The sequence below is a fragment of the Prenolepis imparis genome, unplaced genomic scaffold, assembly GCF_030444845.1.
Source record: "Prenolepis imparis isolate NDT839.2.m4 unplaced genomic scaffold, iyPreImpa1.0 SCAF_13, whole genome shotgun sequence".
Lineage (NCBI taxonomy): Eukaryota > Metazoa > Arthropoda > Insecta > Hymenoptera > Formicidae > Prenolepis > Prenolepis imparis.
In genome coordinates this window covers 7,292,642-7,398,489 of record NW_028141171.1, presented here as the reverse complement: position 1 = coordinate 7,398,489, position 105,848 = coordinate 7,292,642, and the positions used below count along the sequence as shown (strand labels likewise).

The window sequence follows — 105,848 nt, the reverse complement described above, 5'->3', positions numbered from 1 at the left end:
TTAATAGTACATTTATTACAGAATCATTTGGTACCAAGCAGACAACAGCGTACAAACTTTTTCATTTGCTATACATAAATTAAGGATGCGTCGCATGGGATCAGCGGTAAAAAAGTATCGATTTCTAATATTTAAAGACGAGCCAAAAATTCATCGATTATACATTTTAATAGTACATTGATTACAGAATCATTTGGTACCAAACAGACACCAGCGTACAAATTTTTTAATACGATAAACATAAAATAAGTATGCGTCGCACAGGGTCCGCGTCAAAAAAGTATCGATTTCTAATATTTTAAGACGAGCCAAAAATTCATCGATTATACATTTTAATAGTACATTTATTACAGAATCATTTGGTACCAAGCAGACAACAGCGTACAAACTTTTTCATTTGCTATACATAAATTAAGGATGCGTCGCATGGGATCAGCGGTAAAAAAGTATCAATTTCTAATATTTAAAGACGAGCCAAAAATTCATCGATTATACATTTTAATAGTACATTGATTACAGAATCATTTGGTACCAAACAGACACCAGCGTACAAATTTTTTAATACGATTAACATAAAATAAGTATGCGTCGCACAGGGTCCGCGTCAAAAAAGTATCGATTTCTAATATTTTAAGACGAGCCAAAAATTCATCGATTATACATTTTAATGGTACATTTATTATAGAATCATTTGGTACCAAGCAGACAACAGCGTACAAACTTTTTCATTTGCTATACATAAATTAAGGATGCGTCGCACAGGGTCCGCGTCAAAAAAGTATCGATTTCTAATATTTTAAGACGAGCCAAAAATTCATCGAGTATACATTTTAATAGTACATTGATTACAGAATCTTTTGGTTCCAAACAGACACCAGCGTACAAATTTTTTAACTTGATATACATAAAATAATGTTGCGTCGCATAGGGTCAGCGGTAAAAAAGTATCGATTTCTAATATTTAAAGACGAGCCAAAAATTCATCGATTATACATTTTAATAGTACATTAATTACAGAATCATTTGGTACCAAACAGACACCAGCGTACAAATTTTTTAATACGATAAACATAAAATAAGTATGCGTCGCACAGGGTCCGCGTCAAAAAAGTATCGATTTCTAATATTTTAAGACGAGCCAAAAATTCATCGATTATACATTTTAATAGTACATTTATTACAGAATCATTTGGTACCAAGCAGACAACAGCGTACAAACTTTTTCATTTGCTATACATAAATTAAGGATGCGTCGCATGGGATCAGCGGTAAAAAAGTATCGATTTCTAATATTTAAAGACGAGCCAAAAATTCATCGATTATACATTTTAATAGTACATTGATTACAGAATCATTTGGTACCAAACAGACACCAGCGTACAAATTTTTTAATACGATAAACATAAAATAAGTATGCGTCGCACAGGGTCCGCGTCAAAAAAGTATCGATTTCTAATATTTTAAGACGAGCCAAAAAATCATCGATTATACATTTTAATAGTACATCGATTACAGAATCATTTGGTACCAAACAGACACCAGCGTACAAATTTTTTAATACGATAAACATAAAATAATGTTGCGTCGCATAGGGTCAGCGGTAAAAAAGTATCGAATTCTAATATTTAAAGACGAGCCAAAAATTCATCGATTATACATTTTAATAGTACATTTATTACAGAATCATTTGGTACCCAGCAGACAACAGCGTACAAACTTTTTCATTTGCTATACATAAATTAAGGATGCGTCGCATGGGATCAGCGGTAAAATAGTATCGATTTCTAATATTTAAAGACGAGCCAAAAATTCATCGATTATACATTTTAATAGTACATTGATTACAGAATCATTTGGTACCAAACAGACACCAGCGTACAAATTTTTTAATACGATAAACATAAAATAAGTATGCGTCGCACAGGGTCCGCGTCAAAAAAGTATCGATTTCTAATATTTTAAGACGAGCCAAAAATTCATCGAGTATACATTTTAATAGTACATTGATTACAGAATCTTTTGGTACCAAACAGACACCAGCGTACAAATTTTTTAACTTGATATACATAAAATAATGTTGCGTCGCATAGGGTCAGCGGTAAAAAAGTATCGATTTCTAATATTTTAAGACGAGCCAAAAATTCATCGATTATACATTTTAATAGTACATCGATTACAGAATCATTTGGTACCAAACAGACACCAGCGTACAAACTTTTTCATTTGCTATACATAAATTAAGGATGCGTCGCATGGGATCAGCGGTAAAATAGTATCGATTTCTAATATTTAAAGACGAGCCAAAAATTCATCGATTATACATTTTAATAGTACATTGATTACAGAATCATTTGGTACCAAACAGACACCAGCGTACAAATTTTTTAATACGATAAACATAAAATAATGTTGCGTCGCATAGGGTCAGCGGTAAAAAAGTATCAATTTCTAATATTTTAAGACGAGCCAAAAATTCATCGATTATACATTTTAATAGTACATTTATTACAGAATCATTTGGTACCAAGCAGACAACAGCGTACAAACTTTTTCATTTGCTATACATAAATTAAGGATGCGTCGCATGGGATCAGCGGTAAAAAAGTATCGATTTCTAATATTTAAAGACGAGCCAAAAATTCATCGATTATACATTTTAATAGTACATTCATTACAGAATCATTTGGTACCAAACAGACACCAGCGTACAAATTTTTTAATACGATAAACAATAAATAAGTATGCGTCGCACAGGGTCCGCGTCAAAAAAGTATCGATTTCTAATATTTTAAGACGAGCCAAAAATTCATCGATTATACATTTTAATAGTACATCGATTACAGAATCATTTGGTACCAAACAGACACCAGCGTACAAATTTTTTAATACGATAAACATAAAATAATGTTGCGTCGCATAGGGTCAGCGGTAAAAAAGTATCGAATTCTAATATTTAAAGACGAGCCAAAAATTCATCGATTATACATTTTAATAGTACATTAATTACAGAATCATTTGGTACCAAACAGACACCAGCGTACAAATTTTTTAATACGATAAACATAAAATAAGGATGCGTCGCACAGGGTCCGCGTCAAAAAAGTATCGATTTCTAATATTTTAAGACGAGCCAAAAATTCATCGATTATACATTTTAATAGTACATTTATTACAGAATCATTTGGTACCAAGCAGACAACAGCGTACAAACTTTTTCATTTGCTATACATAAATTAAGGATGCGTCGCATGGGATCAGCGGTAAAAAAGTATCGATTTCTAATATTTAAAGACGAGCCAAAAATTCATCGATTATACATTTTAATAGTACATTGATTACAGAATCATTTGGTACCAAACAGACACCAGCGTACAAATTTTTTAATACGATAAACATAAAATAAGTATGCGTCGCACAGGGTCCGCGTCAAAAAAGTATCGATTTCTAATATTTTAAGACGAGCCAAAAATTCATCGATTATACATTTTAATAGTACATTTATTACAGAATCATTTGGTACCAAGCAGACAACAGCGTACAAACTTTTTCATTTGCTATACATAAATTAAGGATGCGTCGCATGGGATCAGCGGTAAAAAAGTATCGATTTCTAATATTTAAAGACGAGCCAAAAATTCATCGATTATACATTTTAATAGTACATTGATTACAGAATCATTTGGTACCAAACAGACACCAGCGTACAAATTTTTTAATACGATAAACATAAAATAAGTATGCGTCGCACAGGGTCCGCGTCAAAAAAGTATCGATTTCTAATATTTTAAGACGAGCCAAAAATTCATCGATTATACATTTTAATAGTACATTTATTACAGAATCATTTGGTACCAAGCAGACAACAGCGTACAAACTTTTTCATTTGCTATACATAAATTAAGGATGCGTCGCATGGGATCAGCGGTAAAAAAGTATCAATTTCTAATATTTAAAGACGAGCCAAAAATTCATCGATTATACATTTTAATAGTACATTGATTACAGAATCATTTGGTACCAAACAGACACCAGCGTACAAATTTTTTAATACGATTAACATAAAATAAGTATGCGTCGCACAGGGTCCGCGTCAAAAAAGTATCGATTTCTAATATTTTAAGACGAGCCAAAAATTCATCGATTATACATTTTAATGGTACATTTATTATAGAATCATTTGGTACCAAGCAGACAACAGCGTACAAACTTTTTCATTTGCTATACATAAATTAAGGATGCGTCGCACAGGGTCCGCGTCAAAAAAGTATCGATTTCTAATATTTTAAGACGAGCCAAAAATTCATCGAGTATACATTTTAATAGTACATTGATTACAGAATCTTTTGGTTCCAAACAGACACCAGCGTACAAATTTTTTAACTTGATATACATAAAATAATGTTGCGTCGCATAGGGTCAGCGGTAAAAAAGTATCGATTTCTAATATTTAAAGACGAGCCAAAAATTCATCGATTATACATTTTAATAGTACATTAATTACAGAATCATTTGGTACCAAACAGACACCAGCGTACAAATTTTTTAATACGATAAACATAAAATAAGTATGCGTCGCACAGGGTCCGCGTCAAAAAAGTATCGATTTCTAATATTTTAAGACGAGCCAAAAATTCATCGATTATACATTTTAATAGTACATTTATTACAGAATCATTTGGTACCAAGCAGACAACAGCGTACAAACTTTTTCATTTGCTATACATAAATTAAGGATGCGTCGCATGGGATCAGCGGTAAAAAAGTATCGATTTCTAATATTTAAAGACGAGCCAAAAATTCATCGATTATACATTTTAATAGTACATTGATTACAGAATCATTTGGTACCAAACAGACACCAGCGTACAAATTTTTTAATACGATAAACATAAAATAAGTATGCGTCGCACAGGGTCCGCGTCAAAAAAGTATCGATTTCTAATATTTTAAGACGAGCCAAAAAATCATCGATTATACATTTTAATAGTACATCGATTACAGAATCATTTGGTACCAAACAGACACCAGCGTACAAATTTTTTAATACGATAAACATAAAATAATGTTGCGTCGCATAGGGTCAGCGGTAAAAAAGTATCGAATTCTAATATTTAAAGACGAGCCAAAAATTCATCGATTATACATTTTAATAGTACATTTATTACAGAATCATTTGGTACCCAGCAGACAACAGCGTACAAACTTTTTCATTTGCTATACATAAATTAAGGATGCGTCGCATGGGATCAGCGGTAAAATAGTATCGATTTCTAATATTTAAAGACGAGCCAAAAATTCATCGATTATACATTTTAATAGTACATTGATTACAGAATCATTTGGTACCAAACAGACACCAGCGTACAAATTTTTTAATACGATAAACATAAAATAAGTATGCGTCGCACAGGGTCCGCGTCAAAAAAGTATCGATTTCTAATATTTTAAGACGAGCCAAAAATTCATCGAGTATACATTTTAATAGTACATTGATTACAGAATCTTTTGGTACCAAACAGACACCAGCGTACAAATTTTTTAACTTGATATACATAAAATAATGTTGCGTCGCATAGGGTCAGCGGTAAAAAAGTATCGATTTCTAATATTTTAAGACGAGCCAAAAATTCATCGATTATACATTTTAATAGTACATCGATTACAGAATCATTTGGTACCAAACAGACACCAGCGTACAAATTTTTTAATACGATAAACATAAAATAATGTTGCGTCGCATAGGGACAGCGGTAAAAAAGTATCAATTTCTAATATTTTAAGACGAGCCAAAAATTCATCGATTATACATTTTAATAGTACATTTATTACAGAATCATTTGGTACCAAGCAGACAACAGCGTACAAACTTTTTCATTTGCTATACATAAATTAAGGATGCGTCGCATGGGATCAGCGGTAAAAAAGTATCGATTTCTAATATTTTAAGACGAGCCAAAAATTCATCGATTATACATTTTAATAGTACATCGATTACAGAATCATTTGGTACCAAACAGACACCAGCGTACAAACTTTTTCATTTGCTATACATAAATTAAGGATGCGTCGCATGGGATCAGCGGTAAAATAGTATCGATTTCTAATATTTAAAGACGAGCCAAAAATTCATCGATTATACATTTTAATAGTACATTGATTACAGAATCATTTGGTACCAAACAGACACCAGCGTACAAATTTTTTAATACGATAAACATAAAATAAGTATGCGTCGCACAGGGTCCGCGTCAAAAAAGTATCGATTTCTAATATTTTAAGACGAGCCAAAAATTCATCGAGTATACATTTTAATAGTACATTGATTACAGAATCTTTTGGTACCAAACAGACACCAGCGTACAAATTTTTTAATACGATAAACATAAAATAATGTTGCGTCGCATAGGGTCAGCGGTAAAAAAGTATCAATTTCTAATATTTTAAGACGAGCCAAAAATTCATCGATTATACATTTTAATAGTACATTTATTACAGAATCATTTGGTACCAAGCAGACAACAGCGTACAAACTTTTTCATTTGCTATACATAAATTAAGGATGCGTCGCATGGGATCAGCGGTAAAAAAGTATCGATTTCTAATATTTAAAGACGAGCCAAAAATTCATCGATTATACATTTTAATAGTACATTGATTACAGAATCATTTGGTACCAAACAGACACCAGCGTACAAATTTTTTAATACGATAAACATAAAATAAGTATGCGTCGCACAGGGTCCGCGTCAAAAAAGTATCGATTTCTAATATTTTAAGACGAGCCAAAAATTCATCGATTATACATTTTAATAGTACATTTATTACAGAATCATTTGGTACCAAGCAGACAACAGCGTACAAACTTTTTCATTTGCTATACATAAATTAAGGATGCGTCGCATGGGATCAGCGGTAAAAAAGTATCGATTTCTAATATTAAAGACGAGCCAAAAATTCATCGATTATACATTTTAATAGTACATTGATTACAGAATCATTTGGTACCAAACAGACACCAGCGTACAAATTTTTTAATACGATAAACATAAAATAAGTATGCGTCGCACAGGGTCCGCGTCAAAAAAGTATCGATTTCTAATATTTTAAGACGAGCCAAAAATTCATCGATTATACATTTTAATAGTACATTTATTACAGAATCATTTGGTACCAAGCAGACAACAGCGTACAAACTTTTTCATTTGCTATACATAAATTAAGGATGCGTCGCATGGGATCAGCGGTAAAAAAGTATCAATTTCTAATATTTAAAGACGAGCCAAAAATTCATCGATTATACATTTTAATAGTACATTGATTACAGAATCATTTGGTACCAAACAGACACCAGCGTACAAATTTTTTAATACGATTAACATAAAATAAGTATGCGTCGCACAGGGTCCGCGTCAAAAAAGTATCGATTTCTAATATTTTAAGACGAGCCAAAAATTCATCGATTATACATTTTAATGGTACATTTATTATAGAATCATTTGGTACCAAGCAGACAACAGCGTACAAACTTTTTCATTTGCTATACATAAATTAAGGATGCGTCGCACAGGGTCCGCGTCAAAAAAGTATCGATTTCTAATATTTTAAGACGAGCCAAAAATTCATCGAGTATACATTTTAATAGTACATTGATTACAGAATCTTTTGGTTCCAAACAGACACCAGCGTACAAATTTTTTAACTTGATATACATAAAATAATGTTGCGTCGCATAGGGTCAGCGGTAAAAAAGTATCGATTTCTAATATTTAAAGACGAGCCAAAAATTCATCGATTATACATTTTAATAGTACATTAATTACAGAATCATTTGGTACCAAACAGACACCAGCGTACAAATTTTTTAATACGATAAACATAAAATAAGTATGCGTCGCACAGGGTCCGCGTCAAAAAAGTATCGATTTCTAATATTTTAAGACGAGCCAAAAATTCATCGATTATACATTTTAATAGTACATTTATTACAGAATCATTTGGTACCAAGCAGACAACAGCGTACAAACTTTTTCATTTGCTATACATAAATTAAGGATGCGTCGCATGGGATCAGCGGTAAAAAAGTATCGATTTCTAATATTTAAAGACGAGCCAAAAATTCATCGATTATACATTTTAATAGTACATTGATTACAGAATCATTTGGTACCAAACAGACACCAGCGTACAAATTTTTTAATACGATAAACATAAAATAAGTATGCGTCGCACAGGGTCCGCGTCAAAAAAGTATCGATTTCTAATATTTTAAGACGAGCCAAAAATTCATCGATTATACATTTTAATAGTACATCGATTACAGAATCATTTGGTACCAAACAGACACCAGCGTACAAATTTTTTAATACGATAAACATAAAATAATGTTGCGTCGCATAGGGTCAGCGGTAAAAAAGTATCGAATTCTAATATTTAAAGACGAGCCAAAAATTCATCGATTATACATTTTAATAGTACATTTATTACAGAATCATTTGGTACCCAGCAGACAACAGCGTACAAACTTTTTCATTTGCTATACATAAATTAAGGATGCGTCGCATGGGATCAGCGGTAAAATAGTATCGATTTCTAATATTTAAAGACGAGCCAAAAATTCATCGATTATACATTTTAATAGTACATTGATTACAGAATCATTTGGTACCAAACAGACACCAGCGTACAAATTTTTTAATACGATAAACATAAAATAAGTATGCGTCGCACAGGGTCCGCGTCAAAAAAGTATCGATTTCTAATATTTTAAGACGAGCCAAAAATTCATCGAGTATACATTTTAATAGTACATTGATTACAGAATCTTTTGGTACCAAACAGACACCAGCGTACAAATTTTTTAACTTGATATACATAAAATAATGTTGCGTCGCATAGGGTCAGCGGTAAAAAAGTATCGATTTCTAATATTTTAAGACGAGCCAAAAATTCATCGATTATACATTTTAATAGTACATCGATTACAGAATCATTTGGTACCAAACAGACACCAGCGTACAAATTTTTTAATACGATAAACATAAAATAATGTTGCGTCGCATAGGGACAGCGGTAAAAAAGTATCAATTTCTAATATTTTAAGACGAGCCAAAAATTCATCGATTATACATTTTAATAGTACATTTATTACAGAATCATTTGGTACCAAGCAGACAACAGCGTACAAACTTTTTCATTTGCTATACATAAATTAAGGATGCGTCGCATGGGATCAGCGGTAAAAAAGTATCGATTTCTAATATTTTAAGACGAGCCAAAAATTCATCGATTATACATTTTAATAGTACATCGATTACAGAATCATTTGGTACCAAACAGACACCAGCGTACAAATTTTTTAACACGATAAACATAAAATAATGTTGCGTCGCATAGGGTCAGCGGTAAAAAAGTATCAATTTCTAATATTTTAAGACGAGCCAAAAATTCATCGATAATACATTTTAATAGTACATTTATTACAGAATCATTTGGTACCAAGCAGACAACAGCGTACAAACTTTTTCATTTGCTATACATAAATTAAGGATGCGTCGCATGGGATCAGCGGTAAAAAAGTATCGATTTCTAATATTTAAAGACGAGCCAAAAATTCATCGATTATACATTTTAATAGTACATTAATTACAGAATCATTTGGTACCAAACAGACACCAGCGTACAAATTTTTTAATACGATAAACATAAAATAAGGATGCGTCGCACAGGGTCCGCGTCAAAAAAGTATCGATTTCTAATATTTTAAGACGAGCCAAAAATTCATCGATTATACATTTTAATAGTACATCGATTACAGAATCATTTGGTACCAAACAGACACCAGCGTACAAATTATTTAACTTGATATACTTAAAATAATTTTGCGTCGAGTAGGGTCAGCGGTAAAAAGTATCGATTTCCAATATTTTAAGACGAGCCAAAAATTCATCGATTATACATTTTAATAGTACATTGATTACAGAATCATTTGGTACCAAACAGACACCAGCGTACAAATTTTTTAATACGATAAACATAAAATAAGTATGCGTCGCACAGGGTCCGCGTCAAAAAAGTATCGATTTCTAATATTTTAAGACGAGCCAAAAATTCATCGATTATACATTTTAATAGTACATTTATTACAGAATCATTTGGTACCAAGCAGACAACAGCGTACAATCTTTTTCATTTGCTATACATAAATTAAGGATGCGTCGCATGGGATCAGCGGTAAAAAAGTATCGATTTCTAATATTTAAAGACGAGCCAAAAATTCATCGATTATACATTTTAATAGTACATCGATTACAGAATCATTTGGTACCAAACAGACACCAGCGTACAAATTTTTTAACACGATAAACATAAAATAATGTTGCGTCGCATAGGGTCAGCGGTAAAAAAGTATCGATTTCTAATATTTTAAGACGAGCCAAAAATTCATCGATTATACATTTTAATAGTACATTTATTACAGAATCATTTGGTACCAAGCAGACAACAGCGTACAAACTTTTTCATTTGCTATACATAAATTAAGGATGCGTCGCATGGGATCAGCGGTAAAAAAGTATCGATTTCTAATATTTAAAGACGAGCCAAAAATTCATCGATTATACATTTTAATAGTACATTGATTACAGAATCATTTGGTACCAAACAGACACCAGCGTACAAATTTTTTAATACGATAAACATAAAATAAGTATGCGTCGCACAGGGTCCGCGTCAAAAAAGTATCGATTTCTAATATTTTAAGACGAGCCAAAAATTCATCGATTATACATTTTAATAGTACATCGATTACAGAATCATTTGGTACCAAACAGACACCAGCGTACAAATTTTTTAATGCGATAAACATAAAATAATGTTGCGTCGCATAGGGTCAGCGGTAAAAAAGTATCGAATTCTAATATTTAAAGACGAGCCAAAAATTCATCGATTATACATTTTAATAGTACATTAATTACAGAATCATTTGGTACCAAACAGACACCAGCGTACAAATTTTTTAATACGATAAACATAAAATAAGGATGCGTCGCACAGGGTCCGCGTCAAAAAAGTATCGATTTCTAATATTTTAAGACGAGCCAAAAATTCATCGATTATACATTTTAATAGTACATTTATTACAGAATCATTTGGTACCCAGCAGACAACAGCGTACAAACTTTTTCATTTGCTATACATAAATTAAGGATGCGTCGCATGGGATCAGCGGTAAAATAGTATCGATTTCTAATATTTAAAGACGAGCCAAAAATTCATCGATTATACATTTTAATAGTACATTGATTACAGAATCATTTGGTACCAAACAGACACCAGCGTACAAATTTTTTAATACGATAAACATAAAATAAGTATGCGTCGCACAGGGTCCGCGTCAAAAAAGTATCGATTTCTAATATTTTAAGACGAGCCAAAAATTCATCGAGTATACATTTTAATAGTACATTGATTACAGAATCTTTTGGTACCAAACAGACACCAGCGTACAAATTTTTTAACTTGATATACATAAAATAATGTTGCGTCGCATAGGGTCAGCGGTAAAAAAGTATCGATTTCTAATATTTTAAGACGAGCCAAAAATTCATCGATTATACATTTTAATAGTACATCGATTACAGAATCATTTGGTACCAAACAGACACCAGCGTACAAATTTTTTAATACGATAAACATAAAATAATGTTGCGTCGCATAGGGACAGCGGTAAAAAAGTATCAATTTCTAATATTTTAAGACGAGCCAAAAATTCATCGATTATACATTTTAATAGTACATTTATTACAGAATCATTTGGTACCAAGCAGACAACAGCGTACAAACTTTTTCATTTGCTATACAAAAATTAAGGATGCGTCGCATGGGATCAGCGGTAAAAAAGTATCGATTTCTAATATTTTAAGACGAGCCAAAAATTCATCGATTATACATTTTAATAGTACATCGATTACAGAATCATTTGGTACCAAACAGACACCAGCGTACAAATTTTTTAACACGATAAACATAAAATAATGTTGCGTCGCATAGGGTCAGCGGTAAAAAAGTATCAATTTCTAATATTTTAAGACGAGCCAAAAATTCATCGATAATACATTTTAATAGTACATTTATTACAGAATCATTTGGTACCAAGCAGACAACAGCGTACAAACTTTTTCATTTGCTATACATAAATTAAGGATGCGTCGCATGGGATCAGCGGTAAAAAAGTATCGATTTCTAATATTTAAAGACGAGCCAAAAATTCATCGATTATACATTTTAATAGTACATTAATTACAGAATCATTTGGTACCAAACAGACACCAGCGTACAAATTTTTTAATACGATAAACATAAAATAAGGATGCGTCGCACAGGGTCCGCGTCAAAAAAGTATCGATTTCTAATATTTTAAGACGAGCCAAAAATTCATCGATTATACATTTTAATAGTACATCGATTACAGAATCATTTGGTACCAAACAGACACCAGCGTACAAATTATTTAACTTGATATACTTAAAATAATTTTGCGTCGAGTAGGGTCAGCGGTAAAAAGTATCGATTTCCAATATTTTAAGACGAGCCAAAAATTCATCGATTATACATTATTTAATAGTACATTGATTACAGAATCATTTGGTACCAAACAGACACCAGCGTACAAATTTTTTAATACGATAAACATAAAATAAGTATGCGTCGCACAGGGTCCGCGTCAAAAAAGTATCGATTTCTAATATTTTAAGACGAGCCAAAAATTCATCGATTATACATTTTAATAGTACATTTATTACAGAATCATTTGGTACCAAGCAGACAACAGCGTACAATCTTTTTCATTTGCTATACATAAATTAAGGATGCGTCGCATGGGATCAGCGGTAAAAAAGTATCGATTTCTAATATTTAAAGACGAGCCAAAAATTCATCGATTATACATTTTAATAGTACATCGATTACAGAATCATTTGGTACCAAACAGACACCAGCGTACAAATTTTTTAACACGATAAACATAAAATAATGTTGCGTCGCATAGGGTCAGCGGTAAAAAAGTATCAATTTCTAATATTTTAAGACGAGCCAAAAATTCATCGATTATACATTTTAATAGTACATTTATTACAGAATCATTTAGTACCAAGCAGACAACAGCGTACAAACTTTTTCATTTGCTATACATAAATTAAGGATGCGTCGCATGGGATCAGCGGTAAAAAAGTATCAATTTCTAATATTTAAAGACGAGCCAAAAATTTATCGATTATACATTTTAATAGTACATTGATTACAGAATCATTTGGTACCAAACAGACACCAGCGTACAAATTTTTTAATACGATAAACATAAAATAAGTATGCGTCGCACAGGGTCCGCGTCAAAAAAGTATCGATTTCTAATATTTTAAGACGAGCCAAAAATTCATCGATTATACATTTTAATAGTACATTTATTACAGAATCATTTGGTACCAAGCAGACAACAGCGTACAATCTTTTTCATTTGCTATACTTAAATTAAGGATGCATCGCATGGGATCAGCGGTAAAAAAGTATCGATTTCTAATATTTTAAGACGAGCCAAAAATTCATCGAGTATACATTTTAATAGTACATTGATTACAGAATCTTTTGGTTCCAAACAGACACCAGCGTACAAATTTTTTAACTTGATATACATAAAATAATGTTGCGTCGCATAGGGTCAGCGGTAAAAAAGTATCGATTTCTAATATTTTAAGACGAGCCAAAAATTCATCGATTATACATTTTAATAGTACATCGATTACAGAATCATTTGGTACCAAACAGACACCAGCGTACAAATTTTTTAATACGATAAACATAAAATAATGTTGCGTCGCATAGGGTCAGCGGTAAAAAAGTATCAATTTCTAATATTTTAAGACGAGCCAAAAATTCATCGATTATACATTTTAATAGTACATTTATTACAGAATCATTTGGTACCAAGCAGACAACAGCGTACAAACTTTTTCATTTGCTATACATAAATTAAGGATGCGTCGCATGGGATCAGCGGTAAAAAAGTATCGATTTCTAATATTTAAAGACGAGCCAAAAATTCATCGATTATACATTTTAATAGTACATTGATTACAGAATCATTTGGTACCAAACAGACACCAGCGTACAAATTTTTTAATACGATAAACATAAAATAAGTATGCGACGCACAGGGTCCGCGTCAAAAAAGTATCGATTTCTAATATTTTAAGACGAGCCAAAAATTCATCGATTATACATTTTAATAGTACATTTATTACAGAATCATTTGGTACCAAGCAGACAACAGCGTACAAACTTTTTCATTTGCTATACATAAATTAAGGATGCGTCGCATGGGATCAGCGGTAAAAAAGTATCGATTTCTAATATTTAAAGACGAGCCAAAAATTCATCGATTATACATTTTAATAGTACATTGATTACAGAATCATTTGGTACCAAACAGACACCAGCGTACAAATTTTTTAATACGATAAACATAAAATAAGTATGCGTCGCACAGGGTCCGCGTCAAAAAAGTATCGATTTCTAATATTTTAAGACGAGCCAAAAATTCATCGATTATACATTTTAATAGTACATTTATTACAGAATCATTTGGTACCAAGCAGACAACAGCGTACAAACTTTTTCATTTGCTATACATAAATTAAGGATGCGTCGCATGGGATCAGCGGTAAAAAAGTATCAATTTCTAATATTTAAAGACGAGCCAAAAATTCATCGATTATACATTTTAATAGTACATTGATTACAGAATCATTTGGTACCAAACAGACACCAGCGTACAAATTTTTTAATACGATTAACATAAAATAAGTATGCGTCGCACAGGGTCCGCGTCAAAAAAGTATCGATTTCTAATATTTTAAGACGAGCCAAAAATTCATCGATTATACATTTTAATAGTACATTTATTACAGAATCATTTGGTACCAAGCAGACAACAGCGTACAAACTTTTTCATTTGCTATACATAAATTAAGGATGCGTCGCATGGGATCAGCGGTAAAAAAGTATCGATTTCTAATATTTAAAGACGAGCCAAAAATTCATCGATTATACATTTTAATAGTACATTGATTACAGAATCATTTGGTACCAAACAGACACCAGCGTACAAATTTTTTAATACGATAAACATAAAATAAGTATGCGTCGCACAGGGTCCGCGTCAAAAAAGTATCGATTTCTAATATTTTAAGACGAGCCAAAAATTCATCGATTATACATTTTAATAGTACATCGATTACTGAATCATTTGGTACCAAACAGACACCAGCGTACAAATTTTTTAATACGATAAACATAAAATAATGTTGCGTCGCATAGGGTCAGCGGTAAAAAAGTATCGAATTCTAATATTTAAAGACGAGCCAAAAATTCATCGATTATACATTTTAATAGTACATCGATTACAGAATCATTTGGTACCAAACAGACACCAGCGTACAAATTATTTAACTTGATATACTTAAAATAATTTTGCGTCGAGTAGGGTCAGCGGTAAAAAGTATCGATTTCCAATATTTTAAGACGAGCCAAAAATTCATCGATTATACATTTTAATAGTACATTGATTACAGAATCATTTGGTACCAAACAGACACCAGCGTACAAATTTTTTAATACGATAAACATAAAATAAGTATGCGTCGCACAGGGTCCGCGTCAAAAAAGTATCGATTTCTAATATTTTAAGACGAGCCAAAAATTCATCGATTATACATTTTAATAGTACATTTATTACAGAATCATTTGGTACCAAGCAGACAACAGCGTACAATCTTTTTCATTTGCTATACATAAATTAAGGATGCGTCGCATGGGATCAGCGGTAAAAAAGTATCGATTTCTAATATTTAAAGACGAGCCAAAAATTCATCGATTATACATTTTAATAGTACATCGATTACAGAATCATTTGGTACCAAACAGACACCAGCGTACAAATTTTTTAACACGATAAACATAAAATAATGTTGCGTCGCATAGGATCAGCGGTAAAAAAGTATCAATTTCTAATATTTTAAGACGAGCCAAAAATTCATCGATTATACATTTTAATAGTACATTTATTACAGAATCATTTAGTACCAAGCAGACAACAGCGTACAAACTTTTTCATTTGCTATACATAAATTAAGGATGCGTCGCATGGGATCAGCGGTAAAAAAGTATCAATTTCTAATATTTAAAGACGAGCCAAAAATTTATCGATTATACATTTTAATAGTACATTGATTACAGAATCATTTGGTACCAAACAGACACCAGCGTACAAATTTTTTAATACGATAAACATAAAATAAGTATGCGTCGCACAGGGTCCGCGTCAAAAAAGTATCGATTTCTAATATTTTAAGATGAGCCAAAAATTCATCGATTATACATTTTAATAGTACATTTATTACAGAATCATTTGGTACCAAGCAGACAACAGCGTACAAACTTTTTCATTTGCTATACATAAATTAAGGATGCGTCGCATGGGATCAGCGGTAAAAAAGTATCGATTTCTAATATTTTAAGACGAGCCAAAAATTCATCGAGTATACATTTTAATAGTACATTGATTACAGAATCTTTTGGTTCCAAACAGACACCAGCGTACAAATTTTTTAACTTGATATACATAAAATAATGTTGCGTCGCATAGGGTCAGCGGTAAAAAAGTATCAATTTCTAATATTTTAAGACGAGCCAAAAATTCATCGATTATACATTTTAATAGTACATTTATTACAGAATCATTTGGTACCAAGCAGACAACAGCGTACAAACTTTTTCATTTGCTATACATAAATTAAGGATGCGTCGCATGGGATCAGCGGTAAAAAAGTATCGATTTCTAATATTTTAAGACGAGCCAAAAATTCATCGATTATACATTTTAATAGTACATCGATTACAGAATCATTTGGTACCAAACAGACACCAGCGTACAAATTTTTTAACACGATAAACATAAAATAATGTTGCGTCGCATAGGGTCAGCGGTAAAAAAGTATCAATTTCTAATATTTTAAGACGAGCCAAAAATTCATCGATTATACATTTTAATAGTACATTTATTACAGAATCATTTGGTACCAAGCAGACACCAGCGTACAAATTTTTTAATACGATAAACATAAAATAAGTATGCGTCGCACAGGGTCCGCGTCAAAATAGTATCGATTTCTAATATTTTAAGACGAGCCAAAAATTCATCGATTATACATTTTAATAGTACATCGATTACAGAATCATTTGGTACCAAACAGACACCAGCGTACAAATTTTTTAATACGATAAACATAAAATAATGTTGCGTCGCATAGGGTCAGCGGTAAAAAAGTATCGAATTCTAATATTTAATGACGAGCCAAAAATTCATCGATTATACATTTTAATAGTACATTAATTACAGAATCATTTGGTACCAAACAGACACCAGCGTACAAATTTTTTAATACGATAAACATAAAATAAGGATGCGTCGCACAGGGTCCGCGTCAAAAAAGTATCGATTTCTAATATTTTAAGACGAGTCAAAAATTCATCGATTATACATTTTAATAGTACATTTATTACAGAATTATTTGGTACCCAGCAGACAACAGCGTACAAACTTTTTCATTTGCTATACATAAATTAAGGATGCGTCGCATGGGATCAGCGGTAAAATAGTATCGATTTCTAATATTTAAAGACGAGCCAAAAATTCATCGATTATACATTTTAATAGTACATTGATTACAGAATCATTTGGTACCAAACAGACACCAGCGTACAAATTTTTTAATACGATAAACATAAAATAAGTATGCGTCGCACAGGGTCCGCGTCAAAAAAGTATCGATTTCTAATATTTTAAGACGAGCCAAAAATTCATCGAGTATACATTTTAATAGTACATTGATTACAGAATCTTTTGGTACCAAACAGACACCAGCGTACAAATTTTTTAACTTGATATACATAAAATAATGTTGCGTCGCATAGGGTCAGCGGTAAAAAAGTATCGATTTCTAATATTTTAAGACGAGCCAAAAATTCATCGATTATACATTTTAATAGTACATTAATTACAGAATCATTTGGTACCAAACAGACACCAGCGTACAAATTTTTTAATACGATAAACATAAAATAAGGATGCGTCGCACAGGGTCCGCGTCAAAAAAGTATCGATTTCTAATATTTTAAGACGAGCCAAAAATTCATCGATTATACATTTTAATAGTACATCGATTACAGAATCATTTGGTACCAAACAGACACCAGCGTACAAATTATTTAACTTGATATACTTAAAATAATTTTGCGTCGAGTAGGGTCAGCGGTAAAAAGTATCGATTTCCAATATTTTAAGACGAGCCAAAAATTCATCGATTATACATTTTAATAGTACATTTATTACAGAATCATTTAGTACCAAGCAGACAACAGCGTACAAACTTTTTCATTTGCTATACATAAATTAAGGATGCGTCGCATGGGATCAGCGGTAAAAAAGTATCAATTTCTAATATTTAAAGACGAGCCAAAAATTTATCGATTATATATTTTAATAGTACATTGATTACAGAATCATTTGGTACCAAACAGACACCAGCGTACAAATTTTTTAATACGATAAACATAAAATAAGTATGCGTCGCACAGGGTCCGCGTCAAAAAAGTATCGATTTCTAATATTTTAAGACGAGCCAAAAATTCATCGATTATACATTTTAATAGTACATTTATTACAGAATCATTTGGTACCAAGCAGACAACAGCGTACACACTTTTTCATTTGCTATACATAAATTAAGGATGCGTCGCATGGGATCAGCGGTAAAAAAGTATCGATTTCTAATATTTTAAGACGAGCCAAAAATTCATCGAGCATACATTTTAATAGTACATTGATTACAGAATCTTTTGGTTCCAAACAGACACCAGCGTACAAATTTTTTAACTTGATATACATAAAATAATGTTGCGTCGCATAGGGTCAGCGGTAAAAAAGTATCGATTTCTAATATTTTAAGACGAGCCAAAAATTCATCGATTATACATTTTAATAGTACATCGATTACAGAATCATTTGGTACCAAACAGACACCAGCGTACAAATTTTTTAATACGATAAACATAAAATAATGTTGCGTCGCATAGGGTCAGCGGTAAAAAAGTATCAATTTCTAATATTTTAAGACGAGCCAAAAATTCATCGATTATACATTTTAATAGTACATTTATTACAGAATCATTTGGTACCAAGCAGACAACAGCGTACAAACTTTTTCATTTGCTATACATAAATTAAGGATGCGTCGCATGGGATCAGCGGTAAAAAAGTATCGATTTCTAATATTTTAAGACGAGCCAAAAATTCATCGATTATACATTTTAATAGTACATCGATTACAGAATCATTTGGTACCAAACAGACACCAGCGTACAAATTTTTTAACACGATAAACATAAAATAATGTTGCGTCGCATAGGGTCAGCGGTAAAAAAGTATCAATTTCTAATATTTTAAGACGAGCCAAAAATTCATCGATTATACATTTTAATAGTACATTTATTACAGAATCATTTGGTACCAAGCAGACAACAGCGTACAAACTTTTTCATTTGCTATACATAAATTAAGGATGCGTCGCATGGGATCAGCGGTAAAAAAGTATCGATTTCTAATATTTAAAGACGAGCCAAAAATTCATCGATTATACATTTTAATAGTACATTGATTACAGAATCATTTGGTACCAAACAGACACCAGCGTACAAATTTTTTAATACGATAAACATAAAATAAGGATGCGTCGCACAGGGTCCGCGTCAAAATAGTATCGATTTCTAATATTTAAAGACGAGCCAAAAATTCATCGATTATACATTTTAATAATACATTAATTACAGAATCATTTGGTACCAAACAGACACCAGCGTACAAATTTTTTAATACGATAAACATAAAATAAGTATGCGTCGCACAGGGTCCGCGTCAAAATAGTATCGATTTCTAATATTTTAAGACGAGCCAAAAATTCATCGATTATACATTTTAATAGTACATCGATTACAGAATCATTTGGTACCAAACAGACACCAGCGTACAAATTTTTTAATACGATAAACATAAAATAATGTTGCGTCGCATAGGGTCAGCGGTAAAAAAGTATCGAATTCTAATATTTAAAGACGAGCCAAAAATTCATCGATTATACATTTTAATAGTACATTAATTACAGAATCATTTGGTACCAAACAGACACCAGCGTACAAATTTTTTAATACGATAAACATAAAATAAGGATGCGTCGCACAGGGTCCGCGTCAAAAAAGTATCGATTTCTAATATTTTAAGACGAGCCAAAAATTCATCGATTATACATTTTAATAGTACATTTATTACAGAATCATTTGGTACCAAGCAGACAACAGCGTACAAACTTTTTCATTTGCTATACATAAATTAAGGATGCGTCGCATGGGATCAGCGGTAAAAAAGTATCGATTTCTAATATTTAAAGACGAGCCAAAAATTCATCGATTATACATTTTAATAGTACATCGATTACAGAATCATTTGGTACCAAACAGACACCAGCGTACAAATTTTTTAATACGATAAACATAATATAATGTTGCGTATCATAGGGTCAGCGGTAAAAAAGTATCGAATTCTAATATTTAAAGACGAGCCAAAAATTCATCGATTATACATTTTAATAATACATTAATTACAGAATCATTTGGTACCAAACAGACACCAGCGTACAAATTTTTTAATACGATAAACATAAAATAAGTATGCGTCGCACAGGGTCCGCGTCAAAATAGTATCGATTTCTAATATTTTAAGACGAGCCAAAAATTCATCAATTATACATTTTAATAGTACATCGATTACAGAATCATTTGGTACCAAACAGACACCAGCGTACAAATTTTTTAATACGATAAACATAAAATAATGTTGCGTCGCATAGGGTCAGCGGTAAAAAAGTATCGAATTCTAATATTTAAAGACGAGCCAAAAATTCATCGATTATACATTTTAATAGTACATTAATTACAGAATCATTTGGTACCAAACAGACACCAGCGTACAAATTTTTTAATACGATAAACATAAAATAAGGATGCGTCGCACAGGGTCCGCGTCAAAAAAGTATCGATTTCTAATATTTTAAGACGAGCCAAAAATTCATCGATTATACATTTTAATAGTACATTTATTACAGAATCATTTGGTACCAAGCAGACAACAGCGTACAAACTTTTTCATTTGCTATACATAAATTAAGGATGCATCGCATGGGATCAGCGGTAAAAAAGTATCGATTTCTAATATTTAAAGACGAGCCAAAAATTCATCGATTATACATTTTAATAGTACATTGATTACAGAATCATTTGGTACCAAACAGACACCAGCCTACAAATTTTTTAATACGTTAAACATAAAATAAGGATGCGTCGCACAGGGTCCGCGTCAAAAAAGTATCGATTTCTAATATTTTAAGACGAGCCAAAAATTCATCGATTATACATTTTAATAGTACATTTATTACAGAATCATTTGGTACCCAGCAGACAACAGCGTACAAACTTTTTCATTTGCTATACATAAATTAAGGATGCATCGCATGGGATCAGCGGTAAAATAGTATCGATTTCTAATATTTAAAGACGAGCCAAAAATTCATCGATTATACATTTTAATAGTACATTGATTACAGAATCATTTGGTGCCAAACAGACACCAGCGTACAAATTTTTTAATACGATAAACATAAAATAATTATGCGTCGCACAGAGTCCGCGTCAAAAAAGTATCGATTTTTAATATTTTAAGACGAGCCAAAAATTCATCGAGTAAACATTTTAATAGTACATTGATTACAGAATCTTTTGGTACCTTGCAGACACCAGCGTACAAATTTTTTAATACGATAAACATAAAATAAGTATGCGTCGCACAGGTTTTGCGGTAAAAAGTATCGATTTCCAATATTTTAAGACGAGCCAAAAATTCATCGATTATACATTTTAATAGTACATTGATTACAGAATCTTTTGGTACCAACCAGACAACAGCGTACAAATTTTTTAACTTGATATACATAGAATAAGGTTGCGTCGCATAGGGTCAACTGTAAAAAAGTATCGATTTCTAATATTTTAAGGCGAGCCAAAAATTCATCGTATATATATTTCAATAATGTATTATTTGCAGATTATCTTTGTACCATAAGCGTACTATCTTTTTGGTCCAATATACGTTATATAAATCTGCGCCGTATGGGATTTGCGGCTTAAAAATTTTAATTTTCGATATTTCAAAACGTGCAAAAAATTAATCTTATATACATTTTAACAGTACATTGTCTGCACATTATCACGAGTTATGCGTGACTGCATGCATATATCGCGGTAATATATGTCGAAACTCATTTGTACTGCGCATTTCGTATGACAAAATCTGCATCACGATCATTTTACGATTGTTGATTGATTTTCGAAGGGAAAGAATAGTTTTCGGACTATTTTAAAAGTATGCTAAAGCCATCTGAAGTTATGTTTCATCAAAATATTTTTTTATCTAAAAATAGCACGCAATAATCTTTAGCGTGTATTTTCTCACCTTCGACGTCAAAATCCAACATGGCCGCAGCAAATGCCAAGGAACCTTAAAAAATTAAATAATATAAATAATATAATTAATATTTAAAACTTATTAATTATATTTAATAATATATTTTATAATTCTGAAAAAATACTACTTAATATTATATTCCTTCTTTCCTATTTCAGTCTTTTTCTCTCTTTCACCCTCTCTTTTATTTATTCTCTTTTTCTTATTTAATTTCAAATAAAACTTCCTCCTTTTTTCCTCTTCATTTTCCTTTATCTTTTTTTCTTTTCTTCTCTCTCTCTCCCTCTCTTTCTTTCTTTATCTATTTATAATATAATTAATGATATACAATTCATCTGTTTAACTTTAATAAAATATTTAAAGATAATTTACTTTATTTGATATTCCTTCTTCTCTCTTTTTCTGTAATCTTTTTTTTCTCCCTCTCTTTTGCTTAATATTTCTCTTCTTTTATTTTAAATAAAGCTTTGTTTTCTTTTTTCTCTGTATTTCTATCTCCCTCTTTTTCTCTCTTTCTATTATTCTTTATCTATAAATGATAAAATTAATGATATAATTAATAATTATAATTCGTCTCCTATGCCCTTACACGACAAAATTAAAATAATTCAAATTAAAATGAATTGTACGCTGTGATTAGTGTGCTGTGATTGATCAAATCTGAAATTATGATGATTCTAATAAAATTTCAAATTTAACAAATCATAGCCACGGATCATTTTAAACTGAACATTTTAATTCTGTCACGAAAGTAGCCCATTTAACTTTAAATAAAATATTTAAAGGATTATTAAAATTACAATAATATTCGAACAATTAAAAAATTAATACCTAATAATTATTATAATCTGATATATTCCTTATTCTCTCTTTTCCTTCAATCATTTACCTTTTTTCTTTTATTCTCCATCTCTTCTTTAATTTTAAATAAAACTTTTCGCTTTTTTCTACTTTTCCTTTTTCTTTCTCTCTCCTTTATTCATTTTCACTCTCTTATTTCCTTTTCTTATATTTTAAATAAAACTTTCTTCTCTTTTTCTCTTTTTCTTTTTTCTCTCTTTTATTTCCACTCTTTTTCTCTTTAGTCTCTTTCTTTCTATTCTTCTATATCTACTAATAATATAATTAATAATATAATTTATGTTTTCATTAAGAATTTTATAAATAAAACATTTTAAAAAACTATAATATTCAAATATTTAAAAAATCTAATAAAAATATTATTACCTAATTTTAAATTCATTCTTCTCTTTTTCTTTACCCTTTTTCACTCTTTCTTCCTATATTTTACTTATTCATCCTCTTTTCTAATTTTAAATAAAACTTTCTACTCTTTTTTCTTTTTTTCCTTTTTTCACTCTTTTCTCTCTCTCTCTCTCTCTCTCATTCTTTCTATTCTTCTCTGTTTATTAATAATATAATTAATAACATAATTAATAATTAATAATTAATAATTAGGTTCTTTTTTAACATTAATAAAATAAAACAAAAACAAATTAATTAAAAAGTTACTAAAATTATAATACTATTGAAACATTTAAACAATTCAATAAAAATTTTATTACTTAATATATTCCTTCTTCTCCCTTTTCCTTTTTCTTCTTTTCTTTTCTTCTTTCTCTTTTGCTTATTCATCCTCTTCTTTAATCTTAAATAAAGCTTTTTTTTCTACTCTCCCTTTATCTTTTTCTCTTTCTCTTCTTCTATTTTTGTCTATTAATAATATAATGCATCTCTCCTTTATATTAACTATAAATAAAATATTTTAAAAATTATTAAAGATATAATAATATTAAAACATTTAAAAAATTTAATAAAAATATTACCTAATATTATATTTTTTCTTCTCTCTTTTCCTTCAGTCATTCAATCAATCCTTTTTCTTTATTTCTTTTGCTTATTCTTTCTCTTCAATTTTAATTAAAAAGCCTTCTTCTCTTCTTCTCCTTTCTCTTTTTCTCTCTTTTTTTTCCTACTCTTTTTTCTCTCTTTCTATTCTTCTCTATCTATGAGTAATGAAATTAATGGTATAATTAAAAAAATAATTGGTCTTTTCTATAACTTTAAATAAAACATAAAAAAATTTATTAAAACTAATAATATTTAAATATTAACGAAGTAATATATAATTTAGTAATATTTTAATATTTTAATATTCTATAAGTAAATTAAATAATATTAATTATCAATAAAATTAAATAACATTAATAATATTTAACTATAGTACTTTATTAATAATATCTACACAACAATAACGCATAAAACTCTTGATAAAATAATGTAAATTGGATTAAATAATGCTTTATTTATTACATTTATAAAATATATATACTTTACTACACATACCTTTCTCTCTATTCTTTCCTACTTCCTCTTCCTCCTTTCTTCGTCTTCTTTATCTATATTTTCTTTAATTTAATTTAATGATATGTACACATAATATCATGTATATCATAATATAAACCACAATAATTGCATTCACAAATTGAATACACTATTAACCTCTCAATATATACATTTGAACTGTCAAAATGCGTATATACATTTGAACTGTCAAAATGCGTCGCTCAACCTTGACAGGCTTTTATCAATATGAAGTAATGTACAACGCAGCACACATCGAGATAACCAATCAGCATCGCGGAAAAGAGGCAACAATACTTGCGAGAATCGACTTAACATGCACTTTTTAGAAAAGGGAAAATTCACGATAAAAATTCTGCTAATGATTCTCGCGCAGTTTTTACCAGACACAAATTGATTCGATTGAAATCATTTAATGGATGAAGATACATTAATATAATTCGAGAATATTGTATAGAAAAAGTTTAGGAACGATTGTATCTTTAAAATTGAAAAATCAATCGAAAAGGATCTATAACTCGATAATTTGTACGATAATCTTATAAGAGAAGGGAATTGAATTTAAAGACGCTTCTGAGATAAATAAAATTTGCTCGAACGTGTTTTGAAAAAAAAGTTAGCATTAAAAATTTAATTTTTATTCATTGTACAAATATAATTGCTTGTTCATTGAACTCTCTTGCAGCACGTAAGTGACGTAAGCACGTGCGCAGACGTCATCATGGATGTGATTGCATGTGCATTGTATGGTGCTGCGCCCTAAAGCCAGTCGTCGAACTATCGATACGCGAGCTTCAATATGGCTGACAATGAAGGCACAGTGATCATAATAAACTTGGAATTGTAAAATTTTTGACGTAAACGAAGATATTCGCCACGATGAATATGTCCGTGGAGAAGAAGAAGTATCCTTCGGCGCTGCCGATTAATTGGCATGCGCGAGAGGAACCGTCGAGGAAGAGCCAGAACCAGTTGACACCATCCACGGGGGGGAAGGATTATTATTACGGGTAGGTTGAATAAAATTATTCCCCAAGGAAACTCTATTCGATCTTATGTGAAGCTATAGATTCTTCAGTGTTCGTAAAGTTGAAGAAATGCTTGCGCGAACGAATACAGTTTGAGATATAAGGGGTATCTAACCTTCGATAACAGCTACCTTCTGTAAATTGACTGACTTTTCTTTTCTTTTCAGCCGGGCCAGAAATGACTCGTCATTAGTACCACCGATCAGACAAACGGCGTCGATTTTTAAGCAACCGGTGACGATTTACAAGTCGCAGGAAGGAAAAGTGAAGGATATTAAACACAACATTCAAGAAAAACCAAAACAGGTTAGTTATATAGCGATTGCTCTGAATTGATGATAATTGGACTGTGAATCAGTGTGATGTATCAATTTAAATTCTTTTATTATATATATTCTCATATTTCATCTATTCATATGTACAATTTTCATATATATGATATCCAGTAATTATTATACACTTGTAAATATATCTGCGAATATTTTTTTAAGTGTGCAAAGTTTTTTAATCTTTGTATCGTGCTTGCAAGACACTCTTTGCTAACATTCATTCATTTGTACCATTCTTTGTTAACTATCCTTGTAAATTTACATGATACAACTGTCAAATCATTGCTTTAGGAAGGAGCCGATAAAACTGAAGGCAAATTTGGCTCCCAAGATAAGCCTAAGCAGGTAATTCTGAACATGCAATCATGAAATTGTCCATAATTTCATTTTTTTAATTATATTTTTAAATGTGTGTTGTTAAATAATTTATTAAATTTTTCTAATAATAACATTAAAGTTTTTCTTAATATTTGAGAGCAAATGGAGAGAGGACTTGTAATTTTACCTTTCCTCCTTTGAATTTAAATTAATGGTATTCAACAAACATGCCTATTACATGCCTGATAAAAACACAATGATCTAATTTTATATTATTTTTATGTACTGGGAATGATTTGTTTCGTAGCTTGTATTATTTTATTAGTATAATAGCGAATTGTGTAAAAAAGTGGATGGACTAATCATAGATAATTCAAATTTCTGCGTTTCAGCTTTTCTGGGAAAAACGTTTAGAAGGTTTGCGAGCCTGTGATTCTGATGGTTATGAATTTGATGGGATGGACTTGCCAAAGAACTTAAAACCAGTAGGACCATATATCACGGAAGAAACTTTGCTTCAAAGTGTGGCCACCGCATTACACGTATCTACTCAGCCAGTCACAGGACAAACGGGATCAAAAATGGCTTTGGAGAAGAATCCTGGAGTATTTCTTAATCCTGATCAACCACTTGTACAGGTAATGTGAATAATCAGATGCTAATTGGCGTCATAATGGTGCTACTTAAGATGCTAATGCTATCGGAATAATTTGCATCAATATATATCACGAATCTTTATAAAAAGTCTTATTAATATTACTAATAAATTGATAATATTTTGTTTTGTGTTGAAGGCGGTCTCGATAGCGGATGAGGACATAAAGAGGCAAGAAGACCGAGTGGCTATTGCGAGAAAAAAGTTACAAGACGCCTTACGTGCTGTTCAAACTTAAATTACAAGTATTTATGCGTATCATTTGCTCATTTCTTAATTTTAAGTTATAAATTATATCATTGCCATTTTTTTATAATAAATGTTTTTGTAAAAAAAAAAAAAAAAAAAAAAAAAAGAAAACGGGAAAGACAAAAGGTAGAAATTCGATGGATATTTAAAGCACGAGATCGACTGATTTTCTCAAAATATATTTTAACAAAACGAAAAAGCCAACAGTGTGAAAGAATCGGTCATGCAACAGAATCTTTTGTAAAGGCCAATTTGGCGAGTCAATTTTCCATTATAATTCGAGAATAATTTGTTTTGCGGCGCTTCAAATGGCTTGAATTGCGCCATCTGCCTAATATTTCCCGTGCGGGAATTTGATCAAATTAGTAATGGTCACGAAAATAGACAATTTCTCGGATTTAAGTTCGACAGATGGCAAAAATGCCGTATTTAGCTCTATATCTAATGGAAATGAATCGATATTAACGTAGCACACTATATAAAATTTAAAGAAATTACATTAAATGTTTCTTTCCGCTCTAATAATTAAAGATTCTCTTTTCGACAGTGTAACGTGCTTAATTCAGATCGAGACTATTTTAGAAAATCAAACTGGCAAATCATTCATATTAATTATGCAAATAGCCACGCTTTTAGTCTAGCCTGTGAAGGCCGTACAGGTATTGACCAGTCTTGAAATGTTTTTTCGAACTTGAGCGCAGCACGTCGTCTCGAGACATTATGGCAAGAAAAATAATATACGAAGTAAAACTTTATTTCTGAATAATAGTTGACAAAGAACAATAGTATAAAAAGGGACAATATTTGAAAAGCAGTTTCGAGGATTAACCTAGAAAATCTTTTCGACAGGAAATAAGTTTTTTGTCTATGTAAATGTTTTATTGTTCTCTAATGCCAGTATATCTGAGGAAGAATGTGTTAACAAAAAAAAGAGAGATCTTGAAAAAAAAAATGTAAATCGTGGATTTCCTCCGAAAGATCTTTTAAGATAATCTTCAAAACCAATCTGTTTTTCAAAAATTTTGTTTCGTTCAAAACTATTTTCGATGCATCATATTAAATACATCAGTCACGTTATTAGAGTCTTTGAATCGTATATTGTGCCGAATGCAGTTGTGTATCGAATGCTGCTGCGGCTCTGGGAATGGGTACGTGCCGAGGGCATCGCACAAAAGAATGCCCAGGCAGGTATACAGGCAGGCATCAGTTTTCAGGTATATAAGCATAAGCTGGATACCAGGTGGTAACCTCTTTTTTTCTCCTTGCCCGGTACTTCTCCACCTCCGACCAACAGCTGTTTCCCTCCTCGGCAAGGGTCGCTCTCCCTTATTGTCAACCAGACGGAGAGAGAGCCGTTCTCGCCCCACCGTCGTCGCCGGGTCACATGTCCCAGTTTAAATCGTTATAACTCGTCGAACACATGACTCGACTGACGATCCATCCGGTGCGGATATCGTATCATGAGCACCGGCGACGAAGCTGTGTACATCGTCGATTCGACGGGAAAATTCATCGTCAAATCGATGCATGTCTGTATCCTCTGAATCTGCATCTCGAGCGATCAATAGCGCGCGCTATCGCGTATTCTTGCAATAATTTATGCGCACGAAGGCGACATCCGGTTCGCAAAAAAAAAGCATTTATATAAAGATAATCATAATTTTTAGAAAATTATTTTTTATACATGTTTTATCGTCGCGAATTATCTCTCATCTCTAGGAATCTCTAGAGAAAACTTTAGATATACCTTACGGATTTTGGAAATTCAGACACAGAATGCAGTTTAACTCCCACCGGAATTTCGTATGTATAATAAATGACGCGCATGAATATAAATGCGGATATCATGCGACGGATGAGGAATTGAAATTGCCACGGGACATATCCCGAAATAATCTCACCTACGTTCCTACGCGTGCGCGTGCATAATTTGCAGAATTACGGAAATTTTAGCGTCGCGTTTGACCGTGCTTTTTTTAGTCTGTCGATATCGATGCACATTTACGCGACATTTAATTCCGCGCCGTCAAACGCGTCGCGCCCGTGCAATTATCTCTCTCGGATCGGATTTTCAACGCGCCTTTTTCTTTTTTTTTTAAATGTACAACGCTCGATCCATCGCGTGTAAAGACCTTATCTGGAGCACATCGAAGATTACATCCCCCACTGTCTTGGATGTAATATAGTCGACATATAAATAGACACTCCTCTACGGCGTGTTTTATCGATCTTCGCACAGACAGTATATTCGACCATCGGAAGTTGACCGACTTGACTATACTATTTGTATCGGGGTTACTGGCCGCGAAGTATTTTGGATTTATCTACGCAAGGACAGAGCGACGCGCGATTTTAACGTTCGCGAGATAACTCGCGCAAAATTGTCGCAATCGTGACGCGGCAAAGATCCCTCCGAGAGGAGGAGGAGGCGTTGGTCCATCGCGCGCTTCGCACGGAAGAGAACAGCTGGGGGACCTTCGACTCCCAACGACGACTGTTATACGTAATCGATGTCGACAGACTTTCTCTCTCGTGGACCCTCCTGGAGGCGAGAGGAGAGCGGAATAAAGGACGCGCCTAATAACCACGATCGTGCTCTTTCCATTTTCACCGGCTCTCGATGTCGCGAACAGAAAATAACTCTCTTCCTCACGTTTCCGCTTTTAATACCGTCGGCACAAAAGACATCATAATTACATAAAGGATTTCAAATGAGTCATAAAAAAAGAGAAGAAAAATATTTTTAGCTCGCCTCTTTGATTTAAACTTTCATCGATTGCGTGAGCGTAATCGAGTCTTTTTTTCTTACAACGTGCGAGATAATAATGCAAATTGTATACGTTATTTTTTAAACGACTTCGCCAAGATCCATTTCTAACGTGTTTAAGAATTATATAATATTTTTTTATAATTATTAGAGCATAAAAAAATTGAACAAAAAATATTCAACTATCTTGTTTTACAACTGTCAAACGTCGTCTGATATTTTGTGACTGACAACCATTAGTCGAAACTTTCAACTCTTTGTTTGTATTTGTGCATAAAAATGCGGGTATCTGGTAATCCTCTCTTAGCCTCGTCAGCCTACCTATGGCCTATACCTTTCGGCTGTCTTTATGTCTTTTTTGTTTTGCAGAAAAGAAAAAAAGGTAAAAAAAAACAGCTTCACAGGAAATCTATCGAGAGAACCGAATTCTATTCGAAAAACGACTTTTCTATGGGTACCCGCATTTTTCTGTAACTTTCTCTTCTTTTTAATCTGTTGTTTTTTATTTCTTTGTATTTTTAGATAATATCTCTTTTGTAAATTTTGGACACTGCAGTAGAATCAGACGCACAATAATTTATCAAAGATGACAACAGTTCACAGAATGATTAATTATTTTATGTATTTTTTTTTTCATTTATTTTCTATGTATTATATATATACTATTTCATCTATTAGTACGTACACACACATATGTGTGTGTATATATATATATATATATATATATATATATATATCATATATATATTAATATAAAAAATACGATAGGGTAAAACAGAAGAACAAAAATTAGTGAGGAAAAAAAACAGGTATACGGACATACGGATAAGAAAATATTTATAGACATTTAATCGATTTCGATAATCGGCATTTATAACTAATAATAATAATAATTTTATTGAGCGAAATAGGATGCATATAAGTGTATATAAAGTTAGTATTAAGTAATTATATACAATAGAAAGAACTATTACTCCAAAAATCAATAAGGGTAACGAACATCCTATTCCAAAGCTTAATTTACATGAAAAAATAATTTGTATAATTGCACGATAAATAATAGATATATAGATTTGCATACTATATAAATATATAGTATGTAAATCTATATGTAAATATATAATATACATCCGAATTCTATTTTATTGTTTCTTAAAGATTTATGCGAAATATCAGTTTTCACCGAAAGAAACATACTATATATTTATATAGTATGCAAATCTATATGTAAATATATAATATACATCCGAATTCTATTTTATTGTTTCTTAAAGATTTATGCGAAATATCAGTTTTCACCGAAAGAAACTTATTATTTGTCTGTGAAAACTGCATTTCTAATAATGAAAAATTCCACTTATTGTTAGATTTTTAGAACTGAACAGCTTTGTGAAAGATTCTTGGTATTGTATCTTCTAAAGATCGCCGCAGTTTTCTGTTTCCTTGCATTCAGACTCCCTGTCGTCTTGCAAATAAATCTTGCTCCGAGTCCTAATATGTTTTCGACGACAAATATGCAGCTTTAACAGCATGCCATTCTTTCTTATTGCTTTGTATATTGTTAAGAAATAAAATATAGAATTTGGATTTATTATTCAAAGATTCTTTCGTCTCGACTGTAAAAAATCTGTACATCTTGTATATGTATTATCGAGCTGAAGCGAGTCGTAAACCGAATTCGAAGCGTGCAACTCCTATAAATGACAAATATTGTGTATCTGATAAAGAAACGTACAGCAAAATATCCGCGAATGGATCAATGTTCTCGTCTTGCGCGGGGTATATGTAGAAAGGCGTTGCACTTTATTCGCGCTATCATCAGTTAATCATGCTCTATTCATGCGTTTTCGCTGTTGTGCAACTTATCTTACGTACGGGGCCGCAGCGGTTTCGGTAGCCGCAGAGATCTCTACCTTTTGCGTGCAAGCGAGCGAGCGAGCGAGTGTGTGGGCGTCTGCCCGCGCGATTTTGTGGATAACCAGACATTAGACGGCTAATCAATATCGGACGCATTGCGAGATAATTCGACGGCGGTATCGTATTAGTTCTCTCTCTCTCTCGGATCGCCTCGAGGAACGTGAAAGCGGAATGGCCGTTTAGTTGCACGATTCACGAAGGCTTTATGTAATTGCGCCGCTACGTCATAATTGACACACGCAATTTTATGCGATAATCTCTCTTCTCGATGTAATCAAACAAGAGAGAATATTACGTCAATTTCACTCGATAATATCGGCTAGTATATCGAATAAAAATTATAGAGATATTAGAGATTCTCGTTCGCGCGAATGTCTCTACGACAGTGTCGAGCCGATTATCGTCTTCGACGTCGTCGTCCTAGTCACCGGTGTCGACTCAGAGGCCAGCAATGCGGTTCTCCGGCGTTGCTGCACCCCGGCGATCGAAATCGAAAGAAGTATCCTCTCCACGGATCCCCGCTTCGCGTACGTACTTATATATACGTGCGGGTATATCTACGTACGCATGCATACGCGTGCGTCTATCCGCCTGTATATCGGCGAGGAAGATGCTGCTCGATGCACCACGGGAGTCGCCAAAGCGACGACAATGATCGCAACCGGTTACACGCCGTAAAAATACGACAAGCGACGCGGAACAGAGGAAGAGTTAGTTTAATGCGACGACTGGTCAGAAAAGCGAAACGACGCGAAAAGTATTCTTTTTCAGGCCGCATTTCCGGCTGCATACTTCGGCACATCTTTGCCTGGGCCTCGAAACAATCTTCCTCTTTCGCAGACTAAGGAATCCTTAATATATAATAACAATAGAGAGGATTTACGGATTACGGACGAGAAAATATTCGGTCGTTTCGACCTTTTCTTTGAGAAATTTTTCCGTGACTTTTTGTACAATTTTACTCCTTATGTCTTTTGTTCTCTTTTCTTTTAAAAACTTTGCTTAACAGAAGTAGAATTTTTGATCTTCAGTCTTATATGAATGACGAAGGTTTTTTGAAATAATTATCCTCGAATCTCGCTCGCCGCAGCAATGCATCGATCACATGATCCTTTTCCGTAATCGACGATTAATAAAATAATCGGCGGCGATTAATGTGATACATTCGCGCAAATATCGACGCTCTGTCAGTTCGATCGCGGCGAGGAAAGAGGCGAACGTAGAGACGACAGTTTGTAAAACCATGCGATAACACCGAGGTATTTACGAGCGAGCCGAGAGCACGAGCAGTCGGCAGGTGCTCTTGTGGCACAAGGTGGTTGGTATCTCGAGACAACCTTGAAGGGAGAGAAAGAGAGATCGGCAGAAGTGCACGGGTCGTTGCTTTCGGCATGCGATGAGAAACAAAATTAGTCGCTCACACCTCCGAGCGAATTCAGGTAGGCCTTTATCGAAAGTCTTGGCGAAGCCTCGTCTCTCGCTTTCTCATGGAGAACGCTTCTCCCTCTCTCTCTCTCTCTCTCTCTCTCTCTCTCTCTCTCTCTCTCTCTCTCTCTCTCTCTCTCTCTCTCTCTCTTTCTCTTTTTATCGCGATTACGCGATTGCATCGAACAACAAAGCGTTCACCGTGCGCTTTAACGAGCCGTTGGCTGGTCCGATACATGGAAAACAATGAATCGCGGATATTCGTGGATCGCTGGCGGGCTCCCGTCGTCCCGTCTGTCCTCGAGAATGGAGGACACGGGCCGATCTGGTGTGGGCCTCCCTTTCCTCCTCCCCTTGACTAAAAATCGAGCAATCGGCCAGAGTGCTTGGTCGGAGAGAGGACGAAGGGTCGTCGGCAGAGAACAATGGGATCACGCTTGCGTCTCGGTTCAAGGTCCGCGTTCGCGCGCGCATCTTCGCGCGTCTAGAGATTCGGTGTTTTAGAGAGGAGACGGAATTCTCTCTTCACTCTTACTCAACGAAACCGCTAGTCGGGCAGGTGGTCCGTCTGGGCCCGGTTGCGATTCGCGAATTAGGGGGGGCTGACGAACATTCGCTCGACCTTGTTCACGTCAGCATGGATTAGGTATGTCAAAGCGTCGTATATATGTGGTCATCCAAGAATTTCCGAGATTACTCATAGTTTAAAATCTCATGTATCGATTATCGTTTGTCCTTGGGAAACCTGACACGTGAAAGAAATATAATGATGCGATAATAAAAGTACGAAGAGTTATATTAAAATATAATGTAAAATTTAGAAATTTATTTATTTTTTTATTAATTGTAAATGAATTGGCAAGAGAATATGAACGTAATATATCTCTATAGACAACGAAAAAGACAAAGATATCATTGTCAAGTTTACAGATAACATCCTAGATTTTGTTAAACAGAAACTAAATCGTAACATTGGTCGCGCGAACGTTCAACAGCAATTCTCTCGTATAGCCGGAGGTAACACGCTACAATCTCATCCGCTACCAAGGTTCAAGGACGTTAATCGAGGGAACTTATCGCGACAGGTCGTAAGAGAGATTCCTCTCATTCCTCTGCGGAAGATTCAATTAAGTAAATCGCGAGAGCTATAAACGTACGCGGATTTTAGGTTTTCCTGGGGGATACATTTGATATAATATTTAATTTACAACGCGCGCACACACAGATGGATAGCCGCGATAATTCAAGCGTGCATTTTACGATCTAAAGGATGAGTCGTTATTATTCGCCCAGGATTTATATAAAGGTTTTCTTTTGCGTTTATCTTTCCGTTAAAATGAAGAGATAACTACGCGGGAAAAGTGTTGGTGTGCACCTCGTGCACACAAATACGCGCGCAAAGCATGTGACAGCTACGGGAGAAGAGGAGAAAGAGCGTTATACGATCCACCTAGGTCGGTGCACTTTGACCCGTTCGCGAGGAAAATCATATATCGTCGCAGATATTTATTTCGCTAGAGAGAGCTCGCGCCCTAACTTTGTGCAGGATGCTAGAAAAAGCAAGCGTTTGAGATCGTATTTCTCTATGTGAAATTTTGCGAGCGATCTATAACGATTAAAAATAAGATCAATGCATGATCGCGAAATTTATGTTGTATACATTTATGGATTGTTCGGTTTACGTCGAGATATCCTCCGATTAGGCTGGAATCTGTGGAGGGGGAAAAAGGATTTACACTCTTGCAAATCTCAACGTACTTTTCCAGTCAGCTTCAAGCTCCGGGGTTTGTCGCTTTGGAAAATTGTAGAACGTTCGAGACGCGGCATAAACGGCGGCGTTTCCATAGGGAAACTTGACGAAGGCTCGGAACGGATACACGAACGGAGGGGGTTGCGCGAAGTACAATCGGGGACGGGAGTGCATGCGTCCGTGTAGCGTTGAAGGAGCCGAGGAACATCGCTCGCTCGCAGTGCCGCTTCGCCGCGCCGGTAGGTGCGCTAGCGCCTATGCGCCGTGCGCGGGAGTGGGGAGGGGTGGCCGCGTACCACGTGACTCTGCCGACCAATAGGCGGCGCGTATAGCCGGCGTCCGGCACATGGTGGCGCGCCGGCTTCGACAGTCGCAGTACGTCGCAGTCAGTCGCAGTGGTAACACGAGCGAGAGGGTAGTTGCACGCGCCTTCGAAAGGAAAGATCGCGGTGAAGAGAGGTGAGCGAGAGAGCGTGGGACAGACGGAGGGAGCGGGAAAGGGAAAGAAGGGAGCGGAAACAGAGCGAGCGAGTGCGCGCCCCTTGCCTCCGTTTTCAGTGTTTCGGTCTCGCGCGACGACTCAACCTCTCGTCTATGCTCAAGTCAGTCGGCCGGTTATACGAGATAGTCGAACAACGCGATACGAACCGTCGTTATAACCTCGCGTTCGGTCTTCGGGTGAAGAGAGAGAGAGAGAGAGCGAAGAGCAAGAGAAACGAACGAACGAAAGCATCGGTTGAAACACGCACGCAACTATATACAAGTAACGCGCGCGCGAGAGAGGAGCAGTTATACGAACGCTCTTGGAACAGACGAACCGTACAAAACCGTACGCATCCGATAGAGAGACAGCAGAGCAGTGGGGATATCGAGAAGGCCATTTTCGTCGCTGGTTCGCGGGTTACGTACGAGACACACCACACGACCGGCGTGTTTCTCCGGCGCGAGAAGGAACGAGCGAACGACTGATTATTACACCGCGTCATCGTCGCGAATCAACATTCACATCAGAGAGAGGATCGGTGTATATACACGCTACGATAGTCGAAAAACGAACCGACGACATTATTACTCCCACGCGGTGCGGTGTTGTTCGAATCTCCGGTTTTTTACGCGCACGTAATCGTCGAACGTGATTTACGTTGTTGCAGCGTCGCGACATTCGCAGCTATATTCATCGTGTGCAAGTTGTCTCATACTTGATCGTTATCATCATCATCATCCATCGTCGTCGGCGTCGTCGCCGCATAAAACGTACCACGATCGTCGCCATCGAGAGAAGGTACGAAACCGTTCCGCCTCGTTTGTTCGATAAAGAAGAGACGACGGAGGAGAAGTAAGTGAGGTCGACGACAGCGTTATAAAATACACGGTGAACGGGCAGCGTGGACTCTGAAGTGCGCGACGAGTTTTCAACGAGCGTCGATCCAACGATCCTGCGACCGGTGTTTATTACACGAAGATACGAGAGATTATAATATAGAGCGAAATGCCGACGAGTTTGTTCAGCGAGATGGACCGCGGCTCGAACGGCGGCGGCGCCGGCGCCTCCTTCGAGGACCAACGCGCCCTTCAACTCGCCTTCGAGCTGTCGATGCTCGGTTTGGAGAACTCACCCGGATGCCCCGGCACCGGCAACGGCAACAACACCGCCAACGATCCGGATCCGCTGCAGACCACGCCGGCCGTCTTCGAGGAGGCGCGTTCCAAGAAGAGCCAGAACATGACCGAGTGCGTGCCGGTGCCCAGCAGCGAACACGTGGCGGAGATTGTCGGCCGACAGGGTAAGTCGTTTGTAACCTTTCAAATTTTATATACATTTATTCCATTACTCCATTCTCGTGCGAGCATCCTGTTTCTCGATCTCATACTCTCGCCACGTGATCAGTCCGCCGAGAGAGTCGTTTTTACGTCTGTTAACTCTGTTGTATGAAACATACATAATACTCCGAGAAGAATAGAAATTCTCTTTTCGTATATATATAATAGCAAAATAGGAATAAAGTCACGCTCGAGTTCTTCTTGAGCGAGTACATTATAAATGTCGGATTTTTATTATCTCCGTAATCTTTAACATCCGGCAGATAAACGCGCGGCGAGCAGACGAGCCTTTGTCGTCACCGCCAGGACGGGGCGTCGGTCTCTCTGGTGCTTTTCTAAAACCGCGTCGCGATGCCAAATAGCGTCGCGTTGTTTCTCTCCGTCTCTGTCTCTCTCCCCCGCTTTTGCACATCCGCGTTGGTTGGCTGGTCGACGGAGTCGCGCGCGAGTATAGCGTCACTGACAGTTCATTGGCACGGCTGTAAACGCGAACGCACACCGCGGGAAACTTGATATCAAGCGCGATGGAGCAATTAAAGCAATTTACATTCGAATTTTGTTTCGCGCGCGCGCGACGTGGACAGAGGCGAGGGAGAAGAGAGAGAGCGAGAGAGGGAGAATCCCCTCCACTTTTCGAACCTGTCGTAGGTCGCGGTCGTTACGGCTTCCTGGTTTTTTTTTTTTTTTTTTGGTCGTTTCTCCTATCCGCCTCAATAGCGGCGGCGTCTTGGAAAAGTGTTTACGATTCCATCGCGCGATGCGACACGAGCGGCTCATAAATAAAGACGCGTTATGTTCTGCATTGCATGCTCGAGAGACCGATGACTCTTTCTCTCTCTCTTCGTCTCAACCTTGAAGACTTGGCCATCGTTCTACGAAACGGCGATTCGTCTCGCCGCTTCTTTATCCGTGCCGATGATATCGTATTCCGCATTTTTTTTGTTTCGCCAATATAGCTTTCCAAGTAAAAAAATGTCCGAAATATGTAGATGCATTTTGTAGCGGTGTGTCAACATTTAAATATATTTAGATACATCTAGATACTTATCTGAGTTAAAGGGCCACTATACAATCATTAGGGATAATATAATCATTAAGACTTGACTTCACATCTTACACATTTTTCCCGAAATGAAAGCACTTTGCTTCAAGATACGGTTATCGCGTCAATAAGCCATTCGTTTTGAATCATTATACGTCAATAAGCTTTGTAATGTTTATCGCCCATCGTGTTTACACAATGTCAGTCAAAGTTAGGATGTGTCGTGAGACATTTCCCGCCAAACAGCAGAAGTATTCATGTATATTCTTGTCTGTCTTTCTAATCGTACCGCGCGGACAACGATAAGAATCCGCTGCATTTATTAAACGACGGTTTTCAATATCACATCGCCGAACAATATATATTGTCGCGCGTCATAGCGTTCGTGCGCGTCTCGCTCTCGTGTCTCGCGGAATGTTTAGAAATTCAAACAACGGCGCGGCACGTGGCCTTGCCATTTAAATTTTAATGTCTGTCAACGGCAATTGTGCGCGCCGCTGAATAATCGGCGGCGATCAATATCGTTCACAGAGAGAGGGAGAAAGAGAGAGAGAGAGAGAGAAAGAACATTCTATATTCATGCATAGCCTACATCTACGCGACTTTCTCAAATCGCGCGAAGATTATCCGCGAAAAACATCGATCGGCGAATTGGCGCCGAAACGCTCTGGCGGTAATCGAAGTCGTTGCGAGTCTCCCCTTACACATAGAGGATAAGAGAGGAGGAAACTCAGGAAGGAAGCCAAAGTACGTACGGCTTCGCGGTCGTCGTCACGACCGCAGCTGCTAATACTGACCGCGGCGATATAACATTAGGCTCCGAGCACTTAGAACGATGTCGAGCCGTGGTTACTCGCGTTTGAAATTCCGCACCTCGTCTCGAGTACGTGCTCCATTCTCCCTTCCGTTTGGCTTTCGCGCGTGCTTTTTAATCGACTCGTCGCGTGAGAACCGCAACGCGACGATAAACGTGATCATATTCATTTGCGAAAGGAGGATGATGGTGTGTGCGTCGAGCTCTGTCGAGATATTAATTTGTCTCGTACCTAAAGCGCGGATTCTCGCGGATTTTTTTACGCCGATATGAAGCTTCGCATTTGAATATAATTTTCTTCAACAAAATTTATTTATTTTTTTTTTTAAAGAAAATTTTATGAATATTCTCACGTCCAAATACTAAAAGTATCACGATATTTTGCATATCCTGGCCTGATTTCTCTATTACGAGATGCATTGTGTCTCGTAGATAGAGCTACGATTAGCTTTTCGACCAGTCGCCCGCCAACGAAACCAGTTTGACATGCCTGGCATGAATCATTGCCATCGTAATGCGAGAGAGTGTTCTCGTGTCGTGGTGGCCCGCCGATTCTATTCTATGAACGGTTTTCTCGTTCGTTGTCGTCGCGCGAGATCGCGATTTTCTGCGGAACGTAATAGTGTCGATTCACAATGATGACGTCTAATGAGTTTGATACGCCGTTCCATTATGAGGATGTGGCTATTTGTTGAGCATTTTCGCTCGCCGTACCTCTCGTCGCCTCTCTAGCTCTTTTCCTCCCTCTCGCCCTTCTCCTCGTTCTCGTATTATCTCTCTCTCGGCTTCTCTTTCCCTCGTAAGTCGCCGTTGTTGTTGGTTCTCTTTCTCTCCTCCCCGTTCTATACCGGCGATTATATACGCCTCTCTATCTCGCTCGTTCACGACTCTCCTGGACCGGAAGTTGTAATGAGTGCTTCTGTCGCCAGGCCCGTCGCCTCGCGTCGCATCGTGGCCAACGATGACGTTACTTTGGAAATATCACGGCCGGTTATCCAGGTCGTTAGCTTGTGCACCGCGTGACTTCGAGAGGGAACTCGACTCGCGAGGGAAATGAAAAAAATATATATATAATTGCAGCTTCCAGGAATTGTGAGAGCGCAAGGAGTGACCGTGCGCTATCCCTACGTAGAATCACTCACGATTATTATTTTTCTTTCTTTTTTTTTCCTGACATTGCTACCTCTCTTGTTTTTCAAGACATATGTAAATCTTTCTTTCCAGTCTAAATAAATACTTGAAAAGAATTTCAAAATTATATATATATATATATACATTTTTTATTATTAAAATTATATATTACTTTGAAATTTTTAGAAAATTGATGTCAAAAGATTAAATTTCTATGTATGCTAAAATTTGTGATAATTTAATTCGTGATTTATTTCGTCGATTTTCTATGCAGATTTAACTTTTTGTAGTCATTTAAAATTTCAAGCTACGCGTTTAAGAGATTATTTAAAAATATAAGCGATAAAGCGTATCGAGAAATGGTACGTCTGATACGGTGAATGCATAACGTTCTTTCAAAGTCGTACAACTTTAAACACAAAACTTGAGAGAGAGGCGTGTGGTTTCACAGTATTGTCTGCGAGCACGTGGCACGTGGCATCGTCTCGCGATCCTGTGCCACACGCCAGGATTTTCTCCAGAATCATAAGATTTGTGTCGCCGATGAAATCGTGTTAATAGGTCCCGCGTCTTCATTAACGCGTCATCGTGAACCGGAAGGGAAGAAGTAGTGCCGGTAATACGAGAAAGAGAGAGACACAATTTTTTGTACGCTTTTTATGACTCGTTCGTGGACACGTCGGTGAAGACTTGGACAAGGCGTATATGATTTCATCTTAAAAAAATTTTGACACTCATGTCAATTAGAATTTATTTTCTGTGAAACATTTCAATCTTATCGGCGGAAAAATATGTACACGAGGAAAATATTTTCTCTTTCTAAATTCCTTCGTACTTTTTCACGCACATATGGTAGTGTGATTACAATTAGAGATAAGATTTAATAATGATATTTATTGTTAGTACAAAAGTATCCTTTCTCTCTCTCTTTCTCGAATTACCTGGCATTTGGTCGGCAGATGTACTCCGACCTCGGCTTCTCCTCTTTTCTCTCTTTCTCTCTCTTTTCTTTATTATCATCATGAACGCTGATTACCAAGTGAAAAGGGAACTTTCTTACATTTTCTAGATAATCGCGCGACTAACGGCCACGAACATAACAGAACTCATTTGCATTAATGAAGAGCGGTGGCGAGTTATGTATATATATGTGTGTATGCGTGTGATATGCGTCGCGCTCCGATTTCTTCGATCATTAATTTTTACTCAGCAAAAGCGTTTCGCCGTTTTACGCCATATGATGTAGGCGAATCTGTGTTAATTTGAATTAATTATTGGCGTTTAATTGAAATTAATGATTTCTCGGTGCGATGTTTCTCGCGGGAAAGGAGAGGAAGGGGGGAAAGGTGAAACCGATTGTATACACACACACACGCAGAAATATATGCACCGAATGCACCTCGACACATCCCGAGTTTGCGCTGCAGCAGTCGTTTACAAAAGCCGGCCGGCCGGCCGCAGAAATGATGCGTTTCCGGCCATGAAAGCAGAAACTTTGTACACGGAGAAACAGCTGGATTACGTGATTATTACGTGAATATTACGCGCTGTTTTCGAAACGGACGTCGATACTTTGTTACGCGGTTCGATTGTCCGAGAAACCCATCTTTTTCCTTCCCTTTATATTTTACGGGAACGGATCATCCGTTCGCATCCGTCCGTCCTCTGTTCGTTCGCCCTCTCGTCGCTTATTCGTTCTTTCCAGTTCAATTTGCGGGCGAAGATGTCGAAACTTCCCGCACTTTCTCCGCCGAAACCTTATGCCGACCTGCTTCTTCTCTTCAAAGACAATCTGAGAAGTTTCGTTCGTTCGAAAATTTGCCACGCCATATCGTGCAAAAATTATCTTTATCAGCTCTTTTAATCGGGGTTAATCGATCGATTATTATATAATCTCGCGAGATACACACGATTTACTCTATCTACATCTTCATATAAGATCCTCGATAAAATGTAACAACATGTGCTCGAAATAGAATAATAAAATTCGTCAAATGTTTGATATCTTCCATGAAACTTATATTTAATTTTTTAATCAACGAGGATATTTAAGGATAATTACATTATTGCAGTCAGATGCAGGTATGTGATATTATAGAAAATCGTGGCGGGATTTTTCGAGAGTAACTTTCGGGATCATGCACGACCGATTTCGAGGCGGCCTGAAATTCTTTTTTTCACCGCGGGTCCGGACTCTCCGCGTCCCTCGCACAAAAAGATCGAACGCGCAACGCCGCAGCACATTTCGAGAATGGAAGTCCTTCGGAAGAAAAAACGAGAAATTGCTGGCCGGCGGAGCGATGGCCAGGCCAGGGTGATGGTGGTGTGTGCTGCTGCTGGTGCCTCTGCGACGGTGGTGGTGGTGGTGGTTGTTGATGCCTTTGTTGGTCTCCGAAGCAGCTGCCGACCCACACCGGGCCTTTCCGTTCTCATGCTCGAAACTCGATCGACATTCAACCCGCAGGAACAAGCGAGAGAAAGAGAGAGAGAGAGAGAGAGAGAGAGAGAGAGAGAGAGAGAGAGAGAGAGAGAGGAATACGGTAGACAGGGCGAGAAGGAAGCGCCGGTCGCACGCGGTGATGAGAGAGATCGGAATCGAGCTCGAGAGAGTAAAAGTATAGCAAAAGGAGAGAAGAGGGAAAGAAAGAGGGAGAGAAGCACCGACTTTACCAGAGCGCGAATTGTTTGAGAGCCGCTGTGGGCCTCGACGTGTTGCCCCCGTCTAGCAGATGTTTATGGCGCGTTGCCTGAAATGAGCGGTTTTTCTCGTTTTCTATTTATTTTGTCTGCCATGTGTGTGCGCGCGGACTACCCTATGGACTTACCGCGATCGGAGGTCCTCTCCTCTCTCCTGTCTATCCAACTTCCCTCCGGAGTCTGTTTTCGATACTTTTCCTCTCCCTCATTTCTCGCGAGGAAGACTGTTGATCGTGAGTAGCCTCGTATTAGTTTGTAGAATGATAGAGTAATATCCATCGATTATATAATTGCATCGATCATATGATTGATATTACGCACGTATCAATGACAGGCTATATAACACGAGTAATAAATTACTGAAAACAAAGATTAGCGAATTCAGGCGGAACGAGACGCGATAAAGAAATGTTATTGCCGTTAATTATGCAGCCCGCATAATACGATCGCCACCGTTGAGAATTCGCGAGTGCATCACGTGAGAAATATGTTGAATATATAGTATATGTATGTACATATATACATTTATATTTATATATATATATATATATATATTATTCTCGATAGAGGGTTGAGGGAGAAGAGAATATACACGGTCATATAAAATATGCACGTTGCCGGCGCAACAATCGTGTTCTTGTGGATCTGTTTGAAAGCGAGCGCGTCGACCTTGAATTAAAATTATGCTGCACGCGACTTTTATTACATTCCCATTCAAAGCGACATCCGCTAATATGGGCGTTAAACTGCGCATCATAGGTCAGGCGACTTGTACATACGCGCGTTTTGTCATCTTCTGCAATTCGGAATAATGGGAGGAGGAGGAGAGGAGAGGGAGAAAATTCGATTTTTAATAATAGCGTATACCTAACCAGCGCCCTTACAAAAGCACAAAGCTCGGGCTCTTCAAAATTTCCGAGTTGTTGACCGTAAAGATGAATTTGCATTCTCGACAAACGAGATAATGAAAGACGCAATTAAAGAACCGCTCGTAATCGTCAATGAATAGCGATTGTTAACCTTAATTAATCAACCGAGAATCATTTGCGCATCGCGGTATATAAAGTTCTCTCGCGCCCGATTTTGTCGGTCGATTTTTACCGAATCGATATACGTCTCTCTCTCTCTTTCGCGAAAGACAGGATAATATAGAATTTCGTTTCACACGAGACGCGCAAGAGTGGCTCGTTCATCGGAAGTGGATGGCGACGTCTTTGTTTGTTGCACGCTGCCAGACGCTGTGTGGGACAGTATTCGAGGATATACACGAGGGGATATCGAATATCCGAGAGAGAGAGACTTCGCCTAAGAATCTTCCTCGCTTTTCAGCTTCGCTGCCGCCTCGTCCTTCCTCTGCCGGGCTCCTCCGGCTCCTTTGTCAGACCTCGGTCCCGGCTCTCTCCGTTTCCTTTTCCTCTCTTTATCTTGCGGGACATATAGCCTGCATCCACGATGGTGCACCCGCGGTGTTGCATATCGACCTGCGAAGCTCTCTCTCTCTCTCTCTCTCTCTCGGTGCGGATCTACAATTCACGAAGCTTGTAACAAAGTCTGCAATTCTGAATTATCAATGCGAAACTTCCACATGATATAACACAATGCGGGGCGTACATGCACGACGCGAATATATAAAGTCAAATTTTAAAACTAGAGAAAGATAAAAAAAATTACCAATTTTTATTTTACATACAAATATATATTTTTTCAGGGTAAAAAAATAGAACAAAAAGAAGTAAAATTTTTAACAACGAGAAACACTAGTTTTATTTTCATGTCACTAGTAATCAATGTTGCGAATGCGGGATTGAGCGACGAATTTTTACGATTCTTTGAAAAATGTATGCTTCGCGTAAAATCGAACATCGCGAAAACTGTAACAAAGCCGCCTATTTCTGCTGCAGTTCGTGCACCGCGTGTATATGTACGGAGAACGGGTTTTCGACACACGAAAAAAGTGTCATTCGAGTGCATCAAGGTAACTTTTTCTTTTTCACAACGGTGCACATCCTTTTTCCGCACGAGTATCCGATTATTCCGAAGACCGCGTGTACCAAGAGGAAGTGGTCCACCCACCTCAGTCTTTCTCTCTTTCTTTTTCACTTCCTCGTAGTATACACATTGCACGCATACGAGTCCGCGATGAAGACGTGAATGTGTATTATGCACGGACGCGCAGGCGGTCGAGTCTCTCTCGCTCCATTTGGCCAATCCGCATCCCGTGTACTTCGCTCGCAACAATGCACTCGACGTGGCACTTCCGTCCGGACGAGGAAAAGTCCCGAGAGTCTCTGTAGAGCGCGCACCTCGTTTCTCCCGAGACTCCGTTTAATACATAAATAAGTTGCGCCCAGCTTGGAAAAAACAGTTATCACTTGTAGTAAAGATGACATTTTCTTATGTAGCGATTATATGAAATTTATGTGAATGTATATACAATTATAAAAGTTTAGTAATTGTTCGTCGAATTGATTTTTAATCTACATAAAAAGTTCATTTATGGAAGGAGAGTAAGAAAAGTATACGGGGACCAGAATCGCGAATTTTCGACTCGTGTCCGTTTGAGCGCATTTTTCCGAGGCTCAAGGAAAAACCTCGGCCTCGCACGCCGACCTTTCTCTTCATCCTGGTCGAGAATCGAGTATGAATGTCGACCAAGCGGAGCACGTAAGAGAGCCTTCGTAGTACGTCGAACTGTGACGTAGTCGGCGGTGCGTGTCCTAGGTCAAGATTCAAGACTGTCTACTGTTGGCTGACTGCTTCTTTCTAGCCGAGGTTGGTGGTTGGCTGTGGCTGGCTTCATCCTTTCGCTGCTCTTGGCTTCTCGACTCGCGGCTCGATTCGATCCTCGATGTATGCATGTGCAACGTACACGCACGCACCTTGCGTGTGTGCGTGCGTGCAGTGAGAAACGAGACTCCCGCATATACTCGTTCTATTTCCCTCTCGCTCTACATTTCTTATACGACGATACTCTCCATCCTCCTTTTCTTCCTCTTCTTCGTAGCTCCGGCGTCTTCCCACTCACCATTCGGTCGGTCTTTGTCGCACAGTCATCCGTTCACTCTCGATCTCAAGAGGAGGCCGATCGACTGTCCCAAACCTTTTTTTTTTTCGAGCCTCTTTTCCGTCCTAGTTTAATGAAATCATACGGCGAACAACGACATGAAATCGAATCCGTTTAGGAAGATCACAACTCGCGAAAGCGCCGCAAATTGCTTTGTCCAAAAAAAGAAAAGTGTTGAGCTTATCATCTAGTAGTCCATTCATTATTCACGTTTCTTTACATGAAAAAATTTTTTCAATTATGAAATAATTATGATTCACTCTGTCTTAAATGTATTCATAGCTATCGAAAGTAAATAGCTATAAGAAAGAATGTACGTCTGATGTTTGACATGAGATTAGATACGAGATGAAAAGATTTTCTTTGTTCCCAAATGACACGAGAAAGCTGTCGTCGCGTACTCGCGTGCGTGGCACGTGCTGCGAAGCAATATGTTAGCTACTATGTACGTTAGAGCGAGGCTTTAACGCTTTTGTCACCGTTACGCAATCACAAAAGTCGCGGAAAGGGAAAGCGACGACGACGACGGCATTCTGGTCGCTCCAACGTATACAGGTCCCCTACGATTTGTGTGTGTGTGTGTTTTGAGAGAGAGAGAGATATGCGAGAATGTTGTATGTAGAAGGTGACGAATCGCGGCACTGACCCACTTCCGCCCTCTTCCTCCCCTCCTCGCATCCTCTTCATTTTTCATTTCGCTCCGAATAGGCAAGCCCTTAATAGCGCCTTTGCACGAAGCAGTCGGCGCTAAGTCACTCGGCGCCTGCCTTTGTCGACAAATACTACTGCAGGTACCGTTCGCGTTAGAGTAAACATCGCGATAATGAACAAATATGCCATTAAGTTTAATTAAATTTTTGCGCATTCTCGATAGAAATAATCGATGTATGACTGAAGAAAGCGCGATCTGCCTTAGACCTAGAATAGTTTTCTTTGCACGATTCCTTTTGCGGTAGACGACGTGCATCTGACGCTTTTTTACGCTACTAGATGCAGAGGCGCGACGGTCACACATGATCGGTTTTTTTCGCGTGTTTCGACAACGATTCGTGTTCCAATTATTCAGAGAGAAACTTTCCCTCGCGATATTATTGGGACATGTAACGCGATCGTTATTAAGTTGCCTTTAAGCCCGCAACGTAACATTTTGTTCGCGGCGTGCAGCGAGAAAAATGCACACCCGTCCTTATTTCTTTTTGTACGCGACGATTATTTCGAGCGACATTTCTTACGTATATCGATATAATAACTAAAAAAAACGAGGTCCCGTTGGATGGTCTGGAATATAGCGGTCGCGTTTTGTAGAGGCATCTCTATTGAAATCGCTAAATGTTCCTAACGAACAACGCTTGCCGACATCGTCGTTCATTAACGCGAAGATATAAAGCGCGGCGCGGGTTTAGAAAAAGGCGCTAACCCCGTTTCGTCGCTAATTGTTAGTGAGACACTAACGACGTTAGAGCGACACGTCGCGCTCATGGTTGCGCCACGTGTTTTGTAGTACACGTGTCGTTCGCGGCAGTTAGGTATTCTATAGGTCAGGAGGGATCGTTATTCAAATTCGAGTTTTAATGCCTCTCCTGTCGATGAACGAACTCGACGAATGAGCGCGACGTTGGTGTATATATACATATATATAGCGCAATGGGAATTGAAACTCATTACAATCCTTGTTAATTCTCGACAGTGATACTAATATTCGTTTTCATGGCATATAAAAATATAGAGACGTGAAATAAGGTTGATAGTCGTGCGTCGTTTTGCAACATGTAAAGATTTATGATTTCAAGCATAAAAATGCAGCAAAATATTTTTTCTTTTCTTTTTTTCTCTCGGGAAAGAGATATCGATTATTTAAAAGAACGGCGAAGCATTTCGTCTCTCTGTTTTCATTCGTATATAATTCTGCTTAGGATTTAACTCAACTCGATGAACGAGATTATTTACGTAAACGGCAATATCGAATAATCTTTCCCAATCCCTGTAAATATCCGTATGATATTTCGCGAACGTCGGTGATCTCGAACTCGATCGCGGTAAAAAGGAGAATCGAGAGAAATATTGTGTCGAAATTCACGAACCACACCACATACTTTTCACGAAACAAAGATCGCGGCGATCCATCGCGAAAGGTGCGAGAGATCTTTCCCGGAGATCGCGCGAAAACGGGAATGATAAAACGGGGCGCCTCCAATAGTTCTCGGAGAAGAGAGAGAGAGAGAGATCCTCGTAGACAACAAAGAGTCCGAGAGGTTCTCAACCTCCGGAGCGTACGACGACCGATGAAACACGTCGTGGTTCCCGCCCGTGGGCTTCGCATACCCGTTCCTTTGTCCAGTCATTTCTTTTGAAGAGCCGCCTGCGAAGGAGAGCAGCTCGCCTTGAGACAAAGCGCACCTACCGACGCAGAAGCGCGTGTGTGCGCTACCTTACCACCCTCTCTCTCTCTTTGCCTCTCGCGTGCCCCGTCTTGGACCTCTCCCTCCTCCACCCTCATCCTGTCCCTCCCGCTCTTCGGCTGTCTCCTCTTTCTCTATTATTATGTTTTTGCGATTTATTTGTGTCTGCATCGCGCGTCCGATTTTCGAGGTTTTTTTTCCCTTTTCCTCCCGCCTATATTTCTCCGCCTTCTTCGTCTTCGAGCAGAAGTCGTCGGCCTCGCGCGCCGTGTCCTCCCGCGCACACGAATCCGCAGGTGCATCGTTCCTCACGAACTCTGCTTCTACAAGCAAACGAGCGAGAGAGAATGGGAGAGAGATAACGGCGCATCGCACCTGCACGCGCGTGCCCATCTTTTGTCAACGTCATTCGCGCCGAAAAGCAGCGCGCCAGTTAATCGGTTGCGTTAAGAGAGACAAGGTGTACGAACGCACGTGCCCGTTTCCTTCGGACAACGTGGCCAGACAGGTGCCCGATATAATTAAGCCGACCTGGCCTAGGTTTGTCCTGTGCCGTCTTGTTCCTCCGCGAAGGCGCGCGCGCATTTCGTTTCAGCGCGCCCAAAATATTTTATTCCGCCTCGACGCACCTGCTTTTCAAGATTTTCTTTCAATGTTCTCTTCAACGCGCGCGCGCGCTCAAATCAATATGATATTTCGACGCTATAAATATGCGATAATGATCTTTTTTTCCATGCCTTTATTCAATCTCGATGATGAAATATTTGAATATTCATTTGTTCACGTCGACGGCATGTAACGAAAATTAAAACTCGTCGAGATTCCATTTCGTTTGTGAAAACACCGTTATGTCCACGTCGTGTTTCTAATATCTCGAAAGAGAAAGCGATGAATAGAACGTGGTTTAGCCACGTCCGTCCTTCTCCTCAGGTAGTAGCCGTCGTAGGTGGTACGCGTCCTTCCGTCGAGGCAGGACGGCAATTTTTGGTACTATTGTGTGCGCCGAGGATGTATTCCATGGCCCGTGTCCTTCCGGACCTGACCTCGTCCTCTCTCTTTCTCTCTCTTCATCGGGATTGCACGTTATAATACCTGTCTTTCAACGGAGAGCTATATACCTGCGTTTCACGAAGCTTCTCGCGTACCCTTCGTGCGGAACGTTTCACGTCGAACGATAATGGTCCGTGTCTAACAGCCGAGGCGGGCAAAAAGTACTTTGACGGAATTTTCCAGCCCAAAGCGGCTCTCCTGCGTTGCCTTCATTCCCTCGACTTCATCGTATCTGTAAAATTCTTCTTACGCGCCAATATTTTTATTGTCTTCGACATTGAATTGACATCCCTCGTTGAATTTAAGTTTCGAAATTTATTTAGCAGGCGCGGAAAGGGGAAAAGAAAGATACACAATATGTATTTCCGAGAAGAGAAAGTGGAAATTTTGAAAGACACGATTTAGGCGGGAGGGCAACCGCGCTATCGAGGCACAAACGTGATATATCGCGGGGTAAAATCTTCGTGGCGAGGTGAGGCGACATTGTCGGCGGACTCTCCTACTTCCTGCCGATGACCGAGGAGGCTTAGAAAGTACGAGGGGGGAATTGGATGGCGCATTCGTCATGACGAGCGCGATGTGGATGGCGACGACGGTCATTGGCTGTGTTAGACGAGGCAGGACGAAGGAACGGAAGGTACCCGGATCGTGCCTCGAATCCGAAAAGCTCGCTGGGCTCGTGCCTTTTAGCGTTTCTCCTCGGTCGAATGACTATTTCCAAGAACGGGTCGATTGATTTACAAGGAGCGCGTCTTAACTTGCCCGCCCAATCGCTTGATCCGCCACTTAATAACGTTCAATATCGGGCATTTTTAGGTTCCCCGAAAATGAAGTTAAATACGAAGGTGCGAGGAGAGAGAAAGAAGGTGCTTCGCGGTGGGTTTATCGAAACGCGGTCTCTTTCACGCGGAGCGGCAGCAAGTTCTCTTGTCAAATTCCTAAAGATATCTTTATGTCACATCTTTTCGCCTCCATGAGAATGCGTCGCGTTTCGAGTCTGCCTAAACAAGCCGCTACACAAAGCAGATTACGAGCCTCTTCATTTACATCTAGTGGGTGGTACGAAAAGGATGGCGAGACGTGGGGAAGGGGGTTAAGAAAGCGAAAATCCGACCTGACCGGCCGGCCAGCCAAGTCAGCCAGCCGGGTTTATCCGTGCCACCTTATCTCGTTCAAACAATCCTGCTATCAGAAGTCCCCGGCCTCGCGTATCGCGTTCCGCGACCGGTTCGTCGCTTCGTCATTCCTCGTCGTTTACTCCGGCAAAACGTGGTTCGGCGCCTCCCTCTCTCTCTCGGCATTGAGCACCACTGAGGCCTCGAATCGTTGAACCACGGAGTGGTTCAGTGGCTCCAAGGCCGGCGGAAACCACGGGTGGGATGTGCGGGGCAGAACGGCCCTTCTTCGACTGGAATCGTTTCTCTCTCTCGTATGGCGCGCTCGCTTTCCTCCACTCGACCTCTGCTTCTTCGCGCGATCTTCTTCGTGGTCTCGCGAGGAAGGAAGAATAAGACGAAGAGGTGAATGATTCGGGGAGGAGGGAGGAGAAGGTTCTCGTGGGCGACAAAAATTCGCCCCGTGTTCTGCTGCATCCCTTGATTTCGACACCCGGCGTCTTGTCGTATCTTTTCGAATCGCTCGCTTCGGAAAGTGCAACGCGCCCTTCCACGTGTCTGTGACATTTTTACCGCGACTGATAACTCTCACGGACACTGTATATTATCGATAGCGAAACTTTTATTATTGGAACATGTTTAATCGATCACTCAATTATCCGGATAGTGTTTAATAACAGGTTTAATTATCGGAAAGATGTATTGTTAATCAAATATTGTGTCCTTTAATTAAGAATGTCCGATAACAGCGTGATATCGTCTAGGCAACGATGTTGACATTTTCGTTATTTCAATGTCAAAGGCATATCTCGATTTACTTTGTTGAAAATGCATATTACACAGCATATTATATGGACGCGTAATAAATAGAGTTGTCTGTGGAAAGAACTCTATTATAGGAGTTACGATTAGAGTTCAAGCAGGCGTAATGAGTTCAGCGTGATTTGCGTTTCGCATTGCATATTGATGCGAGTCATTCGAAAGTTGCATCGTACGGATTATATTTCACTCATTTGCAATGAGTCGCAGTTCTTTGTACCTTGTATTCGTTTCGAGAAAACGACAAAAGCGCCGGTCGAATCCAGTCTCCGTTTAGTTCTCTCGCCAATCTCCCTCTGTCTCTCTTTCTCGGAACGTTCTAGAGCCATTTTAGGACTGAAATTTGCGAGATTATGAAGCCCACCCCGACTGCACCAGTTTCGACGGGCAGAATTCGTGGAATTCAAAGGAGGACACGACCGGTCGTAACTTCTCTCAGGAATCTCAAGACTGATAAGAACATTGCCGAATTTCGCTCGTTGATCTCAAGATTCGCAATGTCGTACGCGATTTTTTTGTCACCATTTCCGCCGCGAACGAAACGGTTTAACACCTATTCTTGGCTTTTAAAATGGTTTTTGATATCTCATTATCACGATCCCTATCGCAGATCCCGGAATCAAGCGAAACTTTGTACGCTTCAACAGCTGTGATTAATTTTAATTTGTATTAAACTCTTATACGCACGCATCAATGACCGAAGATCCGCGAGCGCTGCCAAGTTGAAAGCGGTTTGATTTAAGTCGAAAGCGATTACGAACCATTAGGCATGCAATTAGAAATCATTGCGTTGACCAACGCGCGTTATTACTGAATACTTTAACTCATTGTGCAACTTGTGCTATTTGATGACACGTGTCATACAAGCGTGTCATAAGTTCTAACGCCTTTGTGTGCAAGATAAGTGAAATCAAATTTGTGGAGATCTCTTTCTCCCTCTTATTCCTCTACCTAATTATTCAAGGATTCGCCGAGTAAAAATGTTGAAAAATTTTATTGAGACCATCTTATTTGAGAGATTTAGCGTAAATCGTGACGAATTTTGCGGGACATTGTCACGTTTTAGATTCGTCTCTTTCGCGCGGTATTCTTGGACGATCTATTTCCTTCCTTCACCGAGACTCCAGGAGACATTGTCGAGCTTTTGTCGGAGAGCGCATTCTCGCGAGAAAACTTTACGAGAATGAAGATCGAACGCGGTTGCAGACATCTATCGATTGATCGCGATCGATCGATTTTCAGATACTTCAGATAGGTTCTACGAACTAGAACACGAATTTCTGAAAAAATCCAGAAACGACACGCCATTACATTCGCTTTCAATCACGATCGCACAGTTCGATATCGTACGATTTATCTTTCGATTGATATTATTCGCGCAACGTTAAATATTTGACTTACGTTACGATGATGAGTATCGCGAGATTACATCGACTGTACTCTCTTGACGAAAGTTTTCGATTCCATTTGATTCGTCGTGCAAATAACGCGATTTCGCAGATAATATTTGCGACTTTGTTGCGCTCACGTCCAACAGAGATAGAGTAGTCTATACCTCTGTCTCTCTCTCTCTCTCTCTCTCTCGTCCGTCATAGATAAACTATCGATCAACGCCTTTATGCGAATAGTCAGCTTGCATCGCTCGCTGACGCGAGGAGACGACAATCGATAGACGTGATATAAATATCGGGGCAGTAGAGTCCACGTAGTAACAATTATTTTTATGCCATAAAGAGATGCGACGATGGTAGAAACGGCTCGTGGCGGCTCGTGGCGCTCTTCTTTATACTTGAGGGAGATATCGATTTCTCCGGTACGGAGACGTGTATAAGTGCAAGGAACGCAACTGCGTGGCGTCTGTTTACGCTCAATTCGCGACTGACTGGTGGATTTTGCAATAAATTCAAGGATGTACGACTCTTCAAGGCTTTTTCGTCTGCGCGATGTCTACCACTGCGCGAGACCTTTCGCGATTATTTGTGCGTCGTAATCTCAATGATCGAGAAAAGATGACTACTCAAAAGTATATATATATATTTAAAAGGAAATTTAGTAATCTCTCGTATATTATATTTTGACGTGATTAAATAAATAATACAAATAAATCATGAATGCACAGAGGCTGTCTCTGTGACAATTTTTAATAAAGCAACATGTATCGCGTTTATATAGGTACATATATATGCAACGTGAAATGAATCGCGAAAAAACATTTCGAGAAACATTGAATTCTACTTATCGGGAATTACGTATCAAATGCGAGATACACTATGCACTTGAGCTTTTAGTTAACACCGTTGTTTACTGTACGACTTTTTGGCATTATAATATTGACAAATTTTAATGCTACCTCGATGAAATTTACCGCTCGTTGTATATCTGGTGCAGTATATTATCCTATCTCGTAGAACTTTGCAAGAAAACGTAATAAAGTGTATATATCGCGGTGTGCCGTATAGGATAAATGAAATGTCGTCATTGCCAAAGTATGCACTCACTTTAGGATCACATTACGGCTATACTTTGCGAGAATTGAAACTTGGTTCGATCGAGAGAAGAAAAAATTCGCACACGATCTTGATATAAGGCGGTTCTTATCTCGGTATCGTGCGCGAATTCGCAATTTTCTCGAAGAGAAAACATAAGAGAGATAGCGTCCGCGTTGGACGAGATTTCTATGCGCGCTTAACGCATCTACTTTTTCTAGATATCGTATATATTATATTTACGATTAAACGTGCGGCGTAAATCACGATTATAAAAATCTGTCGAGGTAAGATAACGCGAGTATGTACATGTAACACCCAACTCGGGGAGGAAATTGTCAACACAGATTTTCCACGGTTTTCACGCTCGTGTGTTTACAGCAAGAAAGAGAGAGACAGAGAGAGGAGGCAGCGTGAAATCAAGCGAGTTATACATATATCGACGGATATACAGTTTCGTTGAATTTCCCACATCTCCGCATTGTCAGGTCGAGTGGGTCGAACGATTTCAGGTAGCATCGAAATTCGATTGTATTTGTCGAGCAACCCGAGATATCCGCTCATCTCGGTCAAACGACCGCGATCATTCTTTGTCTTTCTCCGTTTCTCTTTTTTCGACTAATCCTCTTTCTTTTAACTCGGTTCGGTGCGGCTTACCGGAAAAAATTTTAAAGAAATATTTGAAGTTATATATAACTCTGGTCTCTCTCTATCTCTCTCTTTTCTTTTCGTCTAACGGTAAAGGGCTTCGAGATACTTACAAAACGTTGCTCGCGACGCTTTCTTTCGCTCGTCTTTCTTGACGGTCCGGAGCCTGCTTTCGGCCGGCGCGATTTTCTCTTTAGGAAACGTAAATGGCACGGATTGGTCCGGACTCAAGTCTCTGTTCCTGAATAAGTTCCCATGGAAACCATTGGCGTAGCCGGCCGCTAATCTTTTCTAGAGACATCGGCACGCCACGAGCATGCACCGCACGTAGGTATATCGATCGTGCGTTCGGAGGGTGAGAGAACGAGAGAGAGCCCTACAGAAAATGTACCCTCGTATACCAGAGAGAAAACGCCGAGGTTATATAGTCGTGAACAGCTCGGCGCGAAATTATCGACAAGTCTCTTTCGCGCGACCTTGTCGCGAAATCAAGCGTACGATGCACTTGTCCGCGCATTCGATATATAATATTTTCCTCTCGTTGATTCGAGAAGAAGAGATGAGAGAGAGGAGAGGTGAAGTGAGATGAAGTCGCGCGTCGTTCTCTCGGCAGATAAACGATCGTGCGCCGTTTCTACCGATGCCACGGTTGAATGAGAAGACAATGAAAACAGTGCGTCACACACACAGTGCGCTTATCGCACGTGCGAGATACGTCGCGACTCGCGTATACACTTGCCTCGCGTCGCGAATGATCAATGAATTATTGGCCACGAAGAGACGATCGCCGACACCACCGGTTGATCTAATCGCCCGAATGCGACAAATAACGCGAAAAATGCTTGTTATTCGCAAACGTTCGAACAAGTAATCTCGCGTTCTATCGAACATATATATATATATATATATATATATATTCCGTAATGATCACTCGGCTCGGTGTAGCATGGTCGCGGATGATTCACTGTTAGGTCAATATCTCAGGCGGAAACACCGGTCGGGCCTGTTACACGACGAGGAGGGCTGTTTCTGCGAGTGATCGATAAGCCACGCGTGTCTCGTCGGGAGCGAATGTGCGTGTGTGCGTGTATTCGTCGTGGAGGGATATCCGTCGGTTAGGGTAGACGATGACGACAATGAAGAGGGTTAGGCGACACGGGATGATAACCCCGTTGCGTATACACGAATAATTAATTCAATTTTCGGACATTCGCACCGAGATCTAGGAACTAAGGAAGCGTGTGAACGTAAAGAGAGCCTCGCGGAAAATGTCAAATGTCAGTTCAATTTGTAATTTTATCATTTTTGACGAGATATGGATGAAGGATACAACAGTTTGTCGAACGCGTATATATTACACGTGTATGACAACAGCTCTTTCGAAATAATCGCATACGCGGTTACTTCTTTCCTGACGATGAGTCTTGGTGCCTTACCGTTATCGCAGTCGAAATTATCGCATCCTCGTCCTTATTGTGATAAATAATTTCGAGAGACGTTCGAGCGTGTGGAAAATAAGCGCGGCGTTGCACTATCATATCGTGCTAAATAAAAATATTTTTCCAATATTCCGTTTCTTTGTTCCTCTTATACATATACAGAATATATACATATATATTCTGCTTCGCAATTTCCACCCGTTTAGTTTGAAAAAGGCACAAATTATATTTCTCGCATGAATTGAGTAGACAGTGGTTCTCAGTACTTTAGATCTCTATTTGATAACGTCATTTTATTCTCATATTAGCAATGTCTAAATCGAACAAATATAATTTAGATTCTTTTGTATAGAAAATCGAGAAACATATTGTATATATGGGAGATATACATTTTTATTACTATGTCATTTCTAACGTGCTCGCCGACCCTAAGGCTTCCCCGTTGCGTCTTTTCACGTGAGTCATGATAACGCTCGCAAAAGGGGGTGTGACGAAACTATATACACACATATATATACACATAAACTTGTATATATATATCAACGGGTATTCTCAATACTTTATATGCACTGCACTTTATAAGATGTGCGTTCCACAAGCGTGCACCACGCCTGGTGACGTAAAACCCGACGAGTCGGTCGCGTATTATTAATATTATGCCGGTAACGATACAGTGATTCGTTGTAAAGACGCTAATTAATGCAGCCCAACCGTTGCCCAATATCGATTCTCTTTGCGAGTGGGGAAAGGTCGAGAATGAAAAATGTTTCACGGGCGACAGCGTCGTGCCAACGAAGCGAAATAAAACAAATAAAGGTATACTACATCGCGGATAGCAGGAATAGAGCCATTTATCTAGATATCGATATCTTTATTTATACCGCGAATTTTGTACGAAATAAATATATATTGTTTTACTGCTTGGCATCGTCTAGTATTAAAAAAAATTTATCAATTATAAATCAAACAGTTTTTTTCGTCGATAAATTAAAATTAATTACAGAAGCAATTAATATCTGTATTACGAAAGTGTATTTCTTGGATAAAGCTTTAATCGCATATTATTCACAGCAAAATATATTCAATTCAATTCAATGATATCGAGATTGCAAATCGCGACTTCAGAAAAAAGGGGATTCTTTTTAGAGAAAAGCTCGAAATAGGAGACGCGGCTAGTTTGACAGTCTTTGCCGTCCAAAGTTTCTTTCGCGTCGTTCCTCGATGCTCGATGAATGGACGTACTATTCGCTTGTAAGGCATCCATGCAGCGTGCGTAACGCTTGCGCGGGTCGAGAACGACTGACTGAAAGAGAAACAGAGATAGAGAGATATGCGGCGCGGCAGCGTGGGTTGACCGGCGCGCGTTTTGACATGAAATTGGTTCACCCACGCGTAACTTTCTAACGTAGCCGTGTTTTCCAATTCGCAATTCTTATCACGCGAATTGCACGAATGCGTGTTTGCTAAACTTCTTTTCGGCTTAGGCCTTTATGCGTATTGTTCTCTTTCACAAACGTATATATTTATTTTTATCGCTGTGCAATCGTAAAAACTAATCGCGAGAATTTTACTATGCTCTTTTCATTTTACTATATGCTCTAAATATATTATTTAGCGTATGTGTGTAAAGGACATTTTTTTGAAAAATTATCAAATTGTTTTATTCGAGAAATGCCTCAAGTTACATTTCGCACAAAGCTAATTCTTATATAAAAAAAATTACTTGATTTTTATTAATTGATTTACAAGACAATCATTTTTTTATGTATACATAGTTGAAGGGGTCTTCTGCTTTTGGCAGTCACAATTATCTGGAAATTTTTCGTGGGTTTCAAAAATTAAACTTTACGACGTCCTGCTTCTCTCGAATGACTGATTCCTTTTTCGAGACGCTATTGTCTCTTCGAGCCGAGGTGAATGAATGATATACATAACGTAGGCTGATGACAGGCCGAAGAACTTGTCTGTGCTTTACAATTTACGATTATAAGTTCATTTAGAGAACTTCTTCTCTTTCTCTTCTCCGCGATTCGCTTATGATAATCACTTGCGTGAGATGATCGTTTTACTGTGTTTATATAGAAGGCAGGTGCTAAAATCGTAAAATTAATTTTAAAAAAGCCTTCCCTGTATCTCCTCACAACAGCCTTGTCACTTGACAATATCAATAGTCAATAGTCCTCCGTCATCGATCTCTCTTTCGTGGAGACGTCTTTCGTTGCCTTCGCGAGAGATCAACCGATCTCGTGCGTTGCATAATCGCGTATATCGTGACCCTGTTCCTTTAATGAGGTAACCAGCCGACACGTGGTTTCCTTCGCTTCACACTTTCATCGAGATAAATCTCGCATTCAGTCGCGAGATCGACGCGTCAATGTCGCGGTCGATCGAGAGAGATGAAATAAATGTTATGCTTTTAAATGCGTGAACTTAGAATAGAATATATACAATATATCTTTGGGATTCTTGATCGACCTCGAGCGCGATTTCTCCAAGGATCGTATATATGTTTCTCCCAGCAAAAGTATAAAAGTAGGCGAATACTACTATCGGTCGCACTGCAGACAGATCGCTAGCTCCCGAAGTTTCGCAATCGATTCGCGTCATGCGCATTATTCGCGCTTTGGGTCAAGTGATTCGCTCCGCGCGCGAATATCGCCAGGCATCTGTATACAGACTTCTTCTTGCGCGTTTAAATACGAATATGTAGTCACGCCAACTGTGTGTGACCTCTCGCGTTTATTTCTCTTAATATTATTCGCCGAATACTACTTATATTGATTTGAAAGTTTAAAGAGCTCCGACGAAGAGCGAGAAGCTCGGAATATAATCAGCGTGACCCGATGCCCATACATTGTACATTTCACGCATACATATATTTCAGTTCGTGAAAACGGGGAAACCGGGAGGACATAAATTAGCAGAGAGTTTTCTAACTCATTGGCGGTCGAAAACAGGAAATGCTAGTCACACGCTGGAAGCCGCCCCGGGCGTTGAATTATTCTTTTAGAACCATTATTTATGGGCCCGGTATAACCGTCGGTCCCCTCTCTGCTTCTCCGCACATTTTCGCACCGATTCTTCGAGAGGGTCGTTTCTTCGTCGCAGTTTTACGCCCCGCTAATTTCCGCTCGCGGCGCGCGGAATTCCGCGTATGCACGTACGTACGCATTTTCGTTCGATCGCTCGGTTTCCACTGTCGAGATATAAATTTTGCGTATAAGGCGGTTATCGCGCCGGAGGCGGACGAGAGACTGTAATAATCTGACTGCGCGTTGGTCAAGGTGAAGAAAGAGAGACGAGAGTAAGAAAAACGAGGGGGAGATATTGAGAGAAATAGCGAAGAGCGGCAGAGAAAGACAGAACAATTTGCGACAGGGACGAGAATTGCGACGTGAATCGAATCGAACAAAGAAACGCGTTCGGTGACCTCCGATAAAATTTGTTCAAAGAGAGAGAGAGAAAAATCGAGATTCAATGTTTCTCTTTCGTTCCAAAAAATTTACTTTTCTTCTACCGAGAGCATTCGTAATAGAAGGCAGATGCGACAAATCTAGAGGAATATTTTATATATATCGTATCTTATATATATCATCTCTTATTCTCTTCGGAACGATTGGTCACATCTGGCGCTAAAACTGCGTAACCGATGACATCGAAATTTTCTTTCCTCGGCGTTCACGGCCGAAGCTTTTCCCCGGGCATTGTCTTCGATCCCTCGTTCGATAAGTTTGAGGTAGGTCGATCGACGAATGACTCACCCTGCGGACTCTCGATCGGGCGAGAGAGGAACTCTGGGTGGAGTAGCTTCGATGGTGGGCAACGCGCGTCCCATTATATCCATTGCGGCTCATTAATATCGTGACATCCAATATCGCGTAATTATAACCGTACTGTTCCGCCGCATAAGTCTCGAACGACGGGAGGGTTCTCGTAAACTGATAATGAATCATCGACGAGAGCGAACGCGTCTCGTTGTTGCGCCGTTTCTTCCATAATGGTACCAAGTTTATTATTTTCAAACGATCTTGGTCGTGACATATTCATTAAACAAAATATAGTATAGTAATATATATGGATTCGTAAAAGAGAAATATTTCGATCGGTCGATGCGTTTCCGGGGACACCACCGATCACGCGTCCATCGTTGTCGAAGGGCTCGAGGATATTCTTGTTATCTCTTCAAGGACCATCGTCCCGCTGCATTTCCATAAAAGATTAACGGCCTGGTATAATCTACATTTTCCATCGTGGGATCTCGATGGAACCTTCATCGAGAATCTTCTCGTACGAACGAATGGTATTATCATGAGGATTGCTGTTCGAGAGTCCGGGGCAAAAGAGTGCGCGAGGCGTGTGGTCGGAAGGAGAAGCGGAAGACAGAGAGGAAAAGAAAGAGCGAAAGAGGAGGAAAAAAGTAGAGAGGAGAATGAACGCTGTTGGGCCGCAGTGTCAGTGGAGTTCAATCTTAATATAGTATGACCTCCACTGCCATTCGAGACAGTGTCGGACGCGACGGCAGTTGCAACTGCGAACGAGCGAGAGGAAAGGGAGACATAGAGAGAGAGAGAGAGAGAGGAGAGAGGAGAGAGGAGAGAAAGAGAGAGACGCGGCGACAGAGCGAGAATGATTAAAGAAGAAGAACGGAGAAGGACGCGAAAAGAAGCTGGGGGAGGCGGGAGGAACTTTAGAGAGAGAAGAGGAAGATATGACGACGAAGGAAAGAGAGTGTTGGTGAACGGATGCGTGCGTTGCACCTTATTCCCCAGTCCGATGAGTGAGCCTTGCCTCGGTTATTTCAGAGACATCAGCTCCTTCGCGTGAGCAAGGGAGAAGAAAGAGAAAGAGATGGAAAGAGAAACGATGCATGCGTGCGTGCGTACGCTTAGTCGTCGAGAGTGTCATCGATCTATTTCGAGAGGAGGCTGGAATTTCTGGCCTTCGCGAGGGGTCAGTAAAAGAGAAAGAGAGAGAGAGAGTAAGATGGCAAGAAAGAGGCGCGAAGAACAGGGGGAAGAGATAGAGAAAGAGAAGGAAAGGAAATCTCTCACGTGTGAAGGAGAGGGAGAAAATGAAGGAGAGGAAAGACAAGGAGATGGACGGACGGGGGTCGTTACCACACCTGCGTGCGCACTGGCCGATCTGGACTGCCTGATGGTCAACGCACGAATGACCGTGTGCTCCTACGTCTTCTTTGGTCGAGCTGCCGAGAGAAAGACTTAAAGAGAGAAAGAGAGAAAATCGTTCTCTCGCCGCGATGCTTTATAATGCGAGGACATAACTCCATTCACGCAACACCGCTGAAACTCGTTCTTCGTTGGTTTTTGAATAATAGAATTATAAACACATTAACTATCGAGTTTTTTCGATGGGGGTCATATATTAGGAGATATTCACTTGGTCTTAAATCATATGCAATTTTTTTCGATAAAAACATTTTTACTTTCGATTATTATTGCCTTCATAAAGTATGGTCCCGAGTTTTGGGAAACTTCCAGGTGTGCGTTGCGAGAAATGAGCGAAACCAGGGGGAAGATTAATCGTTTCCAGCGCGATAAGTCCATCATTTTGCGAGGGAGTATTCGTACAAAGGCGGCGTCGACGGCAGAAACGAGTTATCGGCAAGTTATTGGAGTTTTCTCGATTCTCTCTATATCGCTCGAGCGCGTGTCAAGTGGGGTTACGTTAGAAGGGAACGAGGAGGAAAGGGATGGTAGGCACGCCGGAGGAAGAGGCGGAAGATCTAACGATATGATGGTGGGAGAGAGCGACGGTGGTGCTCGGCCGTTGCATTGTGGGGGTGTTGGCCTTCAACTTGACGGCGCAGTTTCACTGACCTGCCTGAGAAACTCGTGATACCAGCTCCGTGCGCGGACCTACGACGCGTCCACGATACCAAAGGGTACCGCTACTTAAGGGCCCAACAGACCCTAAACAAACCCTGCCGTCACCAACCAACCAACCGACCGAGGAAACTGCGTATTTGTTATCTTGAACTTTGTAGCTTCTCTCTATGCGCGACAATACTCGCACGTTAAAAAATGAGTTATTCGTAATAAATTTTTTCTCTGATTAACATTCATTTTCTCAAAAAATTAATCATTATAGACTGAGTCTTCATGATAATTCAGTTTGAAATAAATAATTTTCTAAAAAATAGAATTTCTAATTTAAAAATATTTCAAAGTAAATCTTTTTTAATCTATAATAAAATAATATATTAATAAAATAGAAAATTATGATAAAGAAAATTATATGATAGTGTGTGTGTGTGTGTGTATATCTTTACTGCACACATTTTATTTTATATATAGCAATTTGAGAAATTAGAACAGTTTGATGATCCAAAAGTTTGCATAAAGACTTTGTTTCTCTAATTTCTAATTTCTTGAGAATTCTTCGATAAAGCTTTTAAGGCAAAGTATCTTTCTGTTAGGATATTTGTTGGGCGTAATTAAAGCAAAGACGAACAGATGGTCCACGAGTGTCTCTCTTGTATCTTTTCTTCGTCGAAACATGCTACTTTGACCTTTCTAAGAAGTACAGTAGCTGTAAGCATTATTTTCTTTTGCAATTTGCGCTTGGAATTAAAAATATTTTAAAAATTTGTCTCTAAATATTTAATTAAAACAATCTCATTAAAATAATTTTCCGCGGTACAAAAATTTTAAAATAATCCGAAGAGGAATAAAAAAAAATATCCAAAGTTTAGCGGTGACAAATTTAGAAATGTCGGCGGCACAGCTTATATTCGACGCCCTATGCATTCGAGTTACACGGAGCGTCTATAATGCAGCCATGGGCCGCCAGTGGAAGCCTGTAACTATTGATCCTGCGGCCTTTGGGGAGCCGCCGCTGCCGCCGATGCTGCTGCTGCAGATTTTAGCAACGTCATTCTAGCGTTGTGATGTATCGTGGGAATGGTAGAGACGTGGTTCCATCGAGAATGGCTTTCGCTCATCATTGTACTCGCTACTCGGGGAACGTACCACGTGCCTCGTGTGCATCAGTCAGTATGAATGACAAGCTGCCTCCGGCAGACAGAAAGAGAGTAAATTTATAATTGCCTTGCATACTCCGCGATAACTTCTTAAGTCCTCATCCTTGTCGCGATCGTGATTACATCTAACTAGGCCGAAGAACACTTTGCTCTTTGTGCATCCTGCACACTCGAACCGCAATTCGGATCCGGATTCGCCGATCTACGTTTCCGCGGTACGAAAGAAGCGCCGGCGGCTCGCGAGGAAGACTCGTTCCATTCGAACCTCTTTTCGTCCTCTCTCGTCCCTTAGACGAGGCGAACAAAGCAAGGGGTCCCCCGAGCAGCAGCGTGCTCTTCGACGGACGGGGCCTTCTTTCTTTCTCTCTCCTCTCTCTTCCCTACCTCTTCGTCTCGCCTCACCTTAGCCGCGGCCCTTCAACTGTCTATGACCCACGCCCCACCTTCTCCTCTTTCTTCGTTTGTACCACCACCATCGGCACCACCGTCAGAACCATCGTCGCCACCTTTCTCGAGGTTCTACGAGCGCGGCGAACCTTCTTCTCCTTGGTCTTCACTCTTTTGCTGCGCGTCTGTATACCTTATGCACAAGTTCGTCTCTCGTGCGCGCGCGCCTGCACGCGTATTCTCCGATCTACCTCTTCCACCTGCTTCTACCTCTCCTCTACGGAGAGAGTTATTTAGCCGCACCAAAGCCGCTCCGATTTGCCTTAGGCGAATTTCCGGAATAAGGGAGTGAGAATGTTGGAGAAGCGGAAACTCGGCTGGACGTGCGCGCGCGCTGCCATCCAGCGAACGTGCATTCTCAGTGCTTACTTGCACGCAAGCAAGGTCTTCGAGTTGTTCCTCTCTATACCTAGGAATACGAAGAATCTTTCCTTACGACGCCTATAGAACTAGCAATTATTTTTAAACAAAATCTATTTTATTCTTCTAACAGGATTAATAATATAATGTCTGATACGTAGGCTAACATTCTAATTCCGGTGGACTGCGAAAATGCAGCGCGTCTCTCGTAATTCATAATTGAGTGAAATTGTGTCTCCAATAAGGTACTCGCTCCCCCGAGACGACCTCCCGAGCATTCCCATACTCTGGCGAGACAGTTGAGATCCCTTTGTCGCTCGCGTGTCGTTAATTGTTTATCGTCTTATTTTCAGCAATACGTCGATATGTCGCGACGCGCATTTCTCGAGAGGCAGAAACGTCCGTGACATTGCGCTTCGTCGTCATTACGCAAGGATATATATCCCGTAGGCAAGGGCATTCTACGCCCAGTCGACGCGAATTCCCAAGCCGCGCATTCTCTTCGCGCGCGGACAAAGTAATTCTGGAATTTATTCGCGGCCTTGCTCCTCGTCCCCACGCTCTTTCGCCCTGAATTCTGCTTCGTCCTTTCGCTTTCTTATGTCGCGACGCGCGTCCGGAAAATGCAAAATTTGATCGCGAGAGAATAATGACGAGAGAGGAAAGACGACCGTATGTAACGCGCTGACCGGGAGAGAGAGACGAAAAAGCTGCCTGGTATGCGATGCAACGCGTGTCGCCTTCTCTCCTTCCATCGCGACGAAGGAGAGAGTGAACTGAATGAAAGGGAGGTCCGGGAGGAAAGAGAGCGAGAAAGAGAGGGGAGTATAGCGAGAACGAGAAAGAGAAATGGAGAAAGAGGAGAGCGGGAGATTCTCAGGACGAGCGCGAGAAGGAAACGACGGAGAGGAGCGCCAGGAGCGAAAGAAGGAAGGAGGGAGGAGTGGTTCACCTGCATTGCTAGCATTGCGCTGGCTCAAGGCCAAAGAGTCTGCGAGACCGAGGACCAGACCGGGTCGGGACCTCCTTCCTTCCAGTTTCCTGCGCCCTGCTCTCTCGCGCTTCGCGCGGTTCTTGCTGACGAGTCTCTTTTCCGTTCTTCGCGCTGCGTCCCTCGCTCGGCGATACGCAAACAATTGCATCATGCACGCGCTGCCACTTTTCAAAAGCTTATTACGTGTGTGGGCGGCTTTTTGTGCCGGAATGTAACGCGAGAGAGAGAAATAAATAATAATTTATATACGAATGCGCGCGAGTAATATAATAATTACGACTCAACTTTCTCTTGTGTTATGTTGTGTATTTTGTCAATCATTTATTTGTACGATCAAGTACAATGTATTTAAATGTTAAAACAATAAGCATTAAACACATTGAATTTTCAAATAGAATCGATAATACCAATACACTAATACAATATGCAATAACAGTCGTAATAAACGTTTCTCTCTTTGTTTGATTGCAGGTTGTAAGATCAAAGCGCTTCGAGCGAAGACGAATACCTATATCAAGACGCCGGTGCGCGGTGAAGAACCCGTGTTCGTCGTCACAGGTCGCAAGGAGGACGTGGCCCGTGCGAAGCGTGAGATTCTCTCCGCCGCGGAGCACTTTTCGCAGATTCGCGCTTCGCGCAAGAGCTCGTTGGGCGCCCTGCTCGGCGCACCACCCGGTCCACCCGCGACCGTGCCTGGTCACGTAACGATCCAGGTCCGAGTGCCGTATAGAGTGGTAGGTCTGGTCGTCGGGCCGAAAGGCGCGACCATCAAACGAATTCAGCATCAGACGCATACCTATATCGTGACGCCGAGTCGCGACAAGGAGCCAGTATTCGAGGTAACAGGCCTGCCGGATAGCGTAGAAGCGGCCAGACGCGAGATCCAGGCGCACATTACTTTGCGAACCGGCGCCGCGCCCGGTATCGTCGGCGACGAGACCGATCTATTGGGCGCTCTCTGTCGCGGTGGTCTCGGTTCGGTCCTCGGTATTCAAGGTATCGATCAACCGGGATCCAATAGCTCTGCTAGCTCCAACGGCGCGTTCTCCAGCAGCGGCAGCTGCAGCAGTTCGTCCAGCAGCACCGGAGGAATCGGGCTCAACGATATCGTTGCCATTTGGGGCGCCGGGTTGGAAAGGGACGAGGGACTGGGCGAGTCGCCATCATTCGAATCGCAGCCGACCTCGACATCGTCGATCTGGTCGTTCCCGAGCGTTACGTTACCCTCGAGGCCGTCGCCGCCAGCGACGGCAAGTCCGGCGTCGCCCACGGACTCGCTCCTGGGCAACGGACGGCGAGAGTGCGTTGTATGCGGTGATAAGGAAGTCACCGCGGCGTTGGTGCCCTGCGGACACAATCATTTCTGCATGGACTGCGGCAACCGGGTCTGCAACAGCAAGGATCCAAACTGCCCGGTCTGCTCCAGGCGCGTCCTGCAGGTGCTCCGTATTTTCTCCTAAGAGGGGCCCTCTTCGAGCCATCGCCCGTCAGTCTCCCGTAATGTGACACCGCTGGTGCACGCAGCGGCTGCACCAACAACTTACTACCTTCTACCGCTCCTCGAGCACCACGGTCGGCTAATAACTGCTCCAGCACGCGCGACTACAACAGTGCAGACAACAACAACGTTGGCGACAACGACAATATCTGCGCGATGATTCTCTCGGCATCCTCGGAGTCGTCATCGTTGTCGTCGTCCTCGTCGTCATTGTCGTCGTCTTTTTCATCGTTCTACCATGCTGGTGTGACGCCGTCGTCGTCAGGGGACCGAACGCGCACAATGTCTCAATTCCACGGCTGCCAATAATCTCTTTTACGCGACGGGAATTCGCCTCGACGAATTGCTCCTTTGGGTCGATCGTCTGTCGAATTTCCGCTGACCGGATACAACGAAGCCAGCTTTTAAGTTCTACGAGATATATATTTAAAGAGAGAGACAGAGACAGGGATGGATACACTCACCCACCGTCTCATCGTCCCCCTCCCCCCACCCCCCTCCTGTATTCCACTCGCCTGTTCCCCGTCTCTTGACGCTTGCATAGATTGGGCTCGCGGCTCGTCGAGTACTCTAATAAGCCTCGAGGTAGATGTGAGATGGTACGAGGGTACTGAACACAAGTATTACCATCGTACCGTCCCGACTGACGTGCGAGAAAGAGCCTCTCTATCGCCCGCAAAAGATCGACGCTGCGATATTCTGCGACTGATATTATTAGTAGCGAGACTGATGGTTACCGAGACGCTACTTTCTGTTTTCTTTTCATCGCGGAGGCTACGATCCGGACATGGATCGATCGAGTCGCGGACCGACCGGCCTCATCGCCGACCTCTTGACTACGCTTAACACCGCCGGTGTTTTGCTGTTTTAAAAAAAAAAAAACTCTGCTCGTTCCTGAAATTTCTTTGGGTCGAACGTTTGCTGGGAATGGAGGCTGCTTGCTTAGCATGATGGATCTTAGAGCTTTCTCGATTTTTTTTATTTAAAAAAAATGTTTTTATTAGTAACTATGACTGATTGCAAATGATGAATCACGTTCAAATCATATCCAAAGATATAACTTTCCATTTTTTGATCGCTTTTAAGCTTATACATATGTATATGTTTATATATATATATATATATATATATATATATATATATAATATTTGATTCAAGCATGCTTATATGCTCGTATCTTCAACTGTCAATCTTTCTAATCGATGATGGATTGAAGATACGCAGCCAACATTTTATTTGTCTAACCTGCGATGTTTGATTTTGTGCCAAAAGGGCTAGACAAAAAGAAAATCATCTCAATAATTTCACGATAATTGCGCACTGGGCAACCTTGCGATTCTTTTTCTCATTCACATATTTTCCTTTCATTTTTTCCAAACAAAGGAGGCGTATGATAGTCCTTGATCTCAGCGTTCGCTCGAAACGCGCGTAGAAAGCATTAAGTTCTTATCATCGATCCGAAAAGGGGTTTTCCGTTGCCAAGTGTACAATTACGAACTCGACGAACCTGCGAGCTGTGGTCGCGAGTGCGACAGTGAAAATTACCGAGAATTACCTACATGTATACACGAATCATAAGACACATACGCATATACATACAAACACACTGTGGATATACTGATAGATGATCTCGCACTGACATCCTACACGTGAAAAAGAGAAGGAAAAGAAGAGAGGGTCACGGGCCCCTCGATTCGCCATGAAATCACGTAGCGAATATACATATAGCGGACGGCGCGTTCGTTCCACCCGGCTTCCCTTCGCTATATTTAGAGTATTATCTTAAAATATCTTTATATAAAATAATATATATATAATAATAATTGAAATAATAATAGCTCTAATAATATATATATATTTATATATTTGTATATTTATATTTATATAAATTATATTATATTTATATAAATATAAATATATATTTATATATAAAATATATATTTATATACAATATATACATACATAATATATATGTATATGTATGTGTGTATGTATATACATATATATATATATATATGTAGTTGGTAAACTCACAGCGCAAAAGTGAAAGAGAATGAAAGAGTAAATATGAATGAAAGAGATAACGAATGATATATTATCGACAAGATTTAGATTTTGTATTTTTCGCGCATTTCGCCGATGGGACGGCGGGTGGTCTTGAATTGTAACGCCATAGAAAGAAAAAGAGAGAAAATTATTTAAGAATATATATTATGATGTGTAGAGAAAATTGTAGAAAAAATACGGATAAAAAAAAGAGAGAGAATATAGAGCACACAATGCGTAAATCGAGGGGCCGTGCGTCCGCTGTCAAACAGGAAGAGCGAACACAAATGAGGTCGGTCGATGTGCCGGCGGTTCTCGCAAGTATATTTGTATTTTTTGACTAGTAATAATCGAGTAGATTGCTTAAACTCGACACTAAACGATACTCATTTCACGTAGGGATCGACAATGCATACATATGTAGTGTCCTTTTATTAGTTTCGTTAGAGAGGCGTAACACACATTATCGCTATATTACCTTACATTATAATATATGTGTATATATATATATATATATATATATATATATATATATATATATATATATGTATGTGACATGTGGATGTATATGGGATCGCACATATCCGGGATCCGTCATATACGTCCATTTTATTCTATATACATATACAATATCAGTATGTACCGCTTCTTCTCTTCGGGATCGCCGGGAGAAAGGACGAGCGCAAAATCTCTCATTACTTTCCAAGACAAGACGCAAGACGTCCTTCCTCCTTCGTTTCTCGTGGACGAGCATCGCGCTTTCGCGCAAGAACGATCATGGGGCTCTATTAAATTGTGCAAAATCGTGACGCTCGTCCTTCATGTACGAGAGGGAGCTCGGTACCACATGTCCTTACGATTCGTTTCTGCATATAATCTCGTTTCGAAGAAAGACAAAACAGGGGAAAGAAGCTAATCAAATGGGATCTCGACTACGAGGTCTCTAACGGCGCGCGCGTGACAGGAGACGATACTCCAAATTTTTATTCGAACAAGAAAGGATAGCTTAATAGCGGAAGAGATGAAGAAAAACTCTTCCGCGTACTTCCGTTTTCCCTCGCTTCGATATCGAGTTTATTCAACGTTCACATATTTTCCTTTCTCATCATCGTCCCCTTGATAATCTCGCCCGCCCCTTCTCCTTCTCCCCAAAAACCTCCTTTGTCGTTGTCTGGATTTCTATTTTTTTATCATCAAAAATTCTTGTCAATCGTTGCCATTTTTTAAACGAATATATGCTCAAGTCGCAGCTCCGAGTAAGTCGAGGTATATTATATATAATACATATTACATATATTATATATATAAATATATATATTATATATATCTAAATCGCCCATCTCGCGATGGGTGTTGGAAGATGAGAGAGAATATTTTTTCGATCTTTCCAAACAAGAGACTCGATCTTTTTGTTTATTTTTTAATTTTTTAATTTTTTTTGTCGCGCGAAGATGTCTCCGTTTGCCGTGTGCTTCGTTACTCTACTCCAGTTCCTCCTATATTTTCCGTATATATATGTATCGCGGCAATCTTCGTTCTCGACTTTTCTTTAATTAAACGCATGAACGAAGACACGCACTTTTGCTCACTCCGCACGCACTAAACGCACGCTGAAAAAAAAATTCGCGTATGCATAAACTTCGGTGGGTGCGCTGAAGACATGCGCGAACGATATTGTACATTATTATTTGTTACTTATATATCGAGAAACGTTACACTTCATAAACACACATACACACATTCATGTAAAACACGAAAGGCACACCAACACAGATGCACACAACAAAAGCGTATATTTATATATTATGCGACGAGAGAAAGAGAGAAAGAAAGAAGTTTATTATATTATATTTAAGTTCAAAGTAAAATAAATTCTATATTTTTTCTATATTAAGTATAAAGAAAGAAAAAAAGATGCTAAAATAAAGTCGATGATATAACACATACATTAAAAAAACACACACACATATATATATATACATATATATTATATTATATATATAATATGATATATATATTATATGTATATACACACACACACACAATATAATATAAAATATATTTATAGGTATTTTCTCTTTAGCATTTACGTTTTGAAAGACGTAGCGCTGTCGCCGAGCGCAAGAAATGCAAGCCGCTAATGTGCACGTGCGTATATAATGTAGATCGTGTCAGGTAATCTCTCATTTTAATTTTGCTATAATAAGAATTAAAATCCAGGATCTCGGGAGTGCACGAGATCCGGGAAATGTGAAAGAAGGAGAGAGCTAGAATAAGAATTAATCCAGGATCTCGGGAGTGTATACGAGATTTGGGAAGTGTGAAAGAAGGAGAGATGTGGACAAGATGTTAATGAGAAAAGAGTTTCTAAGCGGGACACACTTTTACTTTTAGGGATAACGAGGAGGAAATTTTATCGCGGTTCCACATGTATATGCGTACGTTTACATTACATTTCGATTCGGATCACCGGGCGGATGTGCGCAGAGAGAAAGATATATATATATATATATATATATAACAATAATATATTATATATTTAAATTAATAGCGAAATCGCGATGAGATCCGATAGAGCGGATAGAGCATACTTAATATAACTCCAGGCGAAAAGTATGCGCGCGCGGACAGAAAAACACGCGGGACGAAAAGAGGGAAGCGTGAGAACTTCCGGAAACCGGAGGACGGAAGAGGTTTCGATTTTAAAAATAAGGGGTACGTGTGTGCAGTGAAGGGAATAGATTAAGAGGGACAAGCATAGGGTGGTTGCCAGAACTCGGAACGTGATGTCAAACCCAAAGTTGATGAACGGCGCGTGTGTAGGCGGGGAGCTAAAGAGGAAACATGAAAGACAAAGTTTCAATTTTTTTTTTTTTTTTTACGATCGTTGAATGATGACCGATGGTGTGAAGTTCGAGAGTTCGAGACGCGGGGTACGACGTATCCGAGAAGCGGTTCCAAGTTTACATCCAGTTCTCTCTATAGCGAGTAAGTAGTTCGCGCAAAGTATCATCTTGCCCTTATAATCATCCATTGATAATCATTCATTTATGGTGCTTTTAGGAATGAATTGTGAGAAATATGAGAAAATTATGAATGTATTATGAAAATCGAGACACATATAATTATATATATGTATATATATAGGGCGCACACACACACACACTTTTTCTGACGATATGCGATCGGTATCGGAAATCCTCATTTGATCGTCGCGAAATGCGATTATCGTGCGTCGACAGTTGAAATTCTCCTCGAGAGAGAGAGAGATTCGTCGTTATTCAGTCTTCCTTCTACGATCTCGCGTTTCGACCCGTGTTTCGGCAACTCTCGAGAAGTTATCAGTGGTAAATGGCGGGGCGGAAAGTTCGGATTAAAACGTTAGGCAAGTCAAGGGAGTGAAATTGGGTGGATATCTCGCAGGACAACAAAAGCTCGTCGAGAACCTCCGCTAGACTTTGGGACAATTCTGCTGTATTAATTAAACACGTTAACCGTGAAATACACACACGCACACTCGATTACGACACTTGGGCAGCCTTCACTTTGGCCGAGGTTCCGACATTCGTTGCAAGGTCGTCGGCGTTGTCGTTTTCTCATCACCGATCGTCATCTTCGTACATAATGAAACACGTGCTCGTACGTGTACGTTCCCTTCTCATCTCTTTGTGGGAATTATCGAGATACGCGATACCGACAATATATAAATCGTCCTCGCGATCCAAAAGTCCCGAATTTCGATAGACTCGAGAAAAGAAATACGCGCGTTAAAATCCCGTTCTTCTTTCATCGCGGAGAGACGTAAGGCATTTATGATTGTCGCTCCATCATCGTTCGCCATCTAACACCGCACACAGGATAAAAAGTGGAAAATACGTTCGCGTAATTTTACATAGTGCCATACGTAAATCAAAAGTTGAGCGCGTAGTTGCCGCTGATAAGTGATAATAAACAGCGGTAGTTTAGCACGATATAACGAAACGCGAGCTGGGGAAATCGCTATAATTACACGGCTAATCAAACGTCGATAATAAAAGGAAGAAAGAGAAAGGGAGAGAGAGGGAGAACTCTTGGACGACGCCGTTCGGACTTTTCACTCTCGCTTCTTCGATGATAAGCGTTTTCTCCTCTTCTCGTGTAGTACTTTATATACGTTCAATGCATTTCAATACTCGCGCGTCGTGGGGCATTCGCGGATGATGCTGTCAAAACACGCACTCGCGAACATACCGGTATAATATTGTAATAAATAAAAGGGAACGTGGCGCGTCTATAGTTTTTAGAGGCGTTCTATAACGAGTATAACTTAACTGATAAGATGTCTCTCGTGACGTAAGATTTAATAATTGTAAAATATTAAAGCGTAAACTTTTAATGATTATTATATAGCCATTGGCTGTGACCGATAACTGCCATTTTCTTAATCGAGAAATAAAGGAAAAAGAGTAATAAACGCGATAGAGCGAAGAAGTAGTAAGTGGTACCATACGCGGACCGCATACACATATGATTAAACATACACATACACACGCATACTCATCTATACAACACGAAGGGAGAAAGGGGTGACTAGTATACATTCATATGTACCTACACAATCGCACATGTACACACTATAACGACATTTTGGATGCGTACACGAGATATATAATCTTCGCGAGAGGAGAGACGCGGGAAACGTTTCGCGAAGCGACGAGTATATCGAAAGCAGGACGATAATAAGAACAGACGCGATTCGAGCACGATTTTGATGACGATGGTGGAAACGAAAAGGTCAATTTACCGACGATGGAAGATAAAAAAAAAAAGAGACGCGATCTTGTATCGAAACGAATAATATTACGAGCGAGCGCTGCGCGAGAAATCGTCTGTCGACCCCTCTCGGTTTCGATCCTCAGCAACCCCTATTTACTCTCGTTCGTTGAAAACTCGGGTAAGGGAATCGAGAAAAGCGTATTGTTAGAAAATATGAGAGAAAGAGAGAGAGCGCACAACATACACACCCTATACACGACGATACATATCTCCAAGTATAATAATTAAATGTAAGAAAGATTATATAACTTTTAGTATAGCTAGCAGAGTAATAAGGGAAGTTAAAGAAAGAGAAGATAATTTAACTATAGGAATATATCGATATTTGGATAGATAGATATATAATAGATATATACATATACATATATATATAGAAAGAGAGAAAAAGATGGAGAAAGAGAGATATGATCGTTGTTGCTTCATTTAAGTCTATTTACTATATTATTGATTATATTCTATTAAATAGGTATATAACCGAGGATGATTACAATATTATTATCATTAATAATTTTTTTTATCGCGTCAATATTTTTATTTACATAAATATTATTGATTAATAAATATTATCATATTATATTATTATTATTATATTATATATAAATATTGGTCTATATATATAGTATATATATATTTTGATGTATTTAGTTCTCTTGTTTGTGCATATAGTATGTCTTATTATCATAGGTAGTATCAGATTTCGTGAGGGAGATTCTTCAATGGACGATCGATGATCTTTCAACTGAGATTGTTTTACTCGTTAATTTTCCTCTCGCTTCCTTCGCGCCCTCATCTCGTTTGAATTTTAGCGCTTTTAAACGCGAAGGAAAGGATTAACGTTTCTCTCAGCCTCGTCTTTCGATCGTTTCTTCTCCCCCTTTCCCCTCTCCCCCTATCCTACTTTCGTTTTATTGTTTTCGTGGCTTATGCGAGCTATCGGCCGATGATGATGGATAGTGATCGGACATGAGTGAGAAAAAAAAACGCATTTCAATATCTCTAATATATATTGTTATATATAGACACACACACACAGAAATACACATTTAAAAAAATATCTGTAGGTATACACACACGTACACCCTCGACACACGCGCAAGTATCTCTACATCGCGGCTATCGTCTAAAAAGAGACACCGCCTGTATTCGAGATGTGACTGTATAGCACGGCTTGAATTATCATAATTATATAATATGATTATAATTAATAACGTTATATTCCTACATTTTATATTAAAAGAGCGTATATATATTCTCGCCCCAGCGTCGCGAGCCAAAAATACGCGGTAATATCGTAACTCGCCGGATCGGAGATTTAAGAGAAGTAATATCCGCTCGAGAATATCCGGGTTTATATCTTTCTTCTTTTTTTTTACTTTTTTATTACTTAACGTATATCTACTTAATTAACTTAAAGAAGCTGTATGCGACCGGACCGCACGTCCGCCCGGTCTGTTTCTTCTCCTTTAGACTGCATTATTTAAACAATTCCGCGTATATAAGGAACACGTGTTCCTTCCCCGATACTCTCGGATCGTCTTCTCTCATCATTTCGTCATCGTCACCCGAAATGACAATAGGGCGAGGATGACGATTCGCGATCGCGGAGGACCACGATGCCACGCAGCTATACATTATATACGTTTAGCGCCTTCTCAGCCCACAAACTCGATCTCAGAAAGGAAAAAGGAAACTGTCTTCTTTCACTTTTTTAAAGCTCTCTCTTTCTCGGTTTGCTCGCTTCTTTCGTCGTGTGATTTTTGCGTGCGCGTTAATCGGCCGTAAATTCTTCTCTCGGCGTCTCTTCATTCCTTTCCTCGTTTTGTTCATTCATTCATTCATTCGTTCGTTTGACGGTTTTTTTCTCGTCGATTTTAGATAAATATTTGTCGTTTTTTTTGTTGTTTTATCTTTAAAGAAATGTATAAGTTAATTGTAGTGTGAAAAAGGCCCAGGGGGTTGCACTCTTTCCTCAGATTTTGCGGACGTGAAGGTTTTTGAAGGTATAATAGGCTGTGTGTGATACGGAGAGAATTAATGACATGATGATCCGAGGAAGGCAACCGCTCTGAGACTAGAGAAATCAGTATTTCAGAAGAAAATCTATATGAATATGTGTATATATACATAAATATATGTATATGTATATATATTATTAATATTATCTCATAATTGATATATTCGCGTATATTACCGTATAAAACTAAAAAATCGAATATGTTTGAGCCTTGTTCTTCTCCGACAAGTGGGCATAAATAAGAGGGAGGAATTATGTTACTGTATAGTCGTGCGAAACAAATCAGATTGTCGATTTTATTATAGTGAGATATTAGATTTTGATTATAGTGAGAAAAGAAATCGAAGAATCATTTAATTAAACCAAGTGTTACGGTATTTTAGACTGAAAAATTGAAAAGATAAACACTTGAAAAAGAATGGGAAAAGGAGGAGGAAAATTGCGAAATAGAAAATATAATTTTAGTTAATCTAAAATAGCGCTTTTTAATTATCTTTAATTATATATCGTGCATGAAATATATATATATATATATATACATATATATATATATATATATATATATATATATATATAAACCCATTATTGTTAGTTATCGCATTATTATGATTACGATATTATATTATATTATTGTAGGTATATCATATATCATATTATATATTGAATGTTGTGCTCAGTGTTTTTTTTTTTTTTTCGCGGCCCCTGTACGATGCGGGGGTTCGACGGGAGGGAGAGAGAATGAAGATCTTTATCAGAGAGATATTCTTAATATATGTAACGAAGATATTTTATGTTCGATGTTTTTTCTTTATTAATTTCATTATATTTATCATTTATATGTAACTATTATTGTGCTAGTATTCCCCCCATTTCGCTTTCCGCCCAATACTTTTTCGTTGTCGCTCCCCCTTCTCTCTCTTTTTTGCTTACTCTTATTCTTATGCGTTGTCTTGATTCTCTATTTTCCTTTACTTTTTGAATTCCCCTGACGATAAAGAGTCGCGACGTCGATCGTTAATCGAATATTCATCGATCGATTCATCGCGGCTGAATTACAAAAGGGAGAGAAACGCACTATCGCAAATCGTCTGGGCATTAATCGTGAAACTAAGACGTATCGCTTTTCTTTCCTTCGTTGGGGTTATCGAGAGAAAGAGAAAGAAAGAGAGAGAAAGAGAGAGAGAGGCAACGAGCGAGCAAACCGCGTGTTACATAGGGAGAGACCAGGTTTCGTCGCCCCATTACAGTGTCCAAATGACGCCGCCACTCGCTCCGATGATAGCTATAATCACACAGTCCTCTCTTATAATAATGTTAACTAAAGCAGCAATAATCAGCCGCAGCGTCAGTTGCACTGTGACGGTATAGAGCGACGTATCTTGGTTTCTCCGTATTTCGTCTCTGATGTCCCCGATGTTCTACTCCCCCGCGGTCGTGTATAGCGTATACATACGATAGGACGACACCTTTGTTGTCCTCTGTCCCTGATAATCTCCAATTCAATTAGATGGACACACGATACACATACACAGAGCGCGCGAAATTTAGCGACATTTCTCTTTTCGCGCCGCGGATGTATCGTACATTGTATATATATACACACGCGAAACGATGATATTAATTAAATATAATAATAATTGTCATAATCTTACAATTTTATTCCTCATCTCGGCTCCGTTGTGAACGAAACGAAACATACACATGCCCGTACAATCGCAGCAAAATACGATATGTATGTATACTGATTATAATTATGAGACTACTACTATTATTTCCGATAATTAGAACCCTAGAAGCCACGAGCGCGAGGGTAAAAGAATTATTTTTTAGAGTAATATTCAAATCAATAGAAGAGATAGAGAGAGAGAGAGAGAGAGAGAGAGAGAGAGAGAGAAAGAGAGACAGAATGAAAGCGACGAGAGAAATAGCGAGCGAGAGAAAAAAATGAGCGAGACAAATTATAGAAGCAGCAAGTTTATTATTTTCTATATTTTTTTATGTAATTTTGTGGACACGCGATAATATATACACTATTATTATTAATTATTATTATATTATTATTATTATTATTATTATTATGAATATTTTAATATATAATATGATTTTTATATACAATGTGTACTTATGTTTTTTTTCCTGTGTTCTTGTCTGGTTGTTTTGAAGCCTTGTGTTTTGATTAATCAGTTGTTGCTTTTCGCGAGGCACTTGATTACCGATTCTCCGTTAAGTGAATTGAATAAAATTGTAATACTGAAACAATCAAACACACCACGCAACCAACTATCCTATATTTTAATCAGCATTATATATATAAATATATATTTATATATATAATGTTTTATTATATTATAATTATTATATTTATTATTGTCTTTTTTTACGGTGTATTATTATTATCAATACACACAGGATGTGTTCCATAACAATCGCTACTCTGTCACAGAATATTAAATCGACGCACAGAAAAATCTTTTTTAATGAAAATTTGATCATTATCTCTCACAACTTCATAATTCTTAATATGAACATAATTTCTTCGTGCTCATTCTGATATTTTCCAATTGACAGCAATAAAAGAGTAGTTGTTCTGGGAGAGTCTGTGTATATTTATGCGATCGACCGTTTACGAAAGAAATGATTATCTGAAACTTTATCCGATTACTTAACGTAATGCATATTTTTTACCTGATATATTTTTTCGAATTTATACTTTACGTTTTATAGCACATAGACATATATAATATTGCGATACATTGCATCGTTTTTTAATAATATTCGCCGTTTCACCGAGTCAATGACGCCGGATGTCGTTTCACACGCATTATCGATATATATCCATCTATTGCTCTATCATCAAAACGTTTATTTTTATACGATACACAAATACGATTTACACGCGCGCTTCTTCATTCATTGTAACGACGAACCGCATAGACTGCATTCTATTTCGATATTTGAATGCGAATGGTGATTCGCGATTATTTGAACGACGAACAAAATGGAAAAGATTGCCGTTTAATATATATTTATATCTGTAAGAAGATTCTTATATACACGTACACGCAAACCCGTACCAAAAATATTTTATTAAAAGGAAGGATACGAGTCTCTAGAGAGGAACGACGCATACACTTGCATATACCTATTTACTGGAAACAGATTTAATAAAATGTTACGTGATTTTTATACATTAATATTTAATTTCTCATTGTTTTTTCTGCGTCTCGCGTTATCCAATATACCTCTGTTCATCGTTATCCAATCTTTTGTTCTACCTCGTCCTTTTCGGTCCTCGCTATCTTATAGACTTTCTGTATCAAATATTTTTATATATTTATATTTATTTTATTTATTTGCTATATATTAAATTGTCAATGCGATTTCGAAGATATACTATATATAAAAACCGCTCGAGACTGTTGGCTGATTACTCGAGCATGCGTAATTCCATCGAAATGTCGCGAGTTCGGGTTTTGAGGGTTGAAATAACCGTGGTTCCTCGTTTCGCGGTCCCGCTACTGATGATCGCGTGTCGAACCGCGACCGGCCGGCGCGACGTTATACAGTACGCAGGAGCGTGCCACGAAAATCTGTCTCGTCGGCCCCTTGGGCGTCTCGGTCGCACAAGGGGCTGTTGCCCGTTGGGATGGCAACGTCGCATTGCAGCGTTGGGGTTGCGGTCGATGCCGTCCTGGTGATGGTGGCCGAGGTTACCACTTCGCGAGACTCGACGCTCTCCTATTTCGTGGATATCGAAATTATTACTCGGACAAGCTTTTTGGACCTCGTCTTCTTTATTTACCCCTTCGGCCACCTTTTCCCGATCTTTTCACGGCTCGTTCTTGCCAATTATACGAGAATAGCTCTTTTCTACCCCCTCGTTTCTTTAATTTTCTTCCGAACAGTTCGCGATGACTGGTCGAGAATAATAATACTTCGGGAGTTGCATTTTTTTCGAAAAGAACTGGCCAATTTTTGAGCAATCGTTTACGTCATTGATAATGCAGTGGTGCACATCCCTTACATGAGTTTACATCATTTTACTCTGCTGCATCAGCTCTCGTGTGGCGTACAATATACGTCGAGCAGTCACCGGTGCGCTTCCTCTTTCTCTCTTTGCCGTTTCAACCCCCACAACTTGGCGCGCTCTCTCATCAGCCTCTATTGCTCCGCAGTAGATCGATAGCGGGAACGGTGCTCGTCTCTTTCTCGTACGACTCGCGCACTGATGTGTGTTATAGGCCGGCATACGTCGCGTCGTCGGAAAATCGCAGCGAACGCTCTGCTCTGTCGTAAGGGATTAAAAGAGAGCATGCGAGAGTGAGGTGATGGAGAGAAGAGGAAGAAGAGAGATGGAAAGAGAGAGAGAGAAAGAAAGAAAGCAGTCGCTTCGAGGCCGATTTCAGAACCGTAGCTTGTTCCATCTGCGCCACGTCTCTTCACATTGATCTCCATTAAATTGGACTAAAGATTGTCCAACTATTACGGCTCTTCTTGATGTATAGACCTTGAGGCACAGATACATAGTATCAGTACAATATCGCTGGAATTGAAATCCCGAGGAAAATCCTTTAATTATTCGTATTCGATGCACTCCGCTTATTAATTCGTATTTTATTAAAGTCGAATCGAGGTCCATTTGAATATCGAAGGAGAGCCTTGGTGTATCTCGCGCAATTTTAACTTGCCAGCCGAATCGATACCTCTGTTTCTCGTCCGCGAAACAGAGTGCTGTTTTCGCTTGACATTTCCCTAATTACGACAGTTTCGTCCTCGAACAATTAGAGTTGCACCAAGGAGAAAGCTTGTCCGACTCCACGAAGACGTGATATTCGAGAGCAACTTGAAATATTTTACGACGCTCTCTGTAGGGATCTTGGTCGATCGATATCTCCTTAGTTTTCTTTTGGAAGTTTCACGGGGTAGGTAGGAGAGGCGTTTTGAAACAACAGTGGCTTTAGGGATTTGGGGGCGAAAGAAAATCCACAGCGTTCTGCTGGATTGAAACTAAAAAATGAATAACGCGAAACTTTTGCTTTCTTCCAGCAACCTCGCGCATGAAATTTTCCAAGTGTTTCGCGCACCTGTCAATTTCTTTTTTCTTAATTCTTTGACGGCTTCTTTCGCGCGCCGCGCCGTTTCTTCTTCCGTTTCCTTGTTTCTATCTATCTATCTCTCTCTCTTTTTGCATCTCCGTCGTTTCTATTTTCTCTCTTTCTCTCTGTCTGCACTGCGTCGCCCCTCCGACACTCTTTCTCTCTCCTCTCTCGGTCGATAGCTCGTAGGGGTCGCGGAGACGCGGCGACGCCCTGCCCGTCCATCCCCTTACGACTTGCCATATCAGGGGGTCTCAACCTTGATCAAAATATTTTGTGATCTCATTGCCGGAGAGAGACAGCCGTAACGGTCGCACGACGGTTGCAGCTGGCTCGGCACCGCCGCTATTCGCTTATATTATTGATTATCTCGACGACTCATAAACACGCGATGACACCGCTCTGCCGCTGATCTTGACGCTTTCGAACTCCGTTATTATTTTATCAATATAAAAGACAGATATTGCGCAATGCCGGAAACTTTTATCTCGCTTCCGGTCCCTTCGCTTTCCTTTTTACGATTGTCTCATTTCTAACAATAAATCTTGAGTTTGTTTTAATGTTATGTAAACGCGGATCGATGTGTGTGAATATAAACAGCCAGTCGATTGTTTTTTTTTTATATCCGCGAGCTCGTTAGTTAGACAGGCTTCGCTAGTTTTCAAGAGGAGCTGTCGATATTTCTTATTTTATATTTGCATGAATTTTAAGTCCCTTCTCACCTTGACGAGACTAATAGATCGCGAGTAGGCGGCTGGGAATACTATGTAATGTATTTCAAATGCATTTTAAGGGTGAGGTATGTGTCGTATATATTAGGTATACGACGTTTGATAAATAGATATCTGTTGCCAGTGATTCTCAGTTGTTATGTGTAATACGATAGGAAGCAATCAATGTATTTGCAAGCGTAACATAATAATGCGATTATCAATAATGTACAAAACGTTTTTTATGCCATGCTCATCATATTGCAATACACATTGCGTCTCAATCAATCCGTATTTTCTCTAATTAAAACTGTTACTTAATGAAAAATGAAATGGATATTCTATACTAATTAGAAGATTGATTCATTAAAGTAAGACATTTTTAGTACAACATTTTTGTTAAATTAATTGATCTCGGAAGTAAAAATTATATACATCGCTATACTGATTTATTTTGCACGAGAGAAAAGGACATTGTGGAAAATGATAGGTTCGATAGAGTGGATGCTTCCCTTGTTTAGTTGTAAACGGACGATATGCGCAACATATTTACGAGCATTATTAGATAAAATATATCTTAATTTTTCCCGAATACACCATTCATTTCATTCGTATAGAATAATCATATGTGGTTTTAAAGCCCAAAAAAAAGATAAAAGACGAATAGAGAAAAATGGCAGTGCGGCCAGAGATATCTGAAAGGTGCGAGAATATTACATAGGACTATAAGAATGAATATATATATATATATAAAGATATATAAATTATATATATATACATATATATACACACATATGATGTATGTGCATTCTAAGGCGCGCATTGTATAGATATTTATATATTATATAATATATATGATACACATATTATATATACTATTATAGCATAGAGCCATGACCTCTCTGGTAAGAATGGGGGTTTTTTCTATTTTATTATAACAATTCTTAGATCGGGTAGAGCATTTATCTATACGACACGTTTCGATGAAAAGACGAAAAATGAAAATTATTCCTTATATATATCTATGCGTATTATTATTGTATCTGTCGAGTATAAAAAATGTACATGCATACATACATACTCGTACACACACGCGTATACACATTATACATATATGTATTTATACATATATATATATATATATTCACACATAACATAGACGGTGACGAAATGTCATCTTAAGAGGTGCAGTCGCGGTTTTGCAAACTGCGATCGCATCACGCGATAATTCAAAATAATATATATGAAAAAGAGTACAGGTATGTGTACGAGTATTGAGAAAAATCTTTAGCAAAGGAGAGAGAAAAGAAGAAAATAAAACGGAAAGAAAAAGTAGCCGTATAACGGCCAGCACACGCGGAAGCACAAAAAACCAAACAAAAATCGGAGGAAATTTGAAGAGAGAATGAAAGAGAGAAAGATGAGACACTTGGAGAGAATAATAATAAAGAATAATTAATTTTGTACTTTTTCGTGCGCGTTGCGAAATGCTCAAACAAAAAAAAAAGAAATATCTTATCTAATTAAATAATTAAAATAAAACTGATGCGCGTATGGCTGATATATATTTGGACGCACGATTCGTGTTTGAGGCTCAATGAAGAATAAATACGATACTCGGCGTTAAGCGTCTCGATAAATAAAGATGAATCGTAAATGCGAATGATGAAATTGCGATTATGCGCCATGATTAGCGTTCGAGAGTTTCGAAATAGCTTACGGCCGGCGTGACGCGAATTCGACGATACTTTCTGCAATCTTGGGGAGAGATATTGCTTGAGTTACAATTGTGAAGTATCCGATACGTACAATTAATCGCAATAAGCTCGTGAGAGGCAGCGCAAGATGGGAATCTGAACAATAGCACAAATGGAAAGAAAGAATGAGTGAAGGAGAAGAATAGATTTTTGTTTCATTCAATATTATGAATGGGAATACGTTTTATTGATGCAATAACGCACAAAGTACTACATGAGTTGTTTGAGACAAACTGTTGGATATCGTTCGAGAATTTATTTTCACGACAGTTTTTGAAGCACGCCGACCATCGTCTCGCTCTTACGCCGAAGATCGTGAGAATACGAACGGAGCGGAGATCGCTGGAGAGGACGAGAGAATATAAAAAAAGAAAGCAAAAATATGAATTGTGCGACGAATGAGAGAGAAACGGTGGAGGAGAAACTGGCGGAAAAGAAAAAAAAATTTATTGATACAAAATATTAATACCTAAATGCCCGGTTTATTTTTATATTTATTTTTCGATCTATGAAACGTTATAAAAGTTTAAAATGATATTTAAATCTAAATATATATATGACGATAAATATTATATACTTATGCGCTCTGTGTATGATACATAAAAAAATAATATATATATATATATATATTGTAATAATGGATGATTATATATAATAATTATTGTATCGACAAGATGGCGCATCGTATTCGCGGTGTACGCGATGCTATTACAGATTGATATTATTATTCATATAAAGTCTCCGCGTCTCGGCCCCTGCCTTCCACGATCCCCTAACATAAAACTTGAGACTCTCCACAAGTCTACTGTAATTTATAATTACCTCCCTTCCCCCGGCCCCCCTTAAGACTCCAAGTATGAATTATACAAACATCGATTTGCTCGTGTAACATCCTTCGACGTATATAAGCTTTCTGTACTCTAGTTAAATAAATTCTAGTTTTGGGGTAAAAAAATACAGGTACCATAAACATCGTATATATATATATATATATATATATATATATATATATACACATATATATTTATCAATGTAGTATGTTAGCCTTTAACGGCGACAAGTAAGACGGGACACCATAGATTTTTAATTAATGTAATGACTATTGCGGGACGTCTTTCTCCAATGTGGTCGACTGGCGCGGTATCGTAGCAACGAGGAAAACACATGGCAAAATTTTTTGAGAAAATACGATCAAAAAGTATAGGTCGGTTTAGTCGAAGGATCTCGTCTTCGTACAGACTGGGAGAGATGTCTGAGTACAAACAAATGCGAAATAAATATCCTCCCGTACGATCGGATTGAACTTTTCGTATCTCATTCGACATTCTCGTCGAAATCTTAAAGGAATAAGAGAGGATGAAAATATGGACGAGAAGAACGAGAGAGAAAGAAAATGAGAAAGAGAGAAAGGTATGACTCTGAGATGACTACGACTTCGACGGTCGACTTCGGCGTCCTTCGAGTGCACCATTAAGCGATAATTGAAGAAATAATATACGACGGAAGGAAAAGAAATCACATACTGCCCAATGCTCCTATAGCCTAGTTACTTAAGTACGGCTGAACGTGTGAGAATGTTAAATCGACGAGACTCGAGTGCGACATAGTCACACGTAGAGGAAGGAAAAAAATATAACTATATAAATCTATTATATTTCATAGTCGACTATAGAGCCACCGAAAGATATCTCATTGTCGATCGTGTTGTGTGTATTGTCTTATAGCAATGTGTATGTATGTGTGCATCATATGTGTATGTATGTGCGTGTGTGGGTGTAACATGGAAAAAAAGAGATAGAATGATGCGAAAACGAAGAGCAAAAATTACGATAATCGTACGAAGTAAAACAATAAGAAAATCGGTACATTCCAACTTCATAGATCTCGATCATTCTTCACTCACTCATTCGTTCACTCATTCATTTCGCGTTTGATTGCCTAAAAAAATAATGGCTAAAAACGCAATGGATATTCTTGTGTAGATATAAATGATATATATTCATACATACATACACATATATAGGATATGTTATATATTATACTTATGCAGGATGCGTATCCCAGGTTCTTCGCACTTTTTCTTTTGCGCGTCTTTTGACAATTATGGTGAACACTATTTTTTTTCACAATTTTTTCTTTTATGCATTCATTTTTAAGTTTAAAATTAAACAAGAATTAACATGTTATTGTTCTTTTATATTTTAGACATTTAATTTATGACTCTAATTTACATGAAAAAATATATTGATATCTTCTTTCTCATTAATTAAAAATTTATTTCAAGTTACTTAGAAAATTCAGAACGAAAGCAAGTGGTAGAAACTGGAGCATCTTGTGTATACATATACATATTTAACGATATCCTGTACATATATATTTATTTACATGCGCATATAAATATATATATATAATAACTATAATACTTTACGATATCACATAGCTTTCTGACTGATTACTCGTAACGTGAGGAAACGAAAAAAAGATCGCAAGTGAGGAGACAACACAAACAGAAAGTAGGTACACTATATTTAATCGCCACACACACACACACACACACACACACATAGTGCAACACTTCGTAAATATATTCGGTGCAACCATCTTTATCGCGCCGCGTTGTGTCAAACCAAATAACGTTGCGTGTTCACCCGGCCCCTTCCCGTTCATCTCGCGGTCACCTGGATCCGCGAAACTCCGCGCCGCAGAATCCCAAGATCCTTCCAGGTCGCGTATAACTGTATAACGTAACGTCGATCCGCACGCCATCATATAAAAGAGCAGAATAACTTAAATACAGTTTTGCGTGTGCTCTCTTAAAGAGAAAAAACAAAAAAGAAAAAGAGAAAGAAACGAAGGAAAAGAAAAGCTCTGTTCTCACACTAGCGGGACAATTCGTTGGCATCGTTCGAATCATTTGACGCGTCCGGACCAATGTCGAAGAAGTATTATTTAACGATAGGTTTTCAATAGCCAAAGTGCGCTGAAATAATGATATATATATTTTTGTAAAGACACTATAGAATACAACGTCAGACGATATAAGGATAAATAATAATAATTCAGTGTTAATGGTGATTCGTTCAGCGATTTGTTGTTGGGTGAATGAAACGCGGAAGGTAAAAAAAAGGGGGCAGGGAAAGAAAAAGATGACGAGAGGCGAAAGGGATGAAGATACATTCCCATCCAGCATGATCTTCAAATGCGGTATCGAACAGACGGACGGCAAATCGATGATTGCCGATAGGCAGTCGGTGTGTGGATTCGATGCGGATCCAATCAAAGTATCGACGATGTTTAATGAACGCCTGAGGGCTCCGTTATTGACACGTGCGTTACACGTGTCACACACGGTAGCGGGTGGGAATTTTCGCGAAAGGAGTAAAGTATTCGCGAAATTTTCGGAAACACCGCGACGACGGCGACTCGATCATCGTTTGTCATTGTCGCAAAGTGGACAATGGCAAATCGACGTTTCGGTAATACATCTTATTTATCTCGCCGCGCCACGGACATATTCCCGTGCTAAGGTTCTGACACGCGCGAGTGGATGTGGTGCACAGTTCCTCGAGGATTTATCATGAGAACACCTCCACTTGCGTTTCCGCGTACTCTGCACAATGAGTGACTAAGGCCTAACAAAAAAAAAGATTAAGAGAGAGAGACGGAGAGAGACACAATGCGTGCGTGCACAGCACTCACATACATCGAGCACAGGCATTCAATACGTACGTACACACACATACACAGAGAGTTACACACACGTTTATATTAGCATACAGAAATATAGCTATAACACATACGACAGAAATATATATATTATATATAAACAAATATATACTAATAGTATTTAATACACTAATAATCTATAATTTTTACGTATGTTATGTGATGTCATTGTCTACTAGTTATTATCTAACGATATCTTCCCCCGTGTGAATATCCCTCAATGTCCCATGACGTCCACCAGTGCTCCCCCGATTATTCTCCCAATTACCCGTCCTGAAGAGACCCCGTCACTACACATAATCTGTACTATGTTTTCTCTCGGCTCTCCTAGATAAAGCCGGTGCGTCTTCAATACGGAATTACAAAGCAATAAAGTAAATGAAGCTATTTAAGAGGTACGCGAGGCGTGTGAATGGGAAGGACAAGAAGAAAAAAAAAAAAGGTCCCCTTTATGAGAGTGAATGATACGTACATAATCGTCGCTCGCTCGATGGCGATTGCGCGTGGAATTTCTCGTATCTTCTTCTTTCTCGCTATCCCCCGATCATCACATTCTCATTTCTTTCTCTTACTCTCTTCCTTTTCCTCGCGACAGCGAAAAATTTAATCACTTCTGTCGAGCGTTTTTCCTATATCCAGCATTCAGCCTTTTCTTTCCAAACCTATTTTTCTGTAGGAAAGAATGATCAACGTGACAGATATTTTCATTCTTCAAAAATTATCGTTAAATATCTTGCGCAATAAATTAATCATAATGAGCAATTTTGCATACAGTTGCGCTGAAACGTTGCTGAAAAATTGTGCACTTGATTGTCTGCACATAGTGCGGAGAGGAATTATTAGAGTTCTCTCAAAGAGATTAGTCAAAGTTCAATCGCAACTCTGAATCAGATAACGATTGCTTTTCTTACCGTATGCATTTGTTGCATCATATATAAATTTAATTTTTTTTCTTTAATGCTTTTCTTCACATTTTGTTTCCTTTTCGAACGTGGTGATAAAGAGCCAAACGCGGCACTTATGATAAAAAATCATACTTGAAATAGATCGAGAGAGAGGGGGAGAGAAAGAGAGAGAAGTAAATTGCCCATTACTCGGCAGAAAATCCTTTTTTTTCTACGTAACATTATTTCAAGCTTCCTCCTTTGCATGTATAATGCGATATATAGACTGGATCAAGATTATGATATATCGCCGCAATATTTTTATAATTTATCGGAAATTGTATATTAGAGAGAGAGAGAGAGTATGTAACGTATATATGTATATTATATATATAACGTACATATATATATTTATGAGATATGCCGTAAGGCGAGCATGGCAGTGAATATTTTGTAAAATTTCTTAATGGTCGAAAGATTTGCAAGAGATTTAAGAGTACTTAAGAAGTACTTCATATTTAAAGAATTACATAAAAAATTGCATAAAATTGCATATCCTGCCTGTAATAACGTATATGTGTTATAATTTGAACGATTGTGTCATATATCGATGATATATTTATATATTGCTTTATGTATATGTAGGATACGTACATATATATATATATATATATATATATATATATTGAAAAGAAAATATATATTATCTTCTACAATACGGTGTGTAAAATTATTTTCTTTTTCTTTCGTTATGCCGATTAATCGACGCAATATATTTCTCTCAATTGAATGCAATTAGTTTATACTTTTTAATTTCATTTATATTCACGTATATATTAATTAAATTACAATTTGAATTTTCTTTATAATTTGATTTATAAGTTTTTCATTAGCACATTCATTAATCTTATTTCACAGCGTTTTTCTTTCATCATTGTTCATTTCCGATCTTTCATGTTCTCGTCCAATTCTCATATATCAGCACACGTACATTACACGAAAATCTCGTGAAAAGACCCTCTCTAAATGACTGAGTCAATTTTCCTAGCGCATGAGATTCGAGATCGGGAAGAGAGCGAGAAACTCTAGTACGCAAAAAAAGGAAAAGACAAAAAAAAAGAAATTAAGAGAAAGAATATCGCGAAATACGGAACGACGACACGCGCAATTAAAAAAAAATATTATATACGTATATTTCTCTAAAGATTAATAATAGAATGTTAACGCAAAAGACTATCTACGTAATGTGAGTACGGACAAAAGGAGGAAGGAAAATGAATATAAAAGAGAGAGAGACTTTAAGAAATTAATGATATTTAAAACAAAAAAGAGAAAAATGAAAAGAAAAAAAAAGAGGAACAGATCATATATCTAGTTTTCGATGATATTTCGTAGCGGGTCCGCGATACTACGAGAGCGAGTTCTGTAAGTTATCGAGAGATCATCAGGAAATGGTATATCGATATTGATGCGCATTTTTTGAAAATATACACAAACGCGAAATGCACGTCGTGGAAAGTTCGACTTCTCGGCGTCGCAACGACTGATACAACGAGAAGAGAGGAGAGGCAAAAAAAAAAAAAAAATACGCGAAAATCAAGAATGAGAAAGATGTATGGAGAAATCACTCTCGTGAGGTCCCGCGCCGACCCTCCCCCCCAATTTGTTCGTTCCACCTCGTTAAATATATATATATATATATACATATTATATACGCGACTTTAGAAATATATATTGTAATCGATAATCTAATATATACATATATATTTTTTTGAATTGTGTCAGTTCCTGAACGGCCGAAGATCGAGATCTCCGCTGGCCTAGTAGGTAGATCTTACTCGACGAAATCCCTTTTCGGTTTTCCCCTCCTTCCATCCTCGCATTATATCGCCCCCCCCTCCCCCGTATATTTCAATTCGTCATTCATTCGTCACACTTTAATCGGAACGCTATCACTTAAGAGCATATTAATCGAATCCCTGGTATCGGTTGGGATATTCTCGACACGCGCGCCGGACATTCCAAGCGGAAGGGCTCGTCTAATAAAATCGGCAAGTTTCGAGTATAACTTACTTTTTGGTATGATGAAACAGACTCGCGCCGAGAGACGCGCGTGATTTTCGGATTGCTTTGACGAAGAGGAGTTTAAGAGATATACGAACTTTGGAAAAGAAAATCGAATATACACACTATTGCTCACACTTAGCTCTATATCGATTAATTCGAGCTTGAGCACCTCCAAGCAACCCCCTCTCGATTGGCCGAGGGTGCTCAATCGCGAGTTTTCGCTTCCTTTTTACGTTAAATTTATTCTCTTTCGATCTCTCCCGGCTCTTTGAATCAAGAATTAAGAGAAAAGCGAAGAAGGAAAGAAATGAAGGAAAAGCGCGCGAAATAGAATCGGCAACAACTGAAAGAGAGAAAGATAGAAAGGGAGAGATGAAAGAGCCGTGTGAGAGAATCGAAAAAAATAAAGATTGAGAAGAATAAACGTCACAAAAAAATCGGTGCCAAACTCTTTTTACTGTTAACGAGAGGCAACTGAAAAATGTATCCTAAATCACGCAACGCGCGATTTGTCATGCTCAAAAAACGAGAGAAGAAAGATCGAAGACGCACACGCTCAGGATGTTAATCGTACGTCTGAGAGAAATGGATTTATAAGTAAAAAAAATACAAGTGTTCGGTGTGTGTGTGTATAAACGATAATTATAAATATCCCAATAAGCCAATATATTAATCTCTATGTAAAAAGAGACGTAAGTGTGGAGAGAGAACGCGCATAAAAAAAAAAAGAAAAATCCACCGTTTCTGCGCGATATGGGAAGGAATACGGAGGGTACCGTTTTGCCGACAGATATCCTTGCGTAATAATATGTAATAAAGAGCGTAGAGAGAAAAAGAACGCTCCCCCTTACTCCAGCTTTTAGCGAAGGCGCGCAGCCGAGGCGTAGACTGATAATCATTTTCACGAATTAAATCGACGTTCGTGTTTTAAGGGCAACGAGATTAAATTACTAAAATATAAAAAAATGTCGCCGATGACTGGATATTTTTATCAAATTTTGATATTGTAATAAAAGAGAGAAAGAGAGAGAGAGAGAGATAAGCACGGCACGAGAGAAGAACACGGTTCCTCCAATTCTAATCCCCTCTCAAACGATTGCACATTTAAAATCCATTCACCCAAACGATCACCTCTTCGATCCTCATTAACGCGAACGCTTTTCTCATCTTTGATACGCCATAATGCCACCAGCGAAAATGCGATATCTTGAATTCAGCAATATGTACATCCTCTCTCCGCCCTCCCATCCTCCATCCTCTTGTAAAATCCTCGATATCCGTATCGACGTTTTATCGCGCATTTGTATATCATTGCGCGCGAATATTTTCGACGAGATCGCTCGTGTACTTTCAGCGATAATCTGTTTCTCTCAGCTCTGTGCGACCGACTGAAATATATACACATATATATATGTATAAATATATATATTTACATATTATATATATAATTATATATATATATATATATATATATAGTTCGGCGCGTGCGGCTGATCGCACGATTGCGATGAACGAACGTACCCTCGGTACCGAGTCAGTACCTGGACTCTCACGATCGCACCTTATCGCGGAAATCGTTTTGACGAATTTCTACGAGTGTATTTATTACCGCATAATAAAATATCTTTGACTTGGAGAGAGAAACGAGACTATTGTCGGTACAAGGAAACAAGTCCAATGCAAATATACAGTATTATAAAGAGAGAGAGGAAAAAAATAGCTAAAAAATCTTCCGTACAAAATGTTGAAAATTTCATAAAATTAATAGATATATAAAAAACAAATGCCTGTCTTTATAGCCATTTTATAAATGTTGTATAAATACGTTGTATAAAATTTATAAAGAGTCTAAAAGAGAGTAAAAGGAGGATTCCTTTTAATTTCCAGATTATCTCGTACGTCTCGTTTCCCTCTTCAAGATCAATTCTCGATCCTGTAAAATTGGACAGGCTCACAGTGGCTTCTTTCTCCCCAGATGTTTTTTGGAAGAGAAGGAAAGACGAAAGAAAAATGTCTCTCTTATCACGGGGATATACTCGAATACACGATCCCTCGATTATAATACGCACGTTCGGTCCCGTTCGGGTACGTTCTGTTCTTCTTATAAATCAATCTTAAGCGCTCATCCGAATCTCTCATCCCGATGCGTATCGATGCATCGGCGATGGCGACTGCGGCGACTACGATGATAATATTGACTATCCGATGGGCACGTGCCGTGACCTTTGAACGCCGTCGACACGTGGCAGTCAACGAGCGACCAACGATGCACGTCTCGTCCAGATGCGAGTGCACTTACCGCACCCTCCGATGCACCTGCCCTGCCCATCGAGCGCGAGGGCAGGATTGCGCGGGTCAGGACTTTCGTTGTAGTCGTCGTCGTCGTCCTCGTCATCGTGGTTGTCGTCGTCATTGTCGACGATGCACACGCGTAACGAGCGTTCGCGGATCGTCGAACCGAGAGGAGAGATTGCTCGTGTCGAATATACGATGTGCATTCAACCCGATCGCTCTGTTCTTCGATATCTATCATGTAACAGTTTGATTGAAAAATGATGCTCAAAATATTTCCCTTTTGCGACGCGTATCTTCGACCATCGGTCAAACATCTCCGCTCGGTCCAGATCGCATCCTCATAATTCCTTCGGTGTTTTATATATCTGTCTGTTTGTTCGTCTGCCTGTCTGTCTGTCTGTCTGTTTGTCTGTAAAAGTGTTAAAGACTGTACCGCAAATGTGTTTTAGGCGGTTTAAACGTGTTTTCTTAAGTAAGAGAGGGCTGTAAGAGTTTCGTCCTCGAACATGAGCGTGCGTCTCCGCACACGAATATTTCACCGCTCGAGGGGTTGGGGTGAGAGAGTGGACACGGTGAACTGAACAAAAAATTCGGGCCGGTTTTCACATCGCGAGTTTATATTCACGAGAAATCTATTTTTGCAATATTATCACCATTGTATAAGACATCTCGACTGGAGGGAGCAATCCGTGATCCACTCGCGTAAGCGTCCACGCTTCTTTTTTTTTTTTTCTTCGTGGCCTCGAGCGGTCTAAACGTGTGTATGAGTTTGCGACAGGCCTAGATTAGTGTCTTTTCTAGTTGAATCGTTGATTCTTGTTGACATTCGAGAGAGTCGGAAGTGAAGAGAATCAATGGGAAAATTTACCGCGATGAAATTCGACGAGTGGAAGTTGTAATTGGCGGTTTTATTTCTTAGCGAAACGTTTAGATCTTCAGTTTTTTGTAAAATGTGGAAGAGAGAAAGGAAAAAATGAGATTTGTGCCAATCATCGCGCGATAAGTCAGCGATGACGGACATTCCTTTCTCGACAAGAGAGAGAGAAAAAAAAGAGGCAGGAGACGGTAGCGCAAATCGCTCAAGCGCGGTAGAAAATCCGCGAGATATCCGGTGTCGCGGATTTTCTTAATCCGGGCCTGTCTGCAGAGAATACGTGCTGCGCGAATCGTGCGAGTGTAGGGGCAGGTCAGGACCAGTAAAAGCGTCAGTGCCCTTCTATCGATCACTTCCGCGGGAGTCCTCTCGTACTCGTTAGAGGCGACCATCTCTCTCTTCCTCGTCAAAGAGTGGTGGTCCCCCTTTTGCGCTTATAGAAAAGGATGATCAAAGCCGGGATTATGCGCCGAGAAAAAGTACGCTTGAATTAATCTGAATAATTATCTCGCGTTATACCGAGACGCGGTCGTCGTCGAGCCGATTTGAACGCTTGCCTTTCTTAACTTTCGATTCCGCCAGCGCATAGGAAGCGCGTCATCGTGTATGCTATGCGCGTTTGCTTCTTTATTTATTTATTTATTTTTTTTTCGCTTCCTCGCTTACCCGAGATTACACCCTGCCTCGTAACTCGCGCTATTCGCATCGGATTTGCATCGGCATTGCATTCTCGAGAGACGATACGTCGAGTCAAACGTGTTCCAGGAGACGGTTAGTCGTTCGACCGTGCCGTCGCTAAAGAAAAATTGTTATTTAAGCAAAAGTACGTGTGCGTGATTGTGCGTATGTGTGTGATTGTACGTGTCTGTGTGAAAGAGAGAGCGAGAGAGAGAAGAGGAGAAATAGAGATATGTATATGATACCGAATGGGTAGCAGGGATGCGCGATGAGCTTAAGTATAATACGTACGCGAAACACTCGGCACTCGATATGTGTATTGTGCATCCTAACGAACATCAGATATACTATACATATGCGAATGATAAGGGAGAGAAAGGGAAATAATGCGGTTAATCCCAATCTATCAGGGTTTCACATATATATTTAATGATATGAAAGAAGATAAATTAAATAAAAATGGATGAATTATATATATAGATATATAAATATATGAAATATATATATAAAAATAAATATGAAAATATATATATACATACATACACTTACATCTATATATGTATATATATTATAAAATACATTATATTAATAAATAATATCACATTTAACATGTTTGTCTCATCATTCATCTTCTACATCTTTCCCAAAAGAATCCTTTTGCAATTTTTATATATTAAGTATATTTTTTAAATATTTCTCTTTATATATATTTTTTTATCTAATTAAATATTTTATTTTTCTAGTTTATTTTACTTTTCTTAAATAAGAAAATCTTTTCTATAAAGTAGGAAAGAAAAATTAATGTTTAGAAGCATGTTTGTCTGATCTAAGATGTCTTCGACTACTATGAAAATGTTGATTCAAGAGAACCAGACAGCCACATTTCAGAAAGTGCTGAAAGCACGCAATTTCTACGAACGGTGGAGAATCACTGCCAGGGGTGCAACAAACTCAGTCTACGAGGGGTCGAAGCACTCGATACGCCGGTTCATTTCCCGGCTGGGTTGAGAATCGCTGGCCCGGCTTGCTCGGTGCAACAAACGACGGCCAGACAGCGGGGGTTGCGGAACGATTTGGGGTGACGGGGAAGGGGATGAAAACGGGACGATTGAAGGAACCGCTCGCTCGCGCGGGGGTAGCTTTCGAGAGGGAGAGACGAATCTCCGTCTCTCTCTCCGTCTGCGCGCGTTTCGTACCCCTAGCTTTTTCCTTCCTTCTGCATCTTTCCGCCTCTCCCTCCCTCGATGTGCGTTTGTGTATGCGTTCCCGTCGGCGCGAATCTCTGTCTGGTCTGGCAGCAGAGGTTTCGTCGTCATGACGACGAACCCAGGAAACCCAGCCGCTCTCTCACACCCCCTTTGGCTCTCTCGCAATTCTCTTTCCATTCGCTCTCCTCTCTCTTTCTCTTTCCCTCTTACACACATCCGTGTATATGTGTTTAATATTATCCTCGTCCATCTGCACATCGGTGCAATTCTCTCTCTGGCCCGTTTGCACAAAAACATTCTTTCTCGTTTCTCTCTCTCTCTCTCTCCCTTTCTTCATTCTGCAGCCACGCCAATTCCCGCCTGCGGCTTCTACGTGCCCTACACATTTACCACGTGCACGCCGAGTACGTATGTATGCGCGACTCTGCAGACTCTGCCGCCCGGTTCATCCACCTCCTCGGTTCTGTCCCTGGTGCTGCACGCCGCCATCCCCCGTCTGCGAGGGTGGAGGCCCCGGTTCTACCACGCTAAGCGCGATCCCCGTGCCGGCCGGAGAATTCCGGAAACGAGGAAGAGAACTTGACTCGACAATTTCGAGAGAAAATTGAGGATACAAAGCAGCGAAATGAAGATACACCGTCTTGCGAAAATTTTATTCCCTCGTATATAGTCTACCGATTAATTCTTATCCCTTAAGGAATCTACGTCGATCGATCCTAGCTTTTACGTGCAAAGGGTATAGCATCCTTTCATAGAAAAAAAAACCGCGAAAAATATGACCTATACCGTAATCTATAGATTCTATTGTTTCATAACCACTGATGAGTGTAGAGATCATTTTGTCTATGGTAACAAATTCGAGCTCATTGGGATTACGGAGTTGCAATTTATAATCTGTGGTTTCAGCCGCATGTTTACGTACAGTCACTGATCTTCATGGTAACGGCGGTGCGCCGCGTATTGTTTTCGATTTCTGTCTTGTTGTTTATCTCGAAAAACTTTGGTATTGTTCGCTTATAACTGTCCTACGATAACTCGATTCTTTCCTGTCTTTTTCCTCTTCCGCCTCTTTCTCTCTCCTTCGTTCAATTCATTCGCCCCGCTTCCTCCAGCATCCGCGTTTCAGCCCTCTCTATTTTTCGCGTCTTCTTCCCTCCGGCACGGTACACGTTGAAAAGAGGGTGGCCGCTCCATTTTGCGGATCCGCACCGAGAACCGCAGTCGTTCCGGCGGGATATGGGGAAAGGGTGAACGAGGTGCCTCGTTCTACCCCACGGGCCCTGCGGGGCCAAAATTGCTCAGGTACAGAGTTGATTACGCGAGAGTGGCAATTTTGATTCGTAAATGGGGAGGCCTTTTAGGAGACGCTTTCTGGAATAACATGTTTCTTCGCTATCTATACCTTGAAAATTAGATTAGATAATGATAATAATGGAGCCATTTTTATGTGCAAAATATATCTAATTTTAATACAAAATAAATTTGAGAAATATTGAGAATATAGACAAGAGAAATCAAAATCCACTCTAGGTGATATATAATTTGCGACAAAATTTAGGACAGAGTTCTATTCATAATTTTATCATTGTGTGCAGAAAATCTTTTTATGTGGAAAGATGTAAAATAGATCGTTTAAAACAATCTTAAATATATTGAAGACGGGTGGACAATAACTCGGAATCACGTTACATAAACTGATCATATTTACAGTTGTATAAATGAATAAAATAATAAATAAAGTTTGATCATTTTGTTTCCATTTGCAACGAATTTCTTTCAAGATCATGTCTTTCTTTGTATCAACTTGCAATATCGATTAGTGAATTAGTGGTAATTTCTATGCGAACGACCGGACGGTTTGCTCGTAAATATCACGGTCGTCCACGGAGAGGGTGCTCCAACGAAGAGACGAAGAGACGAAGAGAACGGACGGCGGGGGTGAAGAAGGGAGTGGTAATAGAGAGCGCAGAGGCCGAGAGGAGAGAGAATGCGCGACGTCGTTTCAACCCTCTGCAGCGAGGCCTCGTGAATTATTTCGCCTTCTCCCTCCTCTTCCCTTCCCATCCTTTTCGACGTTAGCAGTTCAGGTGTATTTGGGATTAATTAACGCGTACACGCACACGCGTGATCCGATCGACAGAGGGGAGGATGTTGGGAAGGGAACGCTAATTGCAGATACGAATTTTTCGACGCGGATTTCCGTTCAGGATAATCGTCACTCTTCGCCTCGTTTTCACAATTAATTGCGTATACGCAACGAAACCTTTTCCTTCCTTTCTTTCCTTCGTTGAGAATTCACCGCTGAGTTTACAAATCAAGGGGTGGATTGGTATTTTTTTTTTTGCTAAATTCGCAGAAGTGCCTCCTCCTTCGTAATATATAAATATAAGTCGTAAAATAGAAACTTCCATATTTCAATTGCGATTCGAAGCATGAAGAATTTTAGAAAATCGAAAAATCGATAGTTCCATAACATTCTGATCTCTTCAAAAATAAAACTTTAAATTACTATATTTTTGATCTTACTAAATAACTTCTCGTAATTTAAATTCGTAGTATTTATCAGTGTCAGTACTACAATTATTTGCATCATTTGCTGGTCGTTTAAATTACACATTGTTTAAATTACACGCATTTAAACTTTCGCTAAATTTCTATATTAACGTCATCTGATTTACTTCAAAATTTATAGGAAGCTTCTTTTTGATCTACAATCAAGATATATAATGTTTCCAAGCCGGACAAACAATATGTTGTTTTTGGGAAAAATAGTCAAGTGGCATTTTTTCTTAAAGACAACATACTGGTTGACCGGCTTAAAAACATTATATATCTTAATTGAAGATCAAAAAGAAGCTTCCTGTAAATTTTGAAGCAAATCAGAAGTGATGAAGTTAATATAGAAATTTACTTCAAAATATATTAACAAAGCGTTAAATTGCTAATTAAATTTTAAAATAATACTATGTTAAAAATATTAAAATAGTAATATGTTGTAAATAATATGTTATGATGTTTTATCTGCGATTAATATTCTTTGACAGAAATCAGCTGATAACTGTCAAAAATTATAATCGAATTTAAAGAATTATAACATATTATTTAAAACATATTATTATTTTAATTCTTATAATATATATATTATTTTAAAATTTAATTAGCAAACTAACGCTTTAATCAGCCGATTTCTGTCAAAAATATTAATAAAGCGTTAATTTGCCAATTATAAATTTTAAAATAATAATAAGTTATAATATTTATAATAGTCATACGTTGCAAATAATATGTTATAATGCCTTATTTATGATTAATATTGTTTTACAGAAATCAGCTGATCAACTGTCAAAAATATTAATCGCAGATAAGACATTATAACATATTATTGAAAACATATTACTATTTTAAATTTTATAACCTATTATAATTTTAAAATTTAATTAGCAATAAATTAATTTTATTAAGATTTATTAAGATTTATTAAGATTTATTAAGATTTTTTGACAGAAATCAGCTGATTAAAGCGTTAATTTGTTAATTAATTTTTAAAATAAAAAATAATTAAAATTTAAAATAATAATACGTTTTAAATAATATCACATAATTCTTTAAACTTGATTAATACTTTTTGACAGATATCAGGTGATATTCAACATATTATTTATAACATTATTATTTTAATTTTTATATATTTTATTTTAAAATTTAATTAACGCTTTAATCAGCAGATTTTTGTCAAAAAATATTGATCAAGTTTAAACAAATTTGATATAAAAATATCATTCTTTTTTATACAAAATCAAGGAATGGCACGCTCATAGCACGCGCTTGTACTATTATATAGTTATGTAAAAAAAGAGTAAAATTTCCCATAAAACATCAATGTATACGCCGCTGTAAGTCTACTGCATTATATAGTAAATTCCTTCGGTTCTATTTGTTTTTCTTTTCGGAACATATAATTTCGAAATATACATATCAAGAAGAATATGTACAGGAGTTTTGTCACAAAGAGACAAAATGTTTGTGTTTCATAATATATGGATTTCGAGATTGCACATATTGAGCTATTTCTATAGTTGCTTAATTGCTTACTTAAATACTTGTTCTGTCCACATAATTAAAAAAATTAATGCGCAAGTATAATATAATGCGAACTAGTTCTATAATGCGAAATAGTTCAGTTTTGTATGCAAGTTAAATTTTCAATTAAGAATATTATGTTTCAAATTTATTTTTTATTTATCTTGTTTCTAAAATCAACTTTTTGTTAACTAACTGCGTGCGATCAAGCTATCAATAACAGTTTCATATTGATATAGAAATTGATCGAATAAACATTATAAATTATAAAACATTTGTAATATATCGTAAAAGTATGAATTAAAATAATGAATTGTGTGTTCAATAGTTTCAATAGTTTAGTGACGAAAAATCGACATTACTTTATTTTCGCTACTCCGAGATCAAGCAACTATCCCTTTCTAAAAAAGGCAAGTCAATTCTCACAAGTATTGTTGCCTCTTCTCCGCGATGCTGATTGGCTGCCTCGATTCGCGTTGTGCGTTATATTCGTAGCATCGAGAGACTGTCATCGCGAGGGTTAGCAGTTTGACAGTTTGTTCAAAATAAAATTAAATACAATAATATAATGTTTTAAATAATATTTTATAAAACTTTAAACTCGATTAATATTTTTGAGTTATCAGCTGATTTCTGTCAAAAAATATTAATCGCGCATACAATATATTTACAACATATTACTATTTTAATTTTTTACCATATTATTATTTTAAAATTTAATTAGCAAATTAACGCTTTATTAATATTTTTGACAGAAATCAGCTGATAACTATCAAAAATATTAATTGAGTTTAAAGTATATTGTAACATATTATTTAAAACATATTATTTTATTTTATTTTGAACAAACTGTTAAACTACTAACCCTCGCGCGATGACAGTCTCTCGATGCGACGAATATAACGCATAATGCGAATCGAAACAGTTAACCAGCATCGGAAAAGATGCAACAATACTTGCAAGAATCGACTTAACGTGTCTTTTTTAGAAAAGGATGTTATAATATTTTTAATTCGATTAATATTTTTGACAATTATCAGAGCTGATTTTTGTCAAAAAATATTAATCGGCAGATAAGATATTATAACATATTATTTAAAACATATGTTATTATTTTAATATTTTCAACATATTATATATACCCCCCTACATTACCGCTATAAAAATATTATAAAATAAACAATTTCTCACTCACCGATACGTGCAATAGCGGAGTTGTAGTACACAGCACATTGATCTGAAAACAAAATATTCAAATTATGTTATGTGTGTGTCGAATATTTCATAAACAATGCAGTTTAGAAAAAATGTTTTTTTACATACCTCACAGTTGCCCCGATGTCGCCCGATGCCTCCCCGGGCCTCCTCCTCCTCTCTTGGTCCATGGTAGCACTCACGACACTCGCGAAAACACGAATAATTACGATCGCCCGACACTTTACACGGCACTCCCGACGCGCGAAACTTTACACGGCACTCCCGACACGACGCGTGAATCGCACTGTGTATCGCAATGCTATCTGTAACAAATAAAATACATACATATATTAGAATAATCTTATTATTTCGCATTATAACACACACAATATAAATATGTAAGCTAGAATTAACGATATATATATCCACGGATCGCAACACATTCGCGCGCGCGAAAACAGTTGGGTTATGTTGGCAAGAGATTTTGCATCGAATTTTTCGCGAAATATGCATTTCGAACAATTACGACTACATATTAACGTTGAAATTATGATATGCGATTGATAAATATTACAATACAAAGGTGAGAAATGGTTTCTAACGATTATGCTTACTAATTAATCACAGCTGGACGCAGCTCGAACTAGCCTGATACTCGCGGCGTTTCGGTAATGGCCGCGGCTACAAACATCGCCAACTTCACTCTAATAACGCGCGCGCGATACTATGTACATGACTTAATATTAATAATTAATTAAAACTCGAAGGAGATTCATTCGAAAAGATATATAGCTTTAGAAAGAAAAAATATTAATCGAGAATAAGGTATTGTAACATATTATTTACAACATATTACTATTTTATAACTTTTACTATATTATTATTTTAAAATTTAATTAGCAAATTATAACATAAACAATATAAATATAAATAGGTAAGCTAGAATATTTAATTAGCAAATTTTATTAATATTTTTTGACAGAAAAATCAGCTGATTAAGAGACATTGAGAGAGAGAGAATGTCTCTTTCTCCGCAATAATATTTTCTCTCTCGTATTCATAGAAATGTTTTCGAGATGTCTTGTGTATTTGAAGCTTGATTATTGTAAAAAATAATTAATTTGTTATATAATTAATTTGTTGTATAATAATTAATTTGGATAATTTGTCAGTGTATCTACCGAGCAATCACAACGTCTGATTAATGTCTTATATTACTACTGAAAAAAAATTAATTGAAGCTCTACATGACATATATGATTAAAGTGTCAACTGATTAAAGCGTTAATTTGCTAATTAATTTTTAAAATAATATGTTATAAAAATTAAAATAATAATGTTTTAAATAATGTTATAATATTTTTGACAGTTATCAGCTGATTTCTGTCAAAAAAATTTTAATCAAGAATAAAGTATTATAAAATATTATTTACAACATATTACTATTTTAATTTTTACCATATTATTATTTTAAAATTTAATTAGCAAATTAACGTTTTAATCAGCTGATTTTTGTGAAAAAATATTAATCAAGTTTAGAAAAACTTTATATTATTTTTTTTTAAATATTCTTTTTAATATAAAATCGAAGAATGGCGCGCGCATAGCACGCGCTTGTGTTGTTCTAGTATGTGTCATATTTAAAAAATTATGTTATTAAAGCAAATGAGCTGGGGTTATTCCAATCGTTTTAATATCTTATTTGGGCAAGAATATATGTATATTTGATTAAAAAATTAACTCCAGCTCGATTAATTAACTATTTCATATTAGCTATATGTGTCATATTTAAAAAATTATATTATTAAAGCAAATGAGCTGGGATTATTTCTTACTAAACTGCATAGTAAAATTAATCAAACATATTTAATATTTTATTGTAATAGATATTATTATTGTGATAAATATTAATCAGAGAAATTCTCATAAAATTCTTTCCATATCATATTGTCCCACGATTACCATGATTTTCAGGGTAAATTTTAAGATAAAATCCTCTGTGTTTATTACTTACAAAATATTATAATTTTAATTATAATAATATGTTGTAGATATGTAAATAATATTATACGAGTATGTTATAATATATTCTTTTAATATAAACTTATTTGTCCGCGATTAATATTTTTTGAAAAAAGCAGTTCATAACTGTCAAAAATATTAATCCAATTTAAAATATTAAAACATATATTATTATTTAATTTAGTTTAATTTTGGATAAATTGTCAAACTGCTGATCCTCGCGATGATTGTCAACAATAATTGCGGGAATCGATTTAACATGTTTTTTTTAGAAAAGGACTAGAACAACACAAGCGCGCGTTATTCTTCAATTTTATGTTAAAAAGAATGATACAGAAATCAGCTGATATAACTGTCAAAAAATATTAATCGAGTTTAAAAAGTACTATAACATTTTATTTATAACATATCATTATTTTACTTTCTATGACATATTATTTTAAAATTTAATTAACGCTTTATTAGTATTTTTTGACAGAAATCAGCTGATTAAAGCGTTAATTTGTTTGCTAATTAAATTTTAAAATAAGGATGTGTTATAAAAATTAAAATAATATGTTTTAAATAATATGTTATAATTTTCCTTAAACTCGATTAATATTTTTGACAGTTATCAGGTGCTTTCTATCAAAAAATATTAATCGCAGATAAGGCATTATAACATATTATTTACAACATATTTCCATTTAAATTTTTATAACCTATTATTTTAAAATTTAATTAGCAAATTAACGATTTATTAGTATTTTTTGATAGAAATTAGCTGATTAAAATGTTAATTTGTTAATTAAATTTTAAAAGAATAATTAGTAATAAAAATTATAAAATAATGTTTTAAATAAAATGTTATAGTATGTTTAAACTCGATTAATATCTTTTAACAGTTATTAACTGATTTCTGTGAAAAAATATTAATCGAGTTTAAAGTACTATAACATTTTATTTAAAACATATTATTACTTTATAATTTTTATTACATACTATTATTTTAAAATTTAATTAACAAATTAACGCTTTAATCAGCTGATTTCTGTCAAAAAATATTAATCAAGTTTAAACAAACTTAATATAAAAATATCATTCTTTTTATATAAAATCGAAGAATGGCGCGCGCGTATGTTGTTCTAGTTTTTATAAATTTGATATTATAAAAAAGAGCAACACTTTGAATGATTTAGTAAAAGATTTGGCTTATCAACCTTAAGGTAATACTGATAAATGTTCGAGATAAAATTGGTAACAAAATAAAAAAAAATAGCAATTAAGTGTTACTCAAAACAAAGATGCATACATCATTTTATCATATAATTTTTTAAATCTTTTTTTATATAAAGTTAACATATAATTTCTTAACTCTTTTTTCAGAATTCCGCTCTAGTTGATTTCTGGTTTTTAATCTACATATATATACGAATAATGTTATATATGTATACATGCAATTCACTCACCGATACGATGCACAGCAGCAGAGCTCTATAGTACAAAGCGTTGATCTATAACATATAAAAATTATTTATATATTTATATAATATTATATAAATTTGTTTTAATTATAATCTGCTTACCGCATGATTGCTCCGCCGTTGCCTGATGCCTCCCCGGGCCTCCGACCTCTCTCTCTCTCTCTCTCTCTCCGCGTCGTTCTTTTGTGGTTATAGCACGCACTCGAAACACTTGCATTCGCGTTATTTTTTTTCGTTCGCGACGCACGGCGACGCGAAAACAGAGCATCGGTTCGCGCGTGAATAAGCTCTCGCGAAAATGTAATATCTAAAATCCGGGCGTCGCCGTGCGTCGCGAACGAAAAAAATTACGCGAATGCAAGTGTTTCGAGTGCGTGCCATAACCACAAAAGAACGACGCAGAGAGAGAGAGAGAGAGAGAGGTCGGAGGCCCGGGGAGGCATCGGGCAACGGCAGAACAACGATAGGGTAAATATAATTTATAATTTATTTAACTTTTTATTTGTTATTTGTGAGATTATTCATTTATCTTCGCGGTAATGATCCAAATTTTACATTGTTGTATAATAATGAGAATGTAAAATATCCTAGATTTTTTATTTTGAAATACTTAGAATATTTAATAATAAATATAATTATTTTTAATAATTTATAATAATAAATATTTGTATATGTGTAAAATACAATTTCTACATTGTATTATATTTAAGAGATATGTAGATATATAATTATTTATATAATGCGTAACACTAGATTCTTTTAATATTTTAATTAAAATATTTAATAGTAAAAATAAATAGTAAAATATTTTAATTTAAATATTTTTTATAGATAGATAGAAATATTATAAATAATTTAAATATTTTAATAATTGTTTTATATAATATTTATACGTTTATATTTTACAGATTAACATTGTCTACAATTCTACACATCAAATTGGTGAGTGTTGAATTATTTAAAAAAAATTTTAAGGTAACGTAGTTGTGAAAATTATATCAGAAATATTTTAATACACACACACATATATATATATATATATATATATATATATATATATATATAAGATAAAAATATTAGGAATAAACCTTTTTTCTCTGATAATTATAATATAATTTGCAATAATAGATGCATCGGTAAAATTCTTTTTATTCTTATTTTAATTCTTGCAAATTGTTTGATATCTAAATTTACCTTTTTTTATTTTTATATTTATTTTACATATTAAAAGAATTAAAGTCTAAATTAATCGTAATATTATATATATATATATTTCACAAATTCATTATCTTGAAATGAATGAATTAATATAAATTATTGTATATATGTGTTTAATTTTTGAATGTGTATCGTAATAGAGATTTTTTCAACATGCATATATTATAATCATAAAAAATAATAAATTATAATTATGTGAGCTAATTAATAGTCACACATCGCTTAATTTGTAAGCTTTTGTGCATAGATATACACTATAAAAATATAGTAATATCTTATTTTATCAACTGTAGTAATAAACAGTAGATAGATAATTCTATTAAAAAGTAACTCAATAAGCTTCTTAGAATTATTTTCATGATAATTATATAATTTATTCAAATAAATTATGTCATGAAAATAATTGTAAGAAGCTTATTGAGTTACTTTTTAATGGAATTATCTACCTACATGTTTCAAATATTAATCGCAGATAAGGCCTTATAACATATTATTTACAACACATTACTATTTTAAATTTTATAATCTATTATTATTTTAAAATTTAATTAGCACTAAATTAAAACTTAATTAATATTATTTGACAGAAATTAGCTGACTAAAGCGTTAATTTGCTAATTTACTTTCTAAATAATAATGTTATAAAAATTAAAATAATAATATGTTTTAAATAAAATATGTTATAATTCCTCAAACTCGATTAATATTTTTGACAGTTATCAGCTGATTTCTGTCAAAAAATATGAATCGTAGATAAAGCATTATAACATATTATTTACCACATATTACTATTATAAATATTATAACCTGTTATTATTTTAAAATTTAATTAACAAATTAACGTTTATTAATATTTTTTGACAGAAATCAGCTAATTAAAGCGTTAATTTGCTAATAAATTTTTAAAATAAGAATATGTTATAAAATTTAAAGTAATAATATGCTTTAAATAAAATGTAACAGTACTTTAAACACGATTCATATTTTTTGACAGTTATCAGCTGATTTCTGTCAAGAAATATTATTCGAGTTTAAAGTATTATAACATATTATTTGTAACATTATTATTTTAATTTTTATAACATATTTTTATTTTATAATTTAATTAGCAAATTAACGCTTTATTAATATTATTTGACAGCAATCAGCTGATTAAAGCGTTAATTTGCTAATTAAATTATAAAATAAAAATATGTTATAAAAATTTAAATAATAATGTTACAAATAATATGTTATAATACTTTGCACTAACATAAAAAAAACTGCTAAGTAATTCATTCATGTAATCCACAATATATCAATATCTGCAGAATAAGTATTAATTCTTTAATCAATTAATTTCAGTAAAAAAATATTAATAAAATGAGTACTCTGCGTTGATACCACTGCTT

The 105,848-nt window shown here is 37.5% G+C and overlaps 2 protein-coding genes and 2 long non-coding RNA genes across 5 annotated transcripts; 2 read left to right on the top strand and 2 right to left on the bottom strand.

Annotated features, from left to right (window-relative positions):
• Nucleotides 1-22,653: 22,653 nt before the first annotated feature.
• On the bottom strand, nucleotides 22,654-25,378 carry LOC145944466 (uncharacterized). The gene is made up of 4 exons (XR_014426679.1): nucleotides 25,028-25,378; nucleotides 24,508-24,687; nucleotides 24,247-24,430; nucleotides 22,654-22,714 (listed from the first exon to the last, which is right to left on the bottom strand). It is a non-coding gene; the product is annotated as an uncharacterized LOC145944466 (long non-coding RNA).
• A 439-nt stretch (nucleotides 25,379-25,817) lies between these two features.
• On the top strand, nucleotides 25,818-29,641 carry Mbd-like (methyl-CpG-binding domain protein 2). 2 transcript variants are annotated; one of them, XM_083052952.1, is made up of 5 exons: nucleotides 25,821-26,055; nucleotides 26,241-26,379; nucleotides 26,694-26,747; nucleotides 27,113-27,358; nucleotides 27,515-29,641. In XM_083052952.1, the coding sequence occupies exons 1-5, from the start codon at nucleotides 25,925-25,927 to the stop codon at nucleotides 27,611-27,613; spliced, it is 669 nt and encodes a 222-aa protein (XP_082909078.1). In that variant the 5' UTR covers nucleotides 25,821-25,924; the 3' UTR covers nucleotides 27,614-29,641. The 2 variants fall into 2 exon arrangements, with proteins under 2 accessions (XP_082909080.1, XP_082909078.1); XM_083052954.1 differs by lacking the exon at nucleotides 26,694-26,747 and having other exon boundaries at nucleotides 25,818-26,055.
• Nucleotides 29,642-34,618: 4,977 nt separating this feature from the next.
• On the top strand, nucleotides 34,619-85,312 carry LOC145944848 (RNA-binding protein MEX3B-like). The gene is made up of 2 exons (XM_083053430.1): nucleotides 34,619-37,267; nucleotides 65,281-85,312. Exons 1-2 carry the CDS (start codon nucleotides 36,973-36,975, stop codon nucleotides 66,267-66,269), a joined length of 1,284 nt encoding a protein of 427 aa, XP_082909556.1. The 5' UTR covers nucleotides 34,619-36,972; the 3' UTR covers nucleotides 66,270-85,312.
• LOC145944850 (uncharacterized) lies at nucleotides 44,794-100,076 on the bottom strand. The gene is made up of 3 exons (XR_014426754.1): nucleotides 99,881-100,076; nucleotides 99,753-99,794; nucleotides 44,794-45,339 (listed from the first exon to the last, which is right to left on the bottom strand). It is a non-coding gene; the product is annotated as an uncharacterized LOC145944850 (long non-coding RNA).
• Nucleotides 100,077-105,848: the final 5,772 nt, after the last annotated feature.

Excerpts from the sequence above, each read along its gene's own strand:
- LOC145944848 (XM_083053430.1), top strand. The coding sequence starts at position 36,973 with ATGCCGACGAGTTTGTTCAGCGAGATGGACCGCGGCTCGAACGGCGGC. Across the intron at positions 37,268-65,280 it reads GGAGATTGTCGGCCGACAGG|GTTGTAAGATCAAAGCGCTT; the intron begins GTAAGTCGTTTG and ends GTTTGATTGCAG.
- Mbd-like (XM_083052952.1), top strand. The coding sequence starts at position 25,925 with ATGAATATGTCCGTGGAGAAGAAGAAGTATCCTTCGGCGCTGCCGATT. Across the intron at positions 26,380-26,693 it reads TTCAAGAAAAACCAAAACAG|GAAGGAGCCGATAAAACTGA; the intron begins GTTAGTTATATA and ends TCATTGCTTTAG. Across the intron at positions 27,359-27,514 it reads CTGATCAACCACTTGTACAG|GCGGTCTCGATAGCGGATGA; the intron begins GTAATGTGAATA and ends TTTGTGTTGAAG.